Genomic DNA, 144,179 nt, shown 5'->3' with positions numbered 1-144,179 from the left:
TGATTCCATTAAGAGTTACTGCTGCAGGATCTTCTGCAGTTTCTTAGAATTAGTCAGAAGTTACCACATTATTTAAGTTATCAGTCTACGAGTTTTGACCACACAAAATATGATTACGGCATTTCATTAAAAAGTTTAATGTTTTTGGTCGCTCATTATTTGTTGATATTTCATAGCCCTTAGATATGAATAAAATTCACAAGAATAAACAGGAAATTCAGTGGTGGGAGGGGAAAACAAAAGAATATCAAACTACACTGCTGACAACTTTTAGCTTAAAATTTGATACACCATAGTTTTGTATTCAACTGACAGTAAATGCTTATAAACAGGCTTGAGTCACTGGCCCAATGCATGGACCTTAAGCCCTGCCATCTTCAAGCGGGTTTCCCAACCAGGAGAAGTCATCACACCCCTCCTCTTCGATGAAGAGGTGGGACAGTGTGGTGTCAACCTGGGATGGATCCCGTTTTGGTGCAAACTGAATCTTGTTACCTTCAAAAGAAGTCTAATTCAATTTTAATCTAACTTTAATTAACATTGCCGGCCCTGGTGGTGGCAGGGTAACGTCCTCAAGTTCCAACCCAGAGGTCATGGGTTCGAATCCCGCCTAGATGGTTTTTCCTCCGCATAGGGCTTGGGTGTATGTAATTTTCAAATTGCTATATAAATGTTCAAAGTCTGATGTAAAGGTCAAAGTGCTGTTTTCGGACAGACCCAAAATAAACAAATAAATATCAAGCAAACTGCAGCATTTTACACTATCGTGGGTCGAAATTGATAATAGGATTGGCTTCACTTGTCACACTCATATCCAGACTGGTGTTAATTACGAGGATTGCTATTTATATTCGGTGCCTCGACAACACTAAGTGCTTCATGCGCCATCTGACGTTTCAATCGGAAAGTTTGAACCTTTTGAGGCTAAATTTCTTCAGAGCACTTGTAGGTTGATCATAACTTCTGTTGTTTACTGAGACTCGAAAATTTTGTCTCAGCAAAAAAATGGAGTTAACTCGTCAACACTTTTGGGCGATGATTTTTTATGACTTTCCACGTGGATTATCAAGACTGGAGTCCATCGGTCAACTTACTTCCACTTGCGGCGATAAAGCCCCATCCTTTGCCACTGTGAAATGCTGGTATAATGAATTCCATCATGGCCGCTGTTCACTCAGCGAGGAAAGTCGTGAAGGTCGTCCAAAATCAGTTGTTGTGCCAGAAAACGTTGATGCTGTGCAAGAACTAAAGAGGAAGATCGCCATGTGACTTATTGTGAGATTGAGGCACCCTTGGGGATTAGTATGACGAGCATCAATAAGATATTGCATTAACATTTAGCTGTGAAAAAAATTTGTTCAGATCGGATCCCGCATAATTTGACACAAAGCTCAAAAAGATGCTCATGTCAATTGGTGCAAAGAAATGCTCAGCAAATTTAACAATCGAGGTGCATCAAAAGCTGTGTATAACATCTACACAGGTGACAAATCTTGGATCTATGCATATGAGCCCGAAACAAAACAGCAATCCACTGTATGGGTCTTCCAAGATGAACCCAATCCGACAAAAGTGATCCATAGTTGAAGCACGTCGAAGCAAATGCTTGCCTGTTTCTTCGGAATAACTGGACATGTGGCAACTGTACCGTTAGAGCATCGTAGAATAATTCTGAATGGTACACGAGCATTTGTTTTCCAGTAGTGCTTTGTGAAATACGGAAAAAGAAGCGGCAATGAAGGATCATTCTTCATCACGACAATGTAAGCTCTCACAGATCGGCTGAAACAACTGCGTATTTGACTGACCAAAATGTCGAATTGATGGGTCATCCTCCATTCAGTCCTGATTTAGCACCTATGGACTTCTTTTTATTCCCGTTTATCAAGAAAAAATTGCATGGCCAACGTTTTTCAGAGCCTGAAGAAGCCGTTGATGCCTTCAAAAATCATGTTTTATAGGTACTTTAATCGGAGCGGAAAAAGTGTTATGAAAATTAGTTTGAGCACATACATAAGTGTATTGATTATCATGGAGAATACTTTGAAAAGCAAAAAAGCCATTTTCAACAATAAGTAGTAGTAGTTTTGAGGGGAGGCGACCGACAGCTGAGGTCATTTGCGCCATAGGGGATGGATAGGAAAGGATGAAGGGTGGAGAGAAACCCGGCGTCGGCATTAGCCTACTCTTTACGAAAGGCGCCAAGGGGTCCGCAGTTTAACGTCCCATCCGACGGACGGCGTACTCACTCAAAGTGCCCTCCACAAAGCACCTCAAGGAGGGATCGAGATACCTCTGAAAAATATTCAACACCGCCGGGATTTGAACCCAGGCCCTCTGGGTGGGAAGCCAGTGCGCTAGCCCCCGCACCATCTCGATCCCCAGCTTACACACATTCTGGAATGATGTGGACAAATATAAATGAAATATAATAAAGGTTATAATTACATCATGCACCAAATACGAGGGTTGCTATTTACATTTTCAGCCTAATAATGAAAAGACCGTAATTCAACAATAAATTACGGTCTTTTCATTATTAGGCTGAAAATGTAAATAGCAACCCTCGTATTTGGTGCATGATGTAATTATAACCTTTATTATATTTCATTTATATTTGTCCACATCATTCCAGAATGTGTGTAAGCAGGGGATCGAGATGGTGCGGGGGCTACCGTACTGGCTTCCCACCCAGAGGGCCCAGGTACAAATCCCGGCAGTGTTGAATATTTTTCAGAGGTATCTCAATCCCTACTTGAGAAGCTTTGTGGAGGGCACTTTGAGTGAGTGCGCCGTCCGTCGGATGGGACGTTAAGCTGCGGACCCCATGGCGCCTTTCGTTAAGAGTAGGCTAATGCCGACGCCGAGTTTCTCTCCACCCTTCATCCTTTCCTGTCCATTCCCAATGGCGCAAGTGACCTCAGCTGTCGATTGCCTCCCCTAAATACAACTACTACATGTGTGTAAGCTTAGCTCCACAAGTATTTTGTAGTCAAATTGCTGCAAGATTACATGCGTTAGTAGGAAGAGGTAAGACAAAGATTTTTCCTTTTTAATCATATTTATTATTTTTCAGAACTATTTGTATCCTTATTATGTTGTTGCAGATGTTTCAGGCATGGATGGCTAGACCAAAGAACAATGGGCATCAATTTTGCTCTTGATAACTTGAATGGGACAATGGACAACAGGTACAGGAAACCATTGAAGTTGGCAGTAAAAATTAGGGTCCTCATATCGATCAATGGCAATCAGTCCATATCAAAATCAGATTATGGGAGTTCCTGGGAAAGTAAAAGGTAATTCACCCTCCTTAGCAAGATGGGTAGTTAACTACCATACCGCTGTTGTGAGGAAAACTAAAAACTAAACAGTTCTGGCACCTTAACACAAGAAATCTTTACCAAAACCCCATGGAAAAAGTTTTCAATGTTCTCAGGCAAACTGTTGGTCTAAGCACTAACCTAATCCATAGCATTTCTGGACAGAATTTGAAACAGCATTAATTAATAATTTGGTTTCCAACCATGGCCAAGGAAATACTTAGGATGATGACCGCAATCTTTTGATTGACTTATTGTCTCTTTTTAAGGAACAGAATATTGCATCCCGTTCAGACAAACCTAATGATGACAAAAGCAAGGAGTGGATTAAATAAAAATAAAACGGGTCCATTATACAAGTGGATGTTCATGTGGTATACACATTTCTTCAGGTTTATCGTTGTAACCAATTTCGAGTAACCCTTACAACAAATCCTAATTTTTTACAGAATGCCTATTTAAATTTTCTTTTAGATAATGATAAACAAAACCAAACCTGTCCATCTAAAAACTTCTTTCTGCTATTACCAAGACATCACTGCAGCTATGAGTGAATTAACTCAACCAAGGCATCCGAAATATTTGTCCAATTGAATAATGTCAATATTGTCCGGAACAGTTGGTTTATTTCCATGCATCACAAAATTTTAGGAGCCAACAGATGAGTCAAAAATAATGTAAAGGGTAGGAGAATAATGTCGTGGGTGTACTACTAATTGGAGAAGAGGTTCTGACGAGATCGAAAGAATGAAGAGAGGAACATTATGGTAAAATTAGCTGGTCAGTGACCTTGAAAGAGGGAATATTATGTCCTTAAGGAAAGCTTAGGACCATGAATATCTGACTACAAGGCACTTAAGGCATTCAAAGAAATGAAATCAAATAAGGGAGTTGGAATAGATGACATCCCTACAAATTACTTTTATCATTACAAACTATTAAGTTTTTATGAACCAATTCACAGCATTTATGAGAGGGGAATTCATCAAGAAGACTTTGTTGTATCAGTACTGATACCTGGCCCAAAAAAGGAAAAAAAAACAACAGATTGTGAACATCATATCATAAGTTTCTTTTAATATGAGGCAAAGCTGTAATTTGAAAACGTCTACAAAAGGATGGAGAAGGGAGCAAATGAGTGCATAGAAGGTGAGTTTGGATTTAGAAAGGGGAAGGGTATCCACTTGATGGCAATGATGAGGTCAACAGTAGAAAGAAACATTACAGTACAACAATTGAGTTGTTTGAGAGATCCTGAGAGTGCAGCTGAGAAAATAGGGTAGAATTAACAAATTTATTACAGAAAATATGAGAAGCATGGATGGATAGGTAACTTGCCCACAATCTGTACATAGCCAGACTGATCCGGTGAATGTGGAGGTTGGAGAGTCAGGAAAAGTAATGCTAGCCATGGAAGTGAGACAGGGATACCAACTGACACCGGTTCATTTTATTTAACGTAATGGTAAGGGAGGCTTGGAATTAGGTTGGAGACAGTAGTGAAATTAGGTGAGAAATCCATAAATTAAGAAGTGGATCTGAAAAAAAAGGAAAGCAATACATTTTCAGGAGCTTCAAAAAGACACAGCTAAGATGAAAATCTGCTATACAAACAGTAAAGAATGCAAGCTTTAGCATCTGCTATGATGATGAAAACAGAAGGGCAAGTGATAAGTGGTTGAGTTTGAGAAAATGACAAACGGCGTAAAGGTGCATGTGGTCAAATGAGGTCGTAAGATTGAACAGTGACCCCTCGTGGAATGGAGACATCAAAGGTGCTGCAGCAAGTGCAAAGAGAGACAGCTGTTTTAGAATAATTTCATTACATAAAAAGAAATCATAAAAGCTAGAATAAGATTTTATAAAGAGGAAAGATTAATTCCAAAAATCAGTAAACGAGCTCGTGAGGACAGAGCATGAATGGCATAAGCAGAAAAGAAACAAGAATGCAAAAAGAAGCAAAATGGCTTGAAGTAAAAAAGGAACTACTTCGTGGCAAGTACAAAATGGCTAAGCATGGTAATATGAGGGCCATCTGAAAAGTTTCCTGCTTCAACAAGAAGATAGCTACACCGTTCAATACAAATAGGCGCATGAGTTGAAAGGTACACACCAAAATTTCAGCTATTTTCGATACATAGTTGCTGTTCAACATTTGTTTGAATTGAGTCATTGCAAAGGTTTTCGTGAAAATGGAAAGTATTGAGTATAGAGCTATCATTGAAGTATAGAGCTATCATCTTGAAAGGCGAATCACCTACGCAAATCATAGACCAGTAGGGTGCAGTGCATGGGGACTCTGTAGGATCAACTGTAAAATATTGGGCGGCTGAATTCAAGCTTGGCTGATGATGAGCATTCTGGACAAATACTGGACCGAATTAATATTAGTGGTCATCTACCAATTATGGCAGGTTTTGATGAACAAGAGTTACCCAACAGTGCAGCAGCAATTCCCTTGTCTTTCTTAACGAAACACGGCCCAACATCCTATCTTACACTAGGCCCATCTTCAATTCTGCATAAGATGGCGGTCCCATAAGTACCTGGTCTGACCTAGAGATGGCGGTAGTTGTTGGAAAAATATCACGGCATTAGAAAGTATGCAATCTATAAAGCATATGTTTAATATTTGAAGATCGTTTAGCATTTGTTTGGCAGCCATCAATAGTGAACGTTTTCGGTGAATTTGTGAAAATGGAGAAAATCGTTACATGATACAATACATTTATTTGAAAGGCCTCAGCCAAACTAATATAAAAGCTAAACTGGATTCTAATCTGAGTGAGTCTACTCCTTCGTTTATAACAGTAAAATATTGGGTAGCAGAGTTTAAATGAGGCAGTACGAGCTGTCAAGCTGAGCATCACATTGGTCGACCAAATGAGGTGATGACTCCAGAAACGGTGAAGAAAATCCACAAAGTGATACTGGATGATTGTCGACTGAAAGTGTGCTAGCTCGCAGACATATTAGGTATTTCAAAAAGTGCGGTACCTCACATATTAACAGAAAATTTGGACATAAGAAAACTGTGTGCAAAATGAGTGTCGCATTTGCTCACACTGGAGCAAAACTAGTGTCGCGATGATATCTCAATTGAGAGTTCAGCAAAGTTTCACAGCAACAAAACACAATTTTTGCACAGTTCCATAACCATGGATGAAACATAGGTCCATTACTTCACACCCGGGACAAAAGAACAATCAAAACGATGGATTCAAAAGGGAGAACCGGCTCCAAAGAAGGCAAAGACAGTTTCATCTGCAGGCAGGCGTCGGTTTTTTGGGATGTGTGTGGGATAATTTTCATTGACAATCTTGAAAAAGGAAAAACCATCAATGACTAGAGTTATGCAAACTTATTGTAACGTTCAAGCGAAGAAATCAAGCAAAAGCGATCGCATTTGGCTAAGAAGAAAGTGCTGTTTCATCAAGACAATGCACCAGCTCACAAATCCATAATTGCAATGGCCAACTTTCATGAATTAAAGTTTGAATTGCTACCTCATGCAACCTTTTCGCCAGATTTAGCCCCCTTGGATTATACGATCCCATATCACAGACCTTGGGGGAAGCTAAGGTTACCCAGGCACACCTATGAATCGAACTAGGGCCTACTGGTCACTAGCCCAGCACCCACTAGACAACCATACCCTAATAGTTAATACAAAATTAATGAAATAAACCCAGCATGTTGAATTCTAAATACCTTTGTGTGTAATACTTTCTTGGCAAAACCAAGTTAATACAAACAATATTTGAAATGTATACAACTGCAAATGTTTATACTCCAAATTAAACAAAATAAATTAATGAGGTATATCACCTATCAGCACTACTACCATGACATACAGACACCTTACATTATGTAGAAGTATGAAGAGAGTTGAAAGTCCATGAAAAATGCAGTTTATCTTACAGGAAAAACGTCTGAGATGTACATGTTTCAGATGAATCGCCTATCCCTACAACCTATTCTCATATTCTGCAACAGTCATTATTTCTACCCAATTTACTCAATTGAACACCTTGAAATCTACCAAACAAACAAATGCATCCTGATTTCGCTGCATATTACTATACCTGTATATTAGTGAGCTCATCACTGCTATGGCAAGAGTATATGTACCTCTTCCCTCCCTGATGCTAAATTGATCATCCCATAACTAATCATTTGCCATGCTCCCATCCTCATAAAGATGATCCTATGAAGCCCACTTTAGCAAATGCATTTTTTCATGCACATTTAAAAATCACAGTTTAGCATGAATAGGTTAAATAATCACACCACAGGAAAAATAAAGAGCACTAACCAATCCGTCCACACTATGGAATGATCCTTGGTAATCGCCCCCACTAACATCCAGTTCTTGCTTGATTTCCTCAACAGGAGAGACCACTTCAACTATATCAGGCATGTCAGAATCTGGGACAAGGCTCTTTGGCAATATACTCACGGGGCTTGCATACCCACACTGGGATGATGGCTGAAATGAAGATGAATAGAGGGTTAAAAATATATGAAAATTTATCTACTAACAAATATCAATCACAGCACAAATGGCAAGGTCATTAGCACCCTGTCAATTCACCTGGGAGTCTGATGGAAATCTCTCAATGATGGAGGCCTCACATGCTCCTGATGATTTTCGTCTTCGCTTAGCAGAGGGTGGTCTATCATGATCACCGATTAATTGGCGGGTAATGAGCTCAGACTGTGTTTCGGGCTTGTTTACGTTACTATCGGTCAAGCCTCTTATCTTAAGGGCTTCTGCTGTTTTCAGGAACATAGGTAACAGATGCTGACTCACATTTACTTCACCCTTGTACATGAACTGTAACAAAGCTCTCATTTCCGTGTAGTTCACATCTTTTAGGAACACTATTGGATGAGGATGCTGGTTCTGTACGAAGAGGGTTTCAAAATATGGGCTACAAGCGGAAAGAATTGTCTGATGTGCCCTAAAAGTTTGACCATCACAGGCCAAAGTCACATCCACTAGGGCCTCTCGTTGTAACAAATTACTCAATACATCAGCCAAGTTAGCAGGGTGATTGTTCCACCGAAGACAGAATTGTTGTTCCATGTCTACCTAATTTCTCCAGGGCTGATCTAAAATTATAAGGTTAAATTAATTTCAAAAACAAAACAAATTACTTAATGAGTAAGAGTAACTAAGTCGTACGACAGATAGTAATTTCCCAAGTAACCAGTCATAAAAATATCAAGAGAAGAGTTATTTACTATTTCAGACATCATGAGTTTCTAAAAACACACTTATGAACAGGCTTACGAAAATAACACGTGGAGAAAGGAGAAAACAAACTCAACTCTTTGTTTTGAACGCACTATTACCTAACATTAAATTTCACTGTCCATAAGGGAAATATGATCAAAGCACGTTGAACCTATTCAAGGGAGCAATGCCTTAGACAATGAATGCGAAATTTACTTTTAAATGACTCATTATAAAACAAATTACTGAAATGTTGTACACGAACACTTCTTCGATCGTCATACAAGTGATAAACAAATAAAACTCGATTTAAGGTCTTGCACAATATCGACATTAGTTGGTGGCTTGACCCACTCCCGAGTTGGACATCGATACAAATTACTGCTTCAAAGTAGCACTAAAGAGAACGAGATACTCGCGACACAATGTGATTTTAGCCATGTGAAATTAAAACTTCCGAGTCCGAAATTAACTCACACAACAACAAAATGGTGGCTAACCTCTGGCTAAAAAGTTTAATGTTAGCCTACGTAAACTAACCTATACTTAGTTAACGGCATATATATAGGACATGACAGCAAAACAAATGTCCTTAGGAAGCCTACCAAATGTTAAATATCGACAGGGGAAGATTCAGTATTTCTTATTTCAGCAAAATTTAGGAGCATTTAATATGTCAACAATGTTACCAAAAAATAATTTTTTCCTATAAATCTTTGCCCCATAGTACTTAACATTACTAAATAGCAAGAATAAGCCATGTCTTACTAATAAGGCTCAACGTACGTAATTATGAGAAATACAGTGAAAACCAATTCGACGATTTGGAATATCAGATTCACATACCGTCCAAACCCTGCGAAGAATTCTTGTGTAAAGTTCTCGAATTTATCTCATAATACAGCTGCAACTGACAAAGAGGGATGCACTAACAATCATTCGTCACACAGAAATTGAAAAGATCAATGTTTGCTATGCACACCGCGCCATTATGTAATAACCAGTTGTAGCAGATGACACTGAACTGAGTGAACCAGATTCAGACATTGAATAGAGGAACATGTATTATTGGACTATCATTTTAGACACTCTTTTAACATTTGGACATTTTCGCAACATCAGTTTTCCAGTAATACAATATATATTTTATCTTTATTATTTACAAATAAATTTATGTTTTGTCCGTAGTTTTTGTAAGTTTTGATAGAGAATAGTGAAGATAATAAAATTGATCTGGTTCTCTACGCGGTTATTTCAAATATATGGTTTTTGTAATCAAACCCATCCCAATTTATTTAATCACTGCGTTTAATCAAATGGATGGGAGTGAATGATAACAAAAGGTTGAAATCAATTTATTTAGAATTTATAGGCTATTTAAAAATGTTGCTACTTGTCCCAAGCCGTTTCCATGAAGAATATTTCCAAAAGTTAATGCTCAAGGGGATTCAGTTATTTAGACATGATTTTTCTATAATTCAGTTCATTATTAATTATTCATTATTTATTTGTATAAATTATTTATTGCCATTATTTATTCATTACGATTAATTATTCATTGCTATTAATTATTTATCGTTATTAAATACTTAAATTCATTATTTACATTTTATAAAGAACGATTAGAACTTTGGAGATGAACTAATAGTACTATGAACACTCAGCTCATTGGGTGCTATGTCCAGCAGTGGAGGAGAAAACTCTCATTCTGTATCCAAACTTAATTCAGTTGTGATAACAGCAAATAATTGTGAAAGATTTAATATGGAGTGTATTTAAGAATCTTGGCCATTGCGGCAAGAGTAGAAGTATGTGTAGAACACTCGTCATTCCCTGTTTTTTGCTAACTTTGCTCAATTTGAGTGATACATTTCCAGTAGTGAGCCCTTTTTTGAATGTGTGAGTGATTGTTTTCTTGAGTGCTTGTGAGTGTGTCAGGTCTTTTCCTTTCCCTGGCCTGGAATTAATTCCCATAAACAGTCACAGATAGTGTATATCTGTTCACAAACCCAGGTGTCCTTAACGGAGTCCCTTTAACCCTGTGAATGATCCTAATTGGGTTTGAGTGTTTGGGTCAGTAAGAGGTCACTGTCAAGGAAGTAACACCCTCCTCAAACTACTGCAGAAAAGTGTTCAGGTTGAGAGGTTGTGTTCGGTCGCTGTCATGAAATTTCTCATTCCACAAACCATTACAATGAAAATTTTGTTTTCATTATGGGATGACTGGTGCTAACTTATTATGGCAATGGGAGTCTTTATTTTATTAATAATAACCTGAATATGGAAATAGAGGGTAGTCTGCTGGGAAAGATAGGTGGAGGGAGGAATAGTCAAGGATATTAAAAAATAAGGGGCAATTTCTTTATTTAAATGTTGATGGGTTAGAATGAGGTTGTATGCAGGTGGTGCCATATTTTGATTGTTTTGGAAGTATGTAGAGCAGAAGAACATCTTACATGTATTATAATATATTATCTGAGAGTTAAGGATATGTATTTTGTGTCACGTTAGTTAGGGCTTTGGAGCACAGTAGTGCTTCATCTACATCTACATAATACCCCGCAAGCCGCCGCAAGGGCGTGTGGCGGGGGGTGTTAGGTCACCAACCGTAAAAAGGAAAAATACCACATGCAAAAAAAACAACAGGGAAAATTACACCCACAGCAGCGCACACACTCATGCAAAAATCCCTTCATCCAATACTCATGCAAACACATATACCGCAAAACAACTAAAAAACTGCACCCCATGATGCAGCACGAAAGCCATCCTACAACACGGAAGCCAGGACACAACAAGCAAGAAATTGAAACACCACATGAAAATGCACCACGAAACACTCTACCCCCACAGAGTCTCTAGAAGGCAGGGAATGCGACCCAACGTTGCAGGTAGCAGGAATTTGCCCCCGCGGAGAGGGACGAGGGATTGAAAGGGAAACTTAAAAACAGATGAACAGAACATGAATGAGGTCATTCGGAAAGAATGGGTTATTATAGCAAAACACATAAGGTTAGTGGAAGAGCATGCATTTAAATACAACTAATTATTTTTTAGACGCTGAGGGTGGCAAGTGGAATTTTTGCTATCTATAACCCTGCAGTTGCTATCCCGTATTGTCCGTGGGAAGAAGGAGTCCTTGAGTCGGCTAGTTCTGGCATCTATTTCCCAAATTTTATATGCATGATCCAAGTGACTAATGTATGTAGGAGTACGAATAATTTGCGAGACCTCGGTGCTGAAACATGCGGATCTAAATTTATTTAATAATTTCAATCTTGCATTGAATCGTCTCTCAGCCAATGATTCCCACCCCAAATCCATGAGCGTTTTATCGTAGGAATTTTTTACAAAATGGGCTGCCCGGCGTTGAACCTTCTCAATTTCCCAAATGAGACCTTTTTCACTCGGATCCCACACGCTGCATGTGTATTCTAAATGAGGCCTTACAAGAGCGTGGTAACAACGTTCCTTGACCTTCGAGTCACTTTTGCCGACAATGCGTCTAATGAATCCCAATTTTTTATATGCTTGACCGTAGACTTTACGTATGTGAGTCCCCCAAGTTAAGTCTTTTGTGAATGTGACACCTAGGTATTTTACCGTATCAACTACTGCTAGGTCACCTCCAGCTAATTTGTAAGCAAATCCCGTTGATCTTTTAAAGAAATTTACCACTGAACATTTATTATAATTTAGAGTCAATCCCCAGTTAGAACACCATTTAGTAATGCAATCTAAATCCTGCTCTAGAATAAAACGATCCTCATCCCCAGATATCTCCCGATAGATCACCGTGTCATCCGCGAACATCCTAATTTTACTTTTCACTTCGCGGTTCAAATCGTTAACAAAAATCAAGAAAAGCAACGGCCCGATCACACTTCCCTGAGGTACCCCCGACGTGACTCGAACGCTGTCGGAACTAGCGCCATCAAGGACTACCCTCTGTTCCCACTCTGAAAGAAAATCTTTAACCCAACTTATGTGCTTAGATCGGGGGTTCACATGAAAACTACTCTAACCCAATTAGCTGCTCCAAATAAAAATAGTCATATTGCATGTAAAGCTTAAATTATGGATCCAATCTCTTACTCGAATTGGAAGACTGTTTCCTTAGCAATTATATGAAAAATGTATTATTAGCCCTATCCTACCATAGCATGAGAGATCATGTAGATCTCTCATGCTATGATATTATATTTATAAAAATTAAATCATCAATAAAATCATAAATTAGAGAGATTAAGTGTAGAAGATATAGAATATATTTGTGGAAAAGATGATAGTTAAGGTATCAGTTTTCCCCACAAATGATAAGGGATCAGAATAATGTGCAACCACACTGGGGCGGAAACGTTCCGTATTAGGGCCTTTACTTTTCCAGGTGTATGTAAATGACATTGAACAAGTCATAATCTCCCCAGAGAACAATAACATGGTGCTCTATGCAGATGACATAAGTCTAATAGCAGGTTATACTAAATCAGCTCAATTTGAAATAGATATGTATGCTATGGTGAATTCAGTCCCTCATTGGCTACATGAAAATAATTTACAACTAAATGCAAGTAAAAACAGTTTCTTGGTATTTAGTAATAAAGACCTCCGGTCAAATGTTTCTGTAGAAATAGAAAACCCATTGATTTTTGAATTGCAACATACCAATTTATTGGGTTTAGAAGTAGACAACAAGTTAAACTGTAAGTTCAAAATGGAGAAATATCATAAAAAATGAAGCTCAGCCCTCTACCTTTTAAAAAATCTTGCTAACTATTGTAATGCAGAAGTACCAATCCCAGTATACTATGATATATTTGAGTCCATAACTTGATATGGTATCGTCTGTTGGGGGAGTTCAACACATGGAAACATCAATAGAATACTCACCCTTCAAAAATGTGCATTAAGGGTTACATTTAAACTAAATGCAAGAAAATCCTGGAGGGAATATTTCAATTGTCACAAAATCATGACCATTCCCTGCAGATATGTGTGTAATGTGATTCTGTATGCCCGCACCAAAACCCCTTCTCTGTTCAGAAATAGGGATGTTCATAAGTACGACCACAGGGGTAAGGATGATCTTCATAATGGCCATAGCTGAGTAGCAGTACTTCAAAAAACCCCAGAAGTTTCAGGAAGACTGCTGTTTAATCGACTTCCTGAAGAGCTAAAACAAATACTTCCCCAAGAAAATAAATTCAAAAAAATGTTAAGAGACTTCTTTGTAAATAAAGTTTTTTTATAGTGTCCAAGAATAAATAGAAAGAGCCAATGCAGGGAAATCTGTTTTTTAAATCTTTAATACCCATTATTATATAATTCAAATCCATTCATATGAGTATTAATTTGTATATATTTAAATCTAATGCACCTGTAAATTTGATTGAATCTTAAATGAAGCCCATACCATTATGCATTGTTCTATATTGAATAAATCTATCTATTAAGTGTTTTGTGTCCAAAGTATTCCGATGTGAAATCACCCCCTCTCACACACTCTACTGGTAGCTTGCACGGTACCATGTAGTATTGGAAATGAAAAAATAGTAACTTAGTGATTCCACTACAAATTTATTACGATACGGCCCATAGACATAGATACAAAGCCCTTTGTAAAGGGTTTTGTATTTATGTCTATGAACCATTTAAAATCCACCCACTTTCCTCCGCCATTAGGAGGAATGCGCTTCATAGGGGGCCTCATGCTTTCTACCCTTCCCTCCAACTATCATTGCTCACCTCCCCCACCCACCCTCTGACATTCCCACCTCCCCGTCCCTACCTGTATGCAGTATATATAAATGGATATCTGTAAGAGTTGTCACCTGAAGATGATGTTGAACGTCGAAACCCTGGTCGTATCATAATAAATTTCTGTGGAATCACAAAGTTACTACTTTTTCATTTCCAATATGAATCGATTCCATAAATTTACGCCAGAAACCATCAATTATACCATGTAGTTTGTCCAATGGACCATTTACCATGGACGGGTTGTAAAAGTATGCACTCATTTATATATCGTCAATGGATGGCTTTGGGATGCATTATGGGTTTGAAGCACATGAATAAACTCGGCTCCCTCATAATGGTCCACAGTTGCCTTTTCAGACATCAAGGCACTAAAGTGATGAAACAATTCAGCATGTCCCCAGTGAAGCATTTGAAATTGGAGGGTGGTATTTATTGTCCCCACTAGAGATGGATAAAGCAAAACAACAGCAGTCATGTCTTGTATGTGTTGTATTCAAAATAGCAGATCCAGTCCCCAACTAAGAATCTGCTGCATCACCAGATGGATCTTCCTCACCATTCCTTTCTATTCATGGGAGCATTTCTCATGATGGCGATAAAATAGACTGCAAGAACCTGTGTGCTCCAGTTACCTTTATTACTGGACATAAGTTAAGGATTAACTATTTCATAGTAAATTAAAATAAAGATGTGTATTGGCAATTGCATAGGTTTATATTCAATAGTATCTGATAACCATCTGACATTACTTCATCTGGAATGAAAATATTTTCACAAAGAGAAACTATTAAGAGTTGTTTATGAACTCTACCAAGAGGGAAGAATTTATGGGAGGTATTTTTATGAAAAAAATACCCACATTTGAAGAAAAAGCTCCACAAATTTATTGTCTCAACAATAGGTACTAATGTTAGCATATTTTATTTCATTCATTCATTTAAAAGCAAGATATTGTCCAAACAATAGATACATATAATACAATATGCTGTTTAAAGGCACCAGTCAGTGGGTTTACAGTGACATATTTATTAGCATACTTTATAGTTTTATTGTACACCAATCACCTAGATCAACTATCTTTGCTGGTGGAGTGCAAACTACCCTTTCAATATGCATTTATTAAACAGCCCTTGTTTTCTAGCAATTTCTAAACTATAATAGTTTGCATTATCCATGATACACCTTGGCTGTGCATTGATCATGTCAGCAATTTAAAAAGCTAAATATTACAGCATTAGCTTTGAGAATTGATTATTGCCAATTCCTTGATGATATAGCTCTACTGGAATTTTGACATTTGATAATTTTGTTCATTAGGATTTCCAAACTTACACAAACCAAACCAAAAAATCAAAAACCAAACTCACAAAATCCCAGAGGTTGAGAGCTCACCAAAAACCTTCAACCACTGAGAAAATGAATTCCCCGCCAGAGGCTGGTACTGCCTCACAACCACACATCTCTCCACCTTCACTCAATGAGCATCATGCACATGTACATCTCTAATTTTTGAAAATCCATATTACTATTTTTTGTCCTCGTGGCTTTGCAGCACCAGGCTAAAGGCGCAAGGCATTTATTCTTTCATCATATTACTTTCCTTTTCAAGTCTCTAAAGAGTGAGAGTTATCGACTTGCAATGCATAAGAAGACAAGTCCACATATCTGCATCAAGTTAAATGATCCCCCCGGGAATAATTCTGGCTAAAAAATATTTACGGCTAAAAAATTTATGCACGAAATTGTAAATATAGGTAATGAACTTTGGACACCAGTGGAAAAAGTCATAAACCAACCCTTCTTGATAAACAATACTAGAGCAATTACTGCATGAAATTTTTACATTTTAAAAAATCAACTTGAAACAACTACATGCATAAGACGGCTTCAAAGTCTCTGTTCTAATCTAGTCCAATATAATCAATAGGTGTATATACACGTATTGATTTACACATGGAGGTGAGGAGGGTCACATAAATTGAGCTCCACCACTTGACAAGTGAAGAGAGAGCCCCAGCCACACCGGATAACTGATGTTGATAAACATTATTCCTCATTGAAGGAGTTGTCATTGTAAAGATAAAGTAAAATAGGTAGGCAGCCCTCCAAAGAGGCAAGGGTCCACCTCATTCTGGAGTCGATAATACTGGAACTTATGGGGAACCAAGGGCATTCCTGAGCATTCACATGCTGTTGCAAACATGTGGCAGGTGCTGAGGTAGGAAAAGGTGGGAAAGGAACATTTATCAAGTGGAGGGGAATGGAGTTCATTTTCCTAGGAAATGAAATTGGTGGGCTGTGATCTTCTAGAAAAATTCACTGACCTCCTCACTGAAGGCGTAAAGCCATGGCTTCTGCTATTGTGGCTTCAAGGGTAGGCAATCACTAGACATGTGCAATGAAACCTAATGATTGAACATAGACTAATCGCAGTGTAGCAGCTCAGGGAGCTGCAATTTCTTTCTGCTGCAAGGTCATGGTGTCAGTTATTTGGGATGTGCGTGGGATAATTTTCATTGACTCTCTTGAAAAGGGAAAAACTATCAATGGCGAGTATATTGCAAACTTATTGGAACGTTTGAGTAAAGAAGTCAAACAAAAGTGGCCGCATTTGGCTAAGAAGAAAGGGTTGTTTCATCAAGACGATGCACTAGCTCATAAATCCATTATTGTAATAGCCAAAGTGCATGAATTAAAGTTTAAATTTTTATCTCGTGCACCCAATTCGCCAGATTTAGCTTCCTTGGATTAATTTCTGTTTGCAAACTAGAAATAAAGGCTTGATCGTCAAAGATTTTCCAAACGTGAAGAAGTGATTTTGGCAATTAATGGCTATTTTGAGAAGCAAGAAAGTTCTTACTATAAAAATAATATCTAACTTACTGGACATCACTAGGAAAAGTGCATAGAGCTGAAAGGAGATTATGTTGAAAATTAAATACATTTTTTTCCAAAATTTTTGTGTTTTCTTTGTTGGGTGTGGTAATTCTGGGACTATTCTAAGGTCAGCAGTGATCAAAGTCTTCTATATATCCTTAGATTGATGATTCAAATTCAGACTAACTTGATCCAACCATTTAAGCAGTATTTTTTTTAAACGCAGTGGTTCCCAAATTCCCCAAAGCCACCGCCCCTGCATCCACTGTATCCTTTCCGCAGGTCTTCAGCCCACTGAAAATCAGAGGTTTTGCATAAAGCCGGAGCTCAGCCAGAAATTTTGAAACCCTCTACCACTTTGTATGCAAAATTAAGTGTGATATAATAGCTCTATTTATCATTCAACCTGATTAGTTTAATACTTCTAGATTCAAGGTGTCACCTCTAGAGACTCTTTATATAAAGTCTCTAGAGGTGATACCTTGATATTTTTCTTCATGTTGAATAATTAAATCTGATTTTTTACTTGATGGATGCTATTTATCGTATTCACAATTTGCAAACAACATCTCAAAGAATCATCCACAAATTCAGATTTTATTATAACTTCGTAAAAGTACATTTTCATAGGCATGTACTCAAAATCCCCTTTTCCCATTATTTCCAGGTTTTTTGTGACATTCTCTGACATATTTGTTGATACCTTTTAAACCTCCCTTAGTTATAGTGGTAGGTTTAGGACCATGATTTTTTTTCTTCCATCCTTGGCACAGAAACTTTTCTTGATTGATATAATATTGAAGTTCTATTGTGAATAATGAAAGGGTTGCAGTAAAAATATTCAAAAGAAGCCATGTACATGTGGTGGTAAAGTATATTTTATATTTTTGTTGCAAATTCGAACCCTGGTGTATGATGTAAACTCATGATGCCAGCACAGGTTACAGGAGTATCTACGGAGAGAATTACTTCATGAATTATTAAATGTTGTCAAGCATCATTGTACTTCAAAAATGGTTCTATGAAAGGTTTTTCAGCACTGTTGACCCTTCAAACCTGTTCGACCTTCAGGGCTGTTCAACCCTTCCCCTATCGGCAAGAAATCTTTCATACGTTTTTGAATCCTGGATAATGTCAAAGAGGCCAAAATGAGGTGCCTGAACGAGGTTACCATTGATGCCTACTAGGATGTTTACCATGACTGGCAAAGGTACTTGCGTCGATGCACATGGGGGCTATTTTGAAGAATTTTAGCAATATGTGCTTAGAACTGCAATAAAACATTTTAAAAAATTCAGTCCACTTATTTTTGGGACAGACCATATAGAATGCTCTGCAGTGACAGCATGGATGGGAAAAAATTTGTGGGAGGAGTAAAGGTGTTTCACAATTAACTCTTTTCAATTTGCACATTTCTTGTACATTGTGTTTTTGACCAAATGTTTTCACAATTCTCTTATTAAGAGATATTTATGTGCTGTGCTTAATTCAGAAATGAGCTCCTACAAAATTTATTTTTCTGTACAAATTTTTACTCTAAGCAGAACGGTGTACAGAATCTTGCGTCAGTAGTTCATGAATATCCTACATATACAAGTACTATCCATTTTCACTCTACTATCGTAATTCATTGATACTTGCCATGGCTTCTTAAAATATTGTTATTATTGCTAGGAAATATATTTTTCTTCTTAGATAGAGAGGTAGCAGAATAATTGTCATTGACTTTTTATTCCAAATTTAGTTACCTATTATATTGTGTTGTTACTTTTTCATGCTCTCATTAGTAATTGATAATTGAAACTGTTTTTTTGCAAGTGCTGCTCTTTTCTATATTCCCATCCGCATTGAAATTTTTTGAGACATTGAAAAACACGATGAGTTTACTTTTTATGTACATTTTAAACACCAATCATGTGAAACTATTGATTATTTCCTAGCTTCATTGTTAGAGAAGACAATTACTATTGTTTATATGTAAACCATGAATTATTTTATAAAACACTCAATTTAAATCAAACTGTGAAATTTTTCAGGAACTTTTATATTATATGATAATGCTATATTGAACTTGGTCACAATCATTTTCCTGGATTCATTAGTTGCCAAATATTCAAAGTGATGTGTGTGAGTTTTATCATAACATAATTACCATACATTTAGTCCTGGAGTAAATACCGGTAATGCCAGAATTAACGTCCAGGCATTTGCTAGGGGGTGAGAAAACGAGTCAGTATAGGTATGTAGATGCCAATTCGACCGTGACATTTTTGCAGTGGGTTGAACAGGTGTGGATTTGTTGGGTAGGGAAATTGGGATGGGTGTGACCATGACACCCATATAAGGGCGACCTTGACCTATAAATTCCTTCTACCCTTATGCACTGGAAACCAGTACAAGGAGAGGATAACCTCAAGCTTGGCTTATTCTTCTGCCTTGGGCATACAGTTACGTTAAATAAATAAGATAGGAACCTGAATATTTTTCAACAGGCAATCTTCTCATGCAAATGATAGATCAATATACTCCCAGGGCTTATTTAAACCCTAATTCAAGCAGATAACTTATTCAGCAGATCAACTAGATCAGTAGAAATAGCCGGCAGCATTAAGCTTAAATCCAAACTAAAATCTACTTCATTTTCCTTATCTGATAAGTTACAACAATATTATCACGTCAGTAATTGAGGTAAAGTTGTATGGATATTGCCCATAACTTTTTTGAAACAGCAACGACCCAACTGCACTTCCTTGCCTGATGACAGAGGGCATCTCTTCCACGATTCCTTCTGAATATTTAGACTTTTTCAGCCGAATGAGAATTTACGAAATTAGTAAATTATTTCCTCATAAAAGAACGACATAAATTCTACATCAGTCGGTTAGCATTAGAGGACCACTACTATGCAAAACGGTGGGAAATTGGTTTACGGGTTCACAAGAACTGAAAAAATTGTGGAAAAATATTGTAACCAGCTAATTAATTCTCTACGGTGTAGCTGCGCCTGGAGGTATGCACATTGTGTTGCATACATGCTATGTGTGTAAGCCGCACTCCAGGTTCAAGAAGAGGAAGGTGATGTGCATATTAAACTTAAAAGAGGCGTGGTAGACCAGTGGGTGGAGTGCTGGGATACTGACATGATGGCCCGCACTCGATTCCGGGAGACATCTATGGGCACCATCAGATCCACCCAAGCTGTGTTTGTCTTTCAAGCTCCAGATCTTCCTGGGAAACCATAGTCGGCATAAGGAAAGGAACTGACCCCCCTACCCTGATATGTGAATTTCACACTCTGTTGGGCTTAGTTCTAGGGAAAGCTCTATCTCCATCTATCCCTTGGGTAGCCATGGCAACCACTGCAATTTTCAGGGTTGGGCCCCAAATGCATGTCTCCATAATGGATGGGGTGCCCAGGGAAAAACACTAAAATATCATGGGCAAAGAAAACTTTCCTCTATCAAAGAGATCCTGCTGTGATGAAGGCAAAGGAGATAATGATGAGTTCAAAGTTACCTGTTAATGAGGTGCTAGACGGAGGGCAAAACATTGAAGAAAAGGCCTATCTTTCTCATTCATATGGTTCAATCTGCTGCTGTTCTGGGAGAACTAAAGGCTACCAAGAAACTGCACTACGGTGCATTGCTCATTGAAACTGCCGATACAATACTGAGCAAAAAACTCCTTGGTACAGAACTTCTCCATGATATTCTGGTGTCTGAGGAGGTGCAGTCTACCTTGATAACCTGTCAGGGAGTAATTAGTCATTAAGACATTACATGTGGAAGTCCAGGAATTTGGGAAAGAAATGGCCTCTGATGACAATGCACTGTCACAGACTGACCACAAAGTGAAACGGTGAGGTAATAAACACCACATCTGTGATTATCCTGACGTTTGTCCCCGTCAGGCATCTGGACAAGGAGGCCATGGGTTTTGAAGCAGTACCAGTCTATCTTTTGCCCTGGCATCACAACAAGATATGAGGACAAGGCCACCTGCCCCCACCGAGGAAAAGACAAGTATGAGGGTGAAAAGTGGACCTCTTTCTATGTGGCTTGGTGGTTTGAAAAAGGCTCCAAAGTGGTTAACAAAAGAGGGCCTTGTGAATTTTTAAGAAGTATCCCATCAAAACAAATTTGGCAGCCTTTCCAATTTAGAGAGCAAACACTTTCCAAATAATAAAGGAAGCAAAAATAGAATCATCATGGATGACACGTGAATAGCACTAACAACAGAATTCCAGTGTCCATGGTCTCATAGAGAATTAGAAGAATATCAAGTTCCCATGGATCTGCTTTAGTATTGGCTCCCAAGAAGTGACATCTCCAATGGGCATAACTAAGATATTTGGCTAAAATATATTGTTCCAATATGTAGTAAAGCAAATTACGACTCAAGCTTTATAGCCAGGAAACATTGCAAAGAAAGGATATGCATATACGTATTTCACAGAATGAGGCACCACTGCTGCCTCCGACAAGAATTTCTCTTTGTGGGAGTTGAAAGCATCCTTTGACGATGCCAAAGGATTCCGATCCAAGGGTGGAATTGGTCCATAGGTGCTTATCTTAAAATCTCTCGCAATCAATCTTGGTGGATGTATCAATCAAATATGTTCTGAAGGCACTTTGCCTGATGCTTGGCACAAGTTAGTTGTCATTCCTCCCCGAAGCCAGGATGCGATAGAACTGAACCCCCAATGAACAAATCTGCCTGATGAGCCCGCTATGCAAAGTGATAGAGAGGATGGTGAACAGCCAACCTGTTTGCTTTCTTAAGCAGTGGAACCTTCTCTCTGACATTGAGTGGGTTTCAGTATCTTATTAGCGTAGAAAACTTCAACGAGGAGGCCTTTTTGCTGCGCCAAAATGTCGTGGCCATTTTCTTTGATAGAGAAATAGCATACAACATTTGACAACTCAAGATTTGAGAAAAGCTAGAGGCATGGGATTTTAAATACAATCTACCAGTTTTAACTAACAATTTTTTAACAACCAGGTTTTCAAAGTAACAATAAGTAATACCTTATGAAAGCAAAACATCCAAGAGAAAGAGGTACCTCAAGGACTCAAATTAAATGTCGCGCTCTTTCAAATGTCATTGATGATGTAATGGATTGAATTCGGGTTCCCTCTTTGCAGATGACCTTGCCATTTTTTGTAGTGCCTCCAGATTTAGCATGGCACTGAGGCAAGCTCTGACTGCTCATATATTGGGCAAAGAAAACAGGGTTTAGTGTCTCTGAAAGGAATGCACTGAGCAAGATAGTATGGAATGTATCCTGAGCCCTCCATAACTTAAGGTAGAATTCCCTTGCTGTTCATCGTCTTTCTGGAGGCTGCATTCAACCAAAAACTTACTTAGTGGCCAAATATTAGAGCTTTGAGAGATGTCTTGAAACTTCAAATTTACTATGCTCTCTCAGCCATGTCTCATGGGGCATTGACCATACTAAATCACTTGGGTTAAACAGGTTCTTGGTTAGGTGTAAACTTGACTGAGGTAGTTTTGTTTACTCATTGGGGAGAAACTCCTATTTGAAGCCATTGACATCAATACACAATATGGGATCATGATTGGCAACAGGGGCATTCAGGACCAGCCGGGTTCCGAGGATATTCAGAATCCAATGAGCTACCTTTTGACATGAGAAGGAATGTTCTCATGTGTAACTATGAGGCAAAGCTTTTATCCATGACTTCTCACCTCTTTTGTAACACTGCTTTAATGCCTCAGGCTTTACAATTGATTCAGAGATGTCAAATGCCTATGAAGTCAATCAGAATGATCTTGTTGAAAATAGGATTTTACATTGCTGAAATTTATTCCTGAAGGGTACTTCATGCGTCCACCATAGAAAATCCCCTACCTGGACTGCATACTTCAATTGTTTTGGTGCACAAAATCATCCACCAAGGGAATAGAGTATCAAAGATATAACAAGTTACAGACCCAGCACCCTACAGATATCTATGCTGACAGTTCTAAATTGGCTCGAGGAACTGCATCAAATATAGCTTCCTCTTATCACAGCTCTATAAGAGTAAAGCTGCATTCACTTGGAAGCATTTTCACAGCTGAACTTTTTGAAATTAAACTCGACCTTAGCTAAATTTGTTGTAATGAAAGATGCTTTCCCATCTGCACAGATCCATTTATTGCATTACAATCCATTCTAGTTATTCCGCCTTTAACCCAACAGTCCAGGAGATAGTCAACTCTCTCAGACCTAGAGGGCTGGAATATTAAATTATCATTCATGTGGGTTCCAGGGATAGTATGAAATGAGAGGGCAAATATTTCAGCAAAAGAAAGAGTGAATAGGTACGAGGGTCATCCGGAAAGTAGTACCCGTTCGTGAAATAAAGACACAAAAGTAAATATTAACAAACATAAAAAATTTTATTTGAAAGAGGATACTTTAAACTACTTCTCAACATAATCTCCAAGCAAATTAAGGCATTTGTCATAACGTGTGACAAGTTTCTGTATTCCTGCTGCATAGTCCTTCGCCGCCAGCTCATTGAGATACGCGAGGGACCCATCTTGCACAAATTTTTGCATAATGCAGATGGTGTTTAACAATTTCATGAACAATTGTTCGAGAAACATTGGGAAAATGCTCACAGATGTCATCAATTGTGACGCGCCGATCGTTCCTCACGAATTCGTCAACTGAGCTCACCAGTTGGTCTGTAATGACAGACGGTCTCCCCGAACGCTCAACGTCGTGTGTGTTCCCCCTCCCCATGTTGAAGTTGCGACACCACCGCCGAACAGACGACTCGTCCATTACATTGTCTCCATACACCTCCTTTAATTGGCGATGAATATCACATGGGCGAACGTTTCTTGCATTGAGGAATTTAATCACTGCCCTCACTTCACAACTGGCGGCGTTCTCAATTTTTTTAAACATTGTAAACAATCACAGAAACAACACAGGCAATGCTAGCGTCACGCAACTTGGCTCAGAGAAGGCAGACAAGCCACTGAAGCTATCTGACCTCGTCCAGCGGCTACTCGCGTCGTCAGCACTTCATGCGGCACGAACGGGTACTACTTTCCGGATGACCCTCGTAGCATTTAGAATTGCAATCCATATTAATGAATTAATGAAATGCACAATATTAATGAATTAAGCTAAAGAGCATGCTGGTTGCTTAGTGGAGCATAACATGGCATGAGCTGCGCAGCAATAAGCTTCGGGTTGCAAAACCTCCAGTCACACCTTTGTCATCTTACGTCAGGTGGTGTGCGCAAGAGGTCATCACGATGCACCTGAGGATAATACACTGCACCGTGGTTTGTATCTCTTCACAGAAGAGAAAGTCAAACTGTGGTACAATGTCTACAATTCCCTCCTGACTGTTCACTGACCTTATGACATATGAAATATACAAGATAGTACATGAATATCTAAATTTGAAGAAAAACTTAACATTTTGAGGTATTGATAGCAACTTGCATGAGAGCTAATGTTGAAGAAGTTATTTATGGAAAGTGTTCCACATCATTCGTGGCTATTACTTTAAATGAAGAACACAATGCATTTTTCCACTGTTCTTTATTTTGGTACTACTAGTTTCACTGCCGGCAACATAATCAGGCACTGATAATGACGCCTAAGCATTGAAACTAGTAGCAGCAAAATAAAGAACAGTGGAAAAATACCTTGTGTTCTTCATTTAATGAAGATGAACTTGCACAAAGTTGAGCCAGAAATCATCAAATGCTATTACCATTAATACCATAGCTTTGTTAGGCCCATGTTCCGTTAGAAACTTGTCTGGCACTCAGGGAATAAAACTAGGAAAATATTACACAGCAAAAATAGCTCCATTTCGCTAATTAAGCTTCTATTAACTTTGATAAACTCTTGATCCACTAGTTACACTAATAATGGAACTAGGTCAAATAAATTGGTAACACAATTGAATGCACCTTATCATTGATTTGTTTGAAGTTACTTATGAATGATGCAGATAAATTTTTGGAGAAAATCAGTGATATAATTTATTCAAATAGGATTATTTCATATTTATTGGAATTTACTTTAACCAAGTGGTTCTAATGCTATTAGTGCCCCAGGTTGCCAGAAATATGGAGCCATCTGATATTGCCAGAGACCAACTGTGCACAAGATTAAAGAGGGGTAATGTTCCGAGGGGTTTTGTGTATCAAAACCCTTGGCCCTCTGATTAAGTACAATGTTGCAGTTATTCGGCTAGCGTATCATAAAAAAATATGAGCCTCTTGAAGTTTTCCATTGATCAAACCACCACAAAATATTCATTATAAAAAGCTGTACAATCATATAGCATTCATCCATTTTTCTGATATTTTGGCCAAATACATTATCTTAAAGCTTTTGCATCTTATGATTCAAAACAACAATCATTGAATAATGGAAGTGCTTATACTTGCTGAAGAAGATCACCAGAAAAAGGAAAGGTTTTTTGCTGACACCTATCTAAACTGATCTTCTTTCAGGGATATGATGCATTAACTGATGAACCAATATTTTGCATATTTCATGCTGAAAGGAGAGCCAAATTTTTCTTTATTTTCAAAATACCTATTAGATTAGAAGTAATCTTCCACTGTGTCCAAACATGCCCGACATGTAGAAACTTCTGTCACATTTTTCTGGCAGATATAACTCTAAGATTAACATTTCTACGGAGACCTTCGAGTAGATTATTCAGGAAGAGATGAAAGGTGAAGCCCTAAATAACTGATCCGATAGTGAATGATTAAACCATTTACCTAAGTTTTACATATATACATATGTATATATGTACAGGTATGTATTTGTATGTGTGTATACGTATACATATATATATATGGGTCACAGTAGTCCAGGGGTAGAGCATTGGACTAATGACCAGAGGGCCTGGGTTTGATTCCCAGGCAAGTCTCTGGACACCTGCAGCTCCACCCAAGCTGAGATTTTTCGGGTGCCCGATTTCCTGAGAAACCAAAACCGGCTCAAGGAAAGGAACTGACCCCCCTACCCTGATGTGTATATTTCACATACCGTCGGGCTTAGTACTGGGTGAACTCTATCATCCCCTACCAAACCGACCTTCGAGTTCATTACTGTGTTTATGGTTTATATACACATATATGTGGGCCACACATATATATTCAACACTGGAGATTTGGCCACACATTATTGACGTTCTCTCAGAAGGGACATGGTACCAATCCTTCTCCAGCCACTATATCCTTCCTTTATGATTATAACCAACTGCATTGATTTTTAATTTTATATATGCTATGAAAATTTAAGCTCTGCCTTGTATGTGATTCACTATCATTGCAGCATTTTACAAACATCTCACCAATTAGTTATTTACTTTTTTTAAAATGTCTGGTTGACTGAGGTAATATGCAACAACTCAACTTTGTCAGGGTCAGGTTAGTGCAGCAGCTAGTGTACAGATTCCCCACCCTGAAGCCCCATATTCAATGGATTTTTCATTGTTGTTCTGATCCCTACTTGGGGTGCTACGTGGGGAGTACTTTAAGTGAGCACGCCCTCCATTGGATGGGACAGTTTAATCCGAGGACGCCATGGCAACTACTGTTATGAACAGGCTAATGCTGATACTGTGTTTCTCTCCCTTCTTCCTCCATTCCCTGAACATCCTCCTGCAACCCAATGACCCACCTATCCCTAACAGCATGAATGACCATACTGTTGATTGCCTCCCCTGAAGACTAACACACTTCTCCTCAAACCTGCCCTCCAAGGTATGATTTATTAATTGGTAAAAATCCCAGGGATTTTTATTTCTCTTTGTTACATTGATTTTCCCCATCCTCTTGCAGATGTACAACCTGAAAGTCTCTTCATCAAAATTAAGTGAAAATGACTCTTTATCCACTTACAAAAATATCTTTTCAATATAAAATGCTGTTTTCAACAAAACATTGTCATTTTTGGCTAACTTGCTCTATTTGTTGCATTATTTTTTTCTGGATAGATAGATTATATTAAAATTAATTTTGGTGAAAACTTTTGACAAAACCAAAAAATATACAACATTACCAAAAACTTTTTCACAGTAAATTTATTACTCCACAGGTGATCATTAGTACAGGTAGACTGATAATGGATTTCCATCCCATTTGATGAAGGCAAACAATTTTTTTTAGATTTATCCCTTGTTCACCTCTAAACAAGGATTATTATATTATACAACTCCACAGCACTAGAATGAATTATCAACAAGGACATTTCAAGGAATGCATCTTCATTTTTTTCACCTTGTCTTTGTAGCAAATCTATACAGCTAAACCCCAGCTATAAATTTTATAAAACATCTGCTGTAACTTTTACTTTCCAAACCTGCAGTCCTGGAAAGATGCTCTCTAGGGCTATATTCTCTGCAGCCACACAACCATCAGGTGCTAACATATTAAAACTATGTACAGGCAGATTATTACAAAGTTCAATATATATGCTGTAATATCACTCAACCCTGAATATGCAGTCTTTAAAAGTTGCAGTCTCATATTTTTGATTGTAGGAACATAGAAAACCATCCATTATCACAGTAACAATGGCATGAGATATGTACAATAACACCCAATGCCAACTGAGGACAGTAATCCAAAAGAGCATAAATAAGCACACAACGCAAAACTATCAGAAATTATCTGAGTAGGATAATATCACACAAATAATGTGCACAAATCTTGCTTTAAACAAGAAAATAAAAGGGGTGGTCACAATGTTTAACTTTCATCCAGCCCCAAAGCAATAGTCTGATGTAACTTCACACCATAATATTAAAATTAGACACTGTCATAAATATCTATTTTTCATTTTATGAAATAACTGCATCAAATTTCTCTACACTATAACACAGCAGATTGATTATCTATTTAGATGGAATAGGCAAATAAAATTTTTACACAAGTTCCAACTATCCTAATTGTAAGATCTTCATAGGGTTTGAATTAGTAAAAACTTAAAATTTATCCAGAGAGATTTTTCTTCAACATAATCCTACACACTTTAATTCCAGCTACTCTGAACACTGCTGCTAAGCAGCACAGATATCATGACTGAGAATGAAACTTACTCAATTTACATGAGAAAAAAGATCAGTGGTTTCATGATCAATGCTCTATTTATGCAAGTTCTTGAAAAAGAGCGACCACATATCAAGACACCACAAGGTTCTCACAATTACTTAAAAAGTAAAAAAAAGACCTATGTCAATTAAACAACTAGAGATAAACTATAACTTTCTCCATTAACTTTATATCCACTGTTGAATTAATGCCCTACTGCAAGAACACCTGAATGTAAGCAATGCACAACAATTATATAGAACGTCCAATTTTTATGTATATGCTGTTACATACCTTATAGGCTATCAATGCATAGATTCCCCTCTACTGATACTAGATACCCTCCAACAAACATTTGATATCATATACTTTAATATCAAAGCTACTTTGAATTTTTTTAAATATTTCATTATCAGAGCCTATTGCAGAACCCCACTTATTTCACAAATTTTGGCATTTGGCCCATTACTGGCTGAGGTGTCAAGGAAAAAGACTGTGTAATTATAGATCCATGAAAATCATTACCATAATATGGAATGATTTTCTCGGTACATCTTGCGTTTATTTGTATACTTTGGACTGCAACAATGTTCAAGGGCTGATAGACAGACTTGGCACTATACTTCCTCTTTACAAATGGAATATATGTTCAACACAAGAAACTGAAACAATCTCACTGATGTATTTTCCCCTCATATTTCCACAGGAGTAAATGAAACACTTAAACCTATCAAACACTTGGACGGGCAACTAAAAGGGATCCAGTCTTTCTATCCCAGCAAGTGGAACAAAAATACTCTCTCAACATGAATATACTTGAGAAAAGGTAAATTTACATGCAATGCAATGATATTATTCCAACTCAAAAGTCCAAATATGTGAAATAAAGTCCTCTAAGTGCAAAATTTACTGGCTTTCAACTGCTATGGATTTGGAGGGTTTACTCATTGGAACAACCCTCTTCCCTGCAGCTGATGCAATGATTTGCTTCTGGGTGTAAAACTGACTATCGTCATCCTCAGAAATATGTGCATATCCATTTCCATTTTCTCGAGGCACAAAGTATCGTGTAAGAGCATACACCACAGCCTCATATGTACTCATCATGATAGCAGTATTGGGAATTTGGCGTATCAATTGTGTTGCCAATCCTCTGTACAATCCTCCGGCAAACCCCTCTTCCTTCCAAACTAAGATCACGGTCTGCCAGAAATGCCTGTACTTTTTGCCCTCTTCTCTTAGCCTTGTTCGTGCAACTTCTGTAATGGAGAAACAAGACATGAATAGAGGACAGACAAATACATTGTATAAAAATAGGTGACAATCGTGACCTTTCCAGATAGACAAACAGCTAAAAGCTTCAATGGAAAGATATTACAGGCAAAGTTACTTTGCCATTCACTAAAAGTTTGGTATAAATCTGTCAATCTAAAAGACTATAGAACACATAATTAGACACAAAAATAATTTACAAATACATGTATAAAATATTATGCGCTTATGGAGAGAAGTTAGTTGAATATTGAAATTTGTGAACACACATTTTCATTTTTCAATTTTTCATGCGGTTCCATTACTCCCACCACATAAACATTCAAAGTTCAACACGTGATTAAATGTTATAGACGAATGTTGAACACTTTATAAAAATAAGAAAACTAGTAGTCAGGGCCATGAAGGACAACAACCGCAAGGGGAAGGAAAGGCCTTGGCAGTATTCATCACATGAAATCTTTGCATAAATAGGCAAATGGCAGCAGATATTTTTTGATGCGTGACTCGGGCAACTCTCTCTAGTACAGGAGTGCCCTAGAGAGAGTTGCCCAAAAGATAATGCCCGAGGCAAGCATCATAACATTGGCCAGAATGAAGACTCTCACCCGGTGAAGACATGAGAGGGATTTCTTCACTCAATGTGCCCGGCAAGCACCAGATCTTCCTATTAGAACAAGGAAGTTGGAACATATCAAGAGAGAAATGGAGAGAGCAAATATAGACCTAAAAATTAAGCCTATGTCAGGTGAGACAGAATAGATTACTGAAGAAGTGTAGGCTGAAAAATAATGCACACATGCTTGTAGACCACAAACAAAAACAAATAGCAAGATCGGGCAAAAAGTACATTTAACTACAATTCCTAAGTTTCAAAATCATACTTATATTTTTCAACATAGCCACCATTATTGCTAGCACATTTCTACCAACAACACTGTGACAAGTTTTTTCATTCCGTCACTTAAAAACTCTTCTGACTTTCCTCGAATCCAGGACTTGAAGCTGCCTTCACCTCATCGAACGAGGTGCAATGATTACCCTTGAGGTGTCTCGGGTTGAGGAGAGAAATTGGGGGAATAATGAAGTGTGGAATCGGTTCAAATTTCAGGCATCGCAGAGCCTCTCCAGTTGCATGAGAGGTGTGGGGAAAGCGTTGCAGTGTTGCAAGATTATTGGCACCAGCCTGCCTTTAACACGACATATCTCTTCCTTGGATATTCCAATATGGTTTGCAATACGCTTTTGAGTCATTGGCCGGTCATTTTGAGTCAAATCTTTAACGAGTGTGCGATGTTAATTGTCCGTGGCAGTGATCGGACATCCGCTGCGTGTTTCATCAAAAATTATGCCTTTTCCAGGCTTGCCACCGCGACATTATACTACCCATCGATTTACAGTAGACCTATCAACAGCACCGTCACCATTAAGACCCTTTAAACGAGGAAGAATCTCAGTTAGAGTCACTTTTTCAGCGGGTAAAAATTCGATAACAGCACGCTGTTTAACTTGCATTGACATAGCACTAGAACACGTCTCCATACTTCTGCTCCTCGAAATAAACTGGATGAATGACACAACCTCAAACCTGTGCATACATGTGGAGGGGGAATGTTACTTCCACATACCACCAGGAGTGCTTCCGAAGGTCATTTTGTTTGTGGTCTAAAAGCATGTGTGCATTAGTTTTCAGCCCACCCTCATAGTTACGTAGAAATAAGAGGAATATTCGAAAAGGGGCAGTTTCTCATATTTAAATATTGATGGGCTAGAACAAAGTTATGCACTTGCAGCACCATTTATTGATTGCTTCTGAAGCCACTGACATTATTTTGATTCAGTAGCAGTTTTCCCGTTGGCAGATAACAATTTCCGCGATAATCAATGCTCCCACCAATTGTGCAATGCATGCGGTGATTTCATTTGAGTGGACTAAAGGATCATCAGTGGCCCAAATTCATTGAGAGTTGTGTCTAGTTTATGAAGTCATAATAAAGAGTGGAGGAAAGGTTAGACAAGGATGTCGAGACTTCAAAAATGGCTGCACAAATGTGAATGATGAAGAGCAGAATGGCAGGCTCAGTATCCAAACTGATGGCATTGTCCAGCAGATGGATCAAGAATTGTAGACTGATGGACAATGAAGTGCTCTGGCTCATCTGTTCCTCAACTAGAACAACCACTATTTACATGATTGCTGCGGGAAAGCATAATTACTAATTATGTGCAAGGTGGGTACCAAAAATGCCTACCAACCAACACCAAGAGCAAAGAATATTGAGTGGCCAATGGTTTTGGACAGTTATCTATCTACACAATGGAGATGACAATTTTCCCACATTGTTATGGCCAATGAGACATGGATATCCTACACCAAAGCATAAACAAAACAATAGCCATTGAAGTTATACCATTTAATTCATCAAAACACAAAAATATTGATAGAAATGAGCTCTTACGGCTAGTAATATGTAATAAATTTGAAACTCCAATAGCCGTAAACAGTTTACCTTTGGAAAGGTAAACTGTTTACGGCTATTGGAGTCTCAAATTTATTATATAAAACACAAAAACTATGGTAATCTTCTTACTCAAGTTGGAAAATAATGGTTACTATTTTCTGGGATGAAAAGGGCCTTCGTATGGTTGATTTCATGGGATGTGGGACGACAGCTACAGCTGACATGTATTGCAAAATTCTCACCGAACTGAGATCCACCACCCAAAATCGATCATGCAGGAAATATTCATCCAGAATAGTCCTCCTTCACGACAACATTTGGGCAATTCTTTGCAGCTGGGTGCTTTATGATCTAACCATATCTTTTAGATGTGACATGGCAGGAGAATGAAGCCATCAGCCAAATTCTTGTTCCAATACGAAAGTAAGTAGTTCCTCAGAAGTCACTGGGGTTAAATTCCCAAAGCTGAGTCTTAATACAGATTTTATTTAGGGCTCATATTTTATTGTTTACTCTGCATAGGCAATACGATAGAATAAATTTTTGTTATTGAGTGACCTAGCCATTGCTTTGTTTCGCCGTTCATTATATTTTGCTTTTATTTCTATCAGGTTTTTACAATTTTTAATAACCGAGTTAGTAGGTACCGCATCATCTAAAATAAAGTGAAGAGGAAGTGTTTACCATGTCCTACCAGAAAAGGAGAACGAGAAATAATTTGGAATTACAAACATTAGCATAACTATAACAGCTTTTTTTTAAATCTTGGTGCTTAAGTCTTCCTAAAGTAAGTTTGTACAAAAAGGTATCAGGTTAAGTATTCTAGGAATTCTAGTCCAATGAAGTAATTCTGAATATCAGATTCACTGATGTGTTCAACAAAATTCCTTCAGTTGAAACTTCTAAACCCAACACATTACCATGCCCTGATTTCTACACATGATTAACGGATTTTTCCAAGAAACATTCAGAAGATGCCAGTTCTTGAGGCACCACAGTTGCAAATGTAGTGAGCATCATTCAACCTTTTCATGAATAACGTAAAGGATGGTGGGATCCTATATTACTCTAGAGATAGGCAGCTTCAGTTTCCTTAACTAAGTAGACATGCATGGAAGACTATCTATTCTAGCCACAGGCACCTTTAACCCTATTATTCCCTAGAAGTGGGCTCAATATTGCCGGAATACAAGCCTGCCAACTCAGTATATTTAGAAGAAGAGAGAAATTGATTTAACCCATCCTGAGGGGCATGATGGCTTACTGAAGATCGTATTTAAGAAATAATATAAATTGCAAGATTGAGACCCTTGAAGAGTTGAAAATACCCACTTTTTTCAGACTTTCCCTGATATGATACAAAGCAGCTCACTTTCTTTATCTAAATGATAATTAAGAATATGTTTAGACATATAATGTTTCATACAGATAATATTCTTGATTAAACACAGAATCTTTGTCTCTTACCATGTGGATATCCAATACATGAAGCAATTGTTTTTGAAACAGCCCCTGCCATCATAAACTCTAGGAAGTCTCTTGATGTTTTGGTGTCCTCCATGGCAACCTTCAATGAGAAAACTTAATTTAGACACTGATATATTTAATTTGAAACGTCAACACTTAATACATTATACGTATTGTGAGCAATGCTCCTGGTGATGCACCTGGCGCCATGTAAACCTCTTTTCAAAAGACTTGGTTGACTACCAATACCCTGCATATATATATTTAATGTCATCTTGCAGGCAAATGATAATATTTCCCAGTATAGGTCCAACCGCGATCGCCATAGTCACTTAACAAGCACCTGCAATGACTTATAATAACCATTTATCAGAACACACAATACCACTCACGGGCCCAAAGCAATGGGCTTACAATTATTTAATAAATGTCCCCATGGAATCAAATTTGAAACAAAAGTACCTTTTTTCAAGAAAAAGCAGTTCAACCTATATTGATTAAAATTAATATGCTCTATTCTGCCGACGCATTTTAGGAATAGTCACTACACATCAATTCTGACTCAGCCAAAGTATGTAAATATAGTAGGATATTGTTTAGTATACACACACGATTGTTATAAAAAATATTGGGAAAGGTTTCAGAAAAATAGATTTCAGATTCTGCTATGACGCCTCAAAATTCTTCAAAGTATATCCCTTGAGCGTCGACACACTTTCGACAGTGGCGTTTCGATGACTTGAAGGCCCCCTGGTCGGCGGATTCCGGAAGGTCCTTATGCGTGCAAGCAACTTTGACGGCATTTAGGGTCCCACGGTGGTGCCCTTTGAGGGAGGATTTCACTTTTGGCAAGAGGAAATAGTCTGCTGGTGACATGTCGGGACTGCAAGGGGGTTGGGGAACTGCCGTGATGCTCTTGCACGGGGTCTTTGCAGGCAGACACTCGACTCTGCTCTTGGTCGTCTGTCAAGACCTTCGCAATGAGTTTAGCACAGATCTTTCAACTTAACCAACAATCTGAATTCAGCACTTCATGCACATGGCAGGAAAAAATTGCTACGATACTTTTTATACTATCCTTGTATATTTTTGCATGCCTACGTGAGCGGGGCTTGCTAGGAGAAATCCTATTGAGGCAGGAAAAATGGATGAAGGGCGTATTGACCGGCAGTGGGATGTAGAAGACTGTAATAGAGGGGAGAATGTTAGGCAAACGAGGACAGGGAAGGAACAGGATAGGGATGTTGGACGGGATGAAGGGAGGAAGAAAGTACTCAGAGATGAAGAGGGACCTGATTTAGAGTAGGATGCTGGATTTTGAGTTTGTTAGGAGTCAAAAATTTTTTATTTAGTAGCTGTGTGTCCATCCCAAAACCTACCTTAACCGGTAGAGTACCTAATAACAATAATATAATAATGTACATAGATTGTATTTTCTCTGAAATTGTGAAGTTTACATCCAACGTGCCCTATATTTGTGCGTGTGACTATTCACCAGATCTCCAGACAAATAAATACATTATCATAATTATTTTAAGCCCAAGAACAGTTAACTAAACCAGTAAATATGGATGGTGAATAAAAAAATTGAAAGAAACATCGACACAAAACACACTGATCTGAATAAAATTGACAGAATTAAAATTAATAATGAGGAGCATGCTAATAAGAGTAAGCTGAATGGTATTGTATGCAAAAATTCCTTGACTGGAAGTGCATCACAAACACATACAATAAAAATCATTACAGCAAACATGATGCCTCACACAGTTACCTTCTGTCTGGATGAATTGGTTTTTGTCCATTTTCATTCATACATATACATCCTTCGTAGTAGTGTCATGTACTTGCTTTGCAATAACAAGAAAAATAAATTCACACACCTGATCTCTTTGCTGAGCACATCGCCTTTCCATGAGTTGAGCTTTGATGGCCTCGTAAACAACAAAGTGAACAACTGTTTCCGAGATTCCATAATAGGATGCAGTGATCCCCTTGTAAAATCCTCTAATCCCCTGCAATGAGAAATACAGCAATTAATACCTTTATTACATGCAAAGTCATAATCTTGATCATTTTTGAAGAGAAGAAGATTAAGAGGAGAGTTAAATAGAAGTTTCAAACATTAACTTTCAGGTGCTGCTATCAAACAATTGCATTCTACATTTTTCAGTCCAATTAGGGTGAACTTAAAACTTCATGAATGGATGCACACCATAGCTTGAAGACCATTTTTGGTAATTGCCATGCTCTTTCCTCAAAATTAAACCTTAGTATGTTGCAAACCTTTGCTAGATTAAGCCCTACCGACAATTGGGTGCTGTCACAGTGATACTTCCCAGCGAGTCACTGTCTCTCCCTATAACCTAAGATTGCATGAGAAACACCTTCGCTGATTTTAAAGTACTTGCCCCAAGTAAGATGGTAGGTGAGATGAGGCAAGTGAAAAAAGTCTTATCATTTAATTGCGCACAAATATCAAGAAATCTTACTTGCACAAGTATCCCTGATAATTACCAAATGGGAAGCTGGATTTTGCTACTTACAAAATTATCCTACCACTTCCCAATACAACCCAGAGGCTGAGACAACACTATCATACTACATGTAATGGCTTAGCCTGCCTGCCAGATCCTTTATTGAAATGTTATCTAGATAGGTGCAATATCCCATGAAACCACCGTGAGTGGAAGGTTGACCAAATGCATGCCTATGCCAATCTTTCATCATTCACGGATCAATTCTCACAGTGAACAATGGAAACCTTCACAGTAATTCTGATTCAGTACTGGAGAGAGATGTGTTGAAGAGTTTGGGTGGGGATCATGTATAGATTGCGCATTCAATATGAATGCAGTGATCATCATCAAGAGGGAAATGCCAAGTGGCATGGATCCAATCATCTTTAGGAGCCTCAAAGAGAGTTTGTTGCCAGCCAGACCCATGCCTGTCATCAAATACAGGCATGCTGTCTCGGGGCAAGAATTTCATTCCCTCCAAAACTCTTTCACTTAGCCGGTGGACTGTGTAGATGAAAGAGAAGACAAGGTTATTAAGCCATCGACACTGGGATCTTTAAATTATGGTGAGGGGTATTACTTAGCCTCTTGCTGTAGAGGCAACAGGAGGTTGAGGTTGTATCACCTACAGATGAAGTAAATACTGAAAAGGTTCAACAGATTCCGGCTTGAGGTCGTGGAAGTTCATCATAATGAAATAAGGACAATTTGCACTTTTCCACAGTTTATTTAACGTACGACGCGTTTCAACTCACAGAGTCATCATCAGGTACAAGAGTACAAGTCTTGTACCTGATGTTGACTCTGTGAGTTGAAACGCGTCGTACGTTAAATAAACTGTGGAAAAGTGCAAATTGTCCTTATTTCATTTCAAATACTGAAAACTTTAATGTCAATTTCCCACTCAAGTCTTGAAGCACTTTTGCGGCCACTATGGCCACTGTATTTGGAGAAGGATTACAAGAATGAGAGCAATAGACAAGAAAAGCAACATAGAAGTATGGAGAGAAATTAAAGAGAAAAGGAATTAAATGAAAGAGATGGAGAAAGGAATATTAAACTCGTTGGACATGTTTCGTGGCATTACAACTTCCTGGAAAATATAATGGAGGCAAAATTATTTAGAAAAAAAGGAAGAGGAAGGCTAAGACATGTTTCTGGATGACATAAAAGGTATTATGAGAGTCACAACATATTAGGATTTGAAAAGAACAGCAATGGAGAGGGAGATATGGCTGCAATGACAACGCTCCGCATTTAGAGGATAATGATGATTTGGATGGAAGTGTGGGGAAAAAATGGCAAATTAATGATTTTATAACAACATTTTCAAATATTTTATTTATTTTACCATAACCTATTGATCATAGGTAAGTTTAGGATGGTCCTAAAAAACTATTATATTGAAACTGAACTCCGAAAACTTTTGTAAATAATAAATGCCCACTACTACACACTATATCCTTTTGTAGCTTTCCCTTTATTTTCCTCCACTGTAGACAGTGCTCAGATTTACAAATGTCAGTCCTTCCCAGTTTACTCAGCACTCTTCCTCTGATTACAGTCCTCAACATCTCACGTCCTCTTCATGATTTTCCCATTCAATGGCTCATTCTTACACCCTGCACCAACTTATTTCCTTCCCAAACATTACCAACACCATTTTTTTCCCTTCCTGTCATCTTATTTTCTACAACCTTCTTCAAATCCACATTTTATGCTACTTGAATCCTGCACATCCCCTTTCCTCAATCAAACTTTAATTCCGATTCATATTTGACGTATCAATTAAATTAATGCAATGTGTATAGTTAATGCATTATTTTTTGCATAGTAGAGCTATCTTTATGATAGTAATGCTATTAAAATGAGGTGCTGCAGAGGGAGAGTAGCACCAATAATCGAGAGTTTAATGCAAGTAAACCCTTTAAACAGTCTCCATTAATGATAATTTTAACAGCCAATGGATCACTGCTGGCCACAACTACAGGGTTCGTCCGGAAAATAAGTGTATTGAGCTCAGGAAAAAAAATTTATTACACTTTTACATATCTTAAGCTAATATTCCTCAAAATAGGACCCTTGTGAGTCGATACACTTGTTCCAGCGGCGTTCCCATTCCTGGAACGCTCCCGCGAAGGCATCATCGGGAACCTCTCGAAGACTCGTCGTCGACCTCTTCTCTGCCCTCCACGAACATCTTGTGCCACCGAAAGATCATGTTTCTGGACATGGCTGACTCCCCGCAAGCCTGGTTAATCATACCGACAGTTTCGGTAGACGATTTCCCAAGCTTTACCGCAAATTTGATGGGATAACGCTGCTCCAAAAACTTCGGCATCGCGTTCCGTGACGTGGGTCGAGCGTGGAGGTTCGCGTTAACAGAGCTCCTCACTACACCACAGCTCAGAGCCGACTGCCTTTTTCAGCGTCGCTTGCCAACATACCCCCCTCCAATCGCAGCCTGTCAGAGCGGTGCTGGGCCCAGGAGTCAGTACACTTATTTTCCGGACGAACCCTGTATTTAAATTTTGTGGTGCCTTAGTGCTGGTGACCACCAGACTCCCATTGCTACAAAGTGACATCAATCCATCCACCACTTTGGAGGCAAATGGATATCCACCACTGCTTCCCTTTCCGTCTTGCAAGGACTTTGCTCTGGTATCCGGGAGGTTTACTATAACACAATGCCCTTCCTCCAATCTTCCTGAGATTTATGGAGTCAACCTACTCTTGGTGTTTTCATGCATTTGCTGCTACTTCTGCTTAGTAATCTTTAACCTTTAACTACTGCACTCTAAATCTGTGTAATCAATGACTGCTTTTGATTTGGAGTTTTGATACCTAATTTCCACTGACCTATTCCTCCACCCTCATTGTGATAAATTGCCTTGCTATTACCATTGACATTTCCTACAAGAAACCATACAGTTTACACCCAGTATCACACCCATTTAATGGAGTTCTTAAGAAGCATCATCAATGACTGTGTTAATGCAACGCGTAACTGATGTAGAAACACTCTCTCAGCACTTACCCCCTGCTTATATATTTGAGATATACACTGGATAGCAGTGAGACGACTCCCATCTGTGGCATGGTCAAGTTGTAACCTCGTCTTTACAAACCAGATAGGGTTTGTGGCTGAACAAGCAACAAAACCTAAAAAAAAATAAGGGATAAACATCAATCAATATAACGTCTATCTCAGATCACCAAGAAAGAGAGTGGTAAATTGATTAAAAATACATGATGAACCTGTTATTAAATACTATCCATTTACGGCTTATGAAACCCAAATAGAGCACAGCCACCGTATCTGTCCGGTCACTTTGATTTATTGAAACTTCTCATAGATCTTTCTTTTAAAAGGTGAGAATTTCTTTGGGGTTGAATGGGGTTTCGTTTATTAATGTAACTGTTGATAGCTTGATACCTATCCAGTTATCAGAACTATCAGAACCAAAACAAAAAAATGAAGTTGAAAACTAAGCCAGAAATAGAACTGAAAAATCGGGAATCATGATATCACTAATTTATATTCCAGGTCACCATGTCACAAAAACTTGTATGTTATGACACACATATACACATTTTATAATTTAAATACACACTAACAATGTACTGACTGACTTATATGCTTTAAGACAAGAAATGCATACATATTGACATACGCAGTACAGTTTTTACTTTTGCTGCTTGAAGTTATATCATGTGAACATACACAAGATTAGTTTTTATGAAATTTTTAAGAATCATTATTTTAAGGACTACATTTCATTCATGAATTCCATATTTGTTGGCCCCGAATCATTTGTTAGACATGAATTTCATTTAGACTTGGAAACACAGCATAAAATAAGTTAAGTGCTTCAATTACTACTTTGGTACAAGTGCACCACACCTTTTATTCATGGCTTCTCTCGTGGTTCACATTGCAACAGAAACCACAAGGGTCCAAAGGACCCCAAGTTGGAGGGAGGCATTGTGGCTTCAACTTACCAGCAAAGGATGCAGAGAGGACATGCACCGCTGGCGTGTCTGGGACAAGGCCGGGCAAATGTGAAGAGTTGCAAAAGGACTTGGCTTGTGAGTAGGCACAGAAGTAAATGGCTCGCGATGGGGCCACCCCAACAATGTTGGGTCCAAGGCCTTTGAACAGTGCTCGTGGGCCCTCATTCTCCACAATATGCCTGCGGGTGACAAAGGTATATACTTAGAATCCATGGGTGAATGGATCATTTGTTTCAGCTCAACTGATGCCAATGAGAGGCAAGGGGAGTGCCACTCAATCCGTGAATGACACCACTAGCAGTAAGATGCCACAAACGTAAAACTTCGGCATTTCTGATCAGGTGAGTCCCCTCATTCCAAAATTAGACCTCACTGATCTTATTGTTATTTCTCCAAACTTTCTTCACTATGGCATGCTTTATAATGGGAGTACATCTATCTTCTCATGCACTAAAATATGTGAATTATCTTATTTATAAGACAACAATGATTCATTAATATTGGCAAACGGTATGCTATTCAGCATCCATCAATGACTGTGGTCATATTGCAGTGAATATCAACAGCACTTAGTGACACAAAAACCAATGCGCCTTTTGTAACTTTCCCTGTGTTTAACCAAGAATTCGGCTATTTGAAAGAAATGCAAATGTCGGAGTTGATGCTGTAGATCTAATCTGCTAATGCGGCCATATTAACAGATTGCTTCTTGCAGAACAAACCAGCAGCAAAATTAGGTTACACTTAGACTCGTGACTTGAATTAAAATAATATGCACAATGAAGTGTTGAAACTAGCGGCCTGTGCATCCAACATGCTCAAATGAAAGTGAATATCTAGGCTCAAAAAGAATTGATGTAATTTTTTTGCCACCCATAATATTTCATGTGCATATTTATTGATACCTTGTTTATGTCCAGACAGATCATAAACCAACTGAATCATAACTCAGGGTCAGCCCATTTGCAAAATATGATCAGTGATACTGCAATACCTACAACTCAACTAATATATAATTCCATTCCACGTTTATTGAGCACCTGGAAAACCACACTTAGCAGATATGCTCTCTTGGTCTGGCCTCAAAGAAGCACGCCTTGATCCAGATATGAGTGAGATGGTACTTATGAAGGCTTCTATGGGTCTTCCTAGGAGTCATGCTAATGATGCAGAATTTCAGAAGGCTGAAAAATCACAAGTACCGATAACTAAACATTTCTAACAAGTGAATGCAAAAATATTTCTGTCCAAGTAAGGACATCACTATTTTCACATGCTCATCTTATTGTCAAAGGGGTAAAGGTCTCGCTGAGAAAATTGGTTACAGAGATAAAAAAATTTTTAATAGAAATTTAGAAGACCAAACAGACCGTGGCTTGCTTCTAATACGAGGGTAATCCCAAAGGAAGGTCTCCAATTTTTTAGAAATATAAAAAAAAACCATTAATTTTCCTTGATATATGCCTCATTTTAAACATTGATCAATTATCTATTTTCCCACAAAATCCCCATTTCGGTCGAAGCAATTTTGTTAACACCGTGACAGTTTTTGTATGCCCATGTCGTACCAACTCGCCGCCATGGACGAGTTGATTCTTCCCGTTAATTTCTTCGCCGCTATGCAGATGAAAAGGATAGATTTTTGGACTCGATTCTCTCGGATGATGAAACCTGGGCATTCCACTTCACACCCGAGACGAAATGACAATCACGTGAGTGGTGGCATCCCTCTTGGCCCAAGCCATGAACATTCAAACAAACAAACTCTGCCGGTAAAGTCCCGGGAACTGTGTTCTGGGATCGGAAGGGGGTATTGTTGGTCGACTTCATGCCTGCTGGGACCACAATAAATGCTGACAGGTACTGTGAAATATTGAAAAAACTCAGATGGGCAATTCAGAACCAAAGAAGAGGAATATTGAGCAAGGGAGTATGCATTCTCCACGACAACACTCGCCCAACAAAACGTCTGCAAGACTTTAGTTGGGACATTGTCAACCCTAGGACTCAGCCCCCAGCGACTTTCACCTGTTCCCTAGGTTAAAAGAACATTTGGCCGGAAGGCGATTCAACTCAGACAAAGAGGTGAATGATGAAGTTCAACGTTTCCTCAAGGACATGGCGGCGAGCTGGTACGACATGGCCATCAAAAACTGTCACAGCATTTCAAAAATGCATCGACCGAAATGGCAATTACGTACAAAAATAGATAATTGATCAATCTTTAAAATGATGTATAAATCATAGAAAATAAATGGTTTCATTTCTATTTCTAAAAAATTGGAGACCTTACTTTTGGGATTACCCTCGTATATATAAATAATCCCATTGTAGCTTTGAATGCATCCTCTGCAGAGACACCCCCCCTAAATGTTCCACATAATGTTTCTCCTGGTTTGCGATGGTTCCAGATCATATTTTTTCAGATCTTAAAAGATAGAAAACACTTCATCTAAGTTTTCCAATGATAAGTATTCCAGATTATTACACCAAAAATTTAAAAAATAGGCGCCATTAGTTATTTGCACTAATGTAGATAAGTTTTTTAGCAGACGGCCGTAGTCAAGAATGATGCTAATGAACCTTATACGAGGGCAATTCGAAAAGTAAGTTCTCCTTTTCTTTCTTACATGAAATATCAAATTTAGGATGAAGGGCAGAGAGAAACCTGGTGTCGGCATTAGCCTACTCTTAACAAAAGGTGCCAAGTTCCGCAGCTTAACGTCCGATCTGACGCAAGGTGTAATCAACTCAAAGTACTCTCTGCAAAGCACCTCAAGTAGGGATTGGGATACAACAGAAAAATATTTGCCTTCATTAGGAATCGAACCCAGACCCTCTTGGTGGGAAGCCAGTTGTTAGCCATTGCACCATCCTGATCCCCACTTCTTACTGAATGGCCACAATCAATTACTTATATGCTTATAACAAGAGACATCAGAAAAGGGGGTAACTGGAATAGTATTAGGAAATTCGCAAAGAACTTAAATGCTATTGATCTCTTTTTAACATACCAGAACATTATTTGATTGAGCTTTGTGCCATCAATCAATTTAAAAATAATAAACTTTATAAGTTTATCAATGATTAGCATGCAGTAAAATTCATTAAAAAGTTTAAGTAACCATACAAGCAATGATGATCTTAAAAAGTTGATTGAAGCATAAAAATATTCCTGTACCTTCCTTGCAATGGCCATCATCCACATAAAACTCTGTTGATGTTCCCCAAAAATTAAAAAAATCTTAATGTTTCCTTTGATATACATGCGAATAAGTCGAATAAAAATTGTTCCAATGATGATTGGGGTACAACTGCCACACAAAAAGGTGAAAAATAGTTAGCTCATGCTAACTGTTGTTTGCAACTCACAGAAAATATGAAAAAAAAAAAACAATCCGCGAATTGCAATTCCCAGTTTTTCCTCGGCACCAAATTTAAATATTCCACAGACTGTCAGACTGTGTGCTCATCTCCCAATCAAACCGCGCGCGGGTCTTCGCAGTCTAGTTTCCGTATCACACTGCCGCAGGGATAAAAACTGGGCGGCAACGCATAAACGGAACGCAGTTTTACCCTTTCCGAAAACGTATCCATGCCTGGCGCAGCGACGGCAGGAAACAGCGCCGTGCGCGCTAGTTTCAATGGGAGATGAGCAGATGACAGCGAGCGTGAGGTCGCGCTCACCGCCGCATTGACGGCGACGCAGGATTCGGGACATAGATAACACCTGCGGCGGCAATCTGCATCCCGATTGGCTGCGGTTGCCTGCGGCGCCGTTAAACCGGATGCATGAACGCAAAGCTTAAGGTTATCCTAAGTCTTTATGCCAGATAAACTTCAGCCTGAACACGCAGCTTCAATTGGTTGCTTTGGGTTCTGTCCTGAAACATGATACGATCAATTCTTAAGCTTGATACGCCAAATTAAATTCCGGAATACGCATATGATAAGAGTAAATAACGAGGCTGCCAAGGGAGCAGTCAGCACTAAAGCCGTTTTCACTGCGGTAGATTTTCAAGAAAAATTCTTATTTATTCATAGTCAGTACACTTTCATACCAACTAAAACTTAACGTTCCTTAACGAACATGATTTGCATAAAAAGTATCGGGAACAATTTTTTCCAGACTTGACTGTACATCGCAGCGCGGAGGAGGGAGTTGATGACGGGGACTTTGAGTAAGGATGTTAAGAAAAGACTCGTAAAAACTTTGATATGGAGCGTAGCTATGTACGGCGCGGAAACGTGGTCACTGAAGCAGGATGATAGAATTAGATTGGAGGCTTTCGAAATGTGGGTGTGGAGAAGAATGGAGAAGGTGAAATGGACAGAGAAGAAAACAAATGAGGAAGTACTTGATATGGTGGGCGAAGAGAGGGGTTTGTTGGGAGAAATCCTATGGAGGCAGGAAAAGTGGATGAAGGGGGTGTTGACCGGCAGTGGGATGTTGAAGACTGTAATAGAGGGGAGAATGTTAGACAGACGAGGAATTGGCAGGAGGGGGATAGGGATGTTGGACGGGATGAAGGGAGATTCTAAAATGAACACATGATAAAGTCAATACCGATTGACAACTTTAAATTTGCAGCAAGTAGGTCGAAAAGCAGTGATCAACACACTCATGGAAATTGTACTTTGAATTATTAACAATGAATAATGATGGCAAGTGAAAGCATACTGCTAAGGAATACAATTTCATCATTTCATTTGGGGTGGTGACTTATTTGAAATCCTTCGATTACATCGTGGATTTTCTTTCTTCTATTTGTTTCCAGAGAGCGACCAAAACGGGGGAAATGGTGAAACCAAAGCATACATTTTCCGCGTCACACATTATGTCGCTTCGTCTCGTCATCCAAAACAGCGGGTGAAATCCGCGGACGGAGTCTTGGAACTCTCTTTTTCTAACTTGGACCGCTGACAACTTTTCTAAGAGATTCTGCGTGCCCTGGGACTCATGCCCTGATTCCGACGAAAGGGATAGCAATGACTTTTAAATGGCATGAGAGAGTGAGGTAGGCCAAGTGGAAGGGGTGCGACGGTGTTCAAAAACAACTGTGCGCGGCCATTGCAAAGCGCTTGGCGAGAGGAAAAATTGATTGCATTGAGTTTCCGATATATTCAGTTTGTAATAAATTCCCTTCGTTTCACACAATTGCATTAATAATTGGGTTGGAACGCCTCCGTTCGTTTCAACGAAATATACTCTCCTGGTTAGCGGGATTAAACACACCTTATACTCGACCAGACTCAACACTTAACTGCTGCTTGGGGATGGACCCCTTCATCGCTAGAGCACTAAAACAAAAATGGGCACAAAATGAAACAAAAAATCTCACAAATCAAAACCGACTGAGTTTCACTAGCTCTTCCCTGCATCGAGAAATAGACATTACTTTAGACATCTTTGTCAATTGCAGTGTGTTTAAAGGTTTACTCTTGCATTCCAGATTACTTAAACAAAAAAAGTATGATACGACACAAAATAGAACACTTCGACACGTTATCATTTCATTCGATTCGATGCAAGCAAACATGCAATTATGCTATCATGGGAAACCTGTGTCAATTTCATAATGTTGCTACGCCATAAAAACTGTTTGAAACGAATATTGCCAACAAGCTATCACCGGGGGATAGCCCAAGTAAGCGCCTTTATCTTTCGAATTGGGCCAAAGAAGAGGTTTCACTGGTGCTTACATTTATAAATAACTTCCCAAAGGGCGCTATTGAGAGCACGTTACCCTGTTCCACTAGAGAAGCCACCTCGATGAGTCACGGTTATATTGCGAGGGAAAGAAAATACATTCCAAATGCGAAATATATGCAGTGAATTTTTCGCTTAGTATCAAGAAATAGAACCATACGAGCCCTAATTGGTAGCCTAAAAAGGGAACAAATTGGGATTAGTTCCGCCTCCCGCCAAGAGCAACACAGCGCAATCATCGATTTATTTCACGTAATTGTTTCCGATGCAATTCATGAGGAGCGAGTATTACAGGTTTAGATATCCACGGACGTATTTTGGTGAAATGAGAATAGGAAAAAATGCCGATAATGGCAACATTTTTAAGGGATGGGAGCCCGCGTCACACGCACTCCTTGCGGGGATAAAATTAATGATACAATTCACTGAGGGGAAAATTAGACAAGAGCTAAGTGTACGTTGAATTAGGCGTAAATTAGTCGAGTCTAGTCATAATTAACTGACGCATTAACGCATCAACAGGGCGTGAAACTTACTAAGTGACGATACAGGTTGAAATCCGAAAAATCACATTTCAGTGCTCTAGCGTCTCCATTATGTGCGAAGCAATGCCTACAGATGACACACCATAGAGTGAAGGCGAGCCAAGAAAAAGCATTATTTTACTTAACTCGAATTTAAACCAGGATATTCGCATTTCTGACCCGTAATGTTTGCAACAAAAACGCACGTCTTTCTACACAGTGATTTCTGGGGCTATATACAAAATCGAGGTCGTCTTCTGTGTTGACTCAAACATGCGATCATCAATCCAGAAACTACAATGAGAACCCAAGGGAGTAAAAACTTAATGCATTTTAAAAGTTGTCCCAGACATATAGAGATGCTTTGGTGAATAAAAAGCTCCCAAACCACTCGATGGAACTTAGGCAGTATACGCACGAATAGTGGATCCTTAAATTTAGGCTTCAAATCAGATTTCCGTTCTTTTTAAACAAAACTAACTCCTCCATGGATATCAGACCAAGGATAAACTTTTCGAGAAACAAATTTTGCTGCATGTTGCACCCATGCACTCACTGGATTCATGGATTTATTATTCTTATTTATATGCGGCATCATGATTTTTTAAATTATTTAATTAAATAAGTGAGGCACATCGGAAGAATAACCTGAATACACACTCATTTACGTTTAAAACTCAAGCAGGTTTAGGGTGAGACTAATGATTATACACTCAATGTAAATCCGCCACCAACACCGCTGATTAGCACACAGAAGAGATCGATTTGGGAGGTACTTCTGCTTTATTCCAAGCGACACCGAGATTATATGTATATAACTATACACAAACATACGTTATATAAATATATAAATAAATACGTGTGTGCAATGTGTGCACGTGCGTGCGTGTGGGATGAGTTTTTAGTTTACGGCCGAAGAATGAATACGTCGATCGAAATAAATCTGGATTGAAAGATGGATTCGGATAATTGAATCCTCGGGTATTAAGGTGAGTGTATTCCGGACGCTCTCCACACATTTAGATTTTTATCATTCAAAAAGAAATACCTCAGTGTACACTGCTCTCACGTACCCTCAATATTCCAGCTCAAGATTACAAAAATGAACGAACACGCGGCGAGAAGCATCGACAAATTCTGCAGCCATCCTGAAGCCGAAATAGCTCAAAGTCGCCTTACACTTTACCCCCCACGGTTTCCGTCAACTCATAAGTGACAAACGCCGGAGGGAATGCTACCGCTGCGGTTTGTATTGTACTTGGGGACGCATAGCAACGATCACTGGGACACGAAGGAATTCGGTAGGAAATAAGGCGGAGAAACCCGGCGTCACAACTGGACTCTCGTCTCTTAAAGAAAAGGACAAAGTGATACCTGAAAGATTGAGATGCAGGGGGATCGAGATGGTGAGGTGGCTATCGTACTGGCTTCCCACCCAGAGGGCCCGGGTTCAAATCCCGGCCGTGATGAATATTTTTCAGAGGCATCTCGATCCCTACTTAAGGTGCTTTGTGGAGGGCACTTTGAGTGAGTACGCCGTCCGTCGGATGGGACGTTAAGCTGCGGACCCCTTGGCGCCTTTCGTTAAGAGTAAGTTAATGCCGACGCCGGGTTTCTCTCCACCCTTCATCCTTTCCTATCCATCCCCTATGACCTCAGCTGTCTGTCGCCTCCCCTAAATACTACTACTTGAGATGCAGTCCTACTGCCACCAGAGTCTGTACGGAGACGAAAGGAAAATTGGTGCATCGAACGCATCGCAATTTATTCACAAAAACGCAGCGTCCAACTGGTCGACATCACTCGGGTCTTCTTCAGTATGAAAAGCCAGATTAAATCCGAGTTAATAGAGCGCAATACGTCATAATTGATTGGTAATACATAGCTTTTTAGCATTATCTACTGTTTCGCCTTAAAATTATTTAGTTTGGAGTGGTATGAAATTTTCGAGACTGGCTAATATCCAAACTGCGCAATAGTTCTTAAAATGATCGATTTTGGAATCGTTTTATCTTTTATGCATGCATGAAGCTACTAACGGACTCACTGGCACATATTCCAGGGCTTTTTACTTCAAGCTACAGAATAAATTTACACGGGATGTTCCTGTCCATCGGATGGCCGTGAATTAAAAGCTAAAGAAAGCGGTCCAGATTTGAAACAAGAAACAAATGCGTGTTTCTATGGAAAGCTGGGGGACAATCGAAATTGTTCAATCCAGAACGATTCAAAATTTTAAATAAGCTTGGGCTCTAACACTTAAGCTTAAACGTCGGTTAGGAATAAAAATTTCTCATCACGACTCATGTTCACGACTCATTTTCCTCAAAATATTAATTAAATATAATAAATCCTTTCCGAACACGACTTTTGAATTATAATACCGGAATTTAGTACATGGCATCTACTTGTATGTCTACGGTATTATTGCCCCCAGCCTATTCCCCAGACATAGCATGATTTACGCGAAATTAAAATGACTATCATCACGAAAGACGTCACTGATCAGGGTGCATTACTTGTACAAGGTTGTATCAAAAGTAACGGTAAAAATTTTTCCCTGGAGTGTGCGTGAACTGCTGGATTCAGACCGTCGGTTTAGTGTGCGCAAGATCGCAGATTGTATTGGCATTGATAAGATGACAGTGCACACAATTATCACTAAATACTTGGCGATACGAAAGATCAGCGGTTAACTCGTCCCGAAGGTCTTGAACGGACGACCAAGAGCAGAGACGAGTGTCTGCTAACGAAGGCCTTCTGCAACGAACTCGACGATTCCCCAACCCTCCTTAGAGCTCCGACTCGGTACCAGCTGACTATTTCCTATTCCCAAAAGTGAAAGTCTCCCTCAAAGGACACGGCCATAGGTGCCGTTAATAAAGCTTGCACGCGTACCCTTCAGGACCTTCCGGAATCCCTTTACCCGGGAGCCTGCGAGTCGTGGAAGAGCCGCTGGAAAATGTGTGTCGATACTCCAGGAATGTACTTTGAAGAACTTTGAGGCAAAGTAGCAACATCTGAAATAAATCTATTTTTCCGAACCTTTTCCCGATACTTTGTACTCAAACCATTTACACTTTGATTTACCAACTATCAAGTACAATCAAGGAAACATTTCTGAACGAGACGCTGGCTCCATACCTCAGCTGCTTCACGGCGAAGGTCATACTAACGCGATATTGTCACAGTATTTATGGAAAGGAGGATAATTTCTCCAATTGGGAGATGCTATCCCATCGTCCGAGCCGGGCTTTCAAACAAATGTTTGAAACAAACGACTTTTCTCATCCTGGCCGATCTTTGTGTAAATTATTCCGGTCCCCCCTTTCACATACACAAGGACAACTGGAGTTCGCAAAACACGGATGGCTACAAAATATTTTTGCTTCGAGAATGGTTGGCCAAGATGCACCGAGCTTCGATACGAAGCTCGTTTCGTTTTCGAACCACTCAGCCGTTTCTGCGAACTTTTGCACACAGGCTCCCGGTCCGCGGGGATGAAACACACCGAATGCCGCATGGTCCTTCAGATCTGACGCAAATTTGAGCGCCGCAAACGCATGAGAGAGACGTTTAGTAAATAAGAAGTCTCTCGATGACGACGCTTCAGCACGAGTATGGAGGGAGTTCGCATTTTAAACAAATTTACAATTTATGAAAAACGAAAAAAATACACATTAAATCGAGGTGAACAGAGCCGAATATATAATAAATCTCCGGCCTTTGTTTACGGAGTATTAGAAATATTTGTAACGATCAATTCTCAAAACGGAACTAGCGATATTGGAGAACACAGTTAAACTGGCAAAAAGAATTACTTTAAGGATCGCGGGAACCCCTTATTCTCTCGGAGCCGAGAAAAATACGAGGGTCATCCGGAAAGTAGTACCCGTTCGTGAAATAAAGACACAAAAGTAAATATTAACAAACATAAAAAATTTTATTTGAAAGAGGATACTTTAAACTACTTCTCAACATAATCTCCAAGCAAATTAAGGCATTTGTCATAACGTGTGACAAGTTTCTGTATTCCTGCTGCATAGTCCTTCGCCGCCAGCTCATTGAGATACGCGAGGGACCCATCTTGCACAAATTTTTGCATAATGCAGATGGTGTTTAACAATTTCATGAACAATTGTTCGAGAAACATTGGGAAAATGCTCACAGATGTCATCAATTGTGACGCGCCGATCGTTCCTCACGAATTCGTCAACTGAGCTCACCAGTTGGTCTGTAATGACAGACGGTCTCTCCGAACGCTCATCGTCGTGTGTGTTCCCCCTCCCCATGTTGAAGTTGCGACACCACCGCCGAACAGACGACTCGTCCATTACATTGTCTCCATACACCTCCTTTAATTGGCGATGAATATCACATGGGCGAACGTTTCTTGCATTGAGGAATTTAATCACTGCCCTCACTTCACAACTGGCGGCGTTCTCAATTTTTTTAAACATTGTAAACAATCACAGAAACAACACAGGCAATGCTAGCGTCACGCAACTTGGCTCAGAGAAGGCAGACAAGCCACTGAAGCTATCTGACCTCGTCCAGCGGCTACTCGCGTCGTCAGCACTTCATGCGGCACGAACGGGTACTACTTTCCGGATGACCCTCGTAATTAAATTTCAAAAGATCAAGGTCATGCGCGATACCAACTACACATGGGAGCGGGGGGTGATAATCACAGTGCCACCTTTCAAGTCGCTATAATCAATTCCGTTTAGTTTTCCACAAGTATGTCCCAAGGGGCATGAGTGCGCTCTCTTCCGCCTCTCCCCGATATACCCGATCCGGATGCGGAGGCACAGGAGCACGCCGTGAAACAAGAGGAACTAGAAGCTGTCCGAAACTTAGCCTCGAAAGGAAAATCACCCGCCTCGAATGGCGTTTCCTACGAATTGTGTGCCACTTACGGGGATATTTCAGTGCCTGTTTTAACCAGTGTACTTATCTGCATAGCAGTAAATGATCGTCGGACTGATGGTAATATATACTCGTGTAATATAATCGAAACCAAAACCTAAGAATTTCACAATTTTAGGCATATCGCTCGCTTAAATAGCGACTGATAGACTAACTCATATATTTAAAATAGATCTAGCCCCATCACGGGCACCATTCTATCGGTTTCCCAACTCGCAGTTTTTCTATCGCGAAATATATAGACGCCACTCTACATTTTACGAGATACGATGCTATCAGCAGACCTTTATAGCGAATTTTCCCGTAACCTTTGGCAATTATTTTGAAAAAAAAAACTTGACAACGAACATGCTGAGTGATTTCTCCTGATTTAAAAAATAGACTGCCTTCCCAGCTAATTTCACGAGAATGGTTCCCACTACGAAGCGTACCGATATTTTTGCCCGAGTTAGGGTTCCTCGGGTGACTTTCAAATCCTTCCCGGTGAAGGCTTCCGTCAGACGGGGAGGACCCCTCCACGTGGTCTCTTTACCAAAGCGCGATTGAATCGCACGCACGCAGGTGATGCGATTATCTAGACGATACCCAGTGCGCACCGAATTTCAGAGCGCAAGCGACGTTTACCGAAATTTCATCGGAGACGGGCTTTTTCTCAACGAAAATTAGTCTCACTCATTGATCCTCGAACGGGATCAACCCACACAATCATTCGGGAAAAAATTCTCGGAGCCTGGTGGGAAAAGGACTTTTCTTTGGCGATGAAAAATAATAGGCACATTGTCTCGCGGGACATCTAAATGTAGAACGGGTAGGCTTACGATACGACAGCCACCCGTTTGACTACCAGGGTTTAATGGATAAACACACTTATCTTACCAAAGGTCTGATTTGTCGCACACGTCTGGCCTCCGAGAGTCGCGGAGCAGATTATTCAAGGCACCAGTACGTTCATGTGGAATGGATTCCTTAAAAAGGTTTTTAGCGCGAGTAACTCTGCCGGCCGCTGGAGCAGGGAGAATAGCTCCACAAAACGTGGGCGTAAAATCCAGTGAAATGTTCGCCACACCTCGTCTCCAAATCCTCGGATGGGAGGGATATGGAGGAAGGATTGATTGAGAAATAGCTGGCGTGAGGTCTCCAAACGCGCGGAATTCGCAAGGCACTTAAAGGCGCGGGAAATGGCCCGCCTCTTACCGTCCACCCGGACGTTTCCGAGAGTGGGGAGCGCGGAGGGAGAGTGCGTCGCCCTCCACTCCTGCCGGCCTCGCCAAACGAAAGAACTGGACGAGGGAGAGGTCGGGGCCGCGGGCAAAGAGCAAGGCCTCCGAAGCGATAGCGATTTTAATCCCCACGGGGGTCGTTAAGGGTCCCACTCATCCCTCCTGCCCTGTGCCCTGCTTGTACTGCGGCCGATGACCCTGCACACCATTTTTGTGGATGCACTCACTTTGAAAGGGAATGGAGAATAATTAAGGCGCCGGAAATTCGTGGTGTGGAGAGGTGATCTTCAATGAGAACTTCCGACGATTCCCGCGGTCCAAACGATTTCACGACATGTTTAATGGCGAACCCGCATAAGCATTTGATGAAAAGGCCAAAGTTACACTTTGAATCCGGAGCAGATGCCCCAAGCCAGCCATCAACCTCCTACGGCTCACGCGCATGTTTCCATGACCGGTCCAGCCCTTGTGAAACAGAAATCAACCCTTGGGCATGTAAACCTTTTGAAATATTAACTGCAGACCACTTGTAAAAGAGATAACGTTTGTCTAGCACATGCTGCATGTTGACTACTAAACAGAGATGAAACTGAGCTTACTGGTTAAAGCACTTTACAGGAAACCAATGGACCCAGGTTCAGATCCCGGTCAAAGAGTGATTTTAACACTGTGGAAGTTCTTACTGAATCAAGAGAACGGGGTAAAATGGAATGAATAGGTACATTCAAATTGCATTTTTACTAATATACATATGATCTCTTAATCCACTATAATTTTGATGTTATTAATCAATTTCCCAGACATATAAAGAGAATATGACGTAGAGGAAGATAGCTTAGGTCCAGGGATACTCGAAGATGAGATAGAAAGATTTTCCAGAAGGTAAAAGGCTAAGCTAAACATTAAAATAGGAGGGAAAAAACTGAAGCAGGCGGAACAGTTTACCTGTATCGGATGTGTCTCGGACCTAGACGGTCAAAGTAGTAGGGACGTAAGGAGAAGAATTGCTCTAGGAAAAGAGGCTTTCCAAAGGAGGAGGGAGTTGATGACAGGGACGTTGAGTAAGGATGTTAAGAAAAGATTCGTTAAACTTTAATATGGAGCGTAGTTAAGTATGGCGCGAACACGTGGTCACTGAAGCAGGAGGATTTTGAAATGTGGGTTTGGAGAAGAATGGAGAAGGTGAAATGGAAATGAAGGAAAACAAATGAGGAAGTACTAGGTATGGTGGACGAGGAGAGGAGTTTGTTGTGAGAAATCCTAAGGAAGCAGGAAAAATGGATGAAGGGCGTATTTATCGGCAGAGGGATGTTAAAAACTGTAATGGAGGGGAGAATACTAGGCAAACGAGGTGAAAACGGGATGAAGGGAGGAAGGAAGTACACAGAGATGAAGAGGACTTGATGCAGAGAAGGTTGCTGGATTGTGTTGTGATAGGAGTCACACAAAAATTTATTGTGTAGCTGTGTTCATGCAAAACCTAACCTAATCGGAAGATTACTTAATAATTATGATTTCCCGAACCTCATAAAGAAAACATTAACACTCATATTAAAGTCACTCGTAAAACTATCAAAAATATATCAACAAGTATCGAAATGCGATTTGGGTTTCCTCATATTCGATAATGCTCGCTATACCAAATTAAGAGCTTGCCATGCTGATTAAGAAATTGTCATGTTACACAAAAGATTACATACCAAAAGGAGCCGATCCACCGTTAATTGTACACTATTAATTGCACAACACGCCAATGCAAATAACTGTACGGTTTCAATAGACTTTAAGCCAAGGCACACAAGTGATACCACACTACAGAAAACGGCGAAATGAGGAAATCTGGTCGTCACGGCCCCTCCGTCACAGAGAAATACCATGTGCTGCCTTATATTCAACAGATTCATGCGAGATTTAGCGTAATGAAGTTCGTCATTATGAGGAAAACAAAGTTGCACTTTTCCACTGATTTATTTGTAACGTACAACGCTTTTCAGTTCATGCAACCACCTTCAGGTACAAGACAAAATTCGAATTGTGACACATCATGTGTGTTTGAGGAAGGAGGGGGGGGGAGAAACGGGTATCGCCATGAGGACAACAACATCTGCTGCTGTACTGGGAGTATAAGACAACAAGACGGCTTACCCTATCTTGTAAATGCCTAACACCCCAAAATTAAGTTCACCATGGCAATCGAATCCAGGAAAGAGTAAAACTTTCTTAACCTTTCCATATCTATCATAGATGATAAACATAGTTTTGGCATTTCCAGGAAACCATGTTACGGTGATGTGATCATTCCAGCCGATTCCTGCCACCCTACGAACCAGAGACTGTCAAGTCCTCCATTCAATAACTCACCTACTCGTTAATTTACCCATATCTATAAAAAATGCCAACCGTTTTAAAAGGTACATGAGAGCTGAAGTTTGCGATAGAGGAGAGAACTTCATGCAAGTGAGGCAGAGGGAGGAAAAGAATAGGCACGTTGATCAGAATGAAAAATCAACGAAGCTTTACGCAGACACTAAAAAGAATGTCGGGTCATTTCATTAGGAGGGGCAGAGGAATGTATCGTGGTACAGTCTCTGTGTCCATCAAAACCTACCTTTGACGGTGCATACTACTGAAACAAACATAATTTCATGCATCTACAAGTACTTGTACATTTCCTCATTCCACAAAATGTTTCAATAATAATACATTGGTAACGATGATATTAGTACTATTTTGATTTTATTTTGCAAAACGGATCACTCAAACACCGCAAATGGAGATCAGGATAATTGCCAAATTCCAATTTAAGCCAACTAACTTCGAGTATGCTTGTCTTCAAACAAACAACCATACGATGCGACTCTTGGGGAAGGATAAATTAGTTCACGACTGGATGCCAAGTTATGGGATGAATAAAAGCAACCGTTTGAACATCGAAGTTATGGTTTATTATATGAATGAATGAAACAACACCACCACCTGCTTGCTCTGGAAAGCTTCAAAGATTTCAAGGATGACCCGCATTTACACCTATACGGTTTCCTATCCCTGGCGACCATTGTCAACATCCGACTATGGTAGCATGCCACCTATGACCCGCAATTAAAATTAGACGACGATTAATAACCATATCGAAATCACATTTCGGAGGAATAACATAGAATTGACATTCTCGCAAAGACAAATAAAATCGAACGAAGAAACCACCTGAGAATGCTTACATACTGCCGGAACCTTACCTCAATATGCAATATATTTACCACCCAACATAATCATAAGAACATTTAAACTGATTACGAATTCGAAAACGGCACTAGGTCGTGGAGGAGTGTTGGAAGAGAAAAATATGCCTCGCTGATTATATTATCTCACGACACTTACATAATTATGAATAACTCAATGGGCACTAATTTATATTGGTGCACAAAGATATGTTTTTACACCATTCTCATTTTAACGACTGGCGGGAAACTCATATTTGACGATGCTATCAACTTAAGGGGTCAAGGCACTCGGCTCCCATTCAAATAAAATTGTGCGATTTCGAGGATTCGGAGCTACGTTTACACATTTCGTCACGTGCGTCGGAACTCACGACATCTGGACTCGAAAGGTGAATCGATGAAAACGAAACATGGGCGAGTAGTACTTCGTCCGAGTTTCAAGAGCCATGAAGTATTGCCGCATCGGTATAAACTGCCTGCTCTCAAGGAAGGCAAATATCGGAAATCAAGTCCCTACAAATTTTAAGCTAAGTCCAACTTCTTGATAGTGTTGTCTTCCGCCAATGACCTATGATTGCATCAATACATTCAGAATTTCATTGTTCAAAAGGCTTCTCAATTAGTTACATTTAATCTGAATGGAAGGGCACAATACGACCAATACACCTATAACAAGGGTAGACCACAAATATCACCTGTCAAATGCGTCGATCGACTGCATGGATGACTAATATTATTTGGCCTTTCTACATGCCACATAAATTCAGTTAACACATCAGGAAACCTACTTACTCCAACTGAAATACTTTTACCTGCCGAAGAAATATTAAAGAATACTTAGCATTCCATTTAACAAATAAATCGAAAACAAACATCTATTTACAAGATGCGGCTTCAATCGAAAATACGAAGCATGACAGCACGGTACTTGAAATGGACATCGGGCACAGCTCCTTGACTATAAAATTAAGGGCGTCCTGGACCATCGCTGCAAGCAAGACGACTAATATTTAGTTCCAATTGAAATAGTCAACAAGATTTGAAAGTTATACACTACACAGCACAACATTCATCCTATGACGATATACCACGAATCCGTGATGGTAGGATCCAAAGACAGGTACCCGGGTTCCAGGCCTGGAATCGGGATCGAGTACTTTGTAAGTTGAAAATCGACTCGGATTCCGGGGTGCATTCCAATTCTCGCTGCACATAGTGCAACACTGGCTGCATTTAGTCCCGATTATCTCAGAAATGACCTTCAAATCCCTCATCAGGCGCGGCCACGTAACGAACAGACTAAGAATCCACCAAACTGCTGATTGTGTCAGCTGAGACGTCATTGGCAGTATGAGTCCTCCGCCAGGACACCAACGAAGTTGTGACCATGGAATGTAAGGAATTCCAGGAACCATAGAGCCCCTCGAGCATGCTAGAAAGCTTATTACCCCGGCTCCAGTTTTAAAGTTGAGCTCCAATGTTTTCAGCCAAACCTCCATGTACTGACCTTAGTAAGACTTTCCAGCTCACCAGTAACTCCTCTTGGCGATTAAATAAGTCGCGGATCGATACAAGATTTTTCGTTTAATTAATACGATTTTCAAGCGGGTTTAAGGGCGATGAAAGAATTTTATTGAGCATTGTGTCTAAAGATATTATAAAACAATATTTTCTAAGTTGTGGGAAAGTGGTGAATGTAGAAAATATGATAATTGAGAATACTGCATGTTTTTATACTCTGAAGGCCAACACGCTAACCACTATTTTAGTTGCATTCATGCCGGATTTTTAAACAACTTGAATTAATCGATGTTATTTCACATTATTAACAGCCATGTGAAATAGTTTCTTCTCTGCGTTTTACCCGTTTTTATCCAACCATTTTATTAATTGGGACGAAGTAATTCCTTTTTCGGAATTAAAATTTATTTCATTTCGGAATCGGAACAGTATTACCTTTCGGAATCGACCTTATACTTTGGTCTTGATTTACTGACAGGAAACATTCCTGATTAAACCAACAAATGGGATGATTAATTTGGTTGGGGGACATTCCGTGCATGTAACGGCGCTTCATTAATCTGTATGTGTATCAGAGCCCTCGAAATGATTATGTTATTTATTATAACCATATTGCCATAGCCAACAAGAAACCCATGTACTGCAGAATTCCAGAAACAGTTTAAAAAGTGCATTCAAAAATACAAGAGGGAATCGCCTGGAGTGTGGGAGACAGTTGCCCGCCACACATCGCCACAGCAGGAGTGCTTACGACGCCTCCGTATTTGCGACTGAAAACATATCTTCGACTCGCGATAAAGGTTTTCCACTTGATGCGCAGATACACGGTGCGAGCGTGAAGTGAACGCGTGCTTAGCTCTGCGTCGCATACCTTGCCGCTTAGTCATAATCCAACAGAGTCGACCCTTGAATGTCCGTCTACATTCGCTGAAGGGGTAGTAGTAGTAGTAGTTTTGAGGGGAGGCGACCGACAGCTGAGGTCATTTGCGCCATAGGGGATGGATAGGAAAGGATGAAGGGTGGAGAGAAACCCGGCGTCGGCATTAGCCTACTCTTTACGAAAGGCGCCAAGGGGTCCGCAGTTTAACGTCCCATCCGACGGACGGCGTACTCACTCAAAGTGCCCTCCACAAAGCACCTCAAGGAGGGATCGAGATACCTCTGAAAAATATTCAACACCGCCGGGATTTGAACCCGGGCCCTCTGGGTGGGAAGCCAGTGCGCTAGCCCCCGCACCATCTCGATCCCCTCGCTGAAGGGGTTACGGCGAGCGGGGAAGTGGGGTGTGCATGGGAACGCGGCCACAATGACGGGAGAATATATTTCACGCATTCCACGAAACGCAATGGCTCATGATTGAAATTCGGCTCGTGATAACGATAACCAGAAGGACGACCGTCGAAGTTAAGCAAAAAAAAGGCGTGTCATAAAATACGAGGTCGCAACCTGGGCGCTCATCTTATACGTACGCCGTAAGAATCTTCCCAGCCAAACTGCTTCAACCCCCTTTTATTACGAACCTCTAACCCCGAAGAATGCATATCACCACCCAAGTATTTTTTCTTAGTAAACAGATATCATCATCACGTCTTTGCGTCACACTGCGGAGGAAATCTCCAGCAGAAGTCGCAGAACTGAAAGGCACTCGATGTCAACACTTTCTTTGGCCAAAACTCACGAAGGGAATTCCGAAATCGTCAATCGTCGTCTAGGTCAGGCGGGCTTATAAAACCTCGTTAACGAATGTCAACTATTTTCCAAGGAATAGAAATAAGAATCGATATTGAAAACAAAGAACAGAGTTTAGGAAAAGAAAGTTCCCTTCGCGGTGACAGTGCCACGCACAATACGGAACGAAGAACAGCAGAAGTACGAGTCTCAAGTCATGCACGTCAAGGCAGAGCGAAGCAAAGACGACTATTACAAGTTGGATTAGACCTCCACCTTCCCATGATAATTATTACACCAAAGCCATTTTTAAAGGAAAAACTGGATTTAACAGAAACTTTTCGAAAGCTTTGCATTTCATCAACAAATCTCGTCCAAGTTGCCAGAGGAGATGCGGACTATAAAAACCTTAAAAAGGCATTCTTCGGCGTCTCAATCTCACAAACGAAGAGAGTGAGAAGGAGAATGTTTTCCCGAGGAATCGAAATGAATTGCAGATAGTCCACAATGAGGACTCACGTTCCGAAAAACGGAAACGATCCTATATCATCCCTGTTTAAGAAGTAAATAATACTGATTTAATATAATAACTTTATCTTTGCGCCTTAAGCTTTTTATAATTAATATTAATTTAAATTCTATAGAACATAGAGAATAACTAACAGTGACATGATATCAGTAACAATTGGTCGCGGCCGTTCGCCTGGAGAGCCAACCCAAAAAGCTTCTGATATATGACTTTCACGTTGAGGTAGTCTTCTTCCAACTGTTTGCTAATATCGAAAATAACTTTTATGATCTCTTTTTCTTAATTTATGGACGCTTAAATTAATATATTTCACTCGTAGGATTCCCTCAGAATATTTTGGATAGCATTTGGTGGCTGGTACGACAGAGTGCCATTACGGTTAACATCGTTCAATCCACACGAACGAACTGCAATTTTTACAACCACATACGCAATAACATTGGAAGGACTAACTCATTTCAAAACATTTTTTCATTCAATATTTAATTAAAAGTCTTCATACAGAACCTGGATCATTACTGCATTTTTCAACTCTTGATTATCAAGATTGGTCATGATTGAACTTCTTATTAGTCGGTAAATAGTGGCAAGACTTGATAGAACAATAGTGGAACATGTAGCATTCAACAGATTCAGGCGAGAGGTCGTGGAAGTTCGTCATTACGAGAAAAACAAATTTGCCCTTTTCCACAAAATTCTGCGGAAAAATGCAAATTTGTTTAACTCATAAGAAAATGTAACAAACTATCGAGTCGCTAGAATCCGGTATATTGCGTGAACAAACCAGCAGGTAGTGCGATCATTTAACCGCTCTGAGTCGGCACTAACATTAACCCATCCTGCCATGCATAAGTTGTTTCAATTAGAACAAGATAATAGAAAACTTGGATACAACAGTTTCATCCGCTAATATGCATAGAACTGCATATTAGCGGATGCCTCCGTTAAAAGTTGCTGTTGCGGCATCTCCCGCAGTTTCCCGGAAAACTTTGGCAGCAACACAAAATTCAGTGTTTTTTCAGAAAATATTCTGCTTTGCATGGCCCAACGCGCGTTTTGAAGTACATATGCAGTAAAAGTCTGTCATAATATAATCATCCATCGTACGGTCTGTCAGGCATGAAAGGTTTTGCGCTGATACGCGTGATATCTTGAACGTCTACATATCTTCCACGCACATATTAAAAATCACTAATCTTATCGAAAAAACTCGTAATAATAGGTCATACACATTCATGATAGATAGCATACGAAAACAATAACAAAATTATCACTATTTTCCGGCGAAGGAATTAAAACATTATAAAGACGTTTGTGTGTAGGCATGTAACCATTTTATTTAAGGAAACTTTTTAAACGTGATTTCATTTACTGCGAAATCGATAATGATGAAGATTCGCAAATAAAAGAGGTTGAAGGTACTAATGAGCGCTAAGGACAAAACATTTACGACAAATATGAAGCTTGTGAACTGTATAGCCTGCAAAAATAACTACTACCTTGATCAAAAATTTCCCGGAATTTATTCAGAAAATTAAAAATACAAGTTTATTCATCTAAATCTATATTGTCCCCTTCAAAGTAATCCCCATCGACTGCAACACACTTATGCCAGCGCTTGATCCAATCCTCGAAACATTTTTTATATTCGGTTTTCGGTATGTCCATCAGTGCTTCCTGCGATTTTTCCATTACTTCCTCTCGGCTGCTAAAACGCGTTCCCCGTAATGGTTTTTTAACTCGATTGAACAGAAAGAAGTCACAGGGAGCCAAATCAGGTGAATTCGGTGGCTGTTGGATGGTATTTGTTGCATTTTTCGTCAAAAAATTACGAATAATGATAGCACTGTGCGACGGTGCGTTATCATGGTGCAAAATCCACGAGTTTTCTGCCCACATTTCTGGTCTCTTTCGGCGAATTGCTTCACGCAAACGTCTCATAACGCCCAAATAATACTCTTTGTTTACTGTCTGGCCTTCTGGCAAAAATTCATGATGCACTACACCGTTGTAATCCATGAAAACCGTCAGCATTGCCTTCTTTTTTGACTGAAAACGACGTGGTTTTTTTGCTCTCGGCTCATTTGGTGAACGCCATTCACTTGCCTGATGTCTGGATTGCGTGTCGTACTCATAAACCCACGTCTCGTCTCCAGTAATGATCCTTTTGATGAATGTGGGATCGGATTCAGCCTCGCAAATCATGTCTTTTGCGACGTCAACACGGTCTCTTTTTTGCATGAAATTGAGGTCTTTTGGCTGCTACACGACGGAAACCCAAATCATTAACCACAATGTCTTGGGCGGATCCATAGGCAATGTTCAAGTCCTCCGCTATTTCTCTGATGGTTAATTTGCGGTTATTGATCAACATTTCTTTTACTTTATCAATTTTTTCACCGAGTTTCGATGTCGATGGTCTGCTACTGCGTTCATCATCTTCGATTGACTCACGACCACTTCTGAACCGCTCGTGCCACTGGTAAACGACCGTTTTTTTTAGAGAATCGTTGCCGAAACACTTTTCCAACATTTCCAACGTCCGTGCGCCACTAAATCCGTTTTTTACGCAAAATTTAATACAAGTTCGTTGTTGCAAATTTAAATCCATTTCTGAAATTGTAAAAAATCGCCAACACACACAGAGATAGATGTACTCTTGGCTACGTAACTTTTGCAAATGTCAAGTTATGACACTAAGATTTAAAGGGAATATCAACAACAGATGTACCAATTTAACAAAAAAAACAGAACTCAAATCGGAACGATGGGAGCGCCACACGGTGGTTATTCCGGGAACTTTTTGATCAAGGTAGTATATTTCTCATTGTGCTCCATCCCCTTCAGTGGTTGCGCAAGAAAATATGCAGGGGTGTCGAAAACATATACTATCAAGTCCGAGTAAATACATATTCGAGCGGCCGTGTGTGTATAAACATATGTACACATACTTTGCACACGGAAATCTGGGAATTGAACCCAGGTTAAATGGCTCTTCTGCAATGTTAGACCCCAGAGAGGGATTGAGGCCGGAAATCTTTCAGCCCAAGAAAACATCACAACCACCAACCAATGTATATCATTCGAAATTTTGTCGCATTAGGCTGCTTCGCATTTCAAGAATTTCCAGGACAAAACTTGGAAGATAGGAGTAGAAAACCAGAGAGGCGAGGGGTTGAATTGGACGATGAAATCTTCCCATTAGCCAAACAATATCTCTTTACATCCTTAGGCCCAAACAACTCGGGGGGCTTTTTAATTTGGCAGGATATAACGAGATGATTATTAAAACTTGGCAAGGTTATAATGTTGGCAAAGCTAAGCTACTTTTTTCGGCTGTATGATACAAAATTGGCTCCCTTGACAGGTTTGCGCAGTCGCGTTGATTCGGGGAAGGGGCTTAAATATACAATTGTAATCGACGTTTAACCATTAAAATGGAAGGACTACTCGAAGCTAAATAATACTCAGAGTAACCATTTAAACATCATCGGTTTACGTTTAACGCCTTCTATTGCCTATTATTCAAGAATCTCTCCTAATGCAGACAATTTCAGAAAAAACAACGCAAATTCCAAGGATCATGGCATGTTTAATTCTTTCAATGCATGCAATTTTTTTGTAGATACTGACTTTGATTCATGAAGATTTCAGGGTGCTGATTATTTTACACTTCAAGTAGCACGTGAATGGAAGAAACAACGAAACAAATCATAGCACGGGCGAGACGCAGAATTTAGGATTTTAAATGTCGGGATACCTTTGGAAGTACCATAAAAAGGAATCTCTAATAACAAATGGTTACAACACCGCACTCGGATACGTAACAACATCAGTGACTGGGTCTTTTTCTCTTAAATAACTAGTGATAGAATAACATCGGACTTCACAAGTCATAGTATATTCGGAATGCGTTCCCTTCTTGAATCTCTATTCATGGATACGCTATGTCACTTTAAGCGTCAGCTAGAAAAGCTACTTTCATCTGCAATTTAAACTATTGATAACAAGTACTTTTTCTCCCAGCACACGCTTATCTCCCAAATGAGCTTGCTTTTAAATTTTACGTATCTCCGAAGGCATTTTTACGCACATCGCCTGTATTGACTTTATTCTGAACTCTCATTCGGTTACAAAATTGGAGCGCGGGCAGGTTAACAGTTTTTTAAATAATTAACGAAAACTATAAATACAGACGAGGTTTGTATAAAAAGTATCGGAAACAATTTTATCCTGACGTGGGTGATAAATTCAGAACGTCGGTTAAGTGTGCGCATGGTCGCATATAGTATGGGCATTGTTAAGATGACAGTGCACAACATCATCACCGAGAATTTGGTGATGCGAAAGAAGTGCGCTTAACTCGTCCCGAAGGCACCCAGCCACACCGCCTCCAAGTTATAATCGATTACCCACAAAAAACAGAACCACGACGATCCCCCGACCACGATACAATGCCGACTTGGCACCAACAGCCAATTTCCTATTCCCAAAAGTGAACTCCTCCCTCAAAGGACACCACTATGGGACCCTAAGTGCCGTCAAAGAAGCTTTCACGCGTACCCTTAAGGACCTTCCGGAATCCGCCTACCTGGCGGTGTCGACGCTCAAGGGATATATTTTGAAGAATTTTGAGACATAGTAGCAATATCTGAAATAAATCTATTTTTCCGAAACTTTTCATATAAAACATAAATATACGTGAAACTACGTAGTTGGCAATTGAAATGATAATGTTCACTGCCACGCGTTTATCTAATTCTCGAAGATTTCTCTTCATGTATAATTCCACCGTTTTCGACATAACATTTTTCCATCACTTCCTTCACATTAGGCGGCTTGGCCGCATTTTAAATGCCATCCGACTCCTTTGGCTGAAAATAGAACTCATGGGAACGGAAGTTTCGCCTTGCATTACTGCAGAGTTTCATCATATATGCATATAATATATATATATATATATATATATATATATATATATATATATATATATAGGTCGCGGTAGTCCAGTGGGTAGAGCGTCGGACTGTTGACCGGAGGGTCCCGCGTTCGATTCCCGGGCAAGGCACTCTGGGCACCTGCAGCTCCACCCAAGCTAAAGTGATTTTTCGGGTACCAGATCTTCCTGGGAAACCATAACCGGCACAGGGAAAGGAACTGGCCCCCCTACCCTGATGTGTGAATTTCACACGCCGTCGGGCTTAGTACTGGCTGAACTCTACCATCACCTACTACACCGACCTTCGCGTTGATTACTGTGTTTATGGTTAAAATGTATTGGAATTGGTTATGTATAAATATATGTATATATATATATATAATATATATATTATATATATATACATATATATATATATACATATATATATATATATATATATATATATACATATATATATATACATATATATATATACATATATATACATACATATATATACATACATATATATACATACATATATATACATACATATATATATACATATATATATATATATATATATATACACACATATATATATATACATATATATATATATATATATACATATATATATATATATAATATATAACACTTAGCACTAGTGGACACAGACAAAAACACAAAAAAAGAGACTCACTATTTTTCGAATTTTCGGTGGTCGTGACCACCTTTATCAAGGAAGAGATGGACAGACAGAGGGAGTTCTGTCCCTCTCTTCCTTGATAAAGGTGGTCACGACCACCGAAAATTCGAAAAATAGTGAGTCTCTTTTTTTGTGTGTTTCTGTGTTTTTGTCTGTGTCCACTAGTGCTACGTGTTATACATTATTATTCACGTCCGTGAGACTTTCAAAAAGTGTTATATATACATATACATATATATATACATATATATATATATATATATATATATATATATATATATATATATATATATATATATATATATATATATACCCTCACACACGACCTATTTGAAGTATAAGATAAAAATTGAAGTAAGGTTGAGTAGAATGATATACAAACTACTATAAAAAACTCCAGCATAATCAAGTCTACTAACACATAGGAGGAGAATATGGCCATTCACCACAATGTGTTAAGTATTAGGGCTCAAGTCCAACGGCTGCGCAAATGCCACTTTAAATCAGCGGGAGCATTGCATGATTGAAGACTTATGCTTAAAAGCCGTTTTACGAATTTTACAAAAATTAATGAAAAACTGAGCCACAATACATCATTAAATTACTTTTAATTTTAAAAGTATACAGTCTTAGCGTTCTATATCCATTTTTCACATACCAATCAAGTAACAACAATATACCAATTCCAAATTACTTCGGTTTTCATTAGGTTGAAAAATCTCCAATTGCGAGAGTAAGAAAACAAGCTATCAGTTAATACCCATCCCTGTCATCTAACGTCCGACAGAAAATAATTACGATACCGCCGTGCATTAATTCAAGCAGGCTAAACACTGTCCAAACAGTTTCAAAAATATAATATGGATAAAAAATCTTCACTTGAGAAGTGACCATTAAAAAAATAATGCCAAACCCATAATCGTTTATTCCCGAAAGAAAATCAACCCGCTTTACCATTTCGGGGCGGTTTCTTTTATGGCCCAACTACATTTTCGGGAGAGGTTAATTATTTCCACAGATATATATTTAGTCAAACTTATTAGGTTTAACATTTTCTATTCCAGCACATGAGATCCACCAGGTTCACCCAGTCACTTTCAGGCTATACAACATAATTGATTGACAATTCCTACACGTCATGTGATCGGTCTCGCTAGAAATCCCGGCCATCATCTTGGTTTTATCGACTTTTGGGGGGGGGGCATTTTAACGGAAAAACTTCAATGAATACAGGTAAATTTTTGAGTAAAATATAGTGTGAAAAATACCTGGGTAACGTTCCGCGTTAGTTTTGTATGAAAACATGAATGCGTGGTCTCTCATTTATTTCATTTTCTAACAGCCGTCCGTGACCATGTTTGAAATACACGGTCAACCGACAACATGAGAAACCGACTCAAGATTTGACTATGCATATGGGCGGGGGCTTCCCATTCACACCGAGTCTTGTTTCAATTCAGGAGCTACCGTCTAAAAATGCACCCTCAACATAGCTCTATTACATACAGAAATTAAAGACAAACAAAAAAGCTGACATGAAAGTTAGACGAGCGACACACAATAAGCAAAGGACTTCAAAAATAAGAGACTTTCACAGCAGTGAAGAGAGTATTGGTATGAACCTTATCCGTCAACAAATATTAAGCACGACGAAAGCCCAAATAATGACATAACTAAATAACACAATCAAGCAAAATAATGAGAGCATCAGCATCATTTTAAAGAAAAAGAGGAGGAGCAGGCTACGAAACGAGACATCCCCTTCGGATCGGAGTATGCGACGCTAAGTAGGATGCTGGCTGGCATTAATCCAGCTCGATCTGGCATCGCTTGTGTTTTGCTCTACTCATTGTTTTGAGCGAGAGGAGGAGGCTCCCGAGGTCGAACCACTGAGCCCATTAAACTAGGACATGGATCCGCACCGAAATCACGTAGTAGTAGTTTTGAGGGGAGGCGACCGACAGCTGAGGTCATTTGCGCCATAGGGGATGGATAGGAAAGGATGAAGGGTGGAGAGAAACCCGGCGTCGGCATTAGCCTACTCTTTACGAAAGGCGCCAAGGGGTCCGCAGTTTAACGTCCCATCCGACGGACGGCGTACTCACTCAAAGTGCCCTCCACAAAGCACCTCAAGGAGGGATCGAGATACCTCTGAAAAATATTCAACACCGCCGGGCCGAAATCACGTACGTTGGATATGCGAAATAGTGGCTAATTAACCCTACAGACGTTCGAGTACCTCCGCGAGACCGCTTACGCCACCAGGTACTCGTGCTCCCACACGGGGGGGTACTTCAACTGTTTCTCAACGGACGTGATTTCAGCGGCTCCCCCTCGGCGTCGACGTCTTGAACGATACTGAAGGGGATCGAGATGGTGCGGGGGCTAACGTACTGGCTTCCCACCCTGAGGGCGCGGGTTCAAATCCCGGCGGTGTTGAATATTTTTCAGAGGTATCTCGATCCCTACTTGAGGTGCTTTGTGGAGGGCACTTTGAGTGAGTACGCCGTCCGTCGGATGGGACGTTAAGCCGCGGACCCCTTGGCGCCTTTCGTAAAGAGTAGGCTAATGCCGACGCCGGGTTTCTCTCCACCCTTCATCCTTTCCTGTCCTTCCCCTATGGCGCAAATGACCTTAGCTGTGGGTCGCCTCCCCTCAAAACTACTACTACTACGATACTGAAGGCGTGATCTAACTCCATCCGCTGCGAGACCATGAGCGCCCTTCCGTCACGCACCGATGTCAAGTGAGGAGGGACACCGACGTCAAGGGGCCAAACTTATGGGACTCTCAATTCCGATCGATGGATGGTAATGCCAGAAAACGATTACTATCCAAAACTTACGTTATTTCACCCCATCGCCACAAGTTTATAAAAGATATATCGAAAGCGTTAAACTTAAGAGTCAAATAAATATGGCATTTACCGAATTAAAATACAGAAACCCAACAGTAAAATTAATATATATATATATATATATATATATATATATATATATATATATATATATGTATATATATCCAAGAAACTGCGGGGGATACCGCGACGGTAACTTATAACTGAGTCATCCGCTAAATGTGCATCACAATGCAAATATTTCAGAGTGCAAAAATCATTCACCTTGACCAGAAAAAATCTCGGAGCGTAAGTTGACGGCTCGGTAGCTGGCTAAAGCACTCGGCCGGACTCGGAGGGATCAGTGTTCGAATCCCAGTCAAGGTGAATGAATTTCACCCCCTGACGCTCGAGGGAGGGGGAATAAATGGATTACGAAAAATCTATCAACCCCTTAGCCTCGATACAAGTCACGAATCAAGGCAGACAAACCGATGACGATCTGGAGAAGCCTAAGATGCCGTTCGCGCATTTCGCCAAAAACATGATGGATTATTAAAAAAGGCACTATATAAGAGGTGGGAGACAATAATATGGCGGTAGTTCAATTATCGGCAATCTTATAATTTACGCACAAAAATGTCATTAGAAGCTATATTACTAGATTGATGTGAAATGAATATGCGGTGAAAGTTTCTCTGATTCGACCGGAGCACTGATTACGGCGGCAGCTGCCGTTGAATTTGAAACATGTTCTGTTCGCCTGATGAGCAATCAGCTGCATTAAAATTTTACTATCACCTGCACAAATATTTGGCTGGGGCCTCTGCCGAGCTACATACTTGCAATGCTTATGGGGAGTCCGTTCTTTCGCATGGCAAAGTTGGAATCTTTTGAAATAATCCAAGGGGGGGAGACAATCAACTTCAACAGAAGGTGGACCTTGTCGACCATGTCTCCACTACTTATCAGTCGATAAATAACATTATTACGAGGGTCATCCGGAAAGTAGTACCCGTTCGTGCCGCACGGGTACTACTGCCCAGTGTGCTGTAAGTGCCAGTAAGTGCTGACGACGCGAGTAGCCGCTGGACGAGGTCAGATAGCTTCAGTGGCTTGTCTGCCTTCTCTGAGCCAAGTTGCGTGACGCTAGCATTGCCTGTGTTGTTTCTGTGATTGTTTACAATGTTTAAAAAAATTGAGAACGCCGCCAGTTGTGAAGTGAGGGCAGTGATTAAATTCCTCAATGCAAGAAACGTTCGCCCATGTGATATTCATCGCCAATTAAAGGAGGTGTATGGAGACAATGTAATGGACGAGTCGTCTGTTCGGCGGTGGTGTCGCAACTTCAACATGGGGAGGGGGAACACACACGACGATGAGCGTTCGGGGAGACCGTCTGTCATTACAGACCAACTGGTGAGCTCAGTTGACGAATTCGTGAGGAACGATCGGCGCGTCACAATTGATGACATCTGTGAGCATTTTCCCAATGTTTCTCGAACAATTGTTCATGAAATTGTTAAACACCATCTGCATTATGCAAAAATTTGTGCAAGATGGGTCCCTCGCGTATCTCAATGAGCTGGCGGCGAAGGACTATGCAGCAGGAATACAGAAACTTGTCACACGTTATGACAAATGCCTTAATTTGCTTGGAGATTATGTTGAGAAGTAGTTTAAAGTATCCTCTTTCAAATAAAATTTTTTATGTTTGTTAATATTTACTTTTGTGTCTTTATTTCACGAACGGGTACTACTTTCCGGATGACCCTCGTATTTATAAGAAAACTCAGTGGAACATGTGCCAAACTAAGTTACTCGAAATCAGTGTAGCCTTTGAACAAACCACCGTAACCATTGTGAAAGGAGATCGTCGAATATCTTTATGAGCACCATCAGAAATATTAAAAAATTCAGCTGTGCCACCCACGTCTGGGAAATTAAATTTCACACGGGGCATTTTTACATGCGGCGGGTCCCGAGATTGGTTATTGCCAAACAACAAGGCACTCGCGCGCAGATTTGTTTGCAATTTGAGAATTTCTGACACCATTAAAACCAAAAAAGAGGGAGTCACCAGCAGGGCTGCCCAAACCTACACCAAAGTTATGGTCATATCATTTGTCGACATTCGGGGAACGGTGCAGCAAGCCGTACTAGCACACACCACATATCAATGTGGAGAAGAAAATGGTGGCCGATTTCAAAGAAGAAATAACCTGAATAGTTGGGCGGAAGGAAGAGATAAGAGCTGGTGAGGGTGCACCAGGCACCAGCAGTAGAACATAAACAAAGAGGAAGACGTGTACGGATTCAATCAGCTGCGCACAATAAACTCAACATTTCGGACGGAAAAGGCGGGCTTGAAAGGTGTATAACTATCGCGCCGTAACTGAGCCGATCGAGGCCAGACGTTCACCTCTTCCTCCACTCCCATTGACAGCTAATTACCGACGCCGTGGCGATGGCGTTGCGGTAAACGCGAGAACGCTTCACAGCGTCAGAGCTGGCTTTACACTATGTGCTCAACGGATTAGAATGCCATATATTAAGTCCATAGGGGCAGTTGACGGGTCGCGGGAGACATTCGGGCCAATTTAAGTGTCGCGGCCATAGTGGCTTCACCGCACCAACCAGACGAGAGGGCGGGGGGGTCCACTTCCGGGTCCAGAAATGAAAATAGGCTACAAGGCTCTCTCTAAGTTTCAAGGGTATGATGGATGACTGCAACAAAAGCTTGAACATTTCGTGACCCCACAACCCTACGCCGATTTACTCGATGGGCAACGTCCACACGGACACAAGAGGAATGAAGTCGAACTGCAATCGAGCATCACTCTAATTACAGACTTACGCAGAGAGCTTTTCGAGTCGCATTGCGCATGTTGCTAATGAAACTGACCAAATGAAAGTGAAGGCCTTATAAAATCCTCTCCAGAACGCCGTACGTCACTTATCGCATCGAACTCTTCATTTGAAAACTTGACCCGTACTGAAAAATTTTGTGAGCCATGGCCACTTTCCCCTTTCTAATCAATGGCCGCGAATCGCATGAATTCAATTATTTTAATTAAATGTTGCGCTTCCCGTAAAACCACTGTGTTTCGACATGATTCGCCCATAAAACTCAGAAGGCCTTCATTGCTACTTATGGAGTCAAAAATAAAAGGTATGATACTATTACAGAGAAAATTTATGGTTCCAGACTTCAATTCGTGGAATTTGCATGTATCTATAATAACAGAAGGAACAACTTACTTTTCCACAGAATTCTACTGTTTGGTGCAACGCGATTCACATCCTCATATCATAAGGCCATGTCGGCTTCATAGTACGAGTCTAAGGAACTAATGGTATAACTAACACAAATATTAATAATAAATAAATTATTAAATAAATAGTACAATAAATTCAATAATAATAGTACAATTCGGGGGAAAAGTACGTAGTCCCTTTTGTTATTATGGATACCGTTCCTAAGGCAGGGTGAAAAAGACCAGAAAGCGTCATCAGCGCACCTCCGAGGAGAAGCGCACTTCAGGAGCAACGAGTCGATATTTACCCCAACTTAGAAGTTCAAGACGAAAGCAAGAATAAGGCTGTGATGAAGAAGTTAAAAATAGCTTCCGCTAGATTCCCAAGGGCAGTACACAGAAGGGGAGGGAGGATGGGGAGAGGGAATGAGCAGTCGCCTTGATGTGGTCTGAACGGAAGCGGTAGCCGAGGGGGGAATCGGGGCCCGGGGCCCCGCGATTAGCAATTTGGTTGCGGAAAAGGGAAGTTGAAGGTCATTCCGGAGGTCCAGGACCGCTACGCAATGAATATTGGCTGTTTATAAATAAACCTCAACCAAAGCCAAAACCTGAGCAAATGCTGCGGGAGGCGGAGGGGATTGCTGTGCATCACGAAATCCGTCGCGGACCAATCACGTCCTTGTGTGTCATCTCCCCATTTCATCAATACTTCCACGGGTGTGCGCAGACAATTTAAAGATGACGGAGGCATCAGATATCTGGGCCACTCCTTAACCGCTTCGGTCCCGAGCACTTCGAAGCAGATGAATCCGATCTATTAAAAGCGAGTCCATTTTCAGACGATTTTATCGACCCACTACTGCCATAATAATATTGCAAAATAAATAAGGCTTGCGAATGCTCTCTTTCAAATAGCAAGGCATAAAATAAAGATGAGCAACCCACTTTCGAAAACTGGAAACTAATGACGTCAAGACAAGCCAGGTTATTATTCATACGCTGTCGGCTTAAAACATTCGTATACTTCACACGAAAGAACTTACAGCAATGAGCGCAGAACATTCCCGTTAACACATGTGTACGTGTATCCCATGCTTCCAAACACACAAACCAGAGAGACATGAAAAGAGGCGCAAGTACACGTATCAACCACCATAACAACATATTCCCTCGAACTCTTGCGAGTCGAGATCCTGCCGCAAGAAGAGTTTCTGACGAAATAATAAAAACATGCAGCCTTCAATCCATCTAACTCGCCTCCAGGTTGTTACGTTTGGAAGTTAAAAAATTGAGATTGGCCATTATGCCAGTTACCATTAGCTCCCATTGATCATCACACAGCGCAGATGAGCGGAGGGCAGACCCAGCCCAACCCATTTTAGTCTTGCTGGAGGATATTGAGTACTAGTGAACTATGCATAAAGTTTTCTTTATTATGTTTCGAGCCTCTCGACTCTAGTTAACGCATCAGGCCTCCGAGCGGTGCATGGCAGGGATTGGAAACGCCAAGTAATGCCTTTAAGAACGGAGAATGATGTGCTTACAAGTGGGAATTCTCAAGTATCCACTTGCTCGTGTCGGAGAATTGATTGAATTTTTCATTTTTCACCCTATTGATTAGACACACTACCTTTCCAAATTGCTAGCAAATGTTTGCGAAGTGCAAACCCTAAAGTCAGGAATTTTTCATAAGAATCCGCACGATCCTTAGTCACTATAATCACATCTACTGCTTCATTAAAATTACATTTTGAATTCTTTCTTTGTAAACCATACCACAAACATGATTCCTCAATAATAGTCTAGTTCCATCAGCACCATATTCGACCAGGAATATGTGCATTGCTGTTAACTGTACGGATAACTCTTGAATAATGAACTTGGGCTATGCTGGGTAGAGATGACATTCAGCGGTTTTATATGTTAATAATTTCTATTGTGAGCAAAGATGATGCAAAAATACCAGAGCTTGCATTGCTGCCAGGTTCATCTATACATATTTGAGAACGCGATAGAAAGCTCATCTCTACCAGGGTAACTCGAAGGAAGGTTTGATGAGAAAAACGAGTATGGCGAAATGGGGCAATGGGTGGAGGAATGGATGCGAAATGGAAGTTATGAATGAAAACGAGGGCAGAGAAATATATTCAATGAAACCCAAGGCAGCGTAAATCAACTCTGACGCGACACAACCTTAAGAACAGAATGCAATGACATTGAGCTGGAGAAGCATGGTGGTGAACACCATCGGAGAGATACCCGCACATTTGCAATAAATAATGCTAGTTGATAGGGACCACCGTCGCAAGAATGAGCCAAGATCGAGGTTCCAGGAAAATGAAGTGCTTCCGTAGATGAAAGCTGCGATTGGCAAAATGAAGAATGGCGCTAAAAGCAAGGAAGGAGGCACATGGGCAGCAGTGTGAGGCAAAATTTCACAAAAAATGAAACGGCTCGCAGCTGGGAGGCGACTGACAGCTGAGGTCATTTGCACCGTTAGGGATAGACAGGAAAGGATGAAGGCGGAGAGAAACTCGGCGTCGGCATTAGCACCTCTCGTTGAAAGACGCCAAGGGGTCCGCAGTTTAACGCCCCATCCGACGGGCGTCGTAATCACTCAAAGTGCTCTTCACGAAGCGCCTCGAGTAAGGATCGAGATATGTACCACTGAAAAAAATCTGCCGCCTCCGGGATTCTAACCCTGGCCCTCACCGTGGGAACTCTGCACGTTAGCCACCGCAACATTCCTATCCCCTGCTTTCAATAATCCCTAAGTAAACGTCAAGTAGGTATGTAGTACATGGATGGTAGTATGAAGAGTGACTGTGGAAAGTAAATGAAAAAAATGCAATGAAAACTCAGAAATGCATTGAGCTCCTTGCTTCTAACCTTTTGTTTTATCCATAAGCACAGATACAACACTTTACTGTAGACTGCCATCATATCTTATTATGTTATGATAAATCAAAATTACTTTGCTCATTTCTGCACTTTATGTATTAAACTGAGGATGATTTTACTAGTATGAAATCAACACCTAGTGATTGTAAATTATCAAAATGAACATAAAAATTTCCTCATAGGGATGCCTAATACCATTTCTTGTATTTTGGTGGTACGATAAATAAAACTGATTATCAGAACACCATTTATGATGCCATGTAAATTGGCGCATACGATATAAGATTATTACTCACATTTTAATGGTGAAATCAAAACAATGAGTGAATTCCACGGATCCCAAATGTACTAGAGCCACTACAAAATTATGGGGTTTGTTTGACAGAGAAGCTTCCGCTAGCGTGTAAACTACACAGACTCATATCCCTTAGCAAACCTTTCCCCACCATTTTCTGTCTTCCAAACATATCCACCATACCTCAAATACAAAAGAATTCTTCCTTTTTTTACAATGTTTTCCATGGAGTACTCGTCAGCCCTGAAATTGTACCGCTTGATCTCAAAATTCCCAATATAATCCTAACAAGGGGTCCCCAGCCTAGCGATTCCAGTCATTTAAAAGCCAATATTTAAGCGACCAAAACTCAGCACAAGAATAAGTTATGCAACAAACAAATCACAATTATACAACTTATTGATACAGTTTTATAAACACATTTGCAACTGTTGACAATGAGAAATTCATCAACTGCCACATGTAGAAGAAAAATTGAAGAAAACCTCGATTAAATAGGAGGAATAATAAAATTAGGGAGGATTATTGTTTAAATAAGGGTGTAACCTTATTAAGATAGCATAATGGTTAATAAAAAATGAATTTTACCCAATTCGACAACACCTATGGAAGAAAAATCTTAATAAGTAGGAAATTAAAAAAAAAGAGGATAAGTTTGCAATGAAACGCTACCACGGCAAAACAGTTCACATCTTCCTCTAATTACAATATAACCATGCCTTCTGATTACCAGCATGACATGAACCTTCTCAGCTCTCCTTATAACGTTGGTCCCTTAAGTCCCGAGTTATGCCAAAACTATCTTACATTATAATATCTAAATCTAACTCTCAAACACTCAAAATCTACAGTTATGTAAAGCTATTGATAATATTAAATTACACATACTGGCTAAATCAGCTAGATTAAAAATAAATAACAAATATGGCATAATGAAGTATAAAGGAGGATTCCAATAATATCTGCTTATAAAATGCACACAAATATTACAAGATTCATAAAATAGTCTGTTGAATAAGAGAGACTGGGTTTTAAAAAAATATGAAGGTGATATTTCCTCCTCCAAGTCCTTTAAATAAAAGGATTGAGTGTATCAATACACCTATGACTAGCTAGAAGAAACAATTTACAGAACTCATAACTGAAATAGAAATATTCTGGTTGAGTGGCACTGAACGCATAATATGACAACTAAATAGCAGGACACACTTACATTGGTGTCTAATCCACCTGAGCTCATTGCTAAGTCTCCCGCCGCAGAATCCAGAGATGAGTGGCAAATGGCGAGGCAAATCCATCGGTTCTAACGACACCATCAGATAAGTCTCTGGCCCAGCCTTCGCAGGTTATGGAGTGGGAAACAGCCATTCCAAGATTCATTGCTGGGAAAAACCAAAGGCCTGGTAGGCCTATCAGGCAGGCATTGCAGAAGTTTCACTTCATACACAGAAAATGTTGCTGCTTTTGGACCACATAAAGAATCCCTAATATTTGGACATTACTTCTCACCAGTACTCTATGTAATTAATAAATGCCACGTAACTGATAAATACTACCAATCCACTTTCACTGTCTGCGCAATGCAACTAAAGACTCAGTTACATTACCATGACTAGAGTAACATTTTTGCTACTCCCTCAGCTGTAGAGGCCACTGGGAACCATTCTACAAACATTTGTCATTCTCGCAATACATTAACTAAAGCCTTCGTAGAGTAACTTACATTATGCACATAAGGACAACAAATCAAGTTATTTTAATAATTCTCAATCACAGTGCTTTTCCTTATACCATTTATACTGCCGCCATTATTTCTGGCCCTCTCATATAAATACTACACAATTTATTTAGGATGAAAAATCTGCCCTTGAATAACAATGCCGCAAGCTATATAGGAAAGACGTCATTAAATGTTAAACAGATTATTTTACATTCAATAGGACGCTTGGAGAGATTTTCTTAAATTTGATTCCTGGAAATTACTAATAAATGCCACAAGAATGATATGACTTCATTAATCACATCGGTCCAGACTAAAACCTCGACAAATAACAATATGCATTAAAGGTAAAATACAAATGATTTTTACCACCATCAAATGAACATCAAAGGCTTAGCTTCATTCAAAATTAATTGTGCAAGTTTAAAAAAAAATCAATTAAGTCTACTCATAAAATTTCAATGAAAAACGGCAGAGAACCTCCAAAGATACCCATGAATTACTCCTAATTGAGATCCAAATTTATCACAACTAAATTATCTCAAAACCTTGGAGGATTATGCTTTAGAGAGTCTTCTGCATCTACATACAGAAGTAAAACAATATGCTGCATTATTCCCACCACATAGGTGCCTCCTCCTATTTAAATGAAATTATTACAAAGTAAGGCCCAGGTCAAACTTTATGAAACTTTCAAGTGTTTTGACCACACAGCTTATGAGGACAAATTTTACTTTTCTTCACCATGAACAAGCTTCAGTCATAACTAATTCAAATGAGCACTTCAAAATTGTGCCATGGTGGGTTACAAATATTTAAATATATATTTATGGCCCATCAAAGAGAGGGAAGCACGCTTTGGAGACAACTTTGGCAGATGACCTAAATAGTCTAAATGTCACTTTTGGAAGTTAGTGGCTAGTCAAAGAGCAAAAACTGATGCGATTTCACGGCTGTTCTTGACTCATAATGGTCCTAACTAGTCAAGTGCCTCCAAATTACTGAGTACCATCAATGCACATGCATCAAATACTTATTAACCAATGTGCATGCCTACTCTCATGGTCACATGTTGACTGGTGCAAGTCCCTTTGGCGATACCAGATTATAACCATTCTAGGTTTTACTGATTAGCACTAACACGTTGCGCTGGGCAAGCTGTCTCACTATAACTTACTCTCTTAATTTACAACTTTTTCATACTTTACAAGCATAAATACAGAACTTTACAACAACATGTACATAGATTTAAATCAGTATTTCCAATAAGAAGCACAGAAATGTACTAATAACAGCTGATATGGATATAAAAAATAAATATAGCTGGGTGTCACTTTATGGAACTTTTAAATTATTTAAAATGAAAAATAAATTATTTTGCCCACAATTTTATTTATTCAATTATGTTTTGATTCTTTATGTCCTTTTCAAATCATGAAAAAAAGTCAAATTGCATTGCATACTAAATAAAATTGCGGATGTTACAATAATATTTTTCATAAAAAAAATTAAAATGTGTTTTAAAATAATTCTATAGTTCGCTAAGTGTCAATTTAATGAAAGTAGACTTATAACAAAGAACTAAACTCGTTGTTTTGACTTACAGGATGTTGGAGGAGGCAATACAGACTTTTAACTTTTATCACTTTTTAAAGGCAAGTACCAGTCATATGTAATATATAAAATAGAAATTAACCCCAGAGCCTCCCTTATTCATTACAGGAAACAAAAGTTAGAAGCAAGAAACCAAATTTACACCTAAAGTGCCATTTAAAGAATAAGCAATCATGTAACATTCCTATATTACCGTTCTCTTAGTTACTAACTTTCTAGACAGGAAATTATTTTAAGGTTGATCACTCTATGCACAAAACTAGCATGCATAAACGCCTAAAATAAGGTCAACAATTATAATATACCTCTTTCATGCAGACAGAGAAGATATCAATTTGCAATACAATTACAGAATAATTTGCAGTGAAGTAACACACAATAATGCATGTTTTGAAACCAAAACCTACCACATTGCACACTCATTCATAACAGTAAAAGGAAGGAATATGCATCCTAATTCAGAAATATGATCATTATCACCAGAATGATTAAAAATTACCGCCAAAATCACAGAAGTGTTCATGCAGATACGGATGTTCAGAAAACTTGATCAGCATAGGAGATGCACAACGGAAACATGCCGAAATAGTAAAAAATGAAAAATTCATCCAACAAATTGAACCAAACCAGTCATCCCCAGGGAATGCAAAATTGCACTTCAACAAAGGCCGCTGCCTTTAACAAATTAAGACAAGATGTGGCACAACTAACTAATTCATGCCGGATTATTTTTAGGAAAGACAAGGCACCAAAAAAGCATCCAGCCAGGATGGTGCACTCAGTAAAGGACAATAATTTTGTGAGCAATCAATATCTCAGTACAAGCCATCCACTATACAAGTGATGGCCTTAAAAATAATGATAGTAATTCTTCACAACTACAGTTGCCTTGGTAATTAATCCTTTATTATTAGAAATGTTTAACTATATCCGTAGTGAAAAATCGAGGACTGGAATTCTTTAAATATATGAATATATTGTTTATATTCATATATATAGTCCTCTCAAGTCCTATCCTTCGTCTTACACATCTTACCAAGAATAATTAGCTTCGGAGGTAGAGGAAATATTAAAAAAATCATATCCTCAAGTCTGAATGCCAGATGAAAATCAGGGTTTGAGTAAGGAAGGATTAAAGTGAAATAATATGAAGGAAAAGACGAACTACAGGTCCCTCCACACAGCTATTCAAAACATATTCACAGTAGGTATTTCAGTTGCCGATTGATTAAAATGGAAATAGGTTTACTGACCTACCCATGTAGCAGTAACCAATCATTGACGGGCTATTTGAATTTCCCATTTAAGACCACTTAATCAAATGTGTGAAATGTTGGTGCTCTCAGCTGAAGTTTATTTTTCAAACCTTAAGGGTGACCATTAACTTATGATTCCAGTACGTGTATAGCAAAATTTGGTGATACAAGGATAGCACAATTTTTTAAATTCAAATAAATAAAGAGGAATGCTAGCCCACAATGATTAACTATTTCTAAAATTCAATGCATTTGGCAACATATACTTTTGTTTCATATTAGAATGGATCCCGAAGAGATCAATTGATATTTTTTTGATTCATCACTTTTTATATTCATTGAATGTCTACTCTTGTCATGAGAGATTTCTTCATTCTTGCTCATTAACAGCACACCTACAGTGAATGCACAATAAAAACCTACAGATATTAGAAATGTAAAACTATCTCCGTTTCAACTAATGTAACCAATCAATTATAATTAACTATGGTTTTAATGTGATGAAGGCTCATTGCTAGCATGATTTTTTTTCATTTTGAAGGTTTTGATAACAGTTCCCTTAGATCTAGAGACATTGGTATTACTTTAATTGTCCCTTAAGTTCTGAAGCTGTTAAGCTGACGAGGATATTAGGCCCTGCCATTGTAATTTTTTAACTGCATCATTGGATACTTTAAAAAAATTAAAACATGACATTTGAACCAAAATTTAATTTTTCTCCATACTTAATACACATCCATTCATTTACTAAGCATGGAGATTTTGAAAACATAATTTTTCAATTCATAAATTTATGAGCCAATCACTAAATCAAATAAAAGAGTCCAAAAAGAAGAGTCAAGTTTACTTGAACCTAAGGAGATATAAGAATTCCATACCAAGCAATAAAAATGGTGTGAAACTCACTTTAAATTAAAGATCAACACCGTATTGTAAAGTGATACATGAAATATCAACACCTTGTTTGTTTTACTGGCTAAACATATTGCAATGCAAAGTTCCTGAACAAAAAATTAACGGACTGGAAGAAGTGAGCCGCAGGGTGTGGGTCTCCTACTAATCAACACTCAAGTTTGGATTGCTATTTGCCTAATGAGAAGGTGGCTGATTGTCCGGGGCAAAAACCTCTTAACCGATTCATCAAATTTTATAAATCTAAATAAATTTAAGGACAAAGACTTGATAGAATTGACCAATAAAAATATCCAACCTCCATCTATTGCATAATAAATAACAGCATTATGCTGGATGTAGTTAATGACTGAAAGAGTATGAAGAGACGATTCTCATAGTGTACAATGCGCAGACTTAATTAGGAAAATCATAGGCTAAAATAAAAGTCTTGAGTTAAATAATGCATCAATTTAGCATAAAGATCTGCGTCTATGGCCAAGTGAAGGACACTTGCTGTCTATTTCTATATTTAACATATAATTCCATAAATTAAAACAGCTATTTAAGGAAAGAGTCGGTTAGAACAAAAAGGAGACTTTCCTTAAAATTCTATGCATACAGCAAACTATTTTATCACAGGACTTAAAAAAATTAACAAGGGAGCTCCCAAAAGCCAAAGACCCACTATTCTAGGGCGTATTTACAGACTGTACCATTGTAACTATGAAATAAATTTCTGACCCAAGAACGTAAAACCAGGGCATATTTGAAACAATTATGTTGCGAGTAATGACAACAACGAATACATATAGTAAGGACGCTCAATAACACATTTACTTACTAGCTGACTCATTTACTGACTTGCAGATCTACACTTTACAAGATTTCACTTCATTGTCATTTTATAAAATTTAAACATAATCATACGTAGTTTAAATGAAAATGGGATGTGATGACTGGGTAGTGGCAGACGTTAAAGTCAAAACTCAAAAGCTGCACTGTAAAATATGAATGAATTTGTGTAAAAATAGGCACACATTAAAAATACACTAAGAGATGTTTGGTAACATGTTTTCATTCAGGCCATCTCCATTACCTATGACTTCTCCAGCAGACAAAATAAAAATGTTTCAATACTTCTGTGATTGTCCTTTTTCAGGCATATACCTACCACATTTTAATATAATTTGTGATATGCCCCCCAGTGCCTTTTTGGCATGAATAATTATTTTTAATCCATTCACATAAATACAGTGGGAATTTTATGATGCACAAAGAAATAATAAAAGGAGTTCATTTCATAGGTGTGTCATATACCATAAATAAAAGTTTTTTCCAATTTTTGTGAATTTATGGAAATTTAATTACATTATTAATTTATGCCACAATTACGAAGGCATGTTAAAATAGCACACACAATAATTAATTCCCAAGATAACTGTGATGCTTGATCCTTTCTGAAGACTAAATTCATTGACTAACTCAAGAATGACGACACTTTCCGTTAACTAATTTTTTGAAAACAGTAGGAAATAGTATGAAGATGATGACAATGAATTGTCGGCATTATGCATTTACAAAAATATTGCGGTACAATTACGAGAAATATAGTTTTCTTGTTCCTCCATTCCAAGGACTAAGTAAAATATCGCGTATGTTTAAGCTGATAGACAATTCATATCATAGATCTATTACTACATTTTAGCTGTTGTACTAAGCCTAACGACGGGGTAAATTTAATTTTTAGCTATACAAGCATCACACATAGGCTAATGTTAACACAAAAGCTGCCTCTGTTGCGCAGCTCTAAAGATCTGATAAACCGTTAACTACCCACATAACTTTACCCTACCATAGCATAGTACACTAAATATGTTATAGAGGTAAGAGAACCAACAACAAATAAATCACAATGGTGTCATAGCCTTACCGTAAGCACTGCAGAAGACCCATCGTTGGACCTTTAGGCGCTCCGCCGTGTCTCCCACCTCCATTTTTGACATGATGATGCTGAGATAGCGAAAGCACTTGAGCGGTAGGTGAATGTCGGGCAACACCCACTGTACTCAATCCCCTTCTCTGTTCTCCATTATTCCCACCCCTGGGTGGTAACCTAGGCCCCCCGTAGCACGTTCCTTTAGCACCACCTCCTTCGGGTGTAGCAATGCTTGGAGGGACAAGGTTTATGTGAAAGGTTGAATGAGATGATTGTAACCGGGTCTTCACCACCTCGAGAGGGCATGTTGCCACGGCACCGGCCGTACCAGCCACTCTGTAAACAAAGGAGTTGATGTAAACCTTAGTGACACACGCAGTAACTTCATCTGCCTTAGTCATGATCATCGCCAAAGCACATATAAACTGGCCTTAACTAATGGGCTAACGTAAATGTGGAAGCCTTTACAGGCATCGTATTCAGAGATTCACAGAAATCACTTACACATAAAAATTCATGAAATTATTGCAGTGAACGAATCAACTTAATTCTATATTCTACTTTTCCCGCTGATCATCGCAATAAAACTGGCACCGCCCAATATCGAGTACGGTAATAGCAATTCAACGAAAAGACCTATTGCGCACTTCACTATTCATGCCCACGTTTGCAAGTAAAAAAAATTCTTAACTACAAGTAAATCTAAGAATAATATACCAGCACATAAACGGTTCGAGATCGGGCCTGTAATCACCAGTTTAGACAACCATTACATTCGAAAACACTAATTTAATCGTTGAAAAAATAAATATCAAAACTAAACTAGCTCACCCAAAGATTCAATAAGAATAATGATAATCCATGAAATAGTCATATCGAAAGTTTTCAAAACAAACAAACATTTCAAATTGTAGTACTGCAATAACGCCTAACTTTACAATATCTAACACAAATATGCCATTTCTAACTGAACCCTAGTAAATAAACAAAATTTACGCAACTTCACGAAAATAATAGCAGTTCATAAAATCGTTATCTGCTCCTTAACAACACCGAGTGAAAAGTCTCTAAAAGCTTTAGAGTAAAGACCATTTAATATTTCTTACAGAAATAACAAAGGCAACCGTAGTTAATACAAAAAAATTGCCTCTTAAGCAGAGTGAATAATGGAATCATTATTTATTGACATGGTTTTTGTCTATTGAAGACAAAAGATAGTTAAGAAATAGGGTACGTACGGCACCGAACGACTTATGCAACAACTGATATTTCATGTATTTATCCGCACTCCATTATCACAGCAATACAAAGAGTAGCATTAAAAATTTAGATTGCATGCTTGGTAATCAGCAACAACTACATTTTAGCGAATGGACTAATAAAATCAAAGTTGAGCAAGCACGCAGCCTTCGCATGACATCGCACTACAGCAAACTTACTACGTCTTACACGGGAGGATGCTTCCACACGCCCATTCAGAAATTTTGCAATAATATGAAATTCGTCAAAATAACGAGAAATATCATACTTTAACAAGAAGCATTAAATAAAACTGGAATCATAATTAAGGACGAAAAGATCAGTTATATGAAGAATTCTTTTACTCACCCTCCAGCAACAAGATGAATTATCGTGTCTCTATGAGGCATATCTACGCGCGATCAGTAAAAATATATCCCATGAAATTGGTTCTCGCATTAGAGCAGTCAGTTGATGGTGTAACCATTACGTTAACCACCGAATAGTGATCATATCACCGACTCTTTAAGCGGACCAAAATTAATCCGCCTTCTGCATGCCCCGTTCACGTGAAAGGTACAAGTTCATTGGTTCCCGTTCGGCTGGCTTCCTCACTATTGGTTCGAAATACACGTGATTTTGTTTACAACACAGCGGATAGCGACTTGGCTGCGGCCTTACCGGGCACACGCTATCTCTTGGTACGTTTCCGTACTAGGTAGCGACAAGTTCGGAAAATGTTAAAAGCTCCTGTTGGTAATAATAAAATTATTAAACGCGGCACAATGAGAGTTAAGTCATTGTGTTTCATCCGCATTAAAACTGCAGGCGATTTTATCACAAATAAGCGATAAAGGGGGCGTTTCAGATCCTGTGACAGTTTTAACACTGAAATGCGGATTCCAAGATTTTGAAAAATTCTAGGGCTTAATAGGCACATCTCGTGTTCTTAAATATCGCAGTGGATTACGCGTTTGAATTAAATACATTCCTGGCAGGTACATTGATTACCAAGTTCTGCATGCTTGGCAAGCTGTGATTGTTTTCTACGCGACATTTATTGAAATTAATTTAAGCTCTGGCTTTCAAAAAGTCAAGTATTTGCGTGATTATTGGCAATTGTTCTCGAAGTGCCTGTAAAGTCATGAGGTTAACATCGCAACATAGGGCTCTATATTGTTATTTGATGCTGATGTTATGGATATTTTTATTAGTTGCTGGTGAGTAAATATTTGAGGCAAATTTCCATTCAATCAATGTGTAGATCACAATCTTTTGTAAACATTTTTATGTAATGTCCGTTTTAATTTTCTACCGTAATAAGAATTTTTACCTTAAAGCATGCTCTTTCATTGTCATAAATTTTACACCACCTGCATCCGAGGATGATGAAAACCTTTGACTGTAATTTTTATATTATTATATGATGTGCATTTGGATATCATGTCATTTGCTTTGTTTTCCTTTGATTGTCACCTGGAAACAATCATTTGATTTGATTTTGATAATAAACATACTCTGAGACAATCGTCAGCCTCCAGTTCATTAATTCAGGGTAGTTGCTTTACCTTGGCATATCCGTTTGTTTATGTGGCTTAAATATAGGATAGTTTAATTAGTGTTTTGGAATGCCTCCAATTTTATTCAACCCTAATGTGCACCTTCCTACCGCCAATGAGAGAAATACTCCATTATTTTGTGGTATTGTGTTAAAATAATTAAGTACATGCAAAGTGTCCCTTGGACAAGACGCATATTGTGATAAGTTACTCACACACCTCTCGAGAAATTAAGTCCCGTCACAGAATTGCTGACATGGCGAAAGAAATCTGCTTTTATGATCTGTAATTACAGTATCAACTCTCGTGTACATCTGATATCCATGGAGAACAGTTGCGGGACATATGATTGCTGCATAAGTAGCCCTCGGTGATAACACGTGACAAATGGCATGTTTTGAATGGGTTCTCATAATAAAAGCTGTGTAATGGAAAGCCCACTTATCTCTGCCTTTTTCGAAATAGCAATGCAGTAATTTTTTATTCCCTTGTCATTTTATCCGATCGCAGCGGTAATTATAATTTTCTTAATTACGTGCTATTCCATTCCAAAAGATGGATGAATTTTCACATTTATTTTGAACATCGACAAAAGTAAGGCATTTATTTATGTGATAATTTAAATAAATGTTATGATTCATAAATGCCGTCCATCAAGGCTGCAAAGCTTACGTAGAAAAGAATTTTTTCATATCCCATTTTTAGGGATATCGAAGGAATTTGCTTTCCTCAGGTCACTAAGATGCATTATTGTCACTTTATTGCAAGAATAATTCAATTACGTGACAACACAGCGTACATAGGTTTAGACAATGTAAAATATTGAAGACAATATGGATGACTCCCTTAGAAAATGAATATTTTGAAACTACTCTTCTACAGTTAGAAATGTAAACGTGTGTATGAGAGTTACATATGATATAATCGACCTTCAGATATCTCAGTCATGCCAGATGCCTATAGGAGAAGAGTGCATACATAATACATAACTGATTACTGTAAATTAAGATGTATCAATCATTGTATGAAATTTTATTTAGAGCCTCTTAAAAATATATCCCTTTTGGTCAGACTCCTATTATCATGTTCACTGATATTTTTCACATAGCTGTAAGTCATTAAATGGAGGGGTTTATAGAATGATCAGTCAGTCTTCATTGAAGAAATGAGTATAAAGTATGTCACATTGGAAATATTTTTTTAGCGAACAGTTGTTTGTAGTTGTAAATCTAAATGATTACTATTACTATGAAGCATTTCCTAAGAAGATTAAGAAACAGGAAACAGCCTGAATATCTGGAAGGTATTTTTCATCAATTTCCCACTGCAATCAGTTTCAGTGTATGTATTGTATACAAGAATTGACATCATCAAAGCAAAATCATTTCAGATGAATTTAGAATCACTAACTACAAAAAATAAATAATTTCAGACTTTTAGAAGGAAACTGCTTGTTCATTATCACATAGGGGAATAAGGACAATACACATCAGCACACAATTTTTACATAATATAGGTATACAATAATCACAGGAATGGGACTGTCAACAATATATTTTCCAATTACCATGTGATTCTATATTGGCATTATTGACATGTTTCCCAAAGCTATAAATTAAGATCTTCTTGAACAGATTCATGATGAGAGCATGTTTTTATTCTCTTGGTAGTAATTTAAATTGTGTTATGACTAAATGGCTCTGTCCTTAAGATCAAAAGTGCATGAATATGTGATTAATATGAAGTTAATGGCAGGTCTTGTGTGGTGATCATGCACACGAGAGTATTTGAAAATAATATTTGCGTGAACTAGTTTTTTTATCTTATTAAATACCTAAAACGTGTTCAGAAAATTTAAAACCAAAAGAGAGGTAACATTTGACCTGTTAGATGCACTGCCCAATAGGGACTTTGATGATGTAGTTCATAAGGGACGTGTTGATATCTTTCTAGCATATGAAAGTCATGTTTATTACTAGTTGACCAGAGAGTATACAATTTAATTTTGGAGTGAGGCCATGGTATTTACCTTTTTAATGCGTTATTGTATAATACTCTACTTAATCTGCATAGGGTTCCTATCACAGGCCTATTTTTTTCATTTAACTCAGGAGTGTGTGGTTTTCATGATAGATTTCTGTTGTTAATTAGAAAGTTACTAGTGCTGACAAAATAAGAGATTTTTATCGTAAATTAAAAAGGTGGATGGTTTTTCTAAAATCATCATCACTCTATTATTTATGAACCAGTTATTTACTTAAGTTTGCTTACATATTCATGTGTAGAACTTTTAGATGTTTTCCAGTGCAATGCATCGAGGTATCATCTGCAAAAAGATTCAGCTTAACTTCAAGAAACAAAGATTCTATATCATTAACATAAATATTGAACAAGAAAAGGTCCCAAGACTAGGCTTGTGAAACACCATTTCATCACTTTGATTGCTTTAGTAACTGTCAGTCTCGATTAAGTGCTTATGGTCATACAAGTAGTTAAGAAGCCATTTCACAGTCAAGCCTTTTATTCTAGCTTTTAGTAGCAGTGATTTGTGAATCACTATCAAATATTTTTTATAAAACAGTAAAGATCTCATTGTCTGGGGCAAATTGAACTTCTGAAATCACATCTGTAATTGCACTTCATGATTATGCGAATTGTCTTGAAATCCATGCTGAAAATCATTAGCGTGATTACCTTTACATAGGAAAATGTGGTAGATTGGTTTTTATACTGCTTTCCAAAATTTTTGGAAAAGTGGGTAAAATGTCAGTTGGTACAGTTTTTTTGAAGAATGCTAAAACTTTGAAGAAATCTTAGCAGCTGTGGGGATGTTCCATTTTCAATTGATCTGTTTATTTACGAGGTCAGAGCAGTGCTAAGGGATTGTGAGCAACTTTTTATAACAATATTAGGTAAGATGTTACCTGAAGAGTGAGAACTGTATTTTAGAGATAGAATAATACTTTGAACCTTATTTATGTTAGTTGTGTGTGGAAAAAAATCCATTAACAGAGTTACCAATAGTGTAAGTTTTTGTAGTGCCCTGTCTACAGTAATACCTATTGTAGTAAAATGCTTATTGAATTCATCAACAATTAAAGTTTTATAAGATACAGTAGTGCATTCTATAGTTCAAGCCTGACAGATTTCTATATCGTTTTCATAGGCATTGCTAATAATTTGATTAATGGTACCCTATGTTTGTCTTGTATTTTTGTCCAATTTCACTAATAAATTTCAAATGCTCATATAGTGGGATTTAGAAATATTGGAATTAACCGCAGTGTGGACAGTCCTTTGTGAATATGAGATCTCCTCAATAATAAAACCAAACAATTTATCATCTATTGTTCAATACCAGGTACATTGTCATAAATATTAATAACAAATGGATGAGAGTTTAGTGTTTTACCTAAGGCATTATGCTTTATCATCTTTTTTCTACATAAATATCTTAATTTAATGCAGTACTTAAATATGTAACCACCTCAAACATGAACATATTATGATTTGTGATGGAACAGTCATTATCTTAGGACTCCCTTCTTATTATTAGTTAGTACATGATCAATTAGTGTTTATGTTTCCAAGGTGTTTCTCTTTGGATATTCATAATTACACAATGAAAAAAAAAGAACCATCCATCAGTTGCGTATAGTTGCTGACTAGAGTACTATTTAATGTTACATACGTATATGTTTGCCACAATATTACATTCATTTGAATTGGAATTGAAACATTTTTCTTGATCTGGATCTAGATTGAGGAATTTTGACATGTGAATGTCATGTATTCTAATTATTCCTGTCCTCGTGCCATTTTTCTTTACTTAAAAAAGTTTAAGCTATTGTTTTCATTAGAATTTGTATAGGCTAATTTACTTTCTATGTGGCTGTGCACATATTTAGTGAAGTTGAAAAAATATTCTTTTTGATTTTAAATCCATTTTCTTATTTTTACATTACATCTATCTCATTTGTGTCAACAGTGATTCATTTTGGGGTATATTTTCCATAATACCATGGGCATTAGAGCATAAAATCATAAAGTCAGGATTGATGATTACCAAGAAATGGCTAATTGATTATAATTGAATTTCTTCTACCAATGGTTCATTGTTATCCATATTATCCCAGTTAATTATTGTATTCCATTTTGTCAGTTGTTTTGTTCATTGGCAATTATGGGTTTGCCAAAAATTTGTCTTGTTGTGATGTAATTTGTGCCATCTTGTACTTTGTCGTACAAACGAATTCATTATATGATCATTGTTGAAAGGTTTGGCCATTTTGCACCTGAACGCCATATTCTTGAAAAAAGCTTTCATAAGCCGTTCGAAAGAATGGCTTCAGCATCATCTTCTTTATTTAGGATAATTTTTATGAGACTAATGTAGTTTTCCTGCTGCTTTCTTTGTCTGATCACCTGAATATTTTGCATTGGCATTTTCGTCAGGACTCCCACTATTCTCACAGAGACTTCTTTTAAGTCTAGTGTTGGTAGATAGTTGACCATCTGATGTTTCTTCTCAATTGGAAAAACTTTCTTTCTTTCTTCCAAAAAAATTGGAAAGACTTTCCTTTTGTTGAGTTCTAACTTTCCTTTCATTGTTCTCACTGACCACTGTCTCAATCAGCTTACTACATGTGTCATTTTTACTAGTTGAATTAGACACGAGTTTGTTTATTTGCAGTTTTAGGTCCACTTTCATGCTCTTTGATTCCAGTACTTTATTGAGAGAGTCGTGGTATAAATTGCACGTGCTTGAAACTAAACATCATGTCTGAGTAGGTTTTGCTAGGTGTGTCTGAAGCAGCCAGAATGATAGTGTAATTTATTTGTCTCTCACACATCAGTTGCTTATCTTTATTAAGTTTTTTGAGCAGATGGAACCCTTGTCACACTGTAACTATGGTGTTTGACTACCTCAATCATAATATGCTTGTTTAATAGGTAATTATCAGCACCGGGACACTAGCCAAGGTGCACTTTGGAAATAGTTAATGGTTAATACTTTTACAGTCGAATATTTAACTAAATTCTTGAAGTGGCATCTTCTGGCTGTATGAATTTATTCTCTCATTTATATTTGTAATAATTTGTCAAGTTTTGGTAGCAGTGGACTCTTGAGGCAGTGTAATCTTTTAATAAAATTTTACCATGGACACCTCAAACTTTATACACTGTCCATATTTTAGCATTTACTTGGGAACTTGTCAGCCAGTGTATATTAGCTCATTTATCAATTATATAAAATGCAAAGGAATCTCATTCATCCAGACTAGCAGCTCTGATGAATATATTTGATGGTCACTTTGTTTTAATTTCAGTAGTCAATGTATATATATTTTTGCTCAAGGATATGCCCTATGTAATATGGGACTTTTTCATTGTACTTATGGTGCACTTGTGATTTTACTAAAGTGTTGTTTCTATTAAACCACATTTTTTCATCTTAAATTGTTATTTTCACATTTAGAAAAATACTTGCTTTTTGTGAATTGAACATTATGCAATAATTAGGAGAATGCACTGATATATTTAGAATTAAATAATAGAATTACAATCATATTTTAGTTTAGCAGCGCACTGGCTAAAGAGCCAAGCACTTATAGGTTTACCTTATTTCATTTACATTTGTTAACACTGAGCAACGATTCAAACATTTTTAACTATTATTATTTTTCATTTGTTACTGATGAATGTAGGTACAGATAGTAAAATTTATTTTTGCATTTATTAGGCAGTCAAGCATGGGATATTGCAAATTCGGCTATTTTTACTATGCCTCCATAAGGGTTTTAAATTTTCTTGCACTTTTAATGGAGCACATTTGGCATGATGGCATGAAAAATAAACATTAGATTGTTTATGTTTCACTTTTGGGTACAGTACAAATGGTTGTTTTGCAAAAAAAAGGTTTACATTTTAGTGTAAACGTGATGGGAAAGTTTGGCAAATGTCAATCATAATTTTATTTTCCTTTTTATTAACTAGGGGTATTACATTAGAGAGGTATAGATTGAATATGAAGGTATTAATTGGCTTAAAAAGTTGTAGATGGCTAAATTTCAACTTCTTGTCCAAAAAATTTGACAGCTTTGTCATTAGCTGCGAGTTGAATTTGAAATTCTATTGCATCCAAGAGTAGCATAACTATTTTCAGCTTTCTTTGGTCATTCTTATAATTTACAAAATGATAGCACTTCTTAAAGTAAGCAATGAACTGAATAAATGTAATATTCCGTTGCTTAAAAACCTATGTTTATTATGAAAAAAACTGATTGGGTCATGAATTCGTTCTGCAAAATTGAAATAAGGGAAATTAAGTTAAAGGGAATTTGTAATAAATGACTTGAGATAAAGTATTTAATTATGATGTGTATCCTACTGAAAATTAACCCCATTTGGCCTGAGAAATAACATTGAGTGTATGTAATTATTGAATTATACAACATGCCTGAAAGGTTATTGATATTTGTGTTATGAATTGAAGTAACAAAGTGTTGTGTTGTAATTTAGAAGTCAAACATTGCAAGAGTTCTGTGGTTAATGTCTCTCCGTAATGGCCATCACCTTGTATATGTGATTGAGGCATCGACAAGTCAGTATTTTGAGAAGGGAAAAGTATTAATAAAAATAATCTGTGGGCTCATTATGATACCTTTTTATTTGGAGATATAAGGATACCACAAAATTACCGTTGGTATCTTGTATCTCATGGTGTTAAACATCCTATTTTCTTTGAAAGATAAATATTTTCTATGTGAGCAGGTTGGCAGTACACTGTAGTACCAGTTGTGTCATGTGCAGATTGTGCAACCTTTGAAAAAATACTTTTTATGTTAGAGATTTTAGGTGTTATGATACACTCCATTTATGGCAAAATCTTTCAAGTTGTGTATTTCGAGCAATGGACTGTTGAAGACTGATAAAGGGGAGAATGATAGTCAGGGAAGGTATACATTGGGAAAGGATAGGGATATTTGATAAAATGAAGGGATGCAGAATGTATGTGGAATTGAAGAACTGTCTATTGTAGTGTGGGGTGCCGGAAGAAATTTTATGTTTGAATTTTAATCTCTTGAATCCATTGGCTTGAAGTTGGAATTTGGAGAAATGCACCACTGATTTTATCTACTCGTGGAATCCCATGAAATAAAGAGTACAGGGAGACTATCACAAGTTATTACTATCAGGTGGTTTACCAACCTAATTTTCGAGAGACCCTTGCATGGAGGCTGTGGTTTATCCCACTCATCAAAAACACAAGCGATAGGTGCATTGACTAATTGAAGAGGCATGAGAAGGGCAGACAAGTCATTTTGTCTGGAGGCTTACTTTAATTTCGTATGGGTAAAATTGCATCTACAGTTTTTGGTTATCTTAAAATTTTTTCTTATATCAAAGTTGAGAAGAAATATATTGCTCATGTATAACATAGACCCACTGAAGATTTAGGACCTCACAACTGAAACAAGAGATATTCATTTTTTAGGAGGTGGTTGGTCATTTTGAGAAATCTCAAAAGTGTAATAGCTTTGCCTCTAGGTTCTCTGACTTCATTGCTAACAATGTCCAAGTATCTTTTTCCTAAACAAATTTCAAATGTATTTGTTCGACTAACTACCATTGGTTTGGAATCAATTTGTTTCAAAACTACCTACCTTAAAGACAGGTACAAAGTAATGGTTATTCTTTAGGAGTCCTTTGTTCCCTATATAATATTCGAGAATTTATTCCAATTCATATTGGAAGTAAGAATGTTTTTGATCCTATAAAAAAATTATTATTCAAGACTGGAAAAAGTAGGGTGTGGTAATATATTATAGAAAAATAGGCATTTATGCTGGCAGCTATAAAAAAATTAAAACGTAAAAATTACAATGAAAGCAAAGAAGCATTTTCATGTAGAGGTACTGCAAATCATAACTATTAATGTGTACCATTTCGTATTTCACTACATAAGGCAAGTTTTAGATAAACGCACTGACTCACCACTGTTACATTTTGTAGACTCTCCAAACAAGACACAGCCTGGTGCCCCACATTAAAATAAACCCTTCTTTGATTCCATTGTCCCTTCATTCACCATCATCAGCATTATGTCACCAATCAATATGCTCTGCATCCATCTTTCATGCCTCATTTGATTTCTCCAAACAATCCTCTCACCTCCCCTGCCTTACCTAGTACTCATTTGTTTTCCTTTCTGTCTCTTTTACCTTTTCCATAAGTCTCCACACCCACATCTCAGAAGCCTTTCGTTAATATCTTTTATTTTGCTTCTTAGGCCCATGTTTCCTCACCATACTAAACCACACACCACGACAAAGTTTTCACTTCCCTTTTCTTAACATTCCTATTAAATGTTCATGTCTTAATATCCTCCTCCATGAGGAAGCTTCTTCGCCTAACACAATCCTTATGACCATATTACTTTAGCATCCTGGCCCAAAACACTTTCAAATACACCTTTTTCCACCTACTTTAGTCCACACCATCTAATTTTAATTTTCATCTTAGTCTTCCTCTTTCTTGAAAACCTAATAACCATTTTTTTGTTCGCATTGATTCTTATCCTCTACCTATCACACTAATTTTCTAATACATTCATTGATCATTTTAATCCATTGTCTGACTGGTTGACTAAAGCTTTATCACTGCAAACCTGATTTTAATTCCCCATTGAATTTCATTCCCATCCCAGTTTTTCCTATGCATCTTTTATCATTTCTTTGATGTATGCATTGAAAAGCAGGGTTAATAATGGATACCCGTAATACTCCTCTTCCTAATACTTCCATTCCAACTATCCATCTACCAGATGCACTGGGGCAGTCTGAGACAGTTGTGAGTAAGTTACCTCTCGTATTAATCTACTCATATCTTCTGGAGTACAATGACAAAGCCTACCCAATTTACTCTGTTAAATGCCTCAAGCACTATTCAGCAAAAATATGCTGATTGTACTAATAATAATGTACCTTTCTGCTAGTGACTTCATTAGTGGCATGGCATCATGCCATTTCCTCCCTTCCCCCAAGTAATCATTAGTCCTCATCGCTATCCTTTTATTTATGATATTTCCTAAATACCACCCTAACAACTTGCAAAGTGAAACAATATTTCTTTAGTACTTTAAAAAAGTTGTGTTTTTTTTGGAATGGGAAGTAACTCTATTTCCAATGATATATCTTAGCAATTTTCCTTCCTTTTAAATGCTACAAATTCTCCCATGAAAACTCTACCTCTTTAAGTTTTCCAAAGCCTTTTAGGAATTCTGTGGGGATATTATCTATTCCTATAGCCTAATTTGATGTCAATTCTCATAATGTCCATTTAATCTTGCAATTAATTTTGCCTAGGCCTAAGCTATCCCCATCAAAATTTTATTCTTTTTCTCTGTCTAAATTTGTTGACCCAATATCTTTACAATATAGAACCTCTTTGTCTTTTTTCTATATCTTTGTAATTTTTTCTGGATTGGAAATAATTTTCCTGTAATAGTTTTGATAGTGTGTGTGAATTTCCCCTTTTTATTTCCTGAATGTGCTTTCATCTTTCTGTGCAGCACACCCATGTCACCCTTCCTTTGTAAACTCTATGTCATTGCACTCTTGTCATCTACTTGGCTTCTTTGAACCCTATTTGTCCTCACCTCCATTTATTTTTTATCCATATGTACTTCCTTCTACCTGTGCTTATATTTCATTACTACTGCCATATTTTGCTTGCTCTTTTCACCTCTACTGTATATTAATGTATAAATATCGCACCAGTAAGCCCCATAATCCTTCTAAATCACCTCAAACAGCCCTGAAATATTTATATTTCTTCTCTGTACCTCCAGCTTTTTATTCTCTAATTTTCCTGTCCTCAACATTGTCCTATTATTCAAAGTACCAGTTATAATTGGTTCAGTCTCCTGCTGTGTCTTCTTTGCTGCTATTGATGTTGATTTTGCTTTGCAAGGATTTTGTCTGATGCCAACCACTGAAACCTAGCAGTTTCTACTGCCAGGCACAACACTCTGCCCAGTGGTCTGAGTCCTGTCATTGCCAGTACCCATTTTCATAACTTAGTACATCATAAAGTTGTTTGATTGAAAAATTGGAGTGGTTTCCTGTTACCTTCCTCAATGTGAAATCATCACTCAAAAGGCCACCTCACTGTTATGAGACATCTTTGCAGCTGCCTCAGTAAGGAAACTGCTGATTATTATTTACACCCCCGCTTGGGTCTATCTGCCATGGGCGATCCTGTCAGGAGCAATTATCATTGCTCTCACCAACACACTTCTAGGGGTCTCCAGCACACACAAGCCTTTCCACGATGTCAAGTTCATGGGGGGGGGGGAGGGATTTGAGCTTAATTTCTATTTTCTTAATAATCTAGTTTAATGGGAATATGAAAATAATTGTTGTTCATTTATTTGCTGTTCAGACTTCCAATTTATAGTGTGACATGCTTTCTCCAATACTGTGTCTGTGAAACTTAATTCCAGTCCAATACTTTCTTCTGATTCTTCTCACTCACTCACACCAATTCTAGTAATTTGGTGTAAGGAAATGCAGCATCAACCACTCTTCTACCTGGATTTCCATGTTTTTAAATGAAATTATGATTCTAGTTGTGTATGGGTATGGTTATTTTCTGACTGCTTGTAAGTGGGTGACCTGTCTCTGGCAGGACACCAGCCTCAGAGTCCACAGATAGCCAGCTGCCAGCTTGCAAACAGCCCATTTTGTGGAATTAAAACTTTTTCTTATTCTGAAGCATTAAAGAAAATATACATTTCTATAATAATCGTGGTTATTCTTTTTTATATCTATCGCCCATATTCTCTGATTTATTAATGCCTGTTTTTAGGAGAATCAGAGAAATTTGTGGTAAGAATGACGTCTTATCGTAACATGTTTGCTTAAATTCTGTCTCAACTGTCCAGTCAGTGCACAAGGGAAAATAGAGAATTTTTTTCTGAGTACACCTGGAAAATTAAAATGTTTAAAAAATTTGGAAAATTGGAGGATTTTCAGCATCCATCTTTTCAGAGTGTAGTCATTCTCCATAGGGTGCACGTGTATAGAATGATGAACAAATGCTGGTGGGCAATGGAAGTATTTCAGTTTCCAAGATATAATAATATTTCATTTTTATTAATGATGGTGTTAGAAGTATGTGGCCAACTCTTACTTTCAAATGCTTACGATATAATACCAAACACCCATGTCAGATGTGACACTCAAACCTATGTGCTCTGGGTTTCAGGACTAGCAAAATATTAATCAAGTTAACCTGGCTGATAATAAGATCTTCCAAGATATTGTTATGTTTTCTGATGCTTTTAAAAATATAATAAAATCAGTGCACCCTGCTAATGACTTAATATGCTATGGTAAAAGTAGTAATTCAATAAGAAACTACTAAAAATAGTTTTCCTTGATAATTGGTGTTTCTTGATGATAACTAGGTTTTCAGAGCTTTTGCAATAATGATAGAGGGTTAATAGGTTCCGAGAAATGTATATTAAAAATATTAGCCTTCCACAATGCAAAATGGAAAATTTTTCATTGCATTTAAATCATCACCAAATACTTACTTTGTGAATGTAAAAATTAGTACTAAGATATTCATGTAGAAAACTTGCATAATTGCTAAGATATCTGACAATTATGAGCCCTTAAGGTTTTTCATTGCATTGGGTGACTTATTTATTATGAGCTTCATGTTAAAATGCATTTTTCTTTACAAAATATCAAGACCTTTTGGTATCAGATACTGTCAATCTTTTGCAATGACATTTTGCCTTGTACAATGATGGGTTTTTGCTCAAAAACTGCCACGCTGGGAAAAAAATGAATACACTCATTTTATAAGCATTTTAAGTAGGTATCTATGATATACACATCATACCGAAAAGGCAAAATTTTTACAAATGCAGAATTGTTAAATACAAACCAAAATATTTTAGAGTAAAATTGAAAGGTTTTCTATAAATATTTTCACATTTTTCTGTACATTGCGGTAACATAAAAAAACCATAAACATGGTAATCAACCCATTGGTTGGTTTGGTAGGTGATGGTTGAGTCCACCGAGTAATAAGTCTGATGGTATGTGAAATTCACACCTCTGGGTCAAAATCAGAGAGTTACAGGCTGCTTAACTTTTGAGGGCTGCTGCATCAGAAGTGGTGTCTCTTTTTCAAAACTGTATTTTATCATTATGTAAATTTTTGGTTGTGTTAAAATTTCACTTCCATTAAGTGAAATCCATCCGGCCCATCCTCTTCATTGTCTCAGTGACTTGAAGGATCCATTGTCATTTCTTAGGTTAAAATGCTTCAGAAAGGTTGGCCTGAGTCATTGGGTGTGTGTCTAGGATTCCATACAAATTTCTGTTTGAAGTAGATTTAATAAAAGGTAGAGAGTGACCAGAAATTTGAGTAGTAGTCGATATACATCTGCAGGAAAGAGGTCAGTGTTGATGAAAAGTGCACGATGCAGGATGGGATTGACCTGGGGAATGGCTGCAGGTAAGAATTGCCCCAGGTAAGCATTATAGACAATTATTATTTGGAAAAATGTCATTTAATGAATCAAGACTGAGTCATCTCATAGCAATATAAAAACTTTCAAGACAGGCATGATAACACCTTGAATGTGTACAAAATAAATCTATTTACTGTAAGAGTTTCCAAGGGTGGTTTTATTAGTAACTGATCATTAGTTTACCATTTTATCAATATAGAAATATTGCAATATAAAGGATCTGTTGGCAATGCCAAAACCAATAATAAAGCATTCTTAATTTCATTTTGAAATTTAATCTTTCATGAAGGCTGAGCATTTATTTAAAATGTAATTTAATTCAAGACGATTGAGCTCATACCTGTGGGTTTGAGGAAATGGAATCTGTATATTTAAGGAAACATTAGAAATCACCGCAAAACTATGAGTATGAAAGACATTCCAGTGAAATAGCCCAGTGATAAAGCATAAAAACTCCCCAGTTGATAGTGGTGATTATTGTAATTGGACCATATTGTACGGAAAAGGAAGTCTTAAGATGAAAATTCTGTTAGATGAAAAATAAAAGGGCTGGCATAAGTTGCCAGAGATGAAAGTAAAACAAAATAGGTTACAATGTACAGATCAATGTATATAACTCATAACAGTTGGGAGGCAATCAGCAGATAGTAGCATTAATATCATACAGGGTTTGGAAAATTGAAGTTATATTGGTAGGATATTGAGAGGATCCTGATGATCCAATTGAAAGGAGAGCCAATAGTTGGAGTGGTACCAGTATGTGGGGTCTGCCCCCAAAATAATTAGACTAAATAGAGGAAAAAGTTGTTAGAGATCGAAGTACAAATTACTAAAATCCTTAAAAATGGCACAATTGTGTTGTGACACTGATGCCAGTTGCCGTATGCTTCCTGGAAGGCATTTAAAGGGACCTCATCATGGCCTCTTAGGCATTATCCAGCCTTCCTGTGGGATTGTCATGTTTTGCTCTCCAGTTGGTAAAGATCTCCACCCTGTTGCATTGAACTCTTTTCACAGCTTTTTGAAGACTTAAAAGACGTAAAATGTACTGTTCACTGTCAGTCCCCAAAGCACAAACTCTTTGTATGCCTTTTGGTTCGAAAAAGACTAAAATGCAAATTATTATTGGGATTGATTCTGTTTATGTTGATATCTAGCCATATTGAAAAAAAATAGCTGTTACAAAATTTTGGAAGTCATTTTCAGTATAGTGTATGGCATGGAGAACCAGATCATAATTTGTAGCTGAAATACAATGGCTGGATAGGGAAATGATGGAAGCAGTGACTCAGGTTGGGGTAAAAATACCAGAGACAATATACTTGAGTTATTTAGGAATGAGAAGGATGCTGTTTTAGTCAACCAGTACTACATGCTATCTGCACAAGTGTGTACAAACGGCTATTACCATATCACTGGCATTTGTACTCTTTGTGATATTTCCTTTTGGTGTAGGCTAAATCAATGGAAGACTAGGCTTTGCTTACAATAGGTAATTTATCAGTGATGGGCTATTGCCAACTTGCAGGTTACATCATCCATTCTGCCCCATCTTTGTTTACTTATTTTGCCTTAGTTACTTTCATGTATTGTTTCTTACATGCTTCCTTAAACTTTTAATATCTCTTATAATATAACTTCTTATAATCTATTGAATCTTCAACCTCATTCTCGCGTGACTTTCTCAATCTATTTCATCTTCTCAAACCATTTACCCTCCTCATATTTGTTCAGCTCATCCATTCAACTTCTCCATTATCTCAACATGATCAAGTCATTGAGAACTGCACTTCTTTAATATGTCTTGTTTCCAGTGCATCTAACCCACATTCTTTCATGATCCTTTATTTGTCACCCTTCCCCCGGAAGTACCCCATATACAATAAATGTAGCTTAAAAAATTGCAACTTTGGTAATAGAAACTTTCATAGGATAACAACTTCAAGGGGGTGAAATGAGATAAGAATTAATCAAAACAAAATGATGGTAATTTTAGAGTTGGTTAAATGCAGTTGTAATACAGTTAGGTAAAGTTTTAGTTACTGAAGGTAAAATTTTCTCCTCAAGACCATTTCAACCAAATACCCTGTGGAAGGGTTTCATAAGAATTACTGTGGAAACCTTGCCTACTGCTACCAGACATGACACCTGCTCCCACATGTCATAGCCCATAGTAGTCAGGACTCTTATCATGTTTGTGCCGTCCTAAGTGCATGGGAGAAATAGTTTCCCACTATATTCTTCTATAGCCTTATTCACATGACCCCATCACATTACTTGGTCACCCCATAGGATTGAAACACCTCTCTAGCGGCCTCACAAAGGGCAGACTGCCTTTCATTTGTCTCTTAACCTTTGACCTATTCGGCATGGGCGACCTTACCAAGAGCAATTATCATTACTCCCAATGGTATCCCTCTTAAGGATTATCAGTACATGCAAGCTTTTCCACCATGTCAAGGTTGTGGTTTAACTTCTTTTAAAGCTCTCAGCCTCTCAATGTATGGAAAAGCAATGAGTACATGGGAACGCTCCGGTTGTGGGGGAATCTTGGAGAGGAAGGCAAGGTACCATGGTCAGAACAGCCAACAATTCCTGGCTTAATTTTACTTCATCCACTGGCATGAGCCACAGATGTGAAAGGGATTTTCAAGAATGTTAATGAATCACAATGTGATGTGAAAAAGCAACCAAATTTGGATATTTTCTTTAGCTATAACATTGGTCATGAAATCTTGCTAAACATCTGTCACACTTCCTAAACAAACCACTGACATAATAAAAATTAAAAAAATATTCTCCCAATGGGGATGAACCTTATCTCTCCAAGAAGGCAATGGACTGCAGTAGCCATATAAATATAAAATAAATTATCAATAGAAATGAAATATTAAATGAAACTAAACTTTTATTAATATAGAGATTTTATGATTACTTCATTTTCCATAATCATCTTGCACCAATTTTATTGTTCTCCTCTTCCTTCTCTTGATCTCACTCTTTTATTCACTCTTCTCCAATATCAGAAAATTTTTCCTACACTAAATATTTCACTCTGTCCAATCTAACTTAAACGCTATTCAAAGCAAACCAATTTTTTGTAAATCCTCAAATTTTTCAATAAGATTCAGCTCAGGGCAAAAGGGAAGCACTCTTAATGTGGAAAGTTCATTCTCAAATAATATTTTGTCTACCTCAAAAATTACTGGATCCCAATGTCTTTTAATTTTCTCTAAAATTTCAGTTTTTGTTTCTCTGCTCAAGTATTCCACACCTCTTGCATCCATACCATACCTTCAGCACATCTTTTTCATTACTTCTGCTAGGACAGCTATTATGCTGCGCATTGTGGTAGAATGCATTATCCAGCACAGTAATATACTTGTGTCTGGGTCTTATGTCTCCCTAGGTTTGGTAAGAGTTGACTTTTCAGAAATTTGAACAAAATATCTTGAGTCATGTTGCCATATGAATTTGATTCCCAATTTAAACAAGAAGAGGCCGTCTGGTATGAATAATATTTCACCACCTTAAAATAACACTTATGCATTGTTTAAGTTATACAGTTAAAACTTTTTTTCCCACTTAATATAATATGCCTGGAAATTATTTTAAAACTTACTGACCTGTGTGAATAATAATCATTTGCTGTCCTTTTGAAACAGGCATTGTTCAGACCATGTTCATCCTCTTTTGTTCACTGAAATGCTCTGGTATGAGATGAATAGATACAAATTTCATCTGCATGTATGATTGCACATGCTTCTCAGAAAATATGAATCTTCTGAAAGCATGCTATTTTTGTAAATTTTGTTGTAAAGTGTTTGAGACTCATGGCTTTGTTGTTGGATGTTTTTTTACCCCTGTTATGATAAGGCAATAGTTACAATATTAGATTACTGTATACATAGTATATATTTGTAATAAAAATTCAGTTTCATAATAATAATCCTGAAGACACTTCAATAGGACTTGCTGGGAATTCAACTACCCTTTGAAGCTGGTTTGCTCCCTTATAGTAGGCAGCCAAGCACAGTGAGGAATGCCATTATATGAAAGTTATGAATCATTCTTTTAATGATCTTCTAATAATCAAAGTCAAAATTGTCAACTTGGTACCTTTCTAAGATTGGTCTAAAATCTAAGATTTCTTCTTGGTTGGGCTCACACAGCTCACCTCAGAACCACTGGTACTTACTGTTCCTAGTAGTAGGGAAGGTGACTGACAGCTAAGGCCATTTGTGCAATGGGAAATGCATTTGGGAAATGAAAGGTGGAGAGAAACCCAGCCTTGGAATTAGCCTACTCATAACGAAAGGTGTCAAGGGGTCCACAGTTAAACGCCCAATTCGATGGATGGCATACTCACTCAAAGTGCTCTCCCAAAAGCACCTCAAGTAGGGATCGGGATACCACTAAAAATATCTGCTGTCTCCAGGATTTGAACCTGGGCCATCTTGGTAGTAAGGCAGTGTATTAGTCACCGCACCATGCTGATCCCCTTGCTGCTCCTTCCGGGGCTATTTGCCAGGGAGTGTATTTAAGTGTCAGTTGCAGGTATTTCATCTGCAGCTTCACTGTTCATGAACTTCAGCATCTTATATTTCACGTTCATGACTGTGGAGAACCTTGGCACCACCTTCTTTGAACATCATATTGCCAATTCCTAAGCAAAACTAAATTCTTAAATTAACTTTAACCATTTAAAATGAGCAAAATACAAAATGTAACTTCTCTGATTTTAATTTGATTTAATCTGAATATCCAATAAGTATTAAATGATTGAATTCTAAATTGAGGAAGTATACTCAAGTATAATACCAATGTTTAATTGAAAGAAGTAGACCTAGAATGAGATATAGAGGCATGTCGAAATGGACATAGAGAGGAGAGATGAAACCTTAAGTAGGCTAGAACAGAGGAAAAAATAGAGATGGTAGATTAAGTGACTTTGTATGCCAACCTATCTCATAGGTGGAATGATATAGGATAAGTAAGTAGAAGAGAATTTCCCTCACAGAAGTTGAAGAAATTAATGCGTTAAGACCAGATAAAGGGATAAGAAGGTAATAAATTATCAGGGACAACCAATAGGTGTTGTCACTGCTTTGCTTCCTGCCTTAGGGGACTTAGAACTAAATCTAAACTTATAGGCTGATGCAGTAGTGGGCTACATTTCTCTTCAATAGCATATCCTCAAGAGGGCGGAATCAAAATCATTTTAAGGCTGTTAAGGAGGAAATTGCATCTAATACCTAGTTTTCCTTAGTTTAAATACAAATAATCTACGTAAGGTAAATCAAAGCTACCTCTATGATTTATATAAATGTTTTCCCATGAGCTACGAAAATCTAAGAAATGTTAGTACACTCCTGACGAAAAACTCATGAAATTCAGAGCTCTGAGAACTAAACCTGGTCATTTCCATTTGTCCATCTTATTATGAATGTATTTACTGCAGATGTATTCATGTGCAGCTATAATAAGGAAACCACTAATAAATCACATATGGTAGTGTTAGTAGCAGTTCAATGAACTCTCAAGACAAAGTTAGTTTATGTAAATAGCAATGGCAAGCAAGTGTTTGTGGCAATTCTTAATGGTCAACAAAAAATTCATGATGGTTCTGCTTACATTTTAGTCTATTCTGGCGCTGAAGAATATGCCTTAGATTGTGAATCCTACATTTGCAGCACTAATATTAAAAAAAACCTAGTTACCTATATTAAGTAGTTATAACTCTTCAGATGTCTAGTGCTTCCACAAAAAAGTTGATGTGAATTTATGCACAAAACAGGCCAGGGTATTAAATGAAAGTCTCTGTTTTTGGCCTAAAACAAATAAACTTTGTTCACAATAGTTTTTGTAATTAAATCTAGGAATTAAAGATGTACCTAGCTATGGTGTTCTACAGTGCAGATTCAGATCTCATTATTGACTGTGATAATTGCCATCCAGCTATTCGATATTCCAACCATTAAGTGATGTACCGAAATGTTTTACTCACATATGACCGTTTATAATTTTGAACTGTGATTATTTAACCAGAGCTAGCCTCATAGGTTTTAGGGCCAATAAATACTTTGTGATTGGCTTATAGGCTTAGCTGTGAATATTTTAGTACTGTTTTGTATTAAGCAATGAATATGTTGACTCCATAAAAGTAATGAAGAGGTCAAATTTTCCTTGAAAAAATGTACCACCTATGCATAATTAGGATAAAATGTCAACTGAAATGTATCCAGATTGGTAGCTATTTCAAAATATAGATAATTATCATTCCAACTGTTTTCCTAATGTTAACTCCCCTTAACAGTCAAAGGCTTTGCTAAACTATGAATTCAAAGAAACATTGTCTCCTGATTAAATGGCTCTATCCACTGATGAACTTTGACCTTTGAAAATTGGTTTGATGATTGATTTGACCATGAAGCAACCCAGACAATACCCTCCTTGATTAGGTAAAGAATTGTAGGCCCAAGTTTATATACCTTCTAAGTATTTTATTCATAAGTACATAAATTTTGGTAGAATTTCTTATACATATGTAGTTGCAGAATTCCGTCATATAAATTGGTGATAGAATTAATGTATGTAAACAAATAAAAGTGATGACAAAGTTAATTACAGACTATTTACAGTACAGTTTGCAATAGCCTGTCTATATTTGAAAGCTTATTAGCTGATAAACTATCCTCAGCAACAAAAAATTTCTAGTTAGTGAGCAACGTGGATTTATCCCATGAATGTTAACATTTAGTAAGTACTATTTTGCTCTTTCAGTATTTCAATACTTCTGGCCTTGATCTGTGCAATCAGGTCATCCCTTTCTATTTAGATTAGCAAAGCTTTTAACAGGGTCATTCTATTTTACTGCTTAAAGCTGGAAGTCTTTGGAACTTTTGGAAATACTTTTAGCCAGCTGGAAAACTATGTAATTACAGAGATAGATAATCACAATGCTGTCACATATGCACATGTAGTTGAGTAACTGGGGCCCCTGCTATTCATTCTATCAATAAATGACAGTGGCAGATGCAAACAACTGATAAATTACTTGTCATGAGCTCATGGTCTAAAAATAGTTCTTGCAATAAAGTCTAACAACAAATGTATTAAAATGCGATTTTGTCTTGGAAGACTTGAAAAATTGTGCTGTCTATAAGTATGAATTTCAAAACAAAAAGTATTGTCATGACACAATTAAAATAGACCACCTTTTTTAGCTCGTTCTCGAAGTGATAGCCTTTACAAGGATTGGACTGTTATCTGACCATGGTAGGAATTGTGGGATAAACAAGTGTATATTGGTTAATAGATATGTTTTGGTAGAAGTTTAAATTTCAATGAGCATACATTCAGTACAGTAACTGTTATATGAGGGGTAGCCTTTTACAAAGATGGAAATATTCTCTCCTCTTGGCATAGGTATGCTTTGGCAGATATTTTAATTTCAGTGAGCATATCATGCAATAACAAAATCATTTTGAATCTCAGGTTTGATTTCCTTGGTTACAAACTCCATATTTAGCAGGTTCTTGCAATATGTAGCTAGAAACTATGCTGAATCTTTGATAAAAGATTTTAAAGTTCTTGAAATAAGAATATGTACAAATATTTTCAAAAAGTTTAGAAAATTCATTCTTTATTGTAAGTGAGCAATAGGAGTTTACTTAATGGGGTTTAAACTACAACCATCGAAAAGGTGCAAGATATTCTGTGGAATGATGGGCAAGTGAAGGTGAGAGAGATAGCTAAGGCCATGGAAGAAAGGCTGCAAAACATCTTTCACAAAGAATTATGGATGCGAAAGCTCTGCGCAAGGTGGGTGCTGTATTTGCTGTATGCGGTTCAAAAGCAAATGTGCAAATGATTTTCACAGCAATATTTGGACTGATTCAAGAGGTAACCACCTGATTTTTTGTGGCGATTTGTTACCATGGATGAGACATGGGTCCACCACTACATTCCAGAAACAAAACAGCAGTTGAAGCAGTGGGTGGAGGTCGGTGGTTCAGCACCAAAGAATACAAACTCAATTTAGTGAATACTCTGGCAAACTGGCAAATTCAATTTATTGAATATTTTATCAAATACATTTCTTAATCTTCAAAGTATGTCCCTTGTGCAACCACAGCCCTTCGAGCAATGTTTCCATTGATTGTATACCTCCATGATTTTCCAGGACGCTGTTGAGGTATCTCTTCATTGCTACTTGAACAGCTTCAATGGTCTCAAATTAGTATCCTGTCATGTCTCTCTTCAGCTAGGGGAACAGAAAACCGTTGTAGGGAGGCAGATTGAGGCTGTGGCAACATTAACATATTTTTCTTGGCCAGACTCTCCCTCATGACTCATCATGATTAAAGTGAATGTGCCTGTTCCTTCACAGGGTCAATGTGAAAATGATACTAGTTTTTACTTAGTACAAAATCCCTTAACTCTGTATATTATTAGAAATCTAATATGTTGAGCATATTTGTTTTCTCTGTACAACTTTTTGAAAGGAAATCTGAGTTCCTTTTTGTATTTTAACCCAATTAAAAATCATACTGTGAAACCTCTAACACACCACTCTTTCAAATAACTACTTCTGTTTATCTGTCAATGTCCATGTTAATTTGAATACCATTTTCAGATGTATCTCTCTTTCAGGAATGTACAAATATATTGGGCAAGAAGATGTTGCTTCCATTTCCAAGAGTTCAAACACTAATATACCTGTGAGAATGTCTCCAATAAATATGAAGCAGGACAACAAAGTGAAAAGAATATTTAAATTTTGCAACCCTCCAGAAGACATAGCTATTGGCAGTGAAGGTAATGTTTATTCACTATTTAATTTAGTGGATAATCTTCTAGTTATAATCACAAACACTACTAATATAATTGCTGAAGCAAAGTAACTATTTCCTGATTCCTTGCATTAATATGTTTTTTTTAATTTTAATGTATATGAAGTTAGCACTAATGGACAAAGACAAAAACAGAGAAACACACAAAAAAGAAAAGAAACTCACTAGGTTTAGAATATTTGGTGGTCCTCACCACCTTTCTCAAGGGAGAGAAGGACAGACCGTTTTTAAATTTTAGGTGGATGAAATCCAAATTGTACTTCATTTAATGAAATAAAGAATACAAAGTAACTTTCCACTGTTCTTTATTAGCGTACGACCGGTTTCAACGCTCAAGCGCCTGAACCCAAGCTGAAACCGGTCGTACGCTAATAAAGAACAGTGGAAAGTTACTTTGTATTCTTAATTTCATTAACATGAATTTCCACAAGGTTGAGCCAGAAACAATTGAATATTGTACTTCATTTCTTCTCATGAGTGTTGTCAGCGTGAGTGGCTGAGTTATCTTTTTAAAAAGACAGCTAAGTAATTTTATGTGTTTGTCTTTATATGTATTATGACTTTGTATTTTCAAAACTCTAGTGGTGTTAAGGAAATTTTTAAAATATGACAGAGGCCCAGTGTGGAGCAAGTAGATTGCAATAACTTCAGTGCACATGTCCAGTCCACCACTTTCTTATGCTCAGTTTTAAACTCTGTAAGTTTGTAAATAAGGCATACATACGCTTGCACTTACATACATACCTATATCAAAATATGTAAGGTGAATTAGACTTTAAGAAATGATACTAAAAAAAGATAGCATATACTTGTGTATGAATCCTTCATCTTCCATGCTTTTGAATGATTGAATGTTGCCTACAATGAATATGGTCCTTTGGCAATAGTTAATTTTAGGCTATTTTTACTGCTATTTAAGGCCATTTGTTAATAGTCTCAACTTCTCTGCCACTTGACGGTGATGATGCATTTTCAGGTATTACAGACAAAATGGTATTATAAAGTTAAAAACATTTCAGCCTCTTATTAATCAAGCGCATTTAATCTTACGATTCAATTGACGCTACATTCTTCCTATTAGTCGATGGTAGCATTTATAAGAGCTGTGGAACTGCATCACTCCCATGATTTTTCATGAGAAACATCACTCTTTGGGTGAAGTAAAATTTAAATCCTTATCAAGAAAGAATCAAACATTCCCTCATTTTAGATATGCAGTTTTTCTATGTCTACTTATGATGCTTTGTAATGGGAGGGGTGAGAGGCATGGCATGGGATGTGGCCTGAATGAAATTACCAAAGTTTGGACAGTTTCAACAAATATTGAGCAGGAGTTTTCTGGGAAGGCTGATTAATGCTGCCAGAGAAAATGAAAATAAACCACTGACAACTTGGGTTGATCATTTGAGAATGACTCCAAACAGAGTACCTCAGTTGAAAACATGACTTTTTTTTATAGCAAGAAATAAGTAAAATGAGAGCATAGAGTAATCTGTGCTGATATAGGTTTTAATTAAATATCATGCAGTAGAAAACAGGATTTTCATCAAAAAATCAACCATGATCAATTTATTTATCATGGTGGTATGTGTTGCTGCAGGATGAAAAATTCATTACTTTGAATTTGGTGGTTTGAGGCTCTTCTTTGTGAAAATTCATGGTCATTGAATAAATAAACTAAGTATTTTTTCACCCAAAAAAATATAAAAACTACTACTAGTCGCAATATAAGGCAACAGACATCATCAGATCAAACCTGATGATATCACCTATGTATGCGTATTTCATGTGAAAAAATACTAAGTTTATTTATTCATTGAATTAATTTTTTTCTTTTCTGTGCCTACTTTATGGTGGTGACATGTAATGTGTATGGTGTCCCACTCCATGGACTACAATTTTGACGTGATGGAAAGGCTTGTCGATTCTGATGACCCATAGATCTACAATGGTGGGAGCAATGATAATTTTTGCACCCATGCCAGATAGGTTGAAGGGTAAGAGCCAGAGGAAAGGTAGGCCATACAGTACCTGTTCCTCAGAGTGGCAGCTATGAAGACTTCTGACCCCTGCAGGGTAGCCATTTAAAGTGATTGTGCCATTTTAAGAACACCATTGAGGAAGGCAATGGGAAACCACCTCAATCACCAATCCTGTGATACATATGGATGGATACAAAGAGATAATGAACCCTGAAAACTACAGGACTTGACCCACTGGGCCAGAAGTTGTTCCTGGCAGTGTGGGAGGTGAGGAAGGACTCCTTGGTCGCCATCATGCCAAATCCTGGAATAATCATTTTGAAAACAATGGCATAGAAGACCCAGAAGAGGATTCAAATGGCTAGAATAGGTATTTGGATGGCAATAAGGAGGCCTAGCATCATTCAAAGGCACAATAAACATAAAAAATTAAAACATATTCAATATCAGTGTTTAGTATATAACCATATAAATTGCACTTTCCATTATTTTTCTGTACTTTCCCTGCCATTATTGAAATATTTGTACTATTCAGGAGTGAGTATATTCTTTTCGATTGTGGAAATTAGTTGCATTTTAAGTAGTTTTTAACACTTTGTAGAATAATGAAGAGCAATTATGAACATTCATCTCTTATCAATAATCTGGCACATTTCTTGACTTTAGTGACCTCAATATTTGCTGGCAGAATATTCAGGATGCATTTATGTTGAAATCACAAAATAATTCCCATCCCTTCCAAAAGACTATTTTATCTTTACTTTCCAAATAACCATCTTGTAATCAGAGGAATTAGATATTTTCAGAAATGTTTTGCTTTTGCATCATGGATAAGAGCAATTAATAACTGACTGAATGTATTTTCATTTCTAAACATTTCCAGGGCAAGTTGATGATTCCCTGTCCTTGGAGGGTGTTGTCATGGTGATGAGGCATGGAAGCCGTGGGCCGCTCTCCCATGTGCGAAATTTGTCCTCCCTCCACTGCACGCCTCTCCCCGCTGGTGGGCCCGCAGACAACCTCTACCGCTCTTATGTGTCATTTGTTAGGAGTTACTTGGTTGGTGAAAAGCCAGCCCACCCATCACAGTCCCCACCCGATCCAATTGGGTGGATTGGCAGGCCTCTGTCTGCACGTCGAGAAATACCTCTTGATCGTCTATTGGGCAGTTTCTTTGGGGCACCATCAAATCTGGCATCATTGCCATTACTCCCACCCACCAACTGTCAACTTGGCCAGCTGACAGGGGTAGGTGTGGCACAGATGGCAAAAACAGGGCTCATACTGAGAGAAGTATATGCTGCTAGGCTAGGCCTCTTGGGAACATCAGAGGGTAATCCTATCATTTCTGAAACATATCCAGTCAAAGATGCCACTGAAGATGAGAATGTTGTGCCTTCTTCAACCAATCACCTCTCCTTCCAAATCAGAAAGGAATCCCCTCTGTCAGCATATGCTAAAAGTGAATTATCCCAATTTAGGAATGGTATCAATCTCAAGGCTGGGTCTCCAGATTCTTCTCTTCCAATGGTGAGCCCCCCTTCAAATTCATATGATGGTGGACCCCTTGTTTTGGTCTATAGCACCAGACACAGGCGAACTCTTCAGAGTGCACTGGCATTTTTACATGCATTTCTTCCATCATCAATCCTTTTGTCCTCCAACCCACTAGTTTTGTTCAGGGATAGTCACAGTGTTTCATTCTGCACCGGAGAAGATTGCTCTTGTGCTGCTGCTGAGAAACTTCTCCCTCCAAATGATCAGGTGAGATATCCAATTGAGGTAAATACATAAGTTTTTTAAAGCAAGTTGTGACATTTTCAGTTCATGCTCAACTCATAAAATACCCCTTCCTTGCCAGTTTGAAAATTTCAGGTAGTTTTATTTTTTACCTCATGACTTCAGCCCATGACTTATTTACTCAATGACCAGGTAAATCTTCATTTAACTGCGACTAGAAAGAGATGCAAATTTTCACTTAAAACAGTTTTTTTTTCATTGAGGTAAATTCTAGAGAATTAATACTTTCTCTATAGGATGTATATATAAGTTTGTTTATCATTGAGGTAACTGATTTTATTGGCATCACAACACTTGAAAGTATTGTGAAATGAAAACCAATAGCCAATTTAATCAACCTCTACCTCTAGTTACCTCTGTGGGCGAGATGATATACTTGCCTTGGACTAAAACACTGCCCCATGCAAACTAATGCCTTGTTGTTCGTTTGTGTAATGAATTAACAACAATGCAACAATTTCAAAGTGTAAAAATCATTTGCCTTGACCAAAATTTGAACCTGGATCCCTTGATATCTGGCCGAGTGCTGGGATCTGGGTTCGAATCCCAGTCAGGGCAAAAGATTTTTACACTTTGAAATTGTTGCATTGTAAAGAACATTAGCTGATGACTCCGTTAAAAGTTAGTGTTGCGGCATCTCCCACAGTTTCTTAGCATTGACTACACACTTATGTAACAGTAAGTTGGCAATAAAGAAACAGGGAGTGTATAGCTTTATAAGAATTAAAAACACACTTCTTTCTAATTTTTCATTCACTATTGGTATGACAATGATGGAGTTAAGGCACTCTGCACCAGCATCAGTTGTATGAGTGGCTTAAAAGTCTGAAAGCTGCTCCATTATAGGGAGTGCATGCAACATTTGGATGTTTCATCATTCATTCTCAGATTTATAAGGAGTCTGCCACAGTGACAAATGGTGTGCATGGTACCTGATATGCTATTAGAAGGTGAAACAGAGTATGGTGGGAAGACTTGGATGGTCAACTTTGCTATGGTATACCTCTGAATTGATATTTCATCTGTAGTCAATCCTACAGGTGCATTGGGCATGACCACCATGATAAGAAATGGGTAAGCCTTGATGAATGGTTGATGACTATATATACTTAAAACTGTTTGAAAAAAGGGACTTGGTATTGAAGCAGGGATTGAAGAAAATAGATATGCTACTCGTGGTGGAGACCTGGTTGAATAAAGAAACTCTCCTGAGTTTGAATTATAGAGGAATAATGAAGCTTCCTCATTATTCATTACTCTCCCTTATCAACTCTTCTTCTTTACCAGGGATGTCATATACTTTCAATACACCTGCTGATATTTCAAATGACTTTCTTAGCTAAATAAATCCAGGTAGGTATACTGGAAAATTAAGAGAGCATGGAAATGTGGGGTTAGGAAGTGGGTCATAGGACATCTATTCCAACCCTCACCACTCCGAGAGGGAAGGGAATGGCAGTTCATGCAGCTCATATATTACAGTATTTTCTCATGCAAGCTGGCTATTCATTGCATTTTTGTCTATGGCCACTGGATGGCTTGGAGAAGTGCAATCCTAATTTCTTGCGCTCCAGAACCAGATCAGCCTTTTCAGTGGAAGGTGGACAGTAAATGCTACAGTTGGAGCCCTTCCCACTATCATCTTACTTTAATTTTTCTTTTTCCACATATTTCCATTTTTCCATCTTCCCTTATAAGTATCCCCGACTGCACCTAAAGAAATTTGCATAAATTCAAAGTACATGTGCAGCAAAACCCTCTATTTATATTCAATATATGTTCACTTTTATAGATTTAAGTTAGGTTTCATGTGGTAATATTGTCATATGGCAAAAAAGTTTAATTTACGCCCAAAAATGAAACAATGTAGGGAAATGATCAGCCTTCTGCCTTTCATGTTGTCAAAAAAGATCTGCTGACTGCTGACTTTTGAAAACTTCCCCTTCATAACATTATAGAAAACACATTGATATTTCATATAATTTATTTATATCTGAATGATAACATATCCCAATCAAATGTTACAAAGCACTTATGGGAGATGGACCAAGGCAGTGATCTCATCCTGAATATTTTCCATGAAATGGACAAGGGATGGTATATTGATGCTTGGGAGCAGATAGGGATAAGGATGACTGGCAAAACATGGTATCTGTTCATTGAGAATCTTTTTCAATCTCAGTTTTGTCCCCTTTCACTTCTACAAAGTCCATGCAGTAACACCGTGTTATTTCAAAATTCAAGGGATAAAAAAATGGACTTTAAAATGTCTGGATTTTATACATGTATAGAAACCATAAAAAATCTGGCAAATCTATATTTAGCCAAGCAGATGCTTCTTTCAATAGACCACCTGACTCAGCTACCTGTTGGTCCTCTTGGTCTCCAATGTCTGTAGAAAGAGAAGTCGGCCATTCTCTTTTATCTCCAAAGTGAACTGAACGGACTGGTGTTGGCAGCTCAGGCCTTGGGGGAATGGTTGTAACTCTTGGTGCCAGAAGACAAGCTACCATTCACATGCTCCACCCTGAGTGATGGACTTTTCCTGTTGGAGTCCAGGGCTTTTCATTCGAATTCCTCTGTGCACAAGTTGTGGATGACAGGTGAAAGAAGGGGATCCCATGATGGCTCCCTCTCTCTGCTCAGAGGCTTGCTCGTTCCTCAGAAAGTATGAGTTACTCAAGCTGTGCTTCACCAGGCGAGGGAGATCTTTGGGATCTTCTGATGATGGTGAGACAAAGTTCTCTATGGGGACATAAAGGAAGATAGACATGAGATCATAGCTGACCTAAGGATCATCATCACTTAGAAATGACTTCGTTTCTGATTATGTTCATCAAATAAAAATGTTTCCTTCAGATTTTCTTCTATAGACAGGGATTTAAAAAATTTTGTCCTGAGTTTAGGCGCAGATTTTAAAAATAAATAATAATATGGGAACCTATCATTGGGTAGACCAGACTTAACAGTCCCCAGATACCAAAGCCTACTACTTAAAACCTACCTACTATTTAAAATCCTTCAAGCCAGCATTTAGAAATTTACATCAATTTCAACTCCTTAATTAGCCACACACCATGAGGATCTGCATGCTCTCATCTGCTTATTTTCAGAGTGCTCTTCCTTCATGATAAGCGGTGAAAGGCTGATGTATTGTAAATAGATATACAAAAGGTGAAGAGCACGTCCAAAATAGAATTCTTGGCATCCTTTTGAAAATGCCAGTTAATTTTTAAATGGTTTTACTGCACTTAGCGCCTCCTTTTACCATCCTCTCCCTCTTCCCCACGCACAATTTACTGGCAAACAACCACCTTGCCTTCTCCCACCCAAAGATCCCAAAACAGCCTCTCCCTGTCCAATCTGTAGCCTTCAACTTCCATAGCCTTTCATCCATCCACATCCCCAATCATAAGTGCAATTGGTCATGTTGAAAAATACACCTTGATGTGATACCTATTCGGTGAAACTGGGAGTACCACGTATAAATTGGGTGTCATTAATAGCTTTCTAATTCTTCATCTTTGCTAACCATTTGATTAGGTACTATTATTATAATTTTAATGATGCATTCCTTAACACACCTTTGTTCAGGATGAAAGACTGGAAGAGGAGGAGCGTTTGGCATCACATCCAGCAGTTGCAAGGCTAGTAAAAACTGCAGCTGCAACTATTCTGGAGGTTCCAGGGGCAGCAGCATCACCATCAGCTCTCACAGTGCATGATGCCCTCTTGGCATTTGTATGTCATGGTGCACCATTGCCTTGTCACATATCTTCACATCATGTTCATGCAGGTGATAAATTATTATTTTGCTATTAGTTGAGAAGTGCCTTGGTTTTCGGGTTCATAGTGAATTATTGTGGACCAAAAGAATATTTTTTAAATGCTTCCCGCTCATGCTTTGGCTTTTTCAGAACACTCAGTATGATAAGGGGAGCTCTAGGTTATACTGTTTATTTCATAATCTTCAACAGGGGAGATTTTCCAGAATTTTTCGTTTGATATCTCTTTAATTTTTAATAATAGGATCAATTGGAAATTAGGCAAACAAAGAGGTAGGTTTTAACTGTAGAATTGTAGATATGAACTCCCTAGAATGAATGCAGCAATGTGGGTCATGGTGTGAAAATTCAACTAATTTCCAACTTGTTGTGGTTCTATGAAACTTATGAGGGAAAAGAAGAGGGGGGTGGGGGATGAGTGGGAGAGGAGGGGAGGAAGAAGGAATGGAGAGGGTATGGGCCAGTGACCCTCCTTTTTAACATAACTAAAGGTGGAGACCACAGTGGTCAGTACAGAAACACTCATCTCACTCCAGCCAGAGTAAAAATTATTATAATGATTGTGGCACTGCTATGCAGAAGGTAAGAGGACACCTAGTCTTATTATAATTACCAGGAAAAATAGCTTGCCAATTCTTCTCTTCTTCTTAAATTGATTAAATGACAAACATGTTAGAATCCTGATGTATGAAATTCCAGAGATACGTGTAAACCACGCACCCATCCTGATCTCAAACCGAGGACAACTCTGAGAGAAAATTAGTCAAATATGAAAATCAAGTTAGAATCAGACTTGGAGTGCCTGGTTATCACCACCCAACTTACCACATACATGTGGCAGGTTAAGGAATTTATAAATACATATAGGGTGTAGCAACATAACTTACTTTTTTGAAATGCGTGCCAATCAGGTTGTAGAAGTTATAGCTAGGTAAGAGTGGTTTCATTCAACAGCCGGGGTTCTAAAGTTTTTCCGCCACCCTGGTCAGTCACCAGTGAGGAGTATGCACTTGCCGTCAAGACCTACCTTTCGAATGGATGTTCTTTGGTTGCAACCCAGCGGGCCTTCTGAAATTGCTTCAATGTAGCCCTGTTAGGCCCTGTCCCGGACCGGATATAAATTGTTATATGGGTCACTAAGTTCAGACTAACCGAAAGTGTGACAAGACAAAGAACTAGAGTCCCTCGGCCTATCAGATCACCTAAGAACATTGAGGCAGTGAGAGCCACCATCTTGTGATTCCCATGGCATTCTGCATGCAAACATTCGTCAGCACTTGGACTTTCTGATCGTTCAGTGAGGGGAATTCTTTATGATGACCTTCATTACCGTCCTCACAAGTTGACGATTGTGCAGGAACTCTTGGAACATGACTTCAATTCTTGGAGGAACACATGTGAGGCTCTTCTTGAAAGCATTCCTGAACATGCCATTGTGTTTTTCAGTGCTGAAGCCCATTTTCATGTGAGTGGATATGTCAACAAAGAGAACATGCACTATAGGGCTGACACCATCCCCTTAGAATTGCATCTAATGCCTTTGCATTCACCTAAAGTCACAGTGTGGTGTGCAATTTCCTCAGTTGGTATTGTTGGTCCCTAGTTTTTTGAAGAAAATGAGACTGGTTTTTTGAAGAAATCCAGACTGGTATGTAAACATGTTGGAGGAATTTTTTTTCCGCAAATTGATGAACTGGACTTAGGGGGCATTTGGTTCCAACAGGATGGGACAATGGCTCTCACTTCAAGGGCATCAATGGCTGTATTGAGGGAACACTTCCCGGAGCACCTCATCTCAATAAGGGGCGATTTGGAGTGGCCAGCCTGCTCCCCCGATTTGGCCCCTTGTAATTTTTTTTTGGGGTTATTTGGAATCCCAAGTTTATGTCGACCGTCCTAGGACCCTATAAGACCTGAAGGATATCATCCGGGCAGAAATGGCCTACATACCTGCTGTTATGCTGATAGGGGTTGTGACAAACACCAGAAATCGCCTTATTCAGTTTATGACAATAGGGGGTGTCACCTACCTGATTTGATTTTCAAAACTGTGCAAAACAAAACTTCAAATATGTACCTTCATCAAAAAAAATTATAAAAAGATTCTGTATCATAAAATGGGTTTTATTGCATTTTAAAAAAGGGAAGTTATGTTGCTGCACTGTGTACTATGCCATGTCAGTATGTGTCCATTAGCATAAAGCATTTCTGTATCTTTTATGCTCCCACCTACAATATCTTTATGATATCAATTGATTTCCATGCAGAGAGTGATAGTGGTACCATCTTTTTGGAATTATCCCTTGCCCATCACAAGGAAGCTGTTTATTACCAAGCCATTCTCCTTCAACCATCTTGCGTATTTCGTGTCATTCAGTTTTCAGCTCCAGCATAAATGAATATGGATGTAAAGGATATTGAGAAATGGAAAGAATATCAATATCTACTGTGTGATACTTCTGTTACTCTATGCAGTAAAATTTTCTCATTATAGCCATATTTGATTTAGTGAAACGCTCTTGGGTGGACAGCAACAAGTGTGCCCCAGCCTATAGAATAAAGGCAGATGCACTTGCAGCAGCCATGCAGCAGGCTATTCTCTTTGGGCTCCATACTTGTTTGCTCTATGCTCACAACTCAACAACATGGCAGCTATATTAACAGTAGTAGTGGAAAAATATGAGATCATGGTAGTTCAGAGCATTGGACTACTAATGACCAGTAGGGTCAGGGTTAGATTCCCGAGGTTGCCTCTGGACACCCTCGTTTCACCCAAGGTGTATGAATTTCTGGGTTCCAGAACTTCCCTAGAAGCCATATGTGGCATAGGGGAAGGAACTAACCCCGCACCTTAATGAATCTGCATGCATATGTCAAACAGCTGAGATTAGCAATGGGTGAGCTCTACCCTACACCTACGTAAACAACTTTCAGATTCATTGCTGTGCTAAGAGGCAACTAATATTATGATGTGAATATGTGCGAGGTACACATGTCAATGTAAGGAAGGCAAAATATAATCTTTGAATGAAATACTATGTATGTAGCTAATGCTAACTGAATGCAAGTATCCATTTGGTTCAAGTAATCGTAGTAACAGAATGGGTATCTCCGTAAAAGTGGCAAAAACTGTGTAAAAACTGAGGAAGTGGATCTTGGCCCTGTGTGTGAAACTGAATGATCCATGTGTGCCATTTCATCTGAAGCCGGGAAAGATTAGAACGTGGCAATATAATGCAGTCAACATCTCTATTTTAAACATTACACATTTTATGCCAGCTAAGCTATTCTTGATGATAACTGAAACAGGACCACATACCATACATGTCCTTTATGACCAAGCATTCCTTTTTGTAATTTTTTATTTCAGTACTTGAAAGTGTTTTCTTTGAAAAGATGGCATACAGAGCTTCAGTCACAAATTTATCAAAAGAGACTGATTTTTAGTTGAATGGACATATGCATATAACATCCCTTTGATTTGATTGTTAAAATATTTAACTGTAAAAATGTTTTATTTTTGAGCATGCTATTTAAATGGAGGATACTTTGAAGTTATTGTTTTCATCTTTTCAACTTTGAAATGATATCTACTACATTAAAGATATAATATAATGTGTAATAGTACTACATGAGCCGCATGAAGTAATATTTCCTTCAAGTTTCCCTTAGAATGGTGGTGCATACAGAGAAATAATTTAATTGTTCCTTTTCAGTTGATGGTGGATCTTGTTTGCATCCTAGAGATTTGTCAGGTTTGTCTGCGTACTTGGAATGGGAAGGTAAAGTTAGAAGTAGACGGAAACCTGGAATGACAAGAGCTTTACTTCTTCGAGCATATGGAATTGTTCGAGCTATTGTTGGGCACATTCTTCGGCTGATGTCTCAAAGGTGAGTAAATTTAGTGTGAATTTGATTTACTTTTCAATAACATAGTGGTGATAATAATTAGTTGTTACTTACAACTATGGCATGGGCATGATGAGGCCAAGAGGGCCAGTGGCACCCCAAACCTCGAGAGCCTGACCCCAGATATATTGCCAAGAAACATTTGGCATTACTTTCAGGAGGGGTTTGGTGATTTGGCAAAGGCAGTGGATTGCTCAATAATTGACTCTACAGGGGAACCTCGGTTAATGAGCACCTCACTAAGCAAGTAATTTACACAATGAGCAATAAATATTTTGACAAAAATGAGGTAATGGGGAAGCATGAGAAACTATTGCACCGTACATTATGAAGTATGACCCTAATTAGGCAGCAGCTATGTGTGCTACAAATTTAGTTAATGATAATGCTGCCGCATTTTCACAACATTTTGAAGCATCAGCAAAAACAAATCTCTCTAGCCTGTTTCCAAGTAAAAAAGAATTATAAATGTATCATAAATAATAAAATAATTATTTCAACTCTTTATTTTTTTACAAATAAAATATGCATTCCAGGTTGGCTCATGCCACAATAGATGAAAAGATGAATATGATTGACGATCTAAAGTAATGTGTGTAATATTTTAATTTATTTAACCTTGAGCATAATTAATTTTTTGCATGGAAAACATTATTATATTTTTTTCATTTATTTACATGAGGAAAATTGTATTTCATGAAGAGTGATTAGCTTTATGAGAAAGATTCTGGAATGAATTATGCTCATTGTGCAAGGTTCCACTGTATATTCTTATTCATATAATTGATGCTTTTTTATTTAAATTATGGTTTCCTTTTTTGAGCTATAGACATTTGTAGGATGACCCCTTAAAAAAGTATCATTAGTTTAATAATGTTTATATAGTCTCAGAAAGGAATTCTTTTACTGAGTAGAGAGTTTAAGGATGCTGAGATTTAGGTTTTGGGGGGTGCATAACATAAGCTTCCCAAGGAATACCCACATTGGTAGGATTTTTAAGGTTTCGTGTATTGAAGTGCACCTTACCCTTGAGTCTCACAACAGCCTCATCAATGATGCCTCAGTATGATCTCCAGGATATAATCTCTTCCTGAACTTCATTTCTGAATAACTCAAAATTTAACAGACCTTTTCTTTACTGGTTATCAAATCATTTATCCCACTTTTACCATTTTTCATATGTATCATCCCAAATATTTGCAAAAAAGTTTCCTTGTGGAGATTGAAAAAAATGGCCCTGGATAGACAAAATATTGACCAATGATCCTGTATTTTTGAATTTATAATATCGATGTTCAAAATTAAGCCAAGAAAATACTTCATTTCCTCCATGGTGACTTCAATTATTCCAAGTTGAACTAGTAGATAGTATCCTATAGTGAAGTTCATTTCAATCATAGAAATTGGTCTTGTTGGCAATACTGTCAATCAAGGCTTCTGTTCTGAAAAAAACCCAACAGGTTTCACATAGCCACCAGGGACCCATTTACCAACACGCATTCGCCCATTACCTTGTTGGAGTTGGTAACAACATTTCACAAACCTAACTGTTCTACAGTGCCCTCAATCTAATTCCAAAACTAAGCCTACCTTATGAGGACCCCATACACCTGTGGCATCCTCTAGGTGGGGCATAGTTAATATAAAATAACAAAGCTCTTTGACTTTTCATTGCATTTTCCAGGTATCATTCTTATGAATCCTAACTTTTTATTTCCTCATCTGCATATTTCACAATTTTTTCCCCCAGTAAATGTTCTTAGTTATCATAACACCCAAATATTTTACTCATTTTGCATTTGTTATGTTAGTTTCCTGTATTGTGTGCAGTTTTTCATTATAAAGTTATTAGTAAGTGTGAGGTCATAAAATAATGACACCGTATCTTAATGTCTGAAATGATTACTAATTACTGGAAACCTGAGCACTGATTTCATTAATACATAAAGGCAACAATCTCAGGCCTATAACACTTCTTTGTAGGACACCCAATATCATTTCACCAAAATGGTCCGACTGTGCCAGTCGCAGTGAAATGGGGAAATTTTCTACATCTTCCACTCATAATAACTCATTAATCTCCCAGTTCATCATGATCCGCCATATCTGTCCTCCTCTAACCAGGCCATAAATCTTCTTGTTATTTTCTTTTCAAATCTCTTTAGTGTTTTATCATCATTCTTGGAAAGGACTCATGTCTCTGTTCCATTTCTTACCGCAGGTCTTATGAGATCAGTTTTTTTTCTTGACAAGTGGTTGGTTTTAATGAGCAGTACGGAGGCCGGCAAGGAGGCATAATAGGCCTACTTGTTGGTTGTCACCCTTTGGTTGATGTCATTAGAAATATTATTTCCATTATTCTGATTGACTCCTAGCTATATAAATATTTTGACCTCCTCAAACTCTGATTTGCTATTTAAAGTCTTGTTTGCCCATTCATCCTGAGAGCCACTTCCGTAATGAGCAATTCATTGAAATATTCAGCCCATCTTTCTAGTATTCCATTCTCTTCATCAATGACTTTGCCAGATTTACTCCTACAGGAGCTTACTCTTGGGTGATATCCTTTAGTCATATGTTTTACTGCTTGGTAACACTTTTTGTTCTCCTTTGAATTTCTAAACTCCTCTACATATAGTTTCCAATTGTTTTCTGAAATAAAGTTTTTCATCCTTCTCAATGTTTTCTCTACTTTTTCCCTTCTCTACCCATTCTTCTCTCTTTTTAATTTAGTTTCCATTTTTAGCATAATGTATCTATTTTTATTATTTGCACCCATTGTGGTTTCACTATCATCATCATCCTACCAGCCTGCGTTTTGTTTACTCCAATTATTACATCTTTTTCAGAAGATAAAACAGCCTGTTTAATTCTTAGCCATTACTTTTTTACCAAATACAGCTTCAGCTCTCTCTGTTAACTTTACTCACTTCATTTTTATACCTAGTGGATTGCAAAAGATCTCTTAAGAGTTTGCTATTCATTTTATGTCTTATGGGCCCATTAGTTTTCTTCAAAAGGCCCAGTTTTTTGTCTAAAAACTACTCTAATGAAGGAATGATCTGAGTCAAAGTTTCCCCTTGTGTACATCTTACATCTAGTATGGGAGATGATTGTCTCCTAGATATGAGCACATGATCTATTGATTCACAATCCCTGTTGCTTCTATTTTTCAAGTACCTTTGTGAATGTTTTTGTGCTAAAAATATTTGCATTAAATGGTCACAAACCTAACTGGCTGAGCAGCCTCCCATTTTCACTTGTCTCATCATGCAGGGAGTGTTTGCCTTCTTCAGTTTGTCAGAAATCCTCCTTACCAATTAACCAATTTTTGTATTGAAATCTCCGAGGATTTTAATAACATGGTATTAAGGTATCCTCATACAATCTATATTTAGTTTATCTCAAAAAGTTTTCTTTTGTTCTTTCTTCAGCCAGGGCAAGAGCTAATCAAATGCAAATGTTGTATGATCATTTATCTTAGGTTAACCCATATATTTTTCTTGTCCAATATTATATAAATTGATTCACTGATGCATTGATTGTTATTTTATTTATAGAAAAATAGGCAATTGTAATTTCTTATGTGCACAGTCAATCAGTTTCAAAGAAGTACTGTTATAAATGTTTCAGAATAATATTTGAGCATATCTTAATCACTAGGCGCAGCCTTGGCGGTGACCATGGGACAAATATGAAACACAGTGGTGGTGCTCCTAGATTTGTCCTCTACTCTGGTCATGACACTACCCTCAGAATGCTGGGTGCAGCATTCGGTGTACCTCCAGAAGGGGCACCCCCTCAGTATGCCTCCCGTTTTATCATCGAGGTTTATCGCAAGAAGCTTCCATCGGGCACAGTAAAGAATTCCAACGTCAATAAGCCTAGAATGGTAGCAAAGGATGTTAATAAGGATGTTCCAGTTCAGGACTCAATACCCATCAATATGAAGTCAGCTGGTAAAATGCACTTGAAGCAGGTCCGCTTTTCTCCATCTATGGCATCTTTTCTTACTGACCAAAGAAATGTTCATGCACATCCCAATGCATCTAAAAGAAGTGCATTCCTCGGTAAGGCCGAACACAATCGAGAGAGCCCTCTTCCTTCTCCTGCTTCATCCCAGCCAGCAGCTGCTCAGTATTATTTTAGATTAGTTTATAATGGTAAGGACATGACAAACCAAGTTCCATTCTGCAAAGAAAGTTTCTCATCTGGAAATAAGAATTATTATCCTGCATCTGGAGGTTCTGATGGAACATCTCCGTTTGTAAGAAAAGTAGAGAGACAGAAGCAATCTGTTGGGTACCTGTGTCCTATTGAAGCAATTGTTAGATTTCTTCATGACAATTACTTTTCTGCTTTCAATGCTACCAACTTCAAGGACTCCTGTTTAATGCACTCTTAACTGAAAAATTTTATCTATTATACCTATCTGACAATAGATCATTAATACAGTATTTAATGTAAATAGCAATAAATTGAGACTGTAAGCATTTTACAGCTAATATAAAACATCCTTCTCATTCAACATATTTGTTATCTTTCTCTTTTAAATAAAACTTACGACTAATACTATTAACCCATAAAAATGGTAGCTACTGTATCTTTTTCTCATCTGAAATTCTATTAACTCTTTGAGCAGTAAATATAAGAATATATGATGTTATAGATTTCTATATATAAGAGTTGCCAGATGATGCCTTATTAAGGTGAAACCTGTTGCAGAGTGTGTTGATAAATTGTGAAAAGTGTGATGGCTTTTACTTCAATGGATATTATTGATTTCTATTTATAGTGTAAAGAGTTAAGCCACCATTCTTGCAATGGCTGCAACTCACATGCAAACATTTATGTACATATTAATATCTCATCAAAATCGTGAATAAAACATTTATAAAATTACTTTTGTGCTTTCTCTATGCCTTTCTCAATTTCCTTTATTTTTATTGATTTACCTAATCATTTTTATGTTGCAGATAAAAAAATACCATAAGTTTCAATATTAAGTCCCCTAAAAACTCCACGATTGCTTGATTTTAAAGCCTTGTGAGAAAAATGGTCCTCGCTCTAAAGGTGTAGAATTCCTGCAGATCCTCAAAGAAGGAAGAAACTGAAATTGATGGTACAGGCTTTAATTAATGTAAATTCATCTAAAAGAGAAAGTAATACCAGATAATTTTCCTTACACCTTTATATTGGGTAAAGCTAGTTTTAATGTATAGGTGTCATATTATGTCATAAAATCCAATGATCTCTCTAACATTATTATTTGATTATAATATTATGATGTCCGCAGTAAATATTTCTCTCCTGTCTTTTGGTAGGAAACATACTCGACTAGTTTTTATTTCTTGTTTGTTAAAAAATTTGATTAACTAAAATCAATTACTAGAATTAGCACACTACAATGTACCTACTTAACATATGAGGAATGGTATATGGTTCAATATCCTTCACCTTAAGAGGAACTGCACATATCACCTTCCAATATTCTAAATACAACAAGATGGAAATACTATATCTAAGTTTGATTGTTCTTTTTGTGAAGAGAAAACTGAAATTAAAATGTTAACATTATAAAAATATATTGATGGATGAATAATTCTTCTATTTTTTGCATTTGAATTTCATATTATAATATGCATATTGTTTTTGTTTTTAAATATGTTAAATGTGCATGAAAAAGGCTGTGTACCATCAATAAAGAATTGGAAATTTACCAATCTTTGGGCACACAATTATTTTGGACATATATGCAGTATATATACACTGAAAGAGTTAAGGAGGGAAATTAGAGGGGTGGGGGGATGAGGTAAGGGGGAGAGTTGTTGGAGGATTAAGAGGGTTGAGGGTAGTAGGGGTTAGTTGAGGTGATAAATTAGAAATGGAGGTGGAGAAATACTTGGAATGGATTCTCCTCCTCATACCTGTGTACCCAAAATAATTTTGCTCCTGAAGATGGCAGCTATGCATTGCAATAGGTGTTGACTGCTGGATTCATCCATGAATAGAGAGAGCTCTCCATATTCATGGTATATCTGTAGAAATGAGAATTATTCCCTTTGCCCTGGTAGAATCTTACAGACTCAGTGAATAAGTCTAGGTCTTGATATCTCTCTTATTTGAAAAATGGCAATTCTTGACTTATGCTGATGCAGATACATTCTAAGGATGATGGCATAAGTCAAAAATTGTGTTTATTGATTGTCATTTTTTGGCAGAATTTGAAGATTGACATAATGGATGATGTGAATTATCCCTACCAACATTTTTTTTAAGCATGAAAGATGACATTAAAGTTTAAGTGAAATTTCATAAAGAATACACTCACTCCCTTGTTTCATTTTGAGTATTTAGAACTGGACTTGTTATGTTGATATTCTCATCACAGATGTCACCCAATTTCAGCTGTAGTACCTTGTGCAATTCCTTCAGTTATCCCTTGTATTGTGCTAGGGCTGCATCTAAGTTTCATTCTCTTTACATCATAGGCATGAATTTGGCCCCCATTTATCATAGCCCTTGAGATCTCTCCATTGCTCAACCTCCCTTCTTGCACTTTGGTATCGACACCTAACTGCCTTTGGAAAGATCTCTAATCTTTTCAAAGACTGCTTATTCTGGATTTTCTTCAGCAAGTAACAGGAAAAATTAAGGAACTTTTATTAGTAGTGGTAGTTTTTAGGGGAGGCAACCGACAGCTGAGGTCATTTGCGCCATGAGGGATGGATGGGAAAGGAATGGTGATAAGAAACCTGGTGTCGGCATTAGTCTATTCTTGTCCAAAGGTGCAAAGGGGTCCACAGTTTAATGTCCCATCCAAAGGACGTCGTACTCACTCAAAGTGCTCTCCACAAAGCACCTCAAGTAGGGATTGGGATGCCTCTGAAAAATATCTGCCACTGCCAAGATTCAAACCCTCTGAGTAGGGAAGCAAGTACGTAAGCCACTGCACCATCCTGATCCCCAGAACTGTTACTGCCTGATTTGATTATACATTTCATGTTCCCAGTTTATCATAGAAAAAAATCATGATGTGGAACGATACATGCTCTGGTGACCTACCTATGGGACATTTAATTTGTAGTTACTATTGAGAATTTACCACCCGAACCCCTCTCCAGTTCCCTTAGTCCTTGAAATATCTGGTGATGGCAAGGAAGTAAAAATGATAGACAGAATGCAATTTTCTCATTATAGTTACATGGAATTGATATGTGAATTATCATCCCCGCAGAAAGAGTACACATTCAACTTTGATGCTATATACCAAAAAAACGGTGAAAGCAGATTGCAAAGTAAATCACATCACTTATTCCCTTATTCTATTCTGTGATTGCCTATCAAATTATTGTTTCACTCAATGAAAATAGAATTTTGGAAGAAGAATGTCCTAAAATAAAGCTTTTCAGGTCTCCCATCATGGTGCCTCATTTCCTTTGTTTGGTACAAACAATGATGTCGTAGTGTTCATTCAATGTCTGAGCTTTTAAAAGTTCCTATATAGCCAGCCATATGGGGGTAGTAGTCCAGTGGGTAAAGCATAGAACTACTTACCAGAGGGTTCCAGGTTTGATGTTGGGGATATCTCTGGGCACCGTCAGCTTCACCCAAGCTATGTGATCTTTTGGGTGACAGATTTTCCTGTGAGACCATAGGTGGCAGAGGGAAAAGAACTGGGCCCCCTACTCTTATGTGATATTCATATGCTGTTGGGCTTAGCCACAGGTGAGTCTACTTAGAAAACTTAATTCCCTTAAGCGAAAGTTAATCCCTGTAGAGAACGGAAGGTTCATTTACTTTGCTTTCTTTAGCAGTCATCTTGATTATGTCCTGGAAGTCTGGGGCTATGCTCCAAACATAAGATCTATCTTTATTCTACAAAAGAGCCATCATAAGGATAAGGATTGAGAAGTGGGAAATTGGTGACTGATCCATAGGGCATGATTGCTTGCTACTGAACCTAATGGCAATGGGTGCCTGTAAGAGTTGACATCACTTTCACTGTGTCCAAGCGGGACAAGACAATGGCTGGTCACTGAAGTAGGGATGTGGTGTAAAGGAAGGTAAGGGCCGGTCATGAGAGAGAAAAAGTTCATAATAAAGGAATCAAGGCAAAACAGGAGGGAAAGAGAGGGAGTTTAAGCTCAGTTTTGATGCCAATCCCTTCGTGAGGCAAATATTGGTTCGAGAATTGCTGCATCACAGATTCCAGGGATGAAGGCAGAAGGGGGCCCTTGAGTGCACAACAAATTATGTTATATAGGAGTTGCAATTTAATATCAGGGTTGCTCTGCTGATAGAGGTCATCATTGGGGAAGACAAAAGTTTCATAACTCAACAGTAAATGCCAGGATTTGTTTTGTAGAAATACTAGAAGCTCTCAGGAGGTCAATTGTGAGGTACTAGAAAAGAAATTGAAAAGAGGGAAAAAAAGAAACTTGGGAAAGCAAATGATGAAATACTAAGGGTAGCAAAGGTGGTAGTTTCTAAAGCAAATATGGAGGTGATTCCATTTATGACATATTTAGTCTCAAGCTTAGATGTGTCCTGGTAAAAGAGGGCATCAACAAGCTCTATGAATATTGGTCAGTTATTTTTAATCTAATTTTTAGTCTAATGCTTGTTGTAATGAAAAAGATACAAGTAAGACTTAAGATATGAAGATGACATTACTTGTGAAAGAGATGGAATCATGATAACAGTAATGCCTTTGCACTTTTGTTCTATGAATACTATACTGGGGTTCACCACATTAATTCTGCATATGGGATAAATAAATTAACATATACAAATAATGCAATTTCAATAAATAAATACATATATATATATATATATATATATATATGTGGGTCGCGGTAGTCCAGTCCAGTGGGTAGAGCTTCGGACTGCTGACCGGAGGGTCCTGGGTTCGATTCCTGGGCAAGGCACTCTGGGCACCTGCAGCTCCACCCAAGCTACAGTGATTTTTCGAGGACCAGGTCTTCCTGGGAAACCATAACCGGCACAGGGAAAGTAACTGGCCCCCCTACCCTGATGTGTGAATTTTCACACGCTGTATAGGGCTTAGTACTGGGTGATCTCTACCATCACCTACTAAACCGACCTTTGGGTTGATTACTGTGTTTATGGTTTATATATATTTTTATTTATTTATTTATATATATACTACCTTGACGTGGTGGAAGAGCTTGTGCATTCCGATGACCCCCGGAGCTGTGCTGGTAGGAGTAATAATAATTACTCCTGGTAGGTCCACCCATGCCAGATAGGTCCACCCTTCCAGAAATTACGGTCATGTAGGTTGGCTTGTTGGACAACAGTTACAAGCCACAAAATCAATCAATAGCACCATTTACTACAGTTCTCTCACTGAAGGGAATTTGCTGCAATTCAATGGACCAGCTCAAGTACAATCATTTAAATACTGCTTCAAAAGTATCATTTATGTTTTAAATGTACCTCGACACTACATTTTAATTCCATTATTGCACTTCAATAGGCAATACACATTGTTGAAGTTACAATAGGGAGAAGTTATAGTTAGAAATAGTCCTTGAAAGTTGATTAATCAACCTCATTCTACTGTGTGAAAACTTGGTAAAAAATACAAAAATTGCATAACAACAAAAAGGCCAATAATGTCACAGGTTAAATCAAGAGAACCTTGTTACCAGCTGGGAACTAATTTTTCTAGCATTCTTCAAGCTCAGCATGAGACAGCTTGGCATTTTTTTGTATCTTGGACAATATGGGGATATTATTATAATTACTTTATGGTCTTCAGCCTTATGTCATTTGGATTATATATGAAATATAGGAAATGTTAACTTCCTATGTCTAATTTCAACTTTTTTGTTTTTAAATATTTCCATTCATATTATGGAAACCGTGCATTTCTAATAAAGCAGTATTAACTGATTATTATAAGAATTATTATACTCGAAACATATTTATCTGCCTAAATGAAAATAATTGTATACCATTCTTTTCAACTTTTTATTTGAGTGGGCACTTGTAGTGTAAGTCATTATTTTGATCGCATCAATATTTTATTTTTATTTAATGCGAATTTTCGCCATGAGTAGTTTTAAGAGTTTTTTTTATTTCTGAAATTGGCACTGGCTTAGTTGCTTTATTTGAATAATGATAAAGTGAGTGTATTATTCATTTAGCATTATTTTTCATCTATTATATGATGAATTCTCGCAAATTAATAGTCGCCGTTTCATTATCAAAAATTTTTGTCATCAATCATTGTTCAAACTATACAAATTTTTGAATTCTCTCCTGCAGTTTCATTTAAATTACCGCCTACGTGGGGTTTAAAAAAACCTGTTTTAAAAGTACATTTGGCAACAGTAGCCAGTGGCCCAGACGAAAGGCCTGCTAGCCAGCTCCGGCACTAGCGATTTCCCTCAGGCCTCATTGAAGTACAAAGTAGCAGACTGGCGAAAGCAAATGAAATCCCGGTGCCAGACGACGCCCTGATGAATCAGGGAATAACATCGTCAAACCACGTTATTCCCTGGTGAATCAGGGAAGAACGTGGTTTGGTCACAAACGTCTAATATGCAGAGGATATTTAAACAAATACCGTCAAGACTTTTTACAATAAGGAGATGAAGGAAGATTCCAGCCTGGTGTTACGGCTCCCTTCCTCAAAAAACACTTGTGTAAAAAAAATGTGCTGCTGAACAGTGATGAATGCATTGGATCATTGCAACGCTCAAATAAAACAGACTCATTCATTTCCGAATCATGGTGGACTGTAATTAAACAATGATTATTGAAATACATCCCTCTCCCTTAAGAATTGTGGGCTGGGGTTGTACACCAAAATTGTTTTCATCAGGCGAAGGTATCGACACCTAAAAATGGCATGCATTCGTGGAAATAATCGTTGGCCGTCATTCACCCAATATCAAAGAAATTTCCAGTCGCAATTTAATGCTTCCTGGGCACCTACAGTCAGCTTAAAAGAGGGAGAATAGTTTGCTTATGCAAAAAAAACACGTCTCACTCTCCGAAGAAAGTAAAAAAGTGTTTCTATTAACATTGCATTTAGAACTGTATAAAAGGCCAGCCATAACTATAGATACCCAGGGAATTATTTGCGAAACATTAGTACATTGTCAACTCTAGGTGTAGTGGTGAAGAAATTGATGTTTCAATATATTCAAGGAGTGTTCTCTGAACGTTCTTCATGATTAGGCCATTTAAAAGTTCACGGAGAGCAATGTTACGAACACTCACGAAATGTCAAAGTGCTGCCTAGGTTACGGTTAATTCTAAACCCATACATAACGCGCTAATTCTCTCATGCACTTAACCAATGATCTTAACCCTATGGTCGACTGGATTACTAACACAATTGAATAAAAGAAGCATTTGGGTCACATTTAGACAGTGAATTTCAATTTGCCCTGAAATGAAATGGCTTTTAAATTATTAATGTCCTTCAAATAATACTTACCAACCAATGACTATCTAGCAATCATTTCAAACTTCCTTTTCCTAATTAACATTCAGAATGGCTAAAGCTTGTCCGTGCCCAAGCATTATTATTCCATAATGCGATAAAAGAACTGAAGGAGAGTTAAGAGCTCATCAAACAGGATGTTGCTAGAGAATGAAACAACTCGTGACCGCGACGGGGAAGGAAACAACAAATACGTAAACACGTAAACCAACGGTTTCAAAACATTTAAACTTTTCATTGAATATAAAATGAAGTTCACGCTAAATATTTTTTATAGTGAAATTTCGTAAATTATTTGTATAAGCACATACTCTCGATGGATTAATTCCAATCCACCTAGCGTTGAGGGTAATTATTAAGAAAAAGAGTGCTCAAGAAATGGTTGGTTCTCTTAGACTGCAATAAATAAATAATGTTTCCTTGTAGAGATTTAATAATTATTACGAAGAATGAAGCTTCTTATTAATCATTTATGCCTTTATTTACAGGAAATAGAATTCCCAATATTTTAAAATATATTTGTTGCAATTGTACAACTTCTATAAAAATATAAAACATCCCAGTTTGGGCATTCGCAATAACCATGTTACAAATAAATGCACCTATAACTTCAATCACTTTTGAATTAATGACCGTAATAGCATTGAAATTACAGAGTTACTCTGAAATTCACCTACGTTAATTGTTTTTTAAAAGTTGTAATGTTTTGCAGCAATTGTGGTTAATGGCGGGTGCTGCAGAAAAGGGCTTACCACCCAAATAAATTCTTCAACATTTTTCAATGATAGGGTTAGGAATCTTTATTGAGAGTCCGCCGTTACGGAAATAACCTACTCGTGGATATATTTATTTATGTGCGTCCCTTAGTTCAGTTATATATGAATAGTACATTGTTTCCATTATATATTTCGTATTCCACCATTTCAGTAATTTCACATACAGCGCTTAAGTATAGAATTTCGAAAGTCAATTGTTTTATCTAACACATTTCTTTGGCGCCCAATAATGCATATATGTTCACTCAGTGAAAGAGATAGAGGCACAAGAGAACGGAGCGTGGAAGGATGGCAATTTCCCGGCTTTTAGCTGTCAAGCGTTTCCGAAAACAGCTTCTAAGAATAAAGCATCCCGAAGTCATGTATTGGACAGACAAACAGTTAAAAAATGCCATTTTCAGGAATACTAGTGAATGGCTAGAATTGTTACGGTGGCTCCTTGGAGAGCTGGACGTGGAGATCAAAGACTGCTTATTCAATTGCAGTGAGGAGGAACGCGTTTCCAGTATGTAACATGAAGAGTTAATATGAATATTACCACATATAACATTTTATTGTTATTCCCGATTTTTGTCATTTTAGGAGTCAAAGAGTCAATTATTGTTTTGGGCTTGGTTACACCAGAGAAAGTCGACAGTTGTGTCAAGGTATGCAGAAATGACATTTTCAATAAACTTAATCAAAATAACTTCGCATTCAATTTGATGTGATTTATTGGTTCAGGGACGAGTTCTGTTGAAAGAGCGGGAGGAACTGGTAGTTCAGTTACTGGAGCTTGTCAAAATGAAAAAGGAAATAGATGCTGGGAACCAACCCTCTGCTGTGGAGAATAAGGCCACTACTTCAAAGGAAGTGCCGAACGAAGCGGTAGGCTTTAATATCTTTTTGAACACACATGGTTTATCAGCGTTGCCTAATACAAATTATAGAATGAAATCGCTGTCATGCGGTCGTTGCAGGTTCCCCTAAGTTCCGAGGAACAAGATTTAAAAACCAAAAAGGAAATAAATGAAGTACTTACAGGGAGACAGTTGTTCAAACTTCTAGTTTCCAAGCATGCTGAGTATCAGCGATTGATGCTTTTTGCATCCCAAGAATCCGATCGTGCGGATGAAGATTTGGAGGTAATTTTTATTACGAAACATGCGCAATGTTCGGTAAATTTGCGCATTGCCCGTTGTAAGGCAATATATGTTGTGATTGGCTACAAAGCAAAGTTAAGAAAACATTGCTAACATGGAAAAATACAAAGGTTAGCAATTCATTTTAGCGATTGGAAAGTAAACATATTTTGCTCAAATATTGCCTTGAAAGTAGTGTGTCAGTCACCGGAAGAATGTTGACTGGATGAGTCTGCTCTTTTAGTTAGGTCACTTAAAGAAGTGAATGAGTAATTAACATTTGTGTGGGCATTGCACTTCTCTGTTTTTGCTGAAGAAGTGTATTGCTTCCTGGATAGAGTATATCTTAAGAAGCTGGGTAGTTAACTGGGTGAAGTATGTTTTCGTAGAGCAAAGATTTCACCAAGTTCGAAAAGATTGCCTTTGATGTGTTCCTAGGGAATAGTCGCAAAATCAATTGAAAATTCTTCGGCCTAAAATGTGTACTTCTTAAAGTAGCTCAGTTTTGATTACCAGCAGTGAATACTATCGTTTCAGTAACCGATATTTAAAGTAAACCATTCACAGTCATTTCAAAAGTTAATTAGTTGTGATTGAACCGGTGTATTATCTATGTAAGCAAAATAGTATAAAACATCTTGTTTGGGTGATATTTGGTCATGGTTTGTTAAAATCGACTACCTTTTGCAATTTGAAAAGCCAAGTATTATTATTAAAAAGTGAATCTTTATGAGAAAAGAGATTATGCTTGCATGTTTAATGCTCAGTTGGTTTTGTGGTGTTTAGTATTAACTAGATGATATTTAAATGTATATTGAAAAATTGCCAACTCTGTGAAAAGGTATCTTCAATAGTAATTGCATGTGTGCATGCGGAAATAGTTTTTGAAGTTAGAAACTCTAGAGTTTGGATTGTTGTTGTAACAGAAATTGAAATTCCCAGAACTAGAATTTCTGTTGCTTCCACCGCATGTTCCTGCCATTCTTTTCGGGGATACACATTCTTAGAAAACTTGATTCATGTGACGGTGGTAGGGATGTCTAATGTGACGAAACTGCCCCAGCAGTTCGATGGAAGTTCACATCCCTGCTGTATGCATTCAGTTGATTGTAATTTGTACCAAACCCTTTTTACGGTAACAGATGTTGTTTGGTCCAAATTGATGTTTTTGTTAATGTGATGCCGTTGGCCCAAGCTCTAGTCTCTGCAGCTTGGATTGCTTCCTACATTTTGTTTTGATTTGGTTATGGTTTTTGTGCGTGATAAGGTTGATGCCATTCTTTTCTTAGTTACACTTGTTCCAAATCCCAATCCTCCAACCCTTTGATTAATTTTGAAGAACGTTTGAATGGGTTTTTTGTGGGGTTGTTTATTTACCAAAGGGGATGTTTTGAGGTATGATGTGCACTGCAGAGAGAGAGAGAGATATACGCAGTGATCAGTGGCCAATGAAACAATACCAATGGCCTGAGAAGGATAAAACCAAGGCTTGGAAAGAAAAAGGAACCATATATCATGAACAATGTGGGTAGAGGTCAATGCAACAGCCTTAAAAGTAAAGAGGGAAGAATTTCTTTTTAAAAAATGGAGGAACCCTGAGTGCAGTCAGGTGGGACCCAACCAGGGGAGGGTCTCCTGGGTAAGTTTGGGAATGGGATTTTAGCAATTTTTTTGCAAAAAAACGAGTAGAATCATCATTTTTTTCAAGTGCCTTCCTTTCTTTTTGCCACGCATAATATGCTTGTAGCTAATTGGTATGCACATGGCAATATGAGTTTCCCTGAGGATCCGTGGTGAACAAGTGAAGTACTTACAGTTTATCCATAAATGAAAGCATAAATAAATTGCAAAAATTGAAATGTGGAAATTGAATTTCCTCGCAGTAGTCGTAGCCCATTCAATTAAGTTTCCATTTATGGTAGTTTGAAAAGAACGACTTTATTACAGCTACTGTTACCTATTTTGTAATGTAGCATAATTAACTACGAAGTGTTGTTAAATATGAAGTAACTGAATGCATGATTGCATAGAGATAAAGAGCTAAACCATAGGGTATGGTTTAAAGCAAGGTCTAACCTTGCCTTTCAAAAACTGACCTTCATTGTAATCACTCTAGCTTATAGTAACTGCTACTTCTAAATCTTAGAAGTGAATATTCGAAGGCACCTGTAGGATTTATGGAAGGGATTGAGGACCTTAGTAAGAAGAAGAGGGAAGGTTTTGAAACACAAACAGGAGCAAGGTAGGAGTGGTAAAATTCAGGAGAGATTCAAATTTTCATGTTAGCATGGAACACTTAACTTTAAGACATGCTTAAATGACACTTATCATGGGAAGCACACATCAGAATCCTGGCCAGCTAGAGAAATTAGGTTTCATTAGAATGGTTGCAGACAAGCATAAGGAAATTGTAATAGAAGCGTTACTTTGCTCCAGTTAAACCACATGTGAAATATGCAACAAGTGTTGGGGGTGTAGATGTAGAAAAACATGGAAATAAAAAGTTCAGAAAAACCCACTAGATCTGTTAAAAATTGCTACAGGTAAAGTGTAAGCCTTACTTCAAAGAATAAACTTGGTATTTCCACATAAAATATTTATTGACGGCTTAGATTTCATCACATGGCATCAGCTTCAGTTGTACATTTGGGAAATGTTTGTAATGTGTACCCTTGTTGGATGGAGTGTCTCAGGACAGTGTTGGTTCCCATGCAGGAAACAGGCCCAATGCTCATTCACTCTTTCTTTAAATGTCCTTAGGGTTTGACCCACTAACATCGCCGAGCTATCACGCTTGGAACACTTCACTTTTTTCCAAAAACTTTGTCTTTTTACAGTTGGAGAGAATGCTTTTAAATTTTTCTTTGTAAAAAGTTGTTTTAATTGTATGTTTACTTAGGGATTTGGTCTCACACAGAGATAGGGATCCTAAGTATGTGACACACTGCAGTTTTGCATGGTTCTCCTAGTCAGGATTGCTGCTAAAAAATTTTCCTATTGCTGATTTTCTACCTTGTCATATAATTTTTCTCTGCACCCATTGTTTACTCCCCTCTCTTTGATGGTTGCCAGTTCTTTTTTGACATGGACTTGTGACACCAGAATGCTTCCCAAGCAGTGGATAATTGTGCATGAAGTATGAGAATGAGAGGTATGCTGGTGGGATTAGGATTGAATCCTCTACAATGAAATAACTCAAGTTTGCTTATTAGTGACTCTTGAGGGGATTATTGCGGTCTTGCTTTACCCTGGCAGATAGAACCAATAGGATTAAATCAATGAGCTAAATACCACCACTGACAGATTGAAGTCCTCGTTCTACCCTAAAATGATGTACAATCATAGCAATATCATGGAAACCCCCACTTAAGAGCTGTCCTAAATTTTAGAACAAAATTCAAAACTTTACTCGAACATACTAATTGTTGCATGATATAGATAGACATGAAAGTTTCTGAGTGTGTTTGCATTTCTCTATGTGATGTGTTTTTGTTAAATTTGTGAACAGGTACATACATGTTGCAGCGGCTTATGGGGCACTATATAGATTGATTGATCTGTAATGGTTCCTAAAAGACATGTTTGAGACGGGTATGGAACTCGTCACATTGCTTGCAAATATTCTAGATAGACACAAATACAATTGCAGTTTGAACAAGATGAATTTTTTCGCAAGTGGTTTCTTCCATGCCGTAGGTAATCCAAACCTGAAGGAGAGAGAGTAGCCCTCCATTATATTAATGAAGGGAGGGACCAAACTCAGCCTTCAACAACATTCATTTGATTGTAGGGATGGGGAAATTACTTTAAGGGCTGTAATATTGTAACTAAGAAGACAAGAAACCACATTATCATCATTAAGAGCTCCAGGGTACCACCATTTCTTTTTCATCTACATTAAAATTTTAGCTGGTATGTAAAAAAACCTCTAAAAATATTCTAGAGGTACTCTCTAAAGACTACTTCAGAGAGGACATAATTTAAGAGTGGTAGTACATTTAGGATTGGGAATTGGAACACCAGTTCACCGTAGAAATGTAGAAGATTAGAGAATCTTAATGTAGAAAATGAGCTCAAGCATTTTTGGTATACTATGTAATGAAGGGGAAGTAACATAAGCTTAAGAGTCCAACAGCTCTACATAGAAAAGTGTGCCTAGGTATGAGTAATGGTCCCTGAGAGTGTTTTGACCACCAGTCATCCAAAAGATGTCTTTTCCCCAAACATATGGGCTTTGCTCCTGACATTTTTCAGAACTCTTTCTAAACAAAAGTACAGTACAAGATTCATGATTGCGTTTTACAATACTTCCTTATTTTGTAGTTATGCTATTCAATGGTTTCGGTTGTAAAATACGAACTTCATTTGAGGAACAGGTCTAAAAAAAAATCTTGAAGTAGTGAACCTCATTTGGAAAATATTTCATTAAAAAACTGGGTCAAAAATATATCAGTCCAACATTTGTCTATTTGATGTAACTTGTTGAAAGAAAGTAAATAATTCACGAGAGAGCACAATTGACAACCACTCAACTGACTGAAGAACTACGTTGAACATTGAAAAAGTGTGAATGTGGTACAAAATAATGTGTACCACCATTCAAAAAATACCACAGTAGATTGTTGAAAATTTCATCAGAAATTTTTGTCATTTAAAAAATGTTTAAATAGGATATTGTGTAAAAAATTGTGAAAAAACCACAATATTTTGCTAGCATATTCATGCCAATTAGACAGCCAAACAAGAAAGGAAGTACCCATGGATTGTATGGGAAGAATGATCATATTGTTTTTAACACCATACCTTAACTCGTCCTCCATATTAAGTTGGTCCTTCTCGAAGAAGTCGCCATTGAATTGATCGTCCCACCTTTTTTCCTGTCCTCTTAAGACATGCTGGAAGTAACTTTTTTATAGACCTTTCTGAATTGCCTTGCCAGTCTTCACCACTGCTTCTGATAGTGTGGAATGCTTTTCACAAAGGTATCTCTTCTCATTGGGGAATAGAAAAAGTCCCGTGGGGCAGTAGGGAGGATCACGCTTCACATTGATTTTCACAATGTGTTCAGCAGCAGTATTTGTGTGGTGCGGCTATGCACACTCATGGTGTGACAGCCAACCTGTTGCTTTGGGATTGAAATGGCCTTTGATGATTTTCAGTACATTCATTTAGATGCCTTATTTCAACTGTGTGTGCTGGGATGACATATTCACCCACCATTCTCTGAATAATGAAAATTATATGACCATAAATTTTCCAGCTACTTTGTTGTTTGTCAAAGATTTCCACACACTTTTCTTTTCTGTTTGGTCTCAGAATCAAAGTGATGTAGCCAAGTGACATGGTTTGATAGAAAACTCGTCATCCTTGAACTTCAATTGTGAAAATAACTGCCGACAAAATTTTCTGTGGCTTGGTTATGAGAGGTCTCAAAAATCCCAGTACATGAACATGACTCATGTGCAATTTTTCTGTTACCAATATGTGTAGCATCCAGTGAAATATTTAATATTTCAGATACTGAAGTAAGGAAGCAACATTTGAACATTAAAATCCAAACTCATTGAATTGGGTGAATTGAACATATTTCATCTTGCAATGGCTGCGGTTGATGAAGTTCTGGAGTCGAATCAATGAAACATTTACTATATATGCATTACACATTAAGCTAACAATATAGTATATTAAATGCTTTCACAAATTATGGGGAGAAAATGATCAATCTTTATAGTACAGTCCTCATAGCAGATAATATGTGAACTCAAGTTTGGAAAAATGGTGATCAGTGGTGACAGTAAGATACAGGGGGATTGAGTGGTAAACCCAAAATGAAGCAACTGGTGCCCATTCACTTCGGGAATCCCTTCTCCTTGTCACCCATTGCATGCAAAGAGTCTTTTTTAATAATCCATGTTAAAAAAATATTTTTGCTTGTTATTCTAATTAATTGCATACTCAAGTAGGATTTTGTGCGGTGTTACAACTTTTTTTTTGTGTGTAGTCATTCTAGCTGAAGATGAATTTGAAAATGACTGAAACGAATCTTAATTGTGTATTTCAGCAAGGCCTCCCTGGAGAAGAAGACGGGAATTTGACGAGTGTGAAAACTCAGGAGACACTACCACTTTCTGATGATGGTAGCTCATCATCCACTGATGTTCAGGACACAACACGCGCTAAGGCTGATGCCGTTGATTCTTCGGTGACCGAGGCGAATAATGTATTGAAGCATGAAATGGAAGAAGCGTGTGACAAGCCCACTTCGTCTGCTGCAGTGGCTACGAAAGGGTGTGGTGAGGTTTCACCCAATGAGGGTGGAGCCGATAAAGAGTCTGCTCTCTTGTGGAATCCTGGCGCTGAGTCTGTTGTTAGCTCTCCTGGAGGAACATCATCTAAATTATTGCAGAAATCAGGGGCAGAGGGCAAAACCCTTAATTACCTTGATGCTGTTCACGAGCTTGTGAGCGACCTAGAGCGAGCATGCCGAATGGCTAAGTAATTTTTTTGAATTGACATGTGAGATAAAACTGCATATCTTATTTTAAATATATTGGGTTTTAAGGGGACCCATAATTACCTATGACTTGAAAGATACTGTGGACTCTTGTTAGCATGTTTTTTAAGGAACCCCAGATATTGCGTAAATGATGTTATCCTGCTATTTACAATTATAGTTTGTTTGGAAAATATTCGTTTAAAAAGTTTAAGTAAGCTTTTACACTTATTTTTTTGAAATCCCCCGTTTACATTTTTAAGGAAGACCAAGGAGGAAAGTTAACCGTGGGAATATTTAGAGAGAGGAATCATAAATTGCAGGAAATGGATGCTAAATCATAACCAAATGTTCACTGTGATCATTGAATCATCAGAGTAAATAACTTGGAAATAAGTTCTAGGAACAAATAAGATGTGCATTTACTAATTTCACATTATTTTCAAAAACTAAGCAAGTGAGATTTTTATGGGGATTGTATTAATTATGGTTATTATTATCATTATTAATAATAGCTATTCTACTGGTTAAGCCAGATTTTGGATGGACAAGGATTATACAATGGTACAATACATTCCTTTGCCTCTCCAAACAAAACAGCCTGATATCTGAAACTACAACAAGCCCCCCTGCAATTCTACACACTTCGTTTATCCCTTTTTAAACTCTCCGTATTCTCATACTGAGTTTCCTCCATGCTCCTTTCACTATTTGCGTCACATCTCAGTTTCAAGATTCAACTCTTTGTACTTCCTTCTACCCAACTGTGTTTACATTCTTCCATTTCTTTCTCTCTTCTATCGTTTTAATCATCATGTCCATAATCCATGGTTTCCTTGTCCTTTGCCAATAGTTAGGTTAGCATGTTTCAAAATTCCATTTTTGCTATGTTCAAAAGAGACATATGTATTACAATGGTGAACACATACCTCTAACCATTGTAAAATACGTAATAACAGATAAATACCAGTGTTATAGATCATAGCAGTCAACATGATTATGCAGGCCTGTGTACTTCCTGGGAGGAAATTTTCAGGATCAGCAGTTTAAGATTCACCACGGTCTATTTCATAAACATTGTTATGTTGACTTTTGGGATGGGCCATCCAACTGCTTAATGCTTTGAAGTCGTGGAAACCTAGGTATGACTTTTAACAAAAAACTCGACTATCTGCATACTTGCAGCTCTAAAAGATTGAAACTATGTCTTCGATATATCGTTAGGTTCATCATGCTTAGAATATATTATGTATCATACCACCTGTTGAATTCCTTTTATTATTTACCAATAATTTACCAGGATTTTCTCTTGTGTTCAAATTTAAATTTGATATATCCTTCAACAGGGACAGAGTGCCAGTATGGTTACAAATCTTAGCAAAATGTTGATTATATTTTCTAATAGCTTGTGGAATTCTCTTGCATATTTGATTGCCATTTTAAAGCATATTTCCTCATTATTTTCATTACAAATTCTTCACTTAGTAAACCGAATGTAAATTTATTTATAATATAAGGTGAGCAACATAATTGTATTAAGTATGAGAAATTTGAAAGAAAAAGTGCCACAAAGTATGGTCTTGGGAATCGGCAGCAATTTAAACCTTTTTACCTTCATGATGACAAGCTAGTTGCAATATTCAGTCTATTGACCTCTAGTTAAAATTTCCTGTGCATTTGTACCATTCTATGAAATTGTTTCATTCATAAACAATTCGGATCACGGCCATTATGGTTTTGGACTGATATATTTTTTAGCTGTGCTTATGATGTAGTTTGTGGGCATATGCTGCATTTGCATCCAGAGTAAAAACTGAACAGTAAATAATGATAAGTGGAAAAATTTTAATATTCGGGCTGTAGGAGCCACTACTTCACTGTTGCAATGTCTGCTCATTTCAAATAAGGATTTTCTTTGACTTTTCCAAGGCAATTTAAGCTTTTTCAGTTGAAATTTGCCTCTTAACAGCATGCTTCTCCTTGATCAATATTTCAGCACTCATTATGCATTTAATTACACACAATATTTGCACTCGTGCTATTTTGATAGCACTGTCACTACAACTTTCCAAAGGAAATGGGGAAGTGGTGTCACAAAAGAGAGAAATAGGGCATCCTGATTTATTCCCTACGTACTGAAACCTGAAACCAGTTTTTAAAATACTCTATACCTGAAAGAAATCTTTTGATATAAGAAAGCATCTTTTTACATATGTTTTTGTATATTTTGTCTTAATTGTCTTCTAACGCACGGGCAAGTTTTACTTCTGGTCTTGATCAAACATGTAAAAGAGGTGACCAAAATATGCTGACTGGTGGACACTCCCTTGTACGTGGGTTGGGACCGGGACCTAATGGAACAAATGTGCCAACAAAGAAAACATGCTACCAAGGGATGCCTGAACACAGGTCCACTGTATATCTATAATTAAAGATTCTGTTTCCGTTTGCAGCATATTGTACACAGTTGAAAAGTTCTTCATTTTAAAGAAACTTTCAAGTACTGATATTGTTAAATTGGGGCTTGAAAGTTGGTATAATTTAAACATCGAGGTTACCAATTATATTTCAACTAAAGACATTTTAAATGTCCATGGAAGGCCGCCCCTTGCCTCATATTTTATTTACTATTTATTTTTTATTTCATTTGATCCGTAGATGACAATGTCAATAATTGAGTTTTGGCAGTCTACAGTTGATGACGCATTTTAAATTGCCAGTGCCAAAATATGAATGTACCGCCAAAGGGTTTATGATATATGATTGTAAATTGTATCGACATTCTGACACCCAAGTATTAGATCTTTTACGTTTTAAGAAAAATGTAAAATGATTTACATCATCATGTCAATGTGTTGTGATTCCATTGTTATAATTTACATGTGTGACCTGCCAACCAGAGTCCTTGGTGATGATGGGATGTTGCAATTTTACATGTGACGTTATTGAGCTTAGTGATAATGATTTATTGTGTGGCCTGTGCTCCACATGCTTCCTAAATGGATCTCTTTAGAATTAGAATCAGTTAGCATGTAATTAAAATTGCTAATTTGGTGCTTTAAGTTATTGTAATGCAAATGTTTTGAATCAGGGGCATTCTCAGATTAACCTCTGTGTTGTTAAATTTTCACGTGTGATATTGTGTGCCCTTCTATTAAACCTTGACCAATTTATATAAACCATTAATGCTTATGGTTTCCTGGCCTTCCCTCACCATTTTCTCTGTTCTTTTAAAGGGGACCAGCATGGGCTTAAGTCAGTCCCACCCTCAAAACTGATCAGTTACAGAGGAAGCACAGCTTTGATGTGCTACAATCCCTTAGTGTCTACTTTTCTCTAAGTGAACTTGTTGACAAAAATTATAATCTATAAGCAGAACTTAAAAATCTTTAATATTTCTACCAAACCGCAATTATGAATGTTTTCATATATGGAAGGAGTAGTTTACATGTCAATTATTAGCTACAGGGCTCTTATTGATGATGGGCATTCTCACACATTCCATCTGGAATGATATTTTTATAATTATGCACATTTCTTAGTAAATCATAATTTTTATTAATGAATGTGGTGTTTTATGTTGTTATATATGTTTACCGTGCAGGTTAATATTTTATTTTCAAATTTAATATTTGAATAGCAGCATTGCTGCTGTGCAAGGGTTCATTGTTTGAAGTTATCAAAACAACTTTAATTTTTCATATGAAGAAGCTCAACTACAATTAATACTTGATAAGAGAGTAATATTTTTTTATGAAAACGTATTGGATTTGGGCTGATTTTTCACTGTTAGGGTTGTGAAAGTCATAGGTTGAATACCTCATAACCCAATCCTGCCTTGGAAAATCCTGGCCAATAACCTAGTCAAAGACTGAATGGTTGGTCACACCAATAGTTTGGTTCATATTTTTTTGGAAATGTAGCTATCCAGTATGTATTTTTTACAGAGAAATCTGTGATATGAATAAAATTTATTTATTCTATACTGTAAAATGTGTTTTTATTATACATCCCAGCAAACATTCACCATTGATTACATAGATCTAAGTGATATATTATTATTATAGGTATTCTACCCTTTGTTACCCTCTGTCACAACCTTCAACATCCCATTGCCAATCAAATTGCTCTGCCTCCATCTTTCCTGCCTCCTTTATATTTTTACAAACAGTCCTCTCTAATCTTCCACCATGCCTATCACTTCCTCATTTGTTTTCCTTTCTGTCTACTTCATCTTTTCGATCCTTCCAGAATGTGCACCTTAAGTGGCTGTAGGGAGGGGAATGCAGAGGGGGGTGAAACAGGGGTCTTATGGATTTCAGTATGCAATGTGAATGCGTGGGAAGTTTGAAAGAAACAGGAGAGCATGTTGGAAGGGTTGTGGGATTATCACTTTTATTATGGGGTTAAGAGCCTGCAGAATCAGTCTGCTTTTATGAGTGGTGGGGAAGTAAGTTGTGAGCTGGCAGAGGAGAGTGTAGTATTTCAATATTAAATTTATGGGTCACTGGCCTATGATAAAGTGATAGTGGAAACTATAAATATATTACTGAAGGAAGGTGGCTTGCATATGCAAGGGCCACTGACTGACAGGAGAATGGTATGGAGCGTTTAGTTGCTAGAAGTGACAAATGTGGAAATGGGGGAAGTGTTGTTTTTTTGTGAATGGAAGTGGTAAATAAATTACTGTGTTTCCTGGTCCATAAGACATACTTTTTACTCCAATATGTGCTTCAAAATTCGGCCTACTCCTTATGGGTGTGAGAGCATGAATTCATTGTATTGCAAACTGATTGGCCGGGGAAAATACTTCCTATTGAGTATTTTTTCCTTATCAGGCATAGGATTTTGCCTTGATGATAAATTTCAATCACTGTTATCAGCCTGTAGTAAGTAATAGAGCTTAAATACTTGTTTTCTTGACAGTTTTTCCTAAAAACATTCCTGAATTGTAAATGCACACGAAGTAGCACATTTAGTCTCATCTTATGTGTGGTGCAGCTACAATATTAATAGAAATTAGGCTATCCAAAATGTTACCCCTCTGCTCGAACATTCAACATAGTTCACATGGCAAACGCAAGAGTCTGCAGGCACTTAACTGCAAGTAGAATGATTGTGATGCCCAACATGTAATATGTTCCTTTCTATCTAGTGTGTAAATCTGCTTTAACACACACAAACTAAGTGTTGCATAAAAAGTTATTATCAGAATAACATGGGGTTTATTGTTCTGGTATACATACCACCAAGCAATCATTAGGAGGAAAAAATCCATAGGGTATATGATCAGTTAGAGGACATAATTGCCGGTGTTCATACAGGGAAGCATTTGATAGTGATGGGGGAATGAAATGGTAGGTGAAGGAAGAGATTGTGATGAAGTGTGGGTTATGGTTTAGGTAAGAGGAATGACCGTGGGGAGAAAGCCATTGAATTCTACAGGAGTTAGTCATGAACAATACTTGGTTTAGACACCACAAAAGGCAAAAAGGTATACATGGGAAATGCCTCGTGACTCAGATTATGTTAATTAAGACACAGATTTAGGAACAGCGTGACCAATTTGCAGTGTCTTAGGAGTGGATGTGAATTCAGATCACAATTTGGTAGTTATGAGGTGTGGTGTCTGTTTCAGCAAGATAAGGTAGGGGTGGTGGGTTAGGTAGTATACTTTAGAAGTATTTCTGGATTGACAAGGAAGGAGTGTCAGCAGGCTGCAGAGAAAATCAGGAGTGTGAGAACGGAGCTGGGTACTGTTGAGGAAAATTGGGAATATATAAATAAGGATATTGAAAGCCACGGGCAAGACTATAGGAACTATGAATGGGAAAAGAACAAGGTTATGGATGAAATGATATCATGAAATGGAAGAGGGTAAATACAGAGTTAGCCAGAAGGGCTAACAAAGGGTTAAATAATAAGTTGAGACTGGTAACAAATTGAGCAAATTGAGCAAAAGAAGCTTGGCGGAAGATGCAGTGCAAGCATATGGAAAATTTGCAGAGTGAAATGCAAGTGTGTAATTGGCGTGTTATATAGGATGGTCAGAGCAATGTCGGGAACAAGAAGGGAAAGTCTATATTAACAATGAGAGATAAATTGGGTAAGATATTAATTGAAACAGGAAACATCCGAGAGTGAAAGAATGTATAGAGGAAATCAATGGTAAAGACATTAGGCCAGCAAGGTTAGATATAGTGAATTCAGCATAGGTGAGGATAACTTAGGTTAGCTACAAATTTGATCGGCGGTGAGATAGATAGGGAATCAAGGGAATTGACATTCCAAAAAAGTCTAAGGCTACGACATGTGAGACCTACAGAACAATTAATTTGATTTCCTAGGCACCTGAAGTGGTTCTCAGGATCATCGAAGAGAGGATGGTGAGCAGAGCAAATGATTACTTTGGAGATGATCAGTTAGGGTTCAGGAAGGGGAAAGGCACGCACGCCTGATGTCACTGCAGAAATGAGGTCACTAATGGAGAGGAACATAGGATACCATCAGGATGTACATGCCTGTTTTTTATATTTCAAGAAGGTGTTGATAGAGAAAATTGGGAAAAACTAATGAGTATATTGCAGTAAATAGGAATATATTGGAGGGATAGGAGACTAATCCACAACCTGTGCACATCTCAGATTACTCAGGTGCGAGGGGGGTATAGTCCTGATGGGCAGTCCTAGGAAGAGGAGTGATTGAGAGTTGTCCATTTTCACCCGTGCTGTTCAACATATGCATGGAGGAAATGGTTAAAGAGGCATCGGAAGAACTGAAGATAGGAATGAAAGTTGGTGGACATTTTCTAAACTCAGGTTTGTGGATGACCAAGCTTTAGTTTGTCAGTCAGCCAAGGGGTTGCAAACTCTGCTGAGAGCATTGAAGAGTCAGTCTGATAGGTATGCGTTGAGAGTAAATGCAAATAAAACATAGGTTT

The 144,179-nt window shown here is 37.9% G+C and overlaps 4 protein-coding genes across 7 annotated transcripts in view; 2 read left to right on the top strand and 2 right to left on the bottom strand.

The window, feature by feature from the left end:
- LOC139686173 (protein bric-a-brac 2-like) overlaps window positions 1–9,595 on the bottom strand; it is a 31,564-nt gene extending 21,969 nt beyond the window's left edge. For 3 of the 4 annotated variants that reach the window (XM_071583354.1, XM_071583353.1, XM_071583351.1), the window contains exons 1-3: window positions 9,409–9,595; window positions 7,918–8,438; window positions 7,639–7,812 (exon numbers count right to left, since the gene is read on the bottom strand). In XM_071583354.1, the coding sequence (XP_071439455.1) occupies window positions 7,639–7,812; window positions 7,918–8,412 (669 nt within the window). In that variant the 5' untranslated portion in view covers window positions 8,413–8,438; window positions 9,409–9,595. Of the gene's footprint in view, window positions 1–7,638; window positions 7,813–7,917; window positions 8,439–8,570; window positions 8,621–9,408 lie in introns of those variants that run through there. The other variant, XM_071583352.1, reaches the window with a different exon arrangement.
- A 17,668-nt stretch (window positions 9,596–27,263) lies between these two features.
- Rim2 (replication in mitochondria 2) lies at window positions 27,264–83,499 on the bottom strand. Its single transcript, XM_071583350.1, has 7 exons — window positions 83,294–83,499; window positions 81,680–82,021; window positions 40,013–40,203; window positions 39,048–39,172; window positions 35,375–35,506; window positions 33,492–33,591; window positions 27,264–29,549 (listed from the first exon to the last, which is right to left on the bottom strand). Exons 1-7 carry the CDS (start codon window positions 83,332–83,334, stop codon window positions 29,197–29,199), a joined length of 1,284 nt encoding a protein of 427 aa, XP_071439451.1. The 5' UTR covers window positions 83,335–83,499; the 3' UTR covers window positions 27,264–29,196.
- Window positions 83,500–83,652: 153 nt separating this feature from the next.
- Window positions 83,653–122,270, top strand: LOC139686170 (2-phosphoxylose phosphatase 1). Its single transcript, XM_071583349.1, has 6 exons — window positions 83,653–84,144; window positions 105,692–105,856; window positions 108,757–109,637; window positions 113,268–113,469; window positions 117,175–117,349; window positions 121,031–122,270. The coding sequence occupies exons 1-6, from the start codon at window positions 84,069–84,071 to the stop codon at window positions 121,770–121,772; spliced, it is 2,241 nt and encodes a 746-aa protein (XP_071439450.1). The 5' UTR covers window positions 83,653–84,068; the 3' UTR covers window positions 121,773–122,270.
- A 7,595-nt stretch (window positions 122,271–129,865) lies between these two features.
- Window positions 129,866–141,162, top strand: LOC139686176 (uncharacterized). The gene is made up of 5 exons (XM_071583358.1): window positions 129,866–130,130; window positions 130,208–130,272; window positions 130,349–130,492; window positions 130,585–130,749; window positions 136,808–141,162. The coding sequence occupies exons 1-5, from the start codon at window positions 129,914–129,916 to the stop codon at window positions 137,243–137,245; spliced, it is 1,029 nt and encodes a 342-aa protein (XP_071439459.1). The 5' UTR covers window positions 129,866–129,913; the 3' UTR covers window positions 137,246–141,162.
- Window positions 141,163–144,179: the final 3,017 nt, after the last annotated feature.

This window comes from Hetaerina americana, unplaced genomic scaffold, assembly GCF_022747635.1.
Source record: "Hetaerina americana unplaced genomic scaffold, ioHetAmer1.1.p SCAF_130, whole genome shotgun sequence".
Lineage (NCBI taxonomy): Eukaryota > Metazoa > Arthropoda > Insecta > Odonata > Calopterygidae > Hetaerina > Hetaerina americana.
This window is presented reverse-complemented; position numbering and strand designations above follow the sequence as displayed.

What these genes read in the sequence shown, in the direction of transcription:
- Rim2 (XM_071583350.1), bottom strand. Translation starts at nt 83,334, where the DNA reads ATGCCTCATAGAGACACGATAATTCATCTTGTTGCTGGAGG. An exon ending in ATTCATCTTGTTGCTGGAGG is followed by an intron (nt 82,022 to 83,293) that starts GTGAGTAAAAGA and finishes CTTTGTTTACAG; the next exon opens with AGTGGCTGGTACGGCCGGTG. An exon ending in CCTCTCTGCATCCTTTGCTG is followed by an intron (nt 39,173 to 40,012) that starts GTAAGTTGAAGC and finishes ATTTTTTTTTAG; the next exon opens with GTTTTGTTGCTTGTTCAGCC.
- LOC139686170 (XM_071583349.1), top strand. Translation starts at nt 84,069, where the DNA reads ATGAGGTTAACATCGCAACATAGGGCTCTATATTGTTATTTGATGCTG. An exon ending in CATAGCTATTGGCAGTGAAG is followed by an intron (nt 105,857 to 108,756) that starts GTAATGTTTATT and finishes AAACATTTCCAG; the next exon opens with GGCAAGTTGATGATTCCCTG. An exon ending in CTTCGGCTGATGTCTCAAAG is followed by an intron (nt 117,350 to 121,030) that starts GTGAGTAAATTT and finishes CTTAATCACTAG; the next exon opens with GCGCAGCCTTGGCGGTGACC.
- LOC139686176 (XM_071583358.1), top strand. Translation starts at nt 129,914, where the DNA reads ATGGCAATTTCCCGGCTTTTAGCTGTCAAGCGTTTCCGAAAACAGCTT. An exon ending in TGAGGAGGAACGCGTTTCCA is followed by an intron (nt 130,131 to 130,207) that starts GTATGTAACATG and finishes TTGTCATTTTAG; the next exon opens with GAGTCAAAGAGTCAATTATT. An exon ending in GTGCGGATGAAGATTTGGAG is followed by an intron (nt 130,750 to 136,807) that starts GTAATTTTTATT and finishes TGTGTATTTCAG; the next exon opens with CAAGGCCTCCCTGGAGAAGA.